At 41.6% G+C, this 142,545-nt stretch overlaps 3 protein-coding genes and 1 pseudogene across 3 annotated transcripts; 2 read left to right on the top strand and 2 right to left on the bottom strand.

Moving 5' to 3' along the window:
• Positions 1 to 25,348: 25,348 nt before the first annotated feature.
• Positions 25,349 to 87,858, bottom strand: MCOLN2 (mucolipin TRP cation channel 2). The gene is made up of 14 exons (XM_052636681.1): positions 87,782 to 87,858; positions 71,515 to 71,674; positions 63,483 to 63,656; positions 60,123 to 60,276; positions 52,155 to 52,239; positions 51,407 to 51,503; positions 49,074 to 49,173; positions 42,875 to 42,987; positions 41,527 to 41,676; positions 40,041 to 40,142; positions 39,792 to 39,914; positions 29,694 to 29,900; positions 27,781 to 27,902; positions 25,349 to 25,425 (listed from the first exon to the last, which is right to left on the bottom strand). Exons 1-14 carry the CDS (start codon positions 87,856 to 87,858, stop codon positions 25,389 to 25,391), a joined length of 1,701 nt encoding a protein of 566 aa, XP_052492641.1. The 3' UTR covers positions 25,349 to 25,388.
• On the top strand, positions 47,555 to 48,108 carry LOC128044455 (60S ribosomal protein L17-like; annotated as a pseudogene).
• Positions 87,859 to 93,830: 5,972 nt separating the features above from the next.
• MCOLN3 (mucolipin TRP cation channel 3) lies at positions 93,831 to 129,946 on the bottom strand. Its single transcript, XM_052637245.1, has 13 exons — positions 129,871 to 129,946; positions 122,037 to 122,266; positions 118,561 to 118,728; positions 112,542 to 112,695; positions 111,148 to 111,232; positions 110,974 to 111,070; positions 104,491 to 104,590; positions 101,348 to 101,460; positions 101,117 to 101,266; positions 97,500 to 97,601; positions 97,269 to 97,391; positions 95,948 to 96,154; positions 93,831 to 93,965 (listed from the first exon to the last, which is right to left on the bottom strand). Exons 1-13 carry the CDS (start codon positions 129,944 to 129,946, stop codon positions 93,831 to 93,833), a joined length of 1,740 nt encoding a protein of 579 aa, XP_052493205.1.
• Positions 123,531 to 124,358, top strand: MSANTD3 (Myb/SANT DNA binding domain containing 3). The gene has a single exon (XM_052637246.1). It carries the CDS (start codon positions 123,531 to 123,533, stop codon positions 124,356 to 124,358), a length of 828 nt encoding a protein of 275 aa, XP_052493206.1.
• Positions 129,947 to 142,545: the final 12,599 nt, after the last annotated feature.

Raw genomic sequence — 142,545 nt, 5'->3', positions numbered from 1 at the left:
TAAAGTCTGCAAAGCAAAAAAGGCACAGACATGCAGAGAGTCGCATTTTCCCAGTGACCACACAGGAGGGAAATACGGTAAATTGAGGTCCTTCCTCCTCATGCTTCAAAACCTTGCGAAACCCAGACAGAAGAGAAGTCTTCCTGTAACCCTTTGCCATTCATTCATCCATTCTTTCATTCATCATTCAATGCTGATATTGGGTCCTTTTGTATGCTAACTAGGAATCATATCCCAGGAAACAATCTGGATGATAACTTTTCTCTTACCATTAAAGAAATTCTGCTCCCCCTGCAAATAATAATGTTTTATTCTTTATGCAATGGATCTCATCCTGTAGGCCTAGTGTGCTTCAAACTTTCATAGAGATTGGGTTATATGTTCATCAACATGTGCCCAAAATATTGTTGCTTCTTCTGGGTGTGCAGAAAACGACTGTGGTGTCTTACAGATGAATTGTACATAGAGAGATACAACTTGCAGTTAGTGCTAAAGATCATGTTTACCAGAACAAGCAAAACTCTTACAGACGATATATATGAGAATGAGGCCAGGGGAGTGAACATTTCAACTCAAATAACAGTGCTGAAGGGCAATGTGGTAAACACAAAAATTCTCAACCACCAGCACTTACCAAATGCTTGACTCAATAAATCTGTAGTGTGTTGAGTGAGTAACTTGTAGGCTGGACTGGGAACTGTAAACACCACATAGAACCTTCTTTTTGCTGGGAAATTTGTTCCAGGTTCCAAACAACTTATTAGCAAAGGGATTTTGGCAACTCATTATGTTGTAACTTGGGAACTTCCTGAACTGGAGCAATGCAAAGTGGAACAGGGATCTTGTCGACCCAGATGTGATTACCTTTGTTGTATGAATCCTTAAAAGGGAGAAAGGAGAAGGAAAGATGGTGAACTGTGTTGCAAAAGGAAAAAGACATTCTAACTAGATGGTTTTTAATAAATCTGAGCAGAAGACGAGGAAGTGATGCGAGAAAGATATGCAGAGGGGATGGGGCAGGAAGAACAGCTGGTTTATTGACCTATAGGCAGGAACAGGAAAAAGGAGATAGGACGCAAAGGGCAAGTAAAGAGACAAATGTGGCTCTAAATTCTAGTTTTGTGGAGGGATTATCCACCAGATTCTGTAAATCCTTGTAGGGCCTACAGTATCTCACTTTTCTACCAAAAAAAAAAAAATTTTTTTTTTTTAATCAGTAAAACCAAATTAAAATTAACAGCAAAAAATGGTAAACACAAAGCCTGAGGATATGCTTTGCCTTAAAGATCACTGGCTGGAAAATCATTCAAAACTTTTTCAACAAACATTTACTGATCAGCTTCCTGTATACAAACTGGTCTAGTTTATGTTCCTGGAGACCCAAAGATTTATAACATTGTTTCTATGAGGGGAAAGGCAGGCCAGTGTAGGGGATGGATTCTACAATACTTGATAGAATGGAATAGTGATGGCTGGAAGAACAGTTACGACCTTGGAGAGCTTGTGTCAGCCAGCATTTACTTGGCAGGGAAGAAATGCTGCAAAATAAATAAATAAGCAAACAAAACTAAAACCAGGTCAGCCAGCTGCCATGATGAGAAGCAAAATGGGACATGGGCAGGACTTCTTTTTCTCAGGACTTATGAAAAGAGGCTCCTGTTCCTCAGCCCCCAGTTCAGCTTAGACCTCCAAGTATAGGGCAGGGACTCATACATTTGTCTTTCTTACCTTTGGGAAGTATCTGAACTGAATCACCATTCAATTTTGCTTATCTGCCCTAATTAGCAATGCTGATGCTTAAAGCAGGTGAATGGTATAAGGAAGTGGAATGGCAGCTATAAAGTGAGATGTCAGTGGTACCTGAAATAACTTACCTGGAAGGTTCTGACGAAAGCCTGAAGAAAAGGTCATTTCTAAAGAAACCAAAAGAAAAGATAGAAGGCACAAGGAAGGTGATGGCCATGTAGAGTCTCTCTCAACTGCAACTTCAAGTGGAAAGCCATAATGAAAGTCACAGGAATAGTTCGAAATACCAAAATATCAAAAATCAACATTAATCTAAACTTCATTTAAATTGAGTAAACCATCTCATATGACATGCATGAATCATTCAAAAATATCACTACTTCTTAGATTTTGATCCCATCACTACTTACTTCTGCATATTTTTATCCTTGTACCAAGTGACCAATTTTGAAAATCATAATGGGGATCTTGCTTGCAGTTTAGTTCAGTTGTTCAGTCATGTCCATCTCTTTGCAACTCCATGGACTGCAGCACGCCATGCCTCCCTGTCTATCACCAACTCCCGTAGATTACTCAAACTCATGTGCATTGAGTCAGTGATGCCATCCAGCCATCTCATCCTGTCATCCCCTTATCCTTCCACCTTCAATTTTTCCCAGCATCAGGATCTTTTCCAATGAGTCAGTTCTCCACATCAGGTGGCCAAATTATTGGAGTATCACCTTCAGCATCAGTCCTTTCAATGAATATACAGGAGTGATTTCCTTTAGGATGGACTGGTTGGATCTCCTTGCAGTCCAAGGGACTCTCAAGAGTCTTCTCCAACACCGCAGTTCAAAAGCATCAATTCTTCGTTGCTCAGCTTTCTTTATAGTCCAACTCTCACATCCATACATGACTACTGGAAAAACCATAGCTTTGACTAGATGAACCTTTGTTGGCAAAGTAATGTCTCTGCTTTTTAATATGCTGTCTAGGTTGGTCATAACTTTTCTTCTAAGGAGCAAGCGTCTTTTAATTTCATGGCCGCAGTCACCATCTGCAGTGAGTTTGGAGCCCCCCAAAATAAAGTCTGTCACTGTTTCCATTGTTTCCCCATCTATTTACCATGAAGTGATGGGACCAGATGCCATGATCTTAGTTTTCTGAGTATTGAGTTTTAAGCCAACTTTTTCACTCTCCTCTTTCACTTTCATCAAGAGGCTCTTTAGTTCTTCTTTGCTTTGTCCCGTAAGGGTGGTGTCATCTGTGTATCTGAAGTTATTGACATTTCTCCCAGTGATCTTGATTCCAGCTTATGCTTCATCCAGCCCAGCGTTTCTCATGATGTACTCTGCATATAAGTTAAATAAGCAGGGTGACAATATACAGCCTTGATGTACTACTTTCCCTATTTGGAACTTGTCTGTTGTTCCATGTCCAGTTCTAACTGTTGCTTCCTGACCTGCATACAGATTTCTCAGAAGGCAGGTCAGGTGGTCTGGTATTCCCATCTCTTTCAGAATTTTCCACAGTTTGTTGTGATCCACACAGTCAAAGGCTTTGGCATAGTCAATAAAATAGACGTAGATGTTTTTTTGGAACTCTTTTGCTTTTTCGCTGATCCAGCAGATGTTGGAAATTTGATCTCTGGTTCCTCTGCCTTTTCTAAATCCAACTTGAACATCTGGAAGTTCACAGTTCACATACTGTTGAAGCCTGGCTTGGAGAATTTTGAGCACTTTATTACCGTGTGAGATGAGTACAATTGTGCAGTAGTTTGAGCATTCTTTGGGATTCCCTTTCTTTGGGATTGGAATGAAAACTGACCTTTTCCTGTCCTGTGGCAACTGCTGAGTTTTCCAAATTTGCTGGCATATTAAATGTAGCACTTTCACAGCATCATCTTTCAGGATTTGAAATAGCTCAACTGGAATTCCATCACCTCCACTAGCTTTGTTCGTAGTGATGCTTCCTAAGGCCCACTTGACTTCGCATTTCAGGATGTCTGGCTCTAGGTGAGTGATCACACCATTGTGATTATCTGGGTCTTGAAGATCTTTTTTATATAGTTTTCTGTGCATTCTTGCCACCTTTTCTTAATATCTTCTGCTTCTGTTAGGTCCATACCATTTCTGTCCTTTATTGTGCCCATCTTTGCATGAAATCTTCCCTTGGTATATCTAATTTTCTTGAAGAGATCTCTAGACTTTCCCATTATATTGTTTTCCTCTATTTCTTTGCATTGATTGCTGAGGAAGACTTTCTTATATCTCTTTGCTATTCTGTGGAACTCTGCATTCAAATGGGTATATCTTTTCTTTTCTCCTTTGCCTTTCGCTTCTCTTTTATTCACAGCTATTTGTAAGGCCTCCTCAGACACCCATTTTGCCTTTTTGCATTTCTTGTTCTTGGGGATGGTCTTGATCTCTGCTTCCTGTACAATGTAACGAACCTCTGTTCATAGTTCCTCAGGCACTCTGTCTATCAGATCTAATCCCTGGAATCTATTTGTCACTTCTACTGTATAAGTTTAGGGATTTGATTTAGGTTGTACCTGAATGGTCTAGTGGTTTTCCCTGTTTTCTTCAATTTAAGTCTGAATTTGATAATAAGGAGTTCATGGTCTGTGCCACAGTCAGCTCCCAGTCTTGTTTTTGCTGACTGTATAGAGCATCTCCATCTTTGGCTGCAAAGAATATAATCAATCTGATTTCAGCATTGACCATCTGGTGATGTCCATGTGTAGAGTCTTCTCTTGTCTTGTTGCAAGAGGGTGTTTGTTATGACCAGTGCGTTCTCTTGGCAAAACTCTGTTAGCCTTTGACCTGCTTCATTTTGTACTCCAAGGTCAAATGTGCCTGTTCCTCCAGGTATTTCTTGACTTCCTACTTTTGCATTCCAGTCCCCTATAATGAAAAGTAGATCTTTTTTGGTGCTAGTTCTAGAAGGTCTTGTAGGTCTTCATAGAACCGTTCAACTTCAGCTTCTTCAGCATTACTGGTTGGGGCATAAACTTGGATTACTGTGGTATTGAATGGTATGCCTTGGAAACGAACAGAGATCATTCTGTCGCTTTTGAGATTGCATCCAAGTACTGCATTTTGGATTCTTTTGTTGACTATGATGGCTATTCCATTTCTTCTAAGGGATTCATGCCCACGATAGTAGATATAATGTTCATCTGAGTTAAATTCACCCATGCCAATCCATTTTAGTTCGCTGATTCCTAAAATGTTGATATTCACTCTTGCCATCTCCTATTTGATCACTTCCAATTTGCCTTGATTCATGGACCTAGCATTCCAGGTTCCTATGCATTATTGCTCTTTACAGCATCACACTTTACTTCCATCACCAGTCATATCCACAACTGGATGTTGTTTTTGCTTTGGTTCCATCCCTTCATTCTTTCTGGAGTTATTTCTCCACTGACTCCCAGTAGCATATTTGGCACCTACTGACTTGGGGAATTCATCTTTTTGCCTTTCTTTTTGCCTTTTCATACCATTCATGGAGTTCTCAAGGCAAGAATACTGAAGTGGTTTGCCAATCCCTTCTCCAGTGGACCACGTTTTTTCAGAATTCTCTACTATCACCTGTCCATCTTGGATGGCCCTACATGAATGGCTCATAGTTTTATTGAGTTAGACAAGGCTGTGGTCCAGGTAATCAGATTGGTTTAGCAGATATGAAAATACATTATAAAACCATAATAACTAGGATGCCCCTTGGACTCAGATTTGTGATTTGCAAAAGTTGGGTGCTCTTAATCTTCAAAGGGCTAAATGCTGAAAGAAACTGAACATAAAAAATTTTCCCATAAGCAATCAACTAAAAGAAAACAGATGAAGAACCAGACCATCCTCCCTGAAGACTAGATAAGGTCCTCCTTGACTGGAGAGGAGAACTTAAGAAGAGGAAACGTAATACTGATATCCTTGAGCATGAAGGTGCTGACTTCTCACCATTCCTCAGGCTAAATTATTAGAGAAAGACAGATCTTTCCCTTTTGTTATGAACCCAGGATTAGAGTGGTAGACTGTATTTTTTAAAAACATAAGCTTCCCCTTTTCTGGGGAATAATTATAGTTCTCTGCTTATCCATTTGACTTCTTTGGTCAATAAAGTGTGAGCTGTGCTACTAGCCAGAATCAAGTTCACCCTGTTCCCTCTTCCTCTGCTCTGATATCAGCAGTGTCCCAGACAGAGTCAGTTCCATCAACCTGGACCCAAGAGTGAAGAGGGCAAGAACCAGCAGTACCATGCCTGACCCAGGAGTGACATACAAGTGAGAAATAAACCTTTGTCCTTTTATGCCACTGAGATTTGGGGAGCATTTGCCACCACAACAAAACTGAATTCATCCTCATTAATACAGGTAGAGATATACCATGCCCTGCTGTCCATCTGAGACTTGGGTAAGAAACACTCTTGCCTCTGTGCTCCATGCTGCGGTGATGATGGAACAGCAGTACTGGTGACATGGCACAGCTAGACATAGGAGGAACTGAACCCACTGTCTGAGTTTTTTGTGGGTCCCAGACTGATACAGAACAACACTAAAGTCAGTTCTGTATGGAGAAGTACGTGAAGGGAAATCCTGGCAGTGGGTATACCAGGAACTGAGCCAGGATCCAAAGACTTACCTCTTCAGAGAAGGTACACCATGTGTTCATCACCCACTCATTCTACCCCAACACTTGGACACTAATAAGTCTGTTCAGGACTTATTTGCCGCAGTAGGGAGAAAATGGGAGGGGCAGAAACCTAAGTATTAACTTCAAATGACCAAGACTGATGAAGTTGCCTGTCAGTGATAGAAATAGGAGGTTCAAGGTAGATTTTAGATACACTTTTAGAAAAATAGTTACATGTTTGCCTGCCTAAGTTTGCATTCTGAGAAATGTGTGCATATGACACCAAGATAACTTTAAGAGTACATCATGGAGGTTGCGTGTATTCAGCCAGTGAGGTGCTAAGGGTGTAGGCAGGCAAAGCGGAAGCCATGCATACACAATGAGAACACCTTATGTAATAGGCCAGCTTCTACTCCCAAACCTGACACTCAAGCTACCACTTCATATTTTCCCTGGGAAGCCATCAAGGACCTGCGACCAGCAACACTTTCAGCTGCACAAATATTTGTTCTAGTAAACCTGAAAAAGGAAAAGCAAACAGTTGTAAATAAATCTTGTTAGAATTTTCTGCATTCCATGCACTAAATATTTTTCCTTGTTTTGCAAAAGAATGCTGTAATATGACCCTAACATTCTTATCTCCAGGATTGATTGTTTCAACTGGATTTCATAGCCACTGGCTGGGTTAATGTTTTGGTATAATTTGAATAATAACACAAAAGACTAAGATATGAATGGACTCCAGAAGTGATTTGAGCAATTAACCTTTAGTCCATTTAAAACAGAGAATTGATTCATTCAACATAGAAGATCAAGAGAAATTTTCATTCTTTTTTAATGTGGAGAAGTTTTAAAACAAATAATTTAATATAAAATACCATAGGATTCTATGGTTTTATGAAAGAAGCACATTGTAATAATCACATCACATAATTGTATACTTGGGCTTGCAGTCATTAATAAATATTTTTTCCTAACAGACAAGAAAATGTCATAATAAATTATTTTCCTATAAATGAATATATTTTTTAAGAAGCTCAATTCTCGGCCTCCTTTTAATTTCTGGGATGTAGCTTACTTTGGTAATGTTGTATTGTGGTGGAAATGAATACAGTGGAGGTAAAGAACGATGAGAGAGGCATGAATATTAATAAGAATAATGATTCATGCATGTAGGAATAAATATTAAATAGAAAAATATTGTGAAAGCCAAAAAGATTTTTAAAAAGACATTTTATAGAACTTTATCATAGGAGACTATATTCATTACAGTAGCTATAACTTTGAAGACTTTCTGTCAGACTCAAAAACTTTAGTATGCTCAACTGTGCTCAGCTAACTTTAGTATGCTCAACTTTTAGTGTTCACTAGTTATACAAACTTGGCCAGTATCACTCAGTCTTTACAACTATAAATGTAATAACGTACATATCTCAAATTGAAGTGAAAATTAGCAAGAGATAGTATACTAATTTTTTTAAAGATGAGATTATTACCAGAAAATAAAGCAGGGTTATTTCATGAAGTTAAAAGGATCCATTCATCAAATAACAGAACTTCAAAATGTATGAAATAAAATTTAACAGAACTGAAAGGAGAAATAGACAAATTCATACTCATAGCTGGAGATTTTAACATCTGTTTCTCTGTAATTATATAACAGGTAGACAAAAAATTAGATTATAGATGATTTGAACAACACTATCAACCAACCTGACCCAGTTGGCATTTATTAAACATTATACCCTCCAACTACAGAATACATGTAGTTTTAAGTGCACATGTAACCGTCACAGTTAGACCATTTTCTGAATCATACAACAAGTTTCAATGAATCTAAGGGGACTGAGATAATTCTCTGGACAAAATGGTAATCAATTAGAAGCCAGTAACAAAAAGATACCTAGAAAATCCCCAAGTATCTATAAATTAAGCAATATGCAGAAAATAGCCTATTGGTCAAAGAAGAAATCACAAGAGGATTTAGAAAATATTTTGAACTGAATGATAATGGAAACATTACATACCAAAATTTATGGGCTGCAGCCAAAACAATATTTAGCTTTAAGTACTGATATTAGAAAGAAATAAAGTTCAAAAATCAGTGACCTAAACGTCTAACTAAAAAAGATGGAGAAAGAAGAGCAGAACTTCTCTTGGGCCCTTTTCCAGTGAATCCCCGACATTCTGATTTCAATCACTAGGTCTTAGTTTTCTTTGTTTTAGAACTTCATATAAGTAGAATCATATGCTGTATCTGGCTTCTCTCATTCAGCTTAACGCTTTTGACATTCACCCCAGTTGTTGCTATATCAGTAGTTCATTGCTTTTGTTGTTGTTGAGTAGCATTCCACTGTACAGATATAAAAAAATGTATTCATTCACCTGTTAATGGACATTTGTGCTATTTCTAATTTGGGGCTACTATAAATAAGACTGCTCTGAATACTGCCATACAAGACTTTTATGGACACATGTTCTCATTTCTTTTGCGTAGAGAACCACAGGTAGAATTGCTGAGTCACAGAACAGCAATTAATAAATAGGTTTTCAAAAGACTGTACCATTTAACACTCTTTTTGGCAATATATAAGACTCCTGATTGGTTCACTTTTCGCCAATACTGGTTTTCTTTGTCGCTCTAATTTTGGTCATTATAGTGTGTGTGAAGTGGTGTCTCATGGCAGTTTTATGTTTCTCTGGTGGCTTTTCATCATCTTTTCATGTGCTTATTAGCATACATTTATATTCTTAAAATTTCTGTTCAAGTGTTGTGCTTGTCTTAAAATTGAGTTGTCTTTTTATCATTGTTCTTGTGTCTAAAAGTAATCACAGGATGCCTAATTATCTAATGATAACTATAATATTTATGAGACTTGTGTATGACTTCACCCAAAAGGCAGGGAAAAGGCCTCAGCATGCATCAAGTTTAAATGGGAATTAAGAGAAATGTTACATTTATATTTTGTTTGCATCTTATGAGATCAGCTCATGAAAGACGTTGAACATATAGCAAGACACTCTAAAAAGAAAACAAATCAGTACAAAAAGAAAACCAAAAGGAACATCTAGGAATGAAAAACTGAGTCCCTGCAATAGAAAAAAAAAAAAGAACTCAATGAACCACTTGAACAAAAATTTTAAAACCACTGAAAAGAGAATTAATGAACTGAAAGATATTTCTAAAGAAATTCATTATATACTGTGCTGTGTGCAGTCATGTCCAACTCTTTGTGACCCCATGGACTGTGGCCCACCAGGCTCCTCCATCCATGGAGATTCTCCAGGCAAGAATACTGGAGTGGGTTGCCATGCTGTCCTCTAGGGCATCTTCCCAATGCAGGGATGGAACCCAGGTCTCCCACATTGCAGATGGATTCTTTACCATCTGAGCCACCAAAGTGAAAGTCACTCAGTCGTATGTGACTCTTTGTGACCCCATGGAATATACAGCCCTTGGAATTCTCCAGGCCAGAATACTGAAGTGGGTAGCCTTTCCCTTTCCAGGGGATCTTCCCAACCCAGATCTCCTGCATTGTAGGCAGATTCTTTACCAGCTGAGCTACAAGAGAAGCCCAAGAATACTGGAGTAGGTAGCCTATCCCTTCTCCAACAGATCTTCCCAACCCAGGAATTGAACTGGGGTCTCCTGCATTGCAGGTGGATTCTTACCAGCTGAGCTACCACTGTAGCAGAAAAAATAAAGGAGATTAAAATGTGAAAGACAGATCGTTGTTGTTTAGTCACTAAGTTGTATCCTACTCTTTGCGACCCCATGTACTGCAGCCCGCCAGGCTCCTCTATCCGTGGGATTTCCCAGGCAAGAATACTGGAGTAGGTTGACATTTCCTTTTCCAGAGGATCAGGCCTCCTGCATTGGCAGGCGGATTCTTTACCACTGAGCCACCAGGAAAGCCTTTAAAGAAAGATTAGGAGATACCAAAAAGAGAAAGTTCAACAGGTTTGTAATCACAAAGGCAGATAAGAGAGAATGGGCAGAAAGAAATACTATTGTTTTTAAACTAATGATTCAGTATTTTTCAGTTGAAGAAAGACATGCATTTTTGATTCAAGAAGCACAGCTTTCTCAAACAAGTAAATTTTTAAACACACACACACACTGAGGTAGTAAAGATGAGTAAATCTTAAAAGCCACCATTGAGAAAAGACAGATTACTTACACTGATAACAGTTCTCAATAACAATAGACTAGTACAGTGGAATACCATTACCATTTAATTGAGTTTCCGGTAAAGAGTTACATATTGAAAACTGAGTTACATATGAAAACATAAAAATGTTTTCAAATGAAGATTGAGACTCAATTAAAGAGCTACTCAAGGAAGAAGGAAATTAAACCCAGAAAGAGGAAGTGGTTTGCAAAGAACACTTTTACTATGGAAACATTGTCTGTACCAGACAATAAGTAAAAATCACAATTAATGAGGGAAGGGAGGTAGCAAAAGGAAATAAATTACTAGACAAGAAAATCATGTAAGACACACAGTAAATGGAAAATGAAGGTGACCTGGAAGTAAAGATCCAACGTTCTAATACTATTGAAGAGACACATCAAGATTTTGATTAACTTGAGACTGTTCTAAGTCAGGTAAAATGTTCAAAAGTTAAGAGTAAATACCAAAAGAAAAGGAATAGAAGGGAATAAAGAAATGCTCCATTAATCCAATAGGAGGAAAGAAACAAGGAAAACAGAGCATAATTTATGAAAAACAAAAATTAGGATTGTACAAATATGTTCAAATATATTTATTGTCACAGCAATATAAGCAAAATAAACTATCCAGGTTATATATAGATACTTTGATTGAGCCAACAAATCCAGCCACATGCTATTTGAATGATTAATATTTAAGTCATAATGATAAGAAATATATGGTAGGCAAAGATTAACCGAAAGAAAGACTCTATCAATATCCAGCAAGAGACCTGAAGGCAAAAAGTGTTATTTGAAATAAAGAGAATCACCACATATGTATTCTCCAAGAAAAGACTTTGCTTAAAAAAACAAGGGGCGGTTTTGCCTATGAAAAGGTCTTCCTGTGCAAACTTTAGAAGAGTATTCCTATTGGAAAAAAATAATAACCCCTTTCTATCCCATCTCCCAGATGAATCAGATCTAGAATTACTGTTTGATTCTTCTGTCTCTCCTTTTAAATTAAACCATACCAATCTAAAAGATTTTAAGCTGCTTAAAAAAGCAAATCATATTGAGTGCTAGTACTGTTTTATTTATTAAATCCTGATTGCAAAGAGCAGCACAAGGAAATATAGATTTAAGTGAGGGCTCTCTGCAGGTTGGGGACACTGACTTTAGTGTATCAGCAATTATTTTAACATATTAAATATTAAAAATTATAAAAGAAATGAAAGTTTCCAGGCAGGACAGTAGGTAGTTTCAGAAACTGAGTTCCTCTCATGCCAGGTTTCAGATCCATTTCTTATAATGCATGGGCATTTTAATGAACTTTATTTAGTTTTTTGGTTTATGAAATAACATAATTTCTCCATATGTAAAATAAGGATAATAAAACTTGCTCTATCTAGTATAAGATTGTTGTGAGAATGAAATTAGATAATGTATGTAAAAGCCCTTTGTAAACATTTAGTACTATGGAACTGTAAGGTATTATTATAAATCCATGGTCCTAGGATGGGTTGTTAGTATTAGAAAGCTTTATCCACCATTTCTTGAACATGTCTGTAAAAATCTCAATTACTCGTTATTGTGCTTTTACTAATGTTTAAGAGTAAAACTACTCCCATTCATACAGTTACAAAAATGTAAGTAAATCATGGCCCAGTAAAATAATTCTCACCATTCACCTTTCTCTCCCTGGAAACACATACACTGGAGTTATACATACACCAAAGAGAAGGAAAACTTGTTTCAGTGTTTAGTGTAAAGAAGTGTTTTTTCTTAGTTGTTGGTTTTGTAGCTCTTATGAACCTGACTAAAACATCTGACCGATCACGTCACTCTTATTTAGGTATCCCTGAATTCTTGAGCTGGACAGCATGAGTCTGGCAAAAACAAAAAAACGAAAAAAAAAGGGCAGTCAAAATTGTTGTGAAGAAGGGGCGAGATGGAATATGCAGGGCATATGATACAGGAATGCTCCCCCCGAAACCAACGGCCACCTTCTTTTCCTGTAAAGTCCATGGATTCACACAAATGGATGTGCAGAAAGACAAGGTGTGCTGACCTGTCAAAAAGTTGAGAGCTGGGTGGGTAAAGGCAAGTCGCTCCGTCTCTCTGAGCCTCCACTTTTGTAGAATAAGGGTAAGAAAGCCTGCTAAACAGGGTCTTCAATCCTCAGCTCAGTCTATCTACTCTTGCACTTGAGGAGATCAGGTCCTCTTTGTTAGCTACCACCAACACCTCGGATTCACACTGGGCCTTTAACGACTTCTTCTCAGCCCTTAGTTTCTCACCCCTTTGCAGACGGTCAGTCAACTTAGAAGCAATCTGTCTTTATAAGCATCCTTCTCGCCATATCTTCTAAATCTCTGAAGGATCCTGAATCATCTCAGCAGCAAGGCATTCATGACCACCAGGACGCACCCCCAGGTCACCAATAGTGAAATCTTTGGTACCTGGGCCACCACCTTGTGTCAGAGACTATGTGTCCCCCACCTGCCACTCAGGATGATATCCTCTTCCTTCACCAGGGATGACTTAACCCAGTCCCAAATCTTCACCTTACTACCTGTTTTCAATTACTTCTTTCCATATTACTGTGTAGTTTGGACCCTTCAAGAGGCAGATGCCAAGACAAGATGGGAAATGCAAGAGAATTTGTAGGGAGGGCGAGAGGCTGCGGCTGTGAGGGGAAAATGGGAGTAAGCCAGAGGAGGCAGGGAGAGCTGTCAGACAATGCTGGTCTGACCTCATGAGGAGGGAGGAGAAGATAAAGTGTCAGGTGGGAGAGTCTTAGATGCAGCCCAGTTCCAGGAGGAATTCAGTCCGACTGATGGAACGCTATCAGGGGGGTGCCCATCTAGCAGAAATGGGCCTGCCTTGTGATTGTTGCTGGATTCGCCCAGTGGCCAGAGCAGTCAGTGGGGTCTCCACACAAATGGATTCTGAGCACGGCGGCCAGGACAGTCATCATGTAGGCTCCTCACATCTGGAGATTTGAGTTCTGTGTTTTTATGTCCACTATGATGAGGGAGGAAGAGGACAACATCTTGACAGGGTGGTCCAAATAGATATCATCCATGAGAGCACAGCAGTATCATGCACCTCTAGATAGATACCCTGAGGATGAAACTGCAATGCCTTTGTGGCCTTCCTGCCAAAAGTATTTAACCTATATGTAATCATGAGGAAACATCAACAAATCCAAATTAAGAGGCTAAATGTAACACAGGACAACAAAAACATAGTTGATGTACAATACATATAAGTTTCAGGTGTACAACATAGTGACTCACAATTTTTAAAGTTATACTCCATTTATAGTTTTTCAAAATATTGGCTATATTCCTGGTGTTGTACAATATATCGTGTACACGTGCGTGCATGTGCGTACATGCTTAGTCACTTCAGTTGTGTCCAACTCTTTGCAACCCTATGGACTGTACCCACCAGGTTCCTCTGTCTATGGGATTCTCCAGGCAAGAATACTGGAGTGAGTTGCCATGCCCTCCTCCAGGGGATCTTCCTGATCCAGGGATCAAACACACAGCTCCTGTATCTTCTGCATTGCAGGCAGATTCTTTACCCACTGAGCCACTTGGGAAGCCCATATCCTTGTGTATAAGAGGCTATTCTTGATCTTAGGAAATACATGCTGAAGTTTTAAGGCATAAAAGGGCATAATATATATAACCATCTCTCAAATGGTTTCAGTTCAGTTCAGTCGCTTAGTCGTGTCTACCTCTTTGCGATCCCGTGAATTGCAGCACGCCAGGCCTCCCTGTCCATCACCAACTCCCAGAGTTCACTCAGACTCACATCCATCGAGTCAGTGATGCCATCCAGCCATCTCATCCTCTGTCGTCCCCTTCTCCTCCGGCCCCCAATCCCTCCCAGCATCAGAGTCTTTTCCAATGAGTCAACTCTTTGCATCAGGTGGCCAAAGTACTGGAGTTTCAGCTTTAGCATGATTCCCTTCAAAGAAATCCCAGGGTTGATCTCCTTCAGAATGGACTGGTTGGATCTCCTTGCAGTCCAAGGGACTCTCAAGAGTCTTCTCCAACACCACAGTTCAAAAGCATCAGTTCTTCGGCGCTTAGCTTTCTTCACAGTTCAACTCTCACATCCATACATGACCACAGGAAAAACCATAGCCTTGACTAGACAGACATTTGTTGGCAAAGTAATGTCTCTGCTTTTGAATATGCTGTCTAGGTTGGTCATAACTTTTCTTCCAAGGAGTAAGCGTCTTTTAATTTCATGGCTGCAGTCACCATCTGCAGTGATTCTGGAGCCCAAAAAAGTAAAGTCTGACACTGTTTCCACTGTTTCCCCATCTATTTCCCATGAAGTGATGGGACCAGATGCCATGATCTTCATTTTCTGAATGTTGAGCTTTAAGCCAAATTATTAACTCTCCTCTTTCACTTTCATCAAGAGGCTTTTTAGTTCCTCTTCACTTCCTGCCATAAGGGTGGTGTCATCTGCATATCTGAGGTTATTGATATTTTCCCAGCAATCTTGATTCCAGCTTGTGCTTCTCCAGCCCAGCGTTTCTCATGATGTACTCTGCATATAAGTTAAATAAGCAGGGTGACAATATACAGCCTTGACGCAATCCTTTTCCTATTTGGAACCAGTCTGTTGTTCCATGTCCAGTTCTAACTGTTGCTTCCTGACCTGCCCCTGTCCAAGGGGTCGCAAAGAGTCAGACACGACTGAGCGACTGGACTGAACTGAACTCAAAGTCAGCAGTTGCATGTGCACCTCATTCAGGGTATCTTTCCAAAAGATACTTTTGACTTTGCCAGTGATCAAATACTGTACTGAGGCATGAAAAGTACATGAGTGATATTAAACACCTTTTAAACCGGCTCTCCTGGCTTCTGGCCAGTGAGATGAAAGAGGTGCTGAGTCGAGGTTTATGGGGTGGCTATCTTTTTTCAATCACAACTGTCTAGTGATTCATTATTGCACATGCCAGCGACTCTACCCTAGTGGATGCAATTATCTCTTTCATTTTCATTTTCTTTTTTTTCAAAGAGCTAGTTGAGTACGTTTCTAAGTGTGGGCATGTTGTCTTTGATCCATTAACCAGTACTCCCATGCTGGTTGACATAAAGAGGGTTGGGAGGGAGGGGACGATCACTCTGCCTGTGTGCATTTTAAGTTGAAAAAATTTTAAAATAGATATAAGGTCAAAAAGGACACACCCAGACATCCAAGATGTCCCTATCAAGCTCTTATTTTCACAATTCTTACACATACACACACACACACACACACACACACACACAAAAACAGGTTTATAGCTTTAATTTTTATCTCTTTTCATCTGATGTGTCCAGTTTATCCTTTTCAAATCTTACTTACCTCCATTATCTTCCTGACATTACATCAATCTTGTGCTCTAGCCAGCTCTAAAGATGGACTGCCTGAGTCCGAGTCCCAGCACTGGTGGTTACTGTTATGTGACTTTGCACGAGTTCCTTGACCTCTCTGTATTCTCAGCTTTATTATCCCTGTAGTACAGATAATGATTCTGAGGTTTCAAGCATCTTGTTTTAAATCACTTGGCAATTTAGTGTAAGAACTGGGAGCTTCCATGGAGATTTCAACTCCCCTGCAAAAAAACAGATTCGTTTCCACTAAGCACTGGTATTGTGTGAGTTGGAGGAATGTTGCTTAACAGGGTGTTGTTTGAAAATAGAAGTCACATTCCTCTTTAAGGAGGTTAAACATTTTTTCTGCCGTTCAGTTCTGTTCAGTAAGCATTATTTAGAAAGCAGGCAGAAGAAAGGGGAATGGGAGAGGGCTTTGGATCAGAAGATTTGTATTTGAAACCAGGCTCTGTTACCTGATCTGTGCTCAGTTTTCTCTTCAGTAAAATGGAAATCCTGATATGTAAGCTCTAAGTTTGTTGGGATGAGTAGCAACAATATGTGTTGCTAGGCATTGAACATACTAGGCATTGACCGTAATATAGCCTTTCAAAAATATACTATTCTTTCTGTGCTTGCTACTCATCAGGAGCTTTGCTATATACATGAAATGCTCTCAGTTGTTCAGTCGTGTCTGATTCTTTGTGACCCCATGGACTGTACCTGCCAGGGTCCTCTGTCCATGGAATTTTCCCAGGCAAGAGTACTGAAGTGGGTTGCAATTTCCTATTCCAGTGTATCTTCCCAACCCAGGGACTGAACCTGCATTTTCTGCATCTTCTGCAGGGGGCAGGCAGATTCTTTACCACTGAACCACGTGGGAAGCACCTTATCCATGAAATACAGGAAGGCAAAAAATTTACTCCTTCTCTTTGGGGCTCACCCTCCAGAAATTTGTAATGGTTCTTCACAAAGTAAGGATAGTAGCCACTCAAGTATGTTGCAATTCTTTTTTCCCAGGGCACTGAAATTTTTTGTTTACATTTTTAATTCTCTGTAAATTTTCCTTTTTGTGTAGTAAATCTACTTGATTCTTCTCGTATGGATGATTTGCAGCTTTAAACTCAGAAAGCCCCTCTCTGCTTCTTGAATCAGATCAATATTCATCTCTGTTTCTTTCTGGTTCTTTTACAGTCTTCATTTTTCACGTTTAAATCTTTAAGCCATCTGGAATTTATTTGGCTGTATGGTTACAAGGTGCTGAATAGTTATCTTTTTAAGACACCTTCTTAATGATGCTGGTTGATGGGACTAGTTTATTTGACTTAAACTCATTTCTGTCTCAATAACTTACCCTCTGAGCTGCCTGCTGCGCAGTTGAATTGTCCCACCTTGAAAAGGCCCATAGGACAGAAATATGTCTATCGGGTATTCCCATTTAGTTGATTTACTTTTAGTGCAGAGTAATAAGTGTCAGCTCTTTTGTCTCAATCAGATAAATGTAGAAACTGTGACACAGTATTTTGCATAAGGGCTAAGCCCAGAGAAAAGTGTAAAAGAGGGCGAGCCATGTCATCACCCATTAGTCACAACCATGCCCCCCCACCCCAAACTTCCCTCATCTGCCTGTCATCTCTTCCCACGTGCTCAGCTTTTCCAGATGGACTTGGAGCCATTTATGCAAGGGAGCTAAGAGTCTAGTAGAAGAATCATTACTGATCCACCCATCCCTGCCTCAGTCCGTTACTGTGGTTTTTTAAATACTGTTCCAGAAACTTGACTTTCTTGAGAAAAGATGTAGCAAACAGTCTCCATGTTAGTCTGGCCGGAAACACCAGTGCATTTTCCCCAGTATCGGCCTCAGGCTGGGTAGCCTCACTGTGCAGGAGCAGCTGTAGACGTGGTGGTTTGCCCCACAGTGTCTTGCTGGTCGTCCAGCACCTTTAAGGCCATGATTTGGCCCTCTGAGCATGCCAAGAGGTGAACCCCCAAAGGCCGAGCCAGGCTGCCCACTGTGCCCCTCAGGGTAGTCAGTGTAGAGCTTCGAGAATTCTCTCTCGCCTCCAACACCCAGGTTGGCTCCCCTGACCTCCAACTTTGAGAGGTGAGGAAACCCTTAATAGGGTTCTGACCCCGCCAACATCCTCATCCACTCCACAAATTAAGGAAGTGTTGAGTCTTCCATCTCTGGTCCTCAGGAAGTGAGTTCACTAGACTGTGAAGGAGGCACGACTGGGGCTGGTCTCAGCACAAACTGCTGACCTTCTCTGCAGGGTCTGGAAGGCAATGGAGCACTCGGGCACTGGTACACACTATGTTTTCTTCATTTGTGAGATGGAAGCCATGCCACCCTCCCTGCTCTGCCCGCAACTCTCCCACCCCTTACTTCCCCTAGTCTCGGGCTCCCTGGGCCCAAGAACATTCTTCTAACATGACTACATTCACTACAGACCTCCAAATCAAGGCAGTGGGGGTGAGCACCACAGTTTCTCCTCAGAGTCCCTCCATCAGCTCCCCTCCCCTGCACCGCCCTGCACCCCAGCTCCACAAACTACCCCAGACTAAGGAGCCATCGACCCAAGGACCTCCCAGCTCTTTCCTGTGACACCCTCCTTTCCCAGGTGCCACACTCAGTTCTGACCTTTGTGACCACACACCCAGATCTTCATGGTTGTCCTGGTAGGGGGCAGGGAGATAGAAACCGGAAAGTCTGTGTGCAACCCATAAGCTTCAGACTATGGATGTCAGGCTGGCTTTGTTAGAAGTCACACACCCTTGACAGACATAAACTGTGGCTGGTCAAGGTCAGGGTGCTTCAGAGTATATGTGTGTGTGGTGTGTGTGGAGGAGATGGGTAAGGGTGATATGGAGACAGTCATCAATAGATAAGCTTCAGAGTGTATGCATGTGTGGTATGTGTGGAGTAGGTGGGGATGATGCAGAGACAGTCTTATTAATAGATAATCTTTTAAATATGTGGGAAGGAGAAATAGCATATGATAGATATATGCATTCAACCCATTCCTCCTAGTAAGTATACTTCTCAAAAATAGAAGTTATGAAAAGAGACCATCCCTCTAAACGCACAGTCTAAAAGCATAAACTCCCAGGGAAATGACACAGCATTTAGCAGGGAAATCTTTTAAGAAAGCAAAAAATATACATATGCAGGCAGTCAAAACAGGTATATGAGAGAGGTACATTCCTTAGAGACAGTTTTAAGCAGGCTTCTTATTGTGCTTGTGCTTGTTTTGAGTTTAATTACAGGATAACAGCATCACTTTTAAAAAAATTTAATTTGGATGATTGTAGCAGCTTTTTAACTGATTTTCTCGCTCATCTCACACCACCCCAATCCATCCTTCCCAGTTCTACATTTTCTGATCACGTAGCTCCCAGGTCTAAAGCTTTCCTTTGTTGTTGCTTGAGTCTCATCTTTTAAAATGTTCCCCAACATTGACCTATATTCTGACCACCCGAAAACATAGTTTCCCCATCTGTCTGGTTCTCTTTCAGCTGTCTAAGCCATTGCCATGCCATTCCTTTTATCCAGGAAGCCCTACCCCCACCCCCATCACGGCCATCTGGTTAAATAAAATATATTATTCAAGTCTCAGTTCTAGCATTGTCTAGGTCTCCTTAAAAGGCCTCCAATTACACTCCAGGCAGTCAGGAGCTACTGCCATCCCACTGTCATTCAGTACTGTGGGTGACCTTGTATTATCTTGGAACATGATTGTTCCTCCCACTGGACACCACAGTTCACAAAGGCAGGGATCATGTCATTCATTCTTGCATCCTCAGTTCCCAGCACAATGTTTGACATCAACAAGCATGTATTGAATTCTAGTCATTAATAGCATTACCATTTTTCATCGACACATGTTATTTATCCACGTTTCTTGAAATTAATGGTACTTATCAGCTTGCCTTGCTTAACCTGTCATTAGGAAATGTCCAAGTTTCTTATCTAAGTCTACCTTTCAACCCCCCACCCCCCGCCCCAAGCTGGAGATTAAGCATTGATATCAGCTCCGTGACTTTTCTCCAAAGGCAGCCAAGAGCTATGACTCAACACGCTGTCCTGTTTCATAGATAACACATGCAGGACAACCCAACAACACCGTCCTGTTTCATAAATAACACACACAGGATGATACAAACACATAAAGATAAGTCTGAAAGGCACTGTTAATACTCTCTCCTTCTGTAGACCTGGCTTGGCAGGCTCCAAAGTGAGGATGTAAATTCACTTTGTCAAAGCAAACGCTTCTCTTGGGGGGCATCAGCTCATCCTCCAGGAGACAGTAATGACCACAGCCCACAGGCAGCAGGTGATGAGTCACTTACTGCTGCGAGGCAATTAGTGCTGCTAGAAAAAAAAATTGCTTTCATTTAAAATTCTCTCTAAACTGTATGTCTCATGGCTCATGGGATAATTTATGTATCATTAGAAACTAAGAAACATATATCATGGTAACAAATTGTCTCTTCCATCCACCACAGCCCATAGCTCCCAGGGGTCTTTGGAAAATCAGAGTTTTGCTGTCCTTGTTACATCAGCTGGTGTGGAAATATTCATCTGTGCCCATTTATTGTCTCATTCACTCCCTGGTTCTCTGGCAGAGAGATGGCAAGAAAAACACCAGCCATCATTTTCACCCATTGGTTTGCAGCCTCATTTGCTGTAAAGAAGCCCCTGGGAGAACAGCCATGAGTTGTATTATTTTCCCTTACAACTTGAGTGTCTGTTTTGAGATTTGGTTCATCTTGAAGTTTTCCCAGTGCTATTATGTTATTTTCTCCAATACATAGCATGCTGAACAATTCTATAGCTTCCGATTCAAAGACCATCTTTCGTTCTAAATGTAAATGGCTGCAAAGAGCTTGGAGAAAGTGCTTGACTGTCCAGTGGGAGGAGCAGGTCCCAGAGGACTTTGTTGAGCCAGGTTGTAGGTCATATAGCAACTGGGCAAACATGCTCTAGTTTAGAAGAACCACCTTAAGTCGATTCTCTGTCAAGGGAAAAACATGAAGTGGAAATTTGGAAAATGAGACTCTTCATTGCTGGGGAGAAGGGGGTGTGCAGAGAAAGTGGGCAAGGTGAGAAGTCCAGTTCCAAAATGCCAGTGTGATATGGAAACAATATTAGCCAATATCACTAACCACAGAAGTTTAATCTGTGAAACAAAGATATGAGATGAGGAGCCACCCCATAGCCACTAATTTGCAAAATCAGAGACTGAAAAAAATGATGCATCCGAAATTCTATTAAAAAATAATTCCCATTCAGCTTTATTCTTTCCTTTCATTAAATTTCAGTTGTTTTGAAGAAAAACTACAGTGCCTTTTCCTAAAAGGCTATGCTTTAATCATTGTTAGTCACTGAGTTACCCAGTCCAATCAGCAGAATTTGCTGCATCACTTGTGAGGCCCCATATTGAAATGGGACTTCCCTGGTGGTTCAGTGGTTAAGACATCGCCTCCTGATGCAGGGGGTGCAAGATCAATCCCTGATTGGGTAGCTAAGATCCCACATGGCTCATGGCCAAAAAACCAAAACATAAATCAGAAGCAATATTGTAACAAATTCAATAAAAACTTTAATGATGGAGCACATAAAAAAAATCTTTAAAGAAAAACAGAGAATTTCAAGACTGTCAGGGAAGAACATTAAACCAGGCATGAAGTCCTCTCAAAAGGACAGATCACACAACCAAGAAGCTGCCTTTTGTCAGTGTTGAGAGCTCGGAACCTCTCAAATAGAAAAAAAAAAAAAAAAAAATGGGGGAGGAGGCAGAAGTGTTCAGTGCTCCTCTAGTACCAGTTCTCATTGCCATCGTTGACTGTCCTTCCTATAGTGCCTAAGATCCAGAAGCCACGCTCAGGATTTTGTCTTTGAGGTCCTCAATCACCCAGTCACACAAGAGCTACTTTCTGCATGTTCCACAAGTATATGAAATTCTAGATATTTGTTAGAGAAAGATTCCACGCCACTGGAATACTGTGGTTGAGATATTTAAACTTCAACTCAGGGGTAGAAAAATAAAATTTGCTCAAATTACATGAAGATAAATGTGGAACTAGAGAGTAGCAAAATGCAATCTAGTTATCCAATGTTGCTGGAAAAAGTGGCCACCACACATTGAGTGATTCAGATAGCTGGAATCGGACTTCTAAGCATTACAGCTCTTTATATTGGCTGGAGCATCCATGGCCAAGACCATAGTAGGCACTTGGGGAACATACTTTCCCAGTGACTCCAGGGACCCTGAACCTCAGAGACAGAGCTGGGCTGTTTTTACAGGGAAGCCCTCAGGAACCACAAGGTGTCTGGCTAGTAATCAAGAGATTGGGTCACTGTGCTTCTCATCAACCTGAGATGCTGAGCTGAGGCCTTCTTGGGAGGGGGTGAGGGGTGGGTCAGGCACCCCTCCCACGATTGCTACAATGTGAGCCTTCAGCAGAGGCTGAAGGAAGGAAAACCTTCCTAAAAGGTTTTTAGGAAAATCTTTTCCTGAAGACCCTTTCTCTCCTTTTCACATTTGTTACATCAGATTACCAATAACTGATTTGTACTGCACACCTTCTGACAAATTTGGTTAAGGCAGTGGGCTCCTAGCTGAGGATGGGTACAGGGTGGGGGGAGGGGTCTCAGGGTGAAACACTGAGGATTTGTGACACTTGTGTACCTCGGGGACCTTTATCCACCCATCCTACTGACAGCTTTGCCCCGAGGGCAGGGCCTTTAGGCTGTTGAGGTCCACAGGCTCCTCCACAACTGCTTGAGCTTTAGACACTGAATTGATCTTTGCCTCCAGGACAAAGATGGATGTGGGTATCTACTCACCTAGAGGCCTAATAAAGTTCACCAAAACTGTGTGGTGAGGTCTCTTCAAAGTAAAGATCTTCCTGGCTTGCCCAGGTGATAGATTTGTACATATGTAGACCACACAAGAAAAGCTTTTGGAAGATCTAATATTCACTGAGCACTTATAAGTCATGCCCATATAAGTGAGTCATGCCCACTCACTTTACATTTGACTCATTTAATCCCTGCAATCCCCACTTTACAGATGAAGAAACCAAGGCTGGTGTGACCTGGCCAAGGAGACTCAGATGATGGTAGGAGGACAGGCACCCTGGCAAACTAAATGGCTTAACATCTTCACTCCCTCATGATCCCATGGAACTACTTATTAATACAAACGGGGCAGAAAATAAAAACTAAGAATGGCTCAGGTTTCAATATTCAACATCAGGCTTTGCATGAATTACCTGACTTAAATGCCAACCCCACAGTTTGCTGAGGTTTCATCACTTAGAAGCTGGAAGTAACTTGCCCAGGCACCAAAGTACAGGGTAAGCTGGGATTTTAGCTGTCTAGACATGGTATGAACACATGATGAAAGTGTGGGTGCATGGAGAGAGAAGTGAGGGGACCAGAAAAGTCCTGGGAGGGGCTTGATGGGGAGGAGCCGGAGACAATGAGGGAGAGTCCTATAATGAAAGTCCTACTTAATTAAAGTCTTACTCTTCACCAGTAACTTTAAAATAGTTGACCCCTAAGATAGTTCAGGTATGAACTAAATCTATGCATGAAGTGATCTTAATCACAAGTCATTATCATAAATATTTATTAATTCCAAAAAATTAGTCCCCCAATCTCCTTCACTGCTTTTAAGAAAGTGAGCAATCCCTTTTGAAGACCAGATAGTAAGTTGATTGAGATATGATCTGAATTTTTCACTAGGTAGATGTTAAGAAACAGTACATTTAAAAAAAATTAGTAGTAATTCAATGAAGTGAAAGTCACCCATGACCTTTTCTTACCAACCCAAGTCAATAGGCCTAAGAATGTTACATCAGGCTTTGAGGAAATCACTGCAAGCCATGCAGGTATGTTCTATGAGAACTGGGATCCCATAATGAAACCAAGAGGCAGAAAGAATGAGTCTCCTAACTTTCACAGTGAACTCTCCAAGTGGAAGCCTAGGAAAGCAAAGAAAATGGTTTGTCCCAGATACGTCTATTAGCAGAGTTATAAGAAAATATTGTTCAATAAAATCCAAATAGATAATAGAGTTGTCAAGGTGACAATTGTTTAAAATCTTTAAAAAGAGAGAAAACAATGTTTCCACAGACACAGGGTAACCTTGAGAAAAGATTTTTCTTCCTGAAAGTGTTTTGTTCAGCTGGAGGGAAAAGAAATAAAAGGAAACATGAAAGCCAATGAAAGAAAAACATGAGCATGGAAGACCATCATTAATCTTCAATTCAAATTGTATAAAAGGCATTAATAGCAATTCTATTCAGAGATAAATGATGTACTGGGGGTATATTCGGGGTGAATAAGTGAGCTAATTGCACACTGATTCTGCATGGAGATGACCCTAGAAACATGGGTTAAATAGTCTTTAATTTAAAACTTGAATGTAACAACATTTTTTTGTAAGTAAAGAAGTTTATAACTAAAATGATAAGTTTAGCAAAGTATTTTGTGTATAGACCTCAGCTGTGTCTGACTCTTTGTGACCCCATGGACTGTAGCCTGCCAGGCTCCTATGTCCATGGAATTCTCCAGGCAAGGATACTGGAGTAGGTAGCTGTTCCCTTCTCCAAGGGATCTTCCCAACCCAGGGATCAAACCCAGGTCTCTCACATTGCAGATTCTTTACTGTCTGAGCCACCAGGGAAGCCCAATAGTTCCATATGTTATGATAAAAATAAATTTATTTTGGAAAAAAATACCACCTTCCTTGCTTGACAAGGGTAAATCCCCACCACAGTGGAGTTCAGGTGTTAAAATGAGTGACCACTGCTGTAGTATAATGTCCACATGTCCTAGGTGTACAATCAACAAGGAGCACAAGTGACAAGGTGTCCAAATGACTATGTTTCCAATTCTTTCCACTGACTTTACCAACAGTTTCTTCAGATCATTCTGAGAAGACCACAGGAAAACATAGGCCAAGAAATGTCCACTGCAAGAGGTCTTTTTGTTGATTTAAGTGTAATCTTTACATGGCTTAATAGTTCTCCAGCATTGAGTTTCTAAGTTGGTATTGCAACCAATCTCTGTCTTGTGCAGACCATGGATTAATAAATGTCTTCTAACCCAAGAATCACTTTTAAGACAAACCCATATTTGATGATAAACTCACATCTTCAAATACATGGCTTTAAATACCGTTGTTTTACACACTCTGAAATATGATAATAATTTAAAACACCAAGACAGAATTTCACTGTCACTGCTCTATGACACCAGTGCCCAGGAGGTGACTGTGCTCTATTCTTCATCACTCAAGTTTATAAAAAGGCACTTTGGGACTTCAGTTCTATTCAGCCAGCTGGCAGTCAGTCCTCTTTCCCCATCCACAGTCGGTATTTTTGGAAGTGCTGGTCCAAGCCATTTGGGGCCCCTCTACATTGTCATTCAGTATGGAGACCTGAAACTTGATCATCGTCAGCAGGAGGATTTCAGTTAATAAGTATCAAATGGTCATCACTTCTATTCCTGTAACAGAAATGGGAGAAGTAGAGAAAAGAGAGCAAAAACTTAAAACTCTTTGAGATGGAACAGGAATACATGCTCTATCATGTAGGCATACCTAAGTTACTGACATGCTGAGTGCAACATTTAAGTGGAAGGAAACTTAAGGACAATTTACATTAATTGGGGTTTGACTAGATGCTTCTGGCAGTTTTGAGGAGCTGTCCACCCTCCATCTCCATTGCTAGAACTGCAGATTTTCCTCCTTCACTATGGTAGAGAAGGGGAAAGATTAACTGCATCTTCTCAAACCAGCACACCCCTCCAGAGAACCAGACCAGAAGCATACCTCCTCATAGAACCAGAAGAGGATGCAGAGGCTACTTGTTCCACCCTGATGATACCACAGAGGGACCCAGAGGCTTAGGAAAGGTCATGGGACACATTCAGTAATTGGAAGAATCCAAAATGAAAACCCAAATGTTCTGACCATCAGGCTAGAGGCTCTGTCAATTATTCAAGAGAGAAGGAGTCTCTGGTGGTTGCTGGGCTGCTTGGTTGAAGAAGAGCAACCTGGCCATTCTCTGAAGGAGGCCGAGCTGTGATACTTGGGTTGCATGTCATGGGCACTGGAGTAGGGCCCAGACACTAACACTTGTGATGCCTTTATGGTTCTTCTCCAACATGTACTCTCCAGTCATAAAATGAGTCCTAGACTCATTGAATTAAGTCACCTTCCTCAATTTTATTTCATTCTTAAGTTTCCAGCTGTTAAACACATCCAGGTGTATTTAATTTTCAATGATTTCAAAACCATCACTTGTTCCAAGGCCTTAATACAACCCATTTCCTTCATTAGACCCCATGACCTTCGTTGTTTCTGTGCAGGGTCCAGCCAGATCCCCTGGATTCCAGGCTTTGATCCAATTATTCAGCTAAAACCGATCAAGCTGACTTCACCCATGGCCATCTTTGGTAACGGCCACTTCTGTTTCTATTTTTGATCTCCTCTTTTTTCAAAACTTTCAACATCCTGTTCTTTACTTGGCTTCCTTTGGTTGACTCTCTGGTTCTACTAATTCTCTCATTGCTCATTATGAGCAGACTCTTCTTCACACCAGACACACCTTCTCCACAAGACTTAGTTCATCTTAGGGAAAACTGCCTGCTGATGTTGCTCTGTTCTCACCAGCCAGACTCAATCTTATCAATCAGTCCTGCAGTTCACTCTTTAAATCTTTCACTTGTTTCATATGGCTGCACGAGAAAAGATCTAACAACCCTCTGGGGCTTTTTCTGGTACAAACCAAGGTCCAAAAATCAAGCACCAAAAGCCTATCCATTACTGTCCAGTGTTCACAACTATTTTACATTCTGAGATGATTTTTTGTGTGTGTGGTTAATTACAGATTAGAAAAGCAACTTTCTAATTAGAAAAGGTACCTTATGTAAGGTACCCCTTAGGAGGCAGCTGCCTATTAAGAAAAATAATTTCCCTTTATCCCTGCTTCCATGGCAACACTTTAATGCTCTGAGAGGATAAAATGTGACTGTAAAAACTGAACTCTTCTCAGAAGATCTCATTTCATATTTACTAGACATTGTTTAGAAGTGCTCCATCATACCATTTCAAATCCCAAGATGCAGTGCGAATTGATTAACGAAAAATACATCCTGTGACTTTAAGTAGTAATTATGTTCTTCCTCTTCCTCTTCCTTCAGGACTCTGGTTTAGCGAATGCTTCTCAAAGGACGCAAGTCGGGGATACTTCTGGCTAACAACCCCCATCCCTGACTTGAGATGAAAACAGACACGGGCACAGTTAAGATTATCCTCAAGTGTCCCCCATTCTAGTCCCCAACCCACTGTGTGGAGGTTTTGTCACTGAGGTCCGGACTATGTAAGTGCCCCAATGAATGGTGAGCAAAGAGCCACTGATCAACTGATTTGTGTTTGCAGCCAAGGACACACAGAGCCCCTCTCAAGCAGATTTTCTGCTCTGCTCAAGGAAGGTTACTTGTACCACCAATTGTGAAAAGGGGAAAACATCCCGGAGCTACACCTGTAAATGAAGGATTCTGACCTCTTCCTGTGGCCAGCCCACCCTCCTGACTTCAGGGACATAGTTCATGCCTTCTCATAACAGGCTTTAACATTCCCAAGAGATTCCAACCATGTCATGTACCTTTGTACCTTGTTTTACAAGAAACAATGGATTTCTAAAGCCAAGTGCAGTGGGAGGAAAGAAAGGAGGGCTGCATTGTTTCCTCCAATCAGCTGATTTCTGAGTGCAGCGTTTGCCCTGGGAGGACTCTTTGTTAAGGCAACAGAGCATCCCATCCTGGGAGCATGGAGACCTGACTCGACACAATACTGACCTCCTCAGACAGCAGATGCTGGACAGGAAGGCTGGTGACTCTTCCTGACACTTCTCTTTGCTACTACACTCCTTCAGGAATTCCTGAAGATCCGTGGCAGGGAACCCATTCTGTTGGTATTTCTTTAAAAAGTACACAGTGTGGTTACCTTATTTATACAGTATGAGAAATTGCTCCCTTTGTCAACGAACAAAACCCACCTCTGCTAAAATAAAATTCTCCCACGTTGCAAGCTCGGATCTAAGAACTGATATTAACAATAATCAATCTATCTCTGGGTCCCTTGAAAGGCAAGACATGGGAACAGAGAGCCGTTTGGAGGAAAACTCCAGAATGCAAGCCTTAGTGGGGAAGGGTTGTTGTTGTTATTGTTTTATTAGTCGCTAAGCCGTGCCTGACTCATGCAACCCCATGGACTGCAGCCCGCCAGGCTCTCTGTCTCTGGGGTTTCCCAGGCAAGAATACTAGAGTGGGTTGCCATTTCTTTCTCTAGATCTTTCCGACCCAAGGATCTAAACCCTGTCTCCTGCACTGGCAGGCTGATTCTTTACCATTGAGCCACCAAGGAAGCCTAGAGGCATGTTAATTAAAGGAGTGAAGGAAATAGCAGTCTAAAGCTTTTGTGTTCACTGCAAGCCCAGGAGAAACCTCCTCTTTCCCACACGGCCCATGTGGAGTTGGGCTGGCAAGTTTTATCGAAGCTGGTCGCTTAGTGAGGTAGAAGGCAGTAGGTTCCTCCAAACAGACACAGAGACTCTGAGAGACCCCTCCCCTCCTGTTCAGTGAGATCATCCACCAGGGCACCAGGGCTTGGCACCCTCACAGGGACACTGCCACACCCAAAGACAGCACCCACACTGAGCAGGCCTGGCTCCTCTCCCCACAGCCAGCCCCCCTGCAGCCAGCCACCCATTCCTACAGGAACGTGTGTCTCCTGCACAAAATGCTCAGGAGTATTGCCAACAGACTGGCTTCTTCTGGGATAGTCTGAGAAGGTTCAAGAAGAGGACAACAACATAGGACATGGACATGGAATCCCTGGTTGCTCAGATGCTGGCCCCAAACAGGGTGCTGGCTCCAAGCACGACCATCTGCAGTGGAGACACCACCCCCCGAGGCTACAGAACTTCCTTCATGCTACAGATCAGTTAAATGGACCCAGTCTGAAAGGACACAGGGTCCACTGGGTAGCTTAGGAAGGTAGGAAGCTAAACAGCCACAAAAGCCTTAGATTTTGTAACTTAAGGGAAACCTGCATCACATGAGTGGCATCCAGTGTTTGAGGTGTGCCCGCTTGTGGACAGTTGTCAGGAAGATGGTCACCCTTTATCACTGAAACTTAGCACTCAAAGCTGAAGTTCCAGGACAGGCACGTATGCCTGTAAGTACTAAGATCCACAGCCCAGCTACCTGATTTACCAAATTCAGCCCATCCTTACGGGCTTCCCCCGTGGCTCAGTGGTAAAGAATCTGCCTGCAATGCAGGAGATGGAGGTTCGATCCCTGGGTCGGGAAGATCTACTGAAGGAGGGTATGACAGCCCACTCCAGTATTCTTGCCTGGAGAATCCCATGGACAAAAAAGCCTGGCAGGTTATAGTTCATAGGGTCACTTAGAGTCAGACACAACTGAAGCGACTTAGCAGGCAGGCAGGCCCATCTTTACCCATTTCCTTTCTCTTTCCCACTATACCTCCAAACCAGTCCACCCCAATCTGGGCACCAAGAACAATGTCCTAAATGCATATTTAAAATGAACCTCCAGCATCTAAAAAGTTTCTTTTCTATAAAATCCCAAAAATCTAAGTAAAACTATAGTACTTTAAGTAAGTAAAAAACTATAGTATTTTCCTATGTTCCAATCTATACAGAATTTGCAATAGTTTTTGGTAGGAAATAATGATCAGTGCTTACCTTAATGGTGTCATAAGAGTCTGTAATAATTGCAATGAAAAGGCTGAGAATCATGTATATGAAAAGGCTGATGAAGGAATATAAATACAGGCGACTGAACAGCCACACCAAGTGGCTCTTCTGCTGGATGTGAGCAAAGGTCGCATACATGTCATCACCGTTGACCAGAGAAAACAGACACTCAGCAACCGTGTTCAGATTTTCAAACTGTGGAGGGGAGACCAAAAGTAGTCAGAGATATGCTGGCCGACAAGTAGAGAAGTATCAGGTTAGCTGGTTTCGCTGAAGACATTGTTGCTGCCATTTTACACTCAGCAACCGTGTTCAAATTTTCAAACTGTGGAGAGGGGACGGAAAGTAGACTGAGATATGCTAGCCGACGAGTAGAGAAGTATATAGTTAGCTGGTTTCGCTGAAGACATTGTTGCTGCCATTGTTATCACCATTAACATTCACTTTAGGGCACCTGGCATACCATGCATTGCAAATTGTTACTCAAAACACTCCTCTACATTCACAAAGATAATTTCTTGACACCTCTCTCAGTTTTTTTCCTTTGCACTCTTTATGTTGTTGTTGTTTTTCAGGTGCTAAGTCATGTTTGACTCTTTGCAGCCCCATGGACTGTAGCACCCATGCTTCCCTGTCCTCTGTCTCTCAGAGTTTGCTCAAACTCATGTCCATTGAGTCAATAATGCCATCCAACCATCTCATCCTCTGTCGCCCCCTTCTCTTCCTGCCTTCAGTCTTTCCCAGCATCAGGGTCTTTTCCAATGACTTTTTATATATTTGTGGTCAAGTCACCTGACAATTTTGGATCCGATTTTTCTTTCTTTTCTACTTAACATAGTCTTGTATTATTCATACCCAGAGATCATTTGTTGGAAATGTCAACTGTAACTATTTCCCTTTCACTGGACACCCTAATCATGTTTGCTATTGTAGAGAACAACGCAAGGCACATTTCTCAGCACTGAGTTTTTTCCTACTATTAGGTCTCAGTATTAACTTTTTTTTTTTTTTTGGTCATGTGTGGTCTTCACTGTTGCACTGGCTTTTCTCTAGTTGCAGTGAGCAGGGGCTGTACTCTAGTTGCGATGTGCAGACTTCTCATTGAGGTGGCTCCCCTCACTGTGGAGCAGAGGCCCCTCTCACTTGTGGAGCGGGGGCCCCTCTCACTGTGGAGCAGGGGCCCCCTCTCTTGCGGAGCGGGGGCCCCTTTCACTGTGGAGCGGGGGCCCCTCTCACTGTGGAGCGGGGGCTCCTCTCTTGCGGAGCGGGGGCTCAACAGTTGTGGCACATGTGCTTAGTTGCTCTGCAGCAGGTGATGTCTTCCCAGATGAAGGACTGAACCAGTCTCTCCTGCATTGGCAGGCAGATTCTTCATCACTGAGCCACCAAGGAAGCCCATGATTAACATTTTAAGGCTAAAATCTGCTAAACTGCTTTCTGAAAGAACTGCAGAGCAGCAGCAAAGGTGGAAGGGCCAGAGACAGAGGCTCAAGAAAATTGGTTTCTTTGTAGCCTTTCCAACCATGGATTCAGATTATTTTCAAGCCTTAAAATCTAAAGATTACCAGAGGTGGGAAAGTGCATAGGGATGAATGATCACAGGTGTGTCTTCTGAGGGCTCCCCAGCTAACAGTTAGCCGCTGCCAAGAAACCTAACACCTGTGGCAGAGCTCGGTGGGCTGCCTAAAGAAAGTGGCCCTCAGAAGTCAGGCCTGAAAGCCAAGGTGCTCATCAGTGAGAGGAGGAAGAGAAATTTGCTCAGTGAATATGGGGGGAATAGGTGCACAGCCGAAGGAGTGGTTGGAGAGTGAGTGTGTGCTGTGCGCACAGAGCCTTGTCTGGGCTTCTAAATATTTCAGACTAATCTCGCCTTCCCTGGAGAAGAGTGAAAACTTGGACAGAAGAGGGATAGGATCTGCTATCTGTTTCCGTGGCACGTGAAGATCTCCCAAAGTGAGACAAGCTCAGGGGCCAGGGTGCCAGTCAGACTGAGTGCAGGGGCCCAGGACTGCAAGCAATCCAGAGGAAAGTGGGGAGAAAGTAAGCCCAGGAGGCTGAGGGAGGAACCTCTGATGGACTCTGTTCCAGACAAGGCCAATTTAAGGGGCAGGTAGAGGCAGCTGGCAGGAGGTAGTTAGCAAGAGGCTGATTGAACACCTGAAGCCCTGGGGGCAGAGCTGAGCAGGGGCTGGTGTGGAATGCCCCAGGAAGCTCACAGCCCCCACCTGGCTTAGGCACCATATCCACAGAAAGTAAACAGCAAGTGCTTAATGAATGAAGTCTCTGAGGTCAGAGGGTTAAACATTAGATAAGTGTGAAAAGTTTCTTTGTGAAGAATGATAATGACTTAATAGGTAAAAGGTGACACAGTTTTCAGAAATGCAGATACAACAGGTTGCTGCAAAGCTGTAACAGAACCTAATCTGTCCTTAGCAGGAGGAGGGGCCAGTACATCCATCAGGTCAGCATGTGTGGCTGTGGGGACAAGTCCCTGTGAATGTTTCTGGGACATTTCCAGTTGGGAGCTGTGTTATCAATATGGATTCACAGGCAACACAATAATAGCTCCCACCACCTGAGCCCAGAAAATGGGCTTCCCTTCCAAATTTCTCTCTTTCTGCCATTCCAGCCTCCTACCAGAAAAAGATTACTTCAAAATAATCAACTGCTTAAAACTATGTGTTGTTTATATGTGAAATCTAAAATACAACATAAAAGAAACCTATCTGTGGAATAGAAACAGGCTCACTGACATAGAGAACAGATTTGTGGTTGCTAAGAGGAGGGGTCTGGAGGAGGGCTGGAGTGGAAGGCTGGGGTTAGCAGGTGTAAGCAATTATATATAGACTGGATAAACAACAAAGTCTACTATATAGCACAGGGAACCTCGATAAACCACAATGGAAAAGAACATTTAAAGAAAGAATCTATATATATGTATAACAATCATGTTGCTGTACAGCAGAAATTAACTAACAGTGTGAATCAACTATTCTTCAATTTAAAAAAGAGCAGTGTGTTGAATGAATTTATTTTCCCTGCTCTACTTGTATGGTGTTTCTCTAACCCACTCTTTCTACCCCCCTCTGATTTCACACTTAAATATTTATTACAGAAAACTCCAGGGAAGACTTCCTCACTCCAACCTCTTCGGCCTCCAGTCCAAGCTGCAATAAAATCTCAACTTCAAAGAACATAGCCTTCAGATCGTTTCTCTTGCTTAACAATAATGCAAAGTCTGGAGGCAAAGTGAAAATCCAAACCAAGAACCCTGGAGTAACTCATCTGGTACATCCGTCATTGTCTCTGTCCAATGAAGCCAGTGTTGAAGGGCTATTTCAGTCTTACATCAAGACAGACTGCCCTGGCAGCTCTAGTTTGTTCTCTGCATCAGTAAGAACCACAGAAGAAACTACCGTTGGTCTTCTAATTGTTGTCTGCACACTTCTCTGTACCCCAACCAGCTAGCAAACTCGCAGTCCATGAGAGATTCACGGGGTAAATTCTGTAACCAAAGGAGAGCATACAGACATACCCCAAATAAGAATCATGCCCATGGTTTGCTACATTGGCAACAACTCTGAAGACCTGGACTAAAGTCACTCTCCACAGAGACCTGGAGGGAACATCCATTGGAGCAAATCACTTATTAATATGCAGATAATTTAATAATAAGACAGGCAGTTCCCAGAGTAACTAGTTTCCACCCCACCACTAGCCTTAAGACAATGTGGTTCAAGTTGGTTTCTATGAACATCAATTACAACTCTGATGGCACCATTAATAATCCATATTTCTCAGGACTTCCCTGGTGGCACAGTGGTTTAGAATCCACCTGCCAGTGCTGGGGACATGGGTTTGATCCCTGGTCCAGGAAGACTCCACATGCCAAGGAGCAACTAACCATGTGGGCAACTACTGAAGTCCATGTGCCCTAGAGCCCTCACAAGGCAACAAGAGACACCACCACAATGAGAAACCCGAGCATTGCAACCAAGAGCAGACCCCACTCACTACAGCTAAAGTCCATGAAAAGCAATGAAGGCCCAGCACAACCAAAAATTAATTTAAAAAAATTTTAATCCATATTTCTCAGTTTCTCTTGGAAATCGGCCAATTCCTTTCTTTAGTGTCAAGAACCTCCAGCAGTTTGTGTTTCAAGTTCCAGAACTGCGAGTTGGTGGGCACAGTGCAAATTCATCCCTTAGTTTCCTATGCAGTTGCTTAGAGTCAATTTGGACATAATATGCATCTCAGCATTAACATTATTTCTCTCCCTCTTCTCTGGGCACATGAGATTTATTTTAACCCACCAAAAAGTTAAACAGAGACCTAATAAGGTAAGTAAATGGTACATACTCTACCATTTCATACCATAAGAAGTGGCTGTGAGCTAGTTTCAGTTGCCAAGATCCACAGTATAAGTTAGCTTTAAAAATACCTAATGTGGAGAACAGTATGGAGGGTCTTTAAAAAACTAGAGTTACCATTTGATACAGAAACCCACTCCTGGGCATATATCCAGAGAAAACTCTAATTCAAAAAGATAAGTGCATTCCAATGTTTGTAGCATTCACAACAGCCAAAACATGGAACATGGAAGCAACTCAAATGTCATCAACAGATGAATGGATAAAGAATATATATATATCTATATAATGGAATATTATTCAGCCATAAAAAGATGAAATAATGCCATTTCCAGCAACATGGATGGACTTAGAGATTATCATGCTAAGTAAGTTGGACAGAGAAAGACACATATCACATGATGTCACTTACATATGGATTCCACTTACATGGGGAACCTAAAATACAATATAAATGATCTTATTTACAAAACAGAAATAGACTCACATAGACATAGAAAATAAACTTATGGTTACCAAAGGGAAAAGGGGAGGAGGATAAATTAGGAAATTCGAATTAACAGATACACACTACTATATATAAATCAGATAAATAAGTAGGACCTGCTATATAGCATAGGGAACTGTATTCAATATATTGTGATAACCTATGATGGAAAAGAATCTGAAAAAGAATATATATGTGTGTGTGTGTGTGTGTGTGTGTATAACTGAATCACTTTGCTGTACACTTGAAACACTGTAAATCAATTATGTTGTTTAGTTGCTAAGTTGTGTCCAACTCTTTTATGACCCCATGGACTGTAACTCGCCAGGCTCCTCTGTTCATGGGATTTCCCAGGCAAGAATACTGGAATGGGTTGCCATTTCCTTCTCCAAATCAACCATACTTCAATTTTTTAAAAAAACAGAGATTAAAACAATACCCAAGGTAAAGAGAAATAAGGTCCTAATGTGCTTCTAGGCTACAGATGCATCCCTAGGAAACTGCTTTGGTTCTTATAAGCTTACAAGTCCCCAGAAAGCAGGTCTGCTGTCTCTGTTTCTCGTCATTCAGCAAACTTGCTGAACATTGTGGTACCATGTTCTTTGGACCACACTCGATATGAGGAATGCAAAAAGCAATAATCCATGGTCCCTGTCCTCAAAGAATTTGGGCTAGAAGAATCTGACAGTGTTGGGGGCACAGTAGATGTTGAATAAATATCAAATGGATATCTCCATAAAGAGTCTCCACAGGCTGCAGGCTACCACAGTGAAAACCCAAGCATTTGTTCCACAAATGATCATTGTTCAATTGAGCCAAAAAGAACTTTCATGTGAATGAAAGCACAGTTTGCAATGGCTTATGTCAGAGAGTGACATAAAAATTTGCTTCAAGAGTTGGTGCTAAGAGTCTCATGTGGCATTCACATAAAATGTTTTAACCAGCTAATAGTTGTTCTGAGTAAGAGAGGTGGTTGGATAAAACCAGAGGCCTTGAAAGCAAGAAGGTGTAATTCTGGTGCCACTAAAATTTTACCGATGGCGTGAGCCAAGACCAGTGATTTTTCAATGCTTTGTCTTTTCATTTGCAAAATGGGGACAATAAATGCAAGACTGTGGTATATTCCTCAGAAAGTACTCTGGCAACGTCAAAGCCACATTACAGTTATGTTCTTCCAGTACTCATCTTAAATTATTGAACAGCAACAGGCTCCAGCCTACCATGCTCACACATTTTGAAAGGGCATTGTGCCAATGTCCATTAGTGCTGGAGTAAACGTTGGCAGGACACTTGTATTTTTATTCTCTTTCAGTTGAACCATTGAAATCTGATGTCTAACAGGAAAGCCAGAAGCTAAAATGTGGGATTCCTGCTGCCAGACAAGCATCAGGGTGAATTTCTGGTTTTTCTGATACCTTCTCTTTAGAGTTTTTTGTTTGTTTATTTAAAGAGCGATTGAGCTTCTACACCCAAGCTAGCTGTGATTCTAGAAAATGCTCACTATGGTGCCGTCCAGCTTTCAGGCAATACTTGAAGGTCTTCTGATTCAACAGATAGTGACTGACTGGCAGAACCTGACATTTTTGACCATTTGGATTGGTTTGGAGGGAGATATGCAGGGGGAGTAAACAATTCTAACTTTAGACTCAAAGAAGAAGTAATATGGAGAAGAAAAAACAGAAGTCCAGAACCAATGTGAAGGTTTTCTCTAACTATTGAGCAGTGCATCCGCTGAACTAACTGAACTCTGTGTTTTCCAAATAGATCAGCTTGGTTAGGAATGGGAGATAGAAGCCATAAACAGACCTGCTACACAGCCACAGAGATATAGTTCTTATCTCTCTACTCCTCCAGGGGAGAAGTGACAGACTGGCGTTAACTAAGAGACAGAAGTCAAGAGGTGAGACATCCGGTATGGCCACCACCAGCTCCGGGTGACCATGGAACATCTGATGAATAGCCAGTCCAGGCTGAGGTGTGCTGCTGGGACAAAATGCCCACCAGATCTCAAAGACTCGGTGCCTAAAAAAGGCCTCAATGTTTTATACTGAACACAGGCTGAAGTCATATTTGAAATATATTGGATTAAATAAAAGGCATAATTAAAATCAATTTCATCCATTTCTCTAAAAAAATGTTTAACGTGGCTACTAGAAAAATTTTAAAAGTACAGACATGGCTCTCATTTGTAGCTCTCATATTTTTCTTGGATAGTGCTGATCTCCTGGACTCTTTGAAAGGACAGAGCTGAAGATATGAAAATACAGTTAAGACTCACAAAGCAAAAGAACACCATTTTTCACAAGGTAACCTTGACACATATTGAAAGAAATAAGAATGATGACTCGGCTTTCCTCTCATGGTTGATACACTCTTGAGTCAGACTAAATGCTCTTTTGTAATGATTTGTTTTAGGTAATGCCAAGAAAAGAAAAGAAGAAAAGCCTTCAGCTTATTGGTCAAACGATGTGTACTCAGGTAAAGGTGAGCTGGGTGTGAATTCTATCTTAGCCATTCACTAACTATTCAACCCCAGGAATCTAACATATTAAGATCCTTATTTTCTGTCAAAAGGTAATAATATTTCCCACAGGGTTAATGGGAGGGCTAACAGAGCAAGGGAGGTAAAGAACATGGGCACCTTATCTATTTAGCACATAGCACTTGAGAATGGTAGCTAGTTTGATAAAATTAAAGCAACATTTCTGAGCATCTTCCCAAACAATGATGGGAGAGGGAAGATGTGTGCCTGATTCTTTGCAACCCCATGGACTGCAACCCGCCAGGCTCCTCTGTCCATGGGGATTCTCCAGGCAAGAATACTGGAGTGGGTTGCCATCATACCCTTCTCCAGGGGATCTTCCAGACCCAGGGGTCGACCCCATGTCTCTTAAGTCTCCTGCATTGGTAGGCGAGTTCTTTACTGCTAGTGCCACCAGGGAAGGTAGAGAACCATTAATGGCCACAGGACCACTGGATAAATTCACTGGACGTGGAAGAGCAGTATTTATTCCACATGGTGCAACACTGCCCTCTCGTGACAAAAATGTGGCAAAGCATTCGGACCACGAGGCAAGTAAGGAAGAAAAATGTTAATTTTCCTGGGCACTAAGACAATAAATTCTCCAGATCAGAGAGATCATATCAAAGAACAGTTTTTACTGATGAGTCACCTTTAAATCAGTGGGCTAGAACTGGAAGAGCAGTAAGATGATCAAGATTTGCTAATAATCCGGAGATGGTCACTTTGTTGACTATACAGTTTCTCAAATAGGAAAATGACTATACAGTTTCACAATTCTCTTTGGACAAATTAAATGTAATGCTTAAAGAGGAGAAAGTCTGGGTAGATTCCAAGTTACTAGGATTTATTTTAGTAGGAAAATACCAAAAGTTTGAGTTTTATGGATTGCTCAATTTCTGTGAAAAGTTTATAAACCAGATTTGATCATGGGTTTTTTTAATGCAACTATCAAGGTCAAAACTTAAAGCTGAGCTGTATACCAGTGTCAATACCATCCTTTACATCTTTACTTTTCTCCTTGTAGGACACCTAAGTCAAGATGACTGTACCCTAGGCTGTTGACAAAATTAAATGAAAGAGAAGAGAGAAACGCTTAGCATTGCCTCAAGTGTTAGCTGCTATTATTTTTATTTTTCTTGTTCCTATTGTCCCAATTGCCAAAGGCCCGTGGGGGAAAAAAAACTATAAGATGCAATCATTGCTTTTACTTTTTTGGTTTGAAAACAAAGCCTACCAGATTTCATTTCCTGCTATATCTTTGAATCAAATTTATCATTTTAAAACAAGAACATCTGGAGAAGGAAATGGCAACCCACTCCAGTACTCTAGTCTGGGATATCCCATGGACAGAGGAGCCTGGTGGGCTACAGTCCATAGGGTCGCAAAGAGTTGACACAACTGAGCGAGCATCCAGTCACTTTTAAGGGGAGGAAACAGTCTCAGGAAAGTTGAGATGCTTGCCAAAGGCCCCAGAGCTTTTGACAGCAGAGCCAGAACTATGGCTGAGGATTCCCAGATCCCAGGCTTCTTGATCCTGGTCTCTCTCACCAGCTATGCGTGTAGAAAACTAGAATCTAAAATATGCCCGAGAGCTTCCCTGCTGGCTCAGTGTTAAAGAATCCACCTGCCAATGCAAGAGATGTGAGTTCCATCCCTGGTCTGGCAAGATCCCAGCGTGCATTGGAGCAGCTAAGCTCCTGGGCCACAGCTGCTGAGTCTGTACTCTGGAGCCTGGGAGCTGCAACTTCTGAGCCCAGGTGCTGCAACAACTGAAGCCCGAGCATCCTGGACCCCGTGCTCGGCCACGAGAAGCCACCACAGTGAGAAGCCCACATGCCACAGCTAGAGAGAAGGCCCTGCTCACTGCAACTAGAGAGAAGCCCGCACAGCACTGAAGACCCTGCACGGCCGCAAATAAATAAATCCTGTAAAAAGAAAAACAAGAACATCTGAACATAACTTTGTTGTCCCTGAAATGATGATACTGACTGCAGCCCAGTAATAGCTGAGAATTCAGACACTGAACTTTAATAAGGCAGTAAGATGACACTGAAATCAAAGCCCCCTGCAAAGGCAAGATGCACTATCTTTGCAGTCATAACTAATGTGGTCATTCCAGGCAGTCTTTATCCTCCTCCTCCATCCTCCTCAGTTAATCTGGATGAAAACTGTAACTCTTTGAGTTAGAAGGATTTTGAAATGCTTTTCCTTACTTAATTTTCATTTTTATTATAGTGATCTTATGTACAAACACTTCTTATGTGGTGTCCAGCTGGGTTCACATGTGACCCTTTAAGCCAGACCCAGACAACCATGAAATAAATGTGCTCTCCAGTTTCCTGCAGTTCTTGTTTCAATATCCTAAAGTCACTTCAACATCCAGGAAAGGGAAAGAAAAGGAAAACTAACCAACAAAACAATAAACAATAAAGATATGTGTTCACTGATGTCAAGCGTATGTGCTAGAGAGCAGAGGGATGAAGCTCAGTGCTAGAAACCCACCTTTTAAAAAAACTTTTTACTTATTTTTTTTTGGCCATGCTGTGCAGCACTGTGGGATCTTAGTTCCCTGACCAGGGATGCAACCCGAGCCCCCTGAATTGGAAGTGTGGAGTTGTAACCACTGGACTGCCAGGGAAGTCCCGAAACCCACTCTTAAGGGCCCCAGGTGCCTCGTGTGCAGGAGGAAGAATTGGGCTACACACCTTGTTGTGATACGGTCCTAAGACAATCCAGCCGCAGAAGGTGTAACCCAAATAGATCATACCAGCACAGGCGCAGAAGCGAAGAACTTTTGGCAATGAGGCTTGCATTGTTAAAATGAGCACCTGAAAAAAAAAAAAAAAAACACACACACACAAAATGGCAGAATGGGAGTTATTAAAAAGTAGCTAATAGATCCCGAAGAAATGGACCTGAATCCCAGTGGTGCTGCCCAGGGCCCACATCCTTACATTATATGCCTGGAAGTAACCCAAGTATCGGATGACGCCAACCCAGACAAAGAGTGTAGACGTTCCAAGCAAAATGCTGCACAGATTGTAGTTTGTGAGATTCTAGGAAATGAAAAAACAGACATATTAGTAAAATATTCTATTCCACTCAGCTCAGGAACCTCGCTTGAAATTACTGGAAAAGAATGGTCTGCCTGCCTCTCTACAGTGATTCTAAGAGCTTTTAAATGGAAGAAGAAAATAATAAGAGTGCACAATTCCAAATGTGTTTCTCATTTCCTTTTAGTATTGCAATTTGTTGAACTAAATCTTTGTTCAAACAATACTCTGAACTAGAGACTGCATTTACCACTGACTTAGGCATTAAAGCACATAAACTGATGTTTGCTAAATATCAAACAATACTTTCCAGCTATTAACACTTTTAAACGAAAGCCCCAGCATGATCTTCTAACAGTTCCTGCTCTCAAGGACTTCCAGGGCTAACTGAAGAGACACACGCACAAACACAGTTCTAATATAATGTGCCATGTGCAGTGAGAGGCACAAGCCGGACTTGTTCCATAGGGCTCCCATGGGCGTGACCCCAGAGTGGTGCCAGCCTGGTGGACAGGCTGGGAGAGCCCTGCAAGTCAGCAGAGGCTGAACCAGGGCCTCAGGCTGGGAGCCCACAAGACAGGCCAGAGAAAGCGAGGGCGGGAGAGGCAAGGAAACCTGGATGATGCGGACCCCGGAGACCACACTGAAAAAAGGCCACTTCATCACAAAGGCGCGTCTCTGAGGCAGAAAGGATTGTCACTGCAAGACAGACACCAGAAAGATGACTTTGACGACTGTGTATAATGGGTCCAAGGGGTACAAGGCTGAATGCAAAGCAACAATGAGGAGACCGCTGTGGCGGGAGGAGGAGCCGCAACAATGAGAAGATCTAGACCAGACAGGAAGACGCCTGGATAAGAGGGAGGTGTTAGAGGTCAGGAGAGAAGGCTGGTAAGATTTGCTAACTCAAGGCAGGGCATGGAGGGGAGAAGTCAAGACCTGGGAGACTAAATCAGCCAAGTTACCCAAGGGCCAACTAAGTTACCCAGAGGCACTCAAATCATCCTCAAATAAAAGCTCTATCCTTCAGAACCCCCATCAGTCATGGGTGAGCACCCCTGGCTCACAGTGTGATTGGATCAAGGGTCAGAGGCTGCTTTTTGCAACTTAAAAAAAATAAAGCCTGACCAAGCAATCAATCCTCTCACACTTCAATTCTTATTCTGAAGATGCTGCCAGGTTCCCGAGAGGACATTCATGGGAATATCACCTTCCACAGAACATCCACCTCCTCATTTTCCACTCACAAAAAACCAGGTCAAAGGAGGCTTCAGTTTTGTGGATGTGAGAAAAGAGAAAACGTGAGAATTACTGCATATCTTAAGAGTATGTAAGACCACCCAAAAAGAATAGAAAGAACAAAAGATTTAAAATGGGTTGCCCTCACCTTGGCTTTAATTTCCATTTTTAACACGGATCCACTTATTGTCAGGAGGTCGCTGATAATCACCAGGATATACCATTGGTTGATAAATTCCCTCTGGTCGGCATTACACACGTGTCGCTTGTACTTCTCCAGGAAGAACTTTAGGAATCTCTGCAGCAAAAAAAAAAAAAAAGAAGAAGAAGAAGAAGCATTTCTAACAAACTGCACTGGCCTCTAGAAGGAAAAAAGTGCAGAACAGAGCTCTTGCATGTCCAATGGCATGACACTGCCTTTTCCAAGGTGACGGATTCTTACTTGGAGGGTACAGATCACAGCCCACACCCTCCCCCGCCATCTAGCCCCGCTGGAGATGAGCACACCTGAGTGACTCCAACACCCAATGCCGTGCTCTCCCTCCAACAGACTCTTGTTGAAATAGCTAACACAGAGTCCATTCCAAACGCTTTACATATTCTCAACACATTCAACCAGACAATAACCCTACGAACTAGGCACCATGGACCCTTCCTTCCAGAGGAAAGAATGGAGACACAGGGCAGCCAAGCCAGGACTTGAGTCCAGGCGGTCCAGCTCCTGGGTGTGGGTTCCCAGCACGCCCCACTCTCGTGCAGAACACAGCCCCTGACACTGGATCCAGAATATCAAGGGACTGGGGTGGGGGGGGTGCGGTAAGAGAACTGGGTATTTACACAATAAATTGACACAGGTCAAGAAGTAAAAAATAGAATGAAGACCGTTTTATTGCTCCACGTGTGGTATTCTGATGACTTCCTACTTCCACTGACCCTAGTCTGTGTTTATACACATGCCACACACTGGGATAAAATTTGTGCTAGAGTATATGGTCACAAGAGTCCTAAGGGTAAAAAGGCAAAAGGAACCTCAGGGGAGAATTTAAAAACTATTTTTAAAAATAGGATAAAGTATTTTATGCATCATTATAACCCATTTACCATGCCTTCCTGTCAAAATGAACTCTGATCTGAAGACAAAAGATGAAACCCACACATGCTATTACCCTGTTCTTAAGATCACTCTTGAATTTAAAAGGGTCTCATTTATTCTAGAAACATTCAAAATCTTGAGAAGTTCACTGCTGTGCATCTGTGCTTATTAGCTCAAGTTGAAGCAGGATAATTGTCTCATTCTCCCTGACATGCCAGGAGCTTGGACTCACTCTCTACACCCCAGGTTGATTAATGCCCTGTTGGAGGACAATCACTCAAAGGAATTTAATTCCGTCAAGGCCCCAGGTAGGGCAGGATAACCCTTCGTCAAGGCCCCACTGTTTGGACAAGCTGAAGGCGGAGGTCTGGAAGGGAGGGAGAATATTCCAACACACATTTACCTTTCGTAACCTCAGCGCAAGAACAATGGATCTTGTGCACAGGATAAGAGATGCCAAGCAAATCACAATGACAAATGCATCAAACACCAGGACATACTGAGTGTTTTTCTGAACTGAGAAACAAAAACAGAATTCAAACGTCAAACACACCTTACTTGGGAATAATTTCCAAACAAAATGGCACCTAGAAAATAAGATCAAATGAGAAATGCTTCAACATCAGAAACAAATTACACAGCATTCATGCAGAGGTTCACAAACAAGGTAATCATTCCCTGATGTCGAATTACACATTTAAAAACATATGAATTCTTAACAGATATACTAAAATGTATTTATAAATATTTACTGTAGAGTAGAATTCAATAGAAGGTGGTCCATTTGGACCCTATTCTAAAGAGGCAAAACTACTGACATACTCTTGAGTTCTCTCACACAAAAATCAAAAACATAAGTTCTCCATTAATGAAGGAACAAACATTTTAAAGGGCTTTCCTAAGTTGTGAAGATCCCCTTGGAGGAGGGCATGGCAATCCACTTCAGTATTCTTGCTTGGAGAATCCCCATGGACAGAAGGCTACGGTCCATGGGGTCACAAAGAGTCAGACATGACTGAGCAACCAGCTAAGCACAGCACAGACATTTTAAAATCCACCCAAAATCCCCATTTCTGCTTCTCAATCTTACTCTGCACTTTCCCAGCAAAGAGTGCCAATTCAATAAGCTCTTCTTAGGCGTGGGGAAAGCAACCACTTGGAATGAACGTACAGAGAGTAGCAATCAGATCTGTGTCTCTTGTTTTGGAGTATAGTCGCTTTACAAAGTGTACAGCAAAGTGAACCAGCTGTGCATACGCACACTCCCTTTTTGTTTAAAGATTTCCTTCACATTTAGTCACCGCGGAGCATTGAGATTGGATCCCGGAACACACAGTAGCACAGGGAATGACTAAAGGAAGCCCAAACCGTAAGCTTAGCTTCTCTCAGACTTCGCGGTGTTGTCCCAAATCCCCACGATGGCTCTCATCACTGGCAGCTTGCTGTTCTCTCCCAGCCCCCACCTCCTCCGCCCTGAGGCCACTCCAGTCTTCCTTCTTCCCTGCTCCTGCTAGGGGCTCGCGCGCACTCTCTCTCTCTCTCTCTCTCCCCCCCTCTCCCTCTCTCTCTCCGCAGGGACATTGCACCTCTGCCTGGAACAGCACCCTCCCCATCACTCAAGGGGATTATTCAGCCTTGAGTATTTTCCTCCTCAGAACAGAATCCCCTAAATTCTCATCCCTATTAACCCTTCCCTCCAAATCCTATCATAGCCCTGTCCACAGGTATATATACCTATAGCTTCATTTACTCCCCTTTGCTTGATGGTCACTGAACTTGTTGCATATTCAAAGACAGCACAGCAAGGCGCACAGAGACAGTATAAAATGAAAAAGGACAATCTCTGGAGCCTGAGACCCGGCTCTGAATCTTGACTCTGCACTTGGAAGTTGTGGAGTCTTGGGGAAGTTGCCTCAGTTTCCTCATCCGAAACAATGGGTACAATGAAAAAAAAAACACCTATTTTATATGGCTATCATGAGGATCGAGTAAGTTCATATATGAAAGCACCTAGAACTGCCCCATACACGTAATAACAAACAGAGCAGTTACTATACCATTCGACGTTCATCTTCCCCTCTACGTGATTGGTTCTGGGAAGCAGGGACTGGATATATTTTGTTCAACACTACAAAGCCTGTGCTTAGCATAATGCTTCAGCATGCTTACAGATAAGTACAGTGACCCCAGCAGAACATAAGCAGACTATGATAATCTAAGTTGGAATTTGTGAAGGTTTGAGCAACGTCAGAGGCAGAGAAGACACAGAAGGATAAGGCAGAAAGTAGCAAGAGATGAAAAAGAGAGATTCAGGGGGACTTAGGGAGTAAGGAAGGACTGATCAAGAATGACCTCTTTTCTGTCTTGGGTCCACTGGCTCAGTCTGAACATTCATGACAAGAGAGGACGACTTGGTGGCGACTGAAACCGGGGGTTTCAGCCAATCAGAGATGACAGACAGGAATGCAGACTAGGAAGGATGAGGGATGCGGGCAGCAGGGTGGCAACGTCTGGGAATTAGGAGAGGAGACACACTCAGGAACCACATGGAGAAAGGCCAGGGAAGCAGGAAGCAGGGCTGGGGACAGGCAACCTTCAGGAACATCTGAAGTCAGGGTGCTCCACAGAGACACCTCTGCAGAGAAGGCATTGAAGAGGAAGATGGGAGTGTGTCCACAGATTTAGAGATAATAATGCCGTGAGCAATCTCGGCACGTGTCTGAGAGCAGCTCATCCAGTGGGTTACGTGTGTGGCCAGCTAGTAAATAGCACTGAGCGAGTGGTCCAGCCTTGCTCAGCTTCGGGTGCCTTGGGTACCACATGGGAGCATAGCTGTACCAGTTTCATGCACTGTTAGGAAATCAGGCAAACGATCCCTATCAAGTGCTTGTTAGTGCCTCACATGGAGCACTTACCTCCCTCTTTAGCATTTTCCACTTCACAAGTTTAAGTTATCTCAAAATCCTATCTAATAGGTAGGTAAGAACACAACCTGACCAAAATCCAAGACTACCGTTTTTTTTTTTTTTTTTTTGATCCATGAATAAGGCAGAGAGAAAAGGAGCAGTTCTTGGAAAGACAGGGCTGAAATCTTTAAAAAATGCAAGCACAGCACCTAGTACCTTCTTTTCTGACCTATAACAAGAATAAAATCTCTAAGACTGCTTGAATGGGGCCTTATTTACAGTTAAGAAAACAGGCCTGGAACTAAGAAGATAAATCGTCCCTCATAACAGAGACAAGTATTGTATTCTTAAAATTTGATTTATTGAGATTACTTTGACATGTTACAAAAAGTATTTTATAAACATCATGTGTGTGTTAGTAGCTTAGTCATGTCCAGCTCTTTGCAACCACATGGACTGTAGCCCACCAGGCTCTTCTGTCCATGGAATTCTCCAGGCAAGAATACTGGAGTGAGTTTCTATTTCCTTCTCCAGGGGATCTATGGGGTCCCATAGATCCGGTCCATGGGGTCACAAAAAATCAGAGATGACTGAGCAACCAGCTAAGCACAGCACAAACATTTTAAAATCCACCAAAAATCCAGGTCTCCTGCATTGCAGTTAGATTCTTTACCATTTGAGCTACCAGGGAAGCCCAAACATCATAACTGCTTTCTTATTCTACTATGTTATTCCCACAAGAACAGTTCCCAAAACTGGGTTTGCAAAACTCTAGTCCAGAGAGTTACTCTGGCAACCTGGTTAGGGAAATCCGACCCCACCACCCAGTCCTTCCAGGGCCCTGAGAAGTCCCCCACACACTACCACTCCCACCTGTGTGACCCTGACCAACGCTTCACACACTGAACCCCTTTCCCTGGGACACTCATTTACATCACCTATCGACGGGGAGTCCTGTCTGTCAGTACACATCCCTTCCAGCTCCCAGGCTCAAATGGCTTCATTTACAAAATCAAGTTAACATGAAGGTTAGTGATGTAGTGGGGATGGGTATTAGAAGTCATAAAAGGCAACCTTGAGTTTGTATGTGAAAATGGCCATCCTCTTTTTTTTTTTTTTAATATCCTCTTTAATTTACCTTGAGATAACAGTTAACGACAAAGCTAGAGAAGTGTCAAGGGAAGTGTATGGATGTGAACGAATCTCAGAATGTTTTGCAAATAGCACAAGGACCCCCCAAGATGTCACCCTTGCCTTTGTCCCCCTCCCCAAAAACCAGGGCAATCAATCCACCAGACAGCTTCCTACACAGAAGGAAAATAAATCCATTTTCTAAGATGTTTTCCAAACTTCAGCTTTCTAAGACTTGTCACATTATTTTCAATTTGCTCTCTCCTGGTCATGGAATCTGGTTTTATAGGGTGTAGCTTTGGAAGAAGAATATGTAAGTATTTCTAGCTGTGAGATTGTGTTTCTCCCCACTGGCCACAAGAGGGAGCTAGAGCTCCTCTCTTCTGAGTAAAGGCTCAGGGAAAACTTCCCAGTGTGGTCAGGGTGCCGGCGAGGAGGAAGGAAGCCCGGGTCTGGCAAACCTGTTCAACTCACTTATTTGGTCAAACGACTATTCCAAACCACATTTCCTATACGACAAGGGTTAGCTTTGTTCACATAAAATAGTTGCAGCCTACACTTGGACTTGGAAAATTCACATCTGATCTGTGCCTTTCTTCCGTACAGAGAATGCGGAGGCGTAGTAACCACTTTTTAACAGAAACTAAAAGTGTGTATTCTGATCAGCGGTTGAGCCAGCAAATGGAACTACAAAGCCAAAACTTCAGAATCATCAGCCCAGGTGGCATTAATGGTAAAGAACCCACCTGCCAATGCAGGAGACACAAGAGAGTGGGTTCGATCCCTCGGTGGGGAAGATCCCCCGGAGGAGGAAATGGTAACTCACTCCAGTATCCTCGCCTGGAAAAATTCCATGGACAGAGGAATGGTGGGCTACAGTCCATGGGATTGCAAACAGTTAGACATGACTGCGCACGCGCGCGCACTCACACTCACACACACACACACACACACGTATTATATAGCTGAAAAGCCACAAAATTAGCCTAATTTAAAACTAATACAGAATAGCTTTTCTGGTAAGCGGCCTGAGGTGACCCCTAAAAATGGTGCGCTATTCACTCGACCCAGAAAACCCCACAAAATCATGCAAATCTAGAGGTTCAAATCTTCGTGTTCACTTTAAGAACACTTGTGAAACTGCCCAGGCCATAAAGGGTATGCGTATCCAGAAAGGCACCAAGTACCTGAAGGATGTCACTTTGAAGAAGCAACGTGTGCCATTCCATCGCTACAATGGTGGAGTTGGTAGGTGTGCACAGGCCAAACAGTGCGGCTGGACGCAGGGTCGGTGGCCCAAAAAGAGTGCTGAATTTTTACTACACATGCTCAAAAATGCAGAGAGTAATGCTGAACGTAAGGGCTTAGATGTAGATCCCCTGGTCATTGAGCACATCCAAGTGAACAAAGCCCCCAAGATGCGGCGCAGGACTTACAGAGCTCACAGTCGGATCAACCCCTACATGAGCTCTCCCTGCCATACTGAGATGATCCTTACTGAAAAAGAACAGACTGCTCCTAAACCAGGAGAGGAGGTTGCGCAGAAGAAAAAGATATCCCAGAAGAAACTGAAGAAAAAAAACTAATGGCCCGGGAATAAATGCAGCAAAAAATAAATGCAAATAAAAGTTAAATAAATAAAACTAATTCAAAATAGTCAGGATTCACAAGTATTTTACATTTTTTTTGTTCTAAGATTTGGTCAAAGGCAGGTTCAGTTAAACAAAACTTGTAAATGAAAAAACACTGACCACCCATCGTTAATATCATCCAAACCCCTCAACGAGAAAGGGGTCTCAGGAGCCCACTTTAGCCTGTGGATCAAGAAGTGTTTTATGAGTAATGACTGAGTAACCGACCCAGGTTTGTACAGGCTGCTCTCTGGGCTCTGAAGGCCTCGGTCCTGCTCCACTGTCACAGGCTCAGGGCAAATCAGACCTTTTCCCAGAAGTGTTGCTCTCCTGTACGTCGGGCTCTGCCCGTTGAAATGAACCCTTGCTGTTTTGACCACCATATCTTGCGCCTCCGCCACTTACTCTGATCCAGGACAACTAGAGAGTCTCTAAGCGTGTCAGTGTCCCTCACGAAGGTGCTTCCTTTCTTTCCCGGGAGCACTAGCAATGACTGTCTGCCAGCTCTGGCTCTCAGTGCTCACTTTACATAGTTACTCATTTACTACTCAGCAGCCTGGAAAGTAAGCACTATTGTTACTTTCACTTTTCAGAGAAAGCCACTGAGACGTGGAGAGCCGAAGGGATTTGTCCAAGATCACAGGCACAGGAAATAGAAGCAAAACCCAAGCCCAGGCAGTCAGGCTCTAGAAACTGCTCCTAAATACTGGGCAACACAGCCTCTCCTACGAGGTCTATAATCCACATTTGCTGAACTGAACAAAAATGCAAAGCTTCGGAATATGCTTGACAGAAGCAAACATTCAAAGTGTGGTTTTCTGGAGCTCTTTCTTCTTATGATCATCTAAGTAAACCCTTTATACACCCGAAATCCCCAAATGAAGTGTTAAAGATCATTCACAATCCACAATGGGCAAGCATGTAACATACTTACTAGATCCAGAGATTTTCAAGTCTTTACATTCCTCGATTTTGGCATCAATGTTAAAATAGATTTTGATTTTGCCACTGTGAGCTTTATTGTCAAAGATTATCTAGAGACACAAACAGATGAAGAGGTTACAACCCAGCAGAAAGTATGACGCGTTAGATCAGTTCTGCTTAAAATATCAGTGGCATCCAAACAGTGTGCTGATCCAAAAAGAATCAGACCAATGAAAACATCCTCATCACATGATTCCTTCACAACTTCCTATTATTAATGAAAAACTGTGGTCCAAAGCAGGGGTCCCCATCCTCCAGGATCTAATATTTGATGATCTGAGGTGGAGTTGATGTAATAATAATAGAAATAAAGTGCACAATAAATGTAATGCCCTTGCTACTGCTGCTGCTGCTAAGTCGCTTCAGTCGTGTCCGACTCTGTGCGACCCCATAGATGGCAGCTGGCCAGGCTCCCCCGTCCCTGGGATTCTCCAGGCAAGAACACTGGAGTGGGTTGCCATTTCCTTCTCCAATGCATGAAAGTGAAAAGTGAAAGTGAAGTCGCGCAGTCGTGTCCGACCCTAAGTGACCCCATGGACTGCAGGCTTCCAAAGTGCTCGTGCCTGCAGTACTTTTCCAGGCAAGGGTGCTGGAGTGGGGTGCCACTGCCTTCTCAGATAATGCACTTGAATCACCCCAAGACCATCCTTCCCGAGTGCTGCCTCCCCCCAGTCTGGGAAAAAATTATTTTCCACGAAACTGGTCCCTGGTGCCAAAAAGATGCTGGTTCAAGGGGTATATGCATGAAATTCTACTAAATCTACATTCAGATTCAGAGAAACCCTAATGCAAAACAGCCAAATGGTCTGAGGAACAAATATGAGAATTCACCACCAATTTCTGACACGAGAACACAAAGATGTCACTTATTACCCTGAGTGGAATTTATAAGCATTTGCTTCAATTTAGTTCTTTGGGTATGAGATTCTAGGCTTTTACTGTGCTAGAGATTATTTTTCTATTTGCTTCAAGCACTACATATAATGTTTTCAGGAGTCTTGCATACAATGCTTTCAGATGTGGCAAAGACTGCTCCAAGGTTACGGGTTGAATTTAAGATTTCCAAATGCCCTCAGTCTTCCACATTATATATCAAGCATTTAAAGTGTATAAGTGACATATACAGAGTATGTTAGGACTTAAGAGAAGCATGTTCAGGGCCTTCCTGGAGGGAATGAGGCTTTGAATGCCAGGACTAGTAAAGTTTAGTCCTAGCTCATAGGTATAGAAGTGAGGTTTGTATAGCTTAATTCCCTAACCTCTGGTTGGTCATAGAGATATTCTTGGATTACACTGAGAATATGTGGCACGCATGTGGTTTGTGCTCAAAGATGCTCACTTGTGGGTTCAATCATAGATTTGATCATGGGTTCAATCATAGCTGAACCTACATGTTCAGCTCTCCAAGCTCTTCGCCTTGGATTTCATAATGAGTTTTGCAACATGCAGGTCACCCCAGGAGATAAATTATGCTACTTTCTGATCCAGACATTCTTCCCTACTTACACACCATAATTTATAATTACTTTTATTTCTTTGTTGACCTGTTTTTCTATCTATCTTTCCCACTAGGGTATAAGCTTCCTGAGGGCCATGGTACCTCTAGAGCATGACAACCTGCCTGCTGCCTTGTAGGGACTCATAGAGCACTTAGCAATTGTTGTTAAATGAAGCACACTTCTGAACTGCTAAAACAGCAACAACACATAACAGCCAGTTTAGCATTCAGTTTTGCCCATCACTAACCATGAGAGAAGGAAGGGGGAGAGAGGGAGGGAGGAAGGAAAGAAGGGAGGGAAGAAAGAAGATAGGAAGGAAGGATTCCATGGCACATGGCCGCCCGTCCAAAAGTAAAAGCTGCAGCAACTGATGCTTTGCAGACTGGACTTCAGGTCAAGGGGGAAGTTTCTGCCTTGAGGTTTGAAAACATTTGCTACAACATTTGCAAAGACCTTCCTTTGAAAAAAGGAAAAACATTATAGACACTCAAAGCACTGGTCATAAACTAAAAAAAAAAAAAAAGTGTTAGGAGAGTAGGAAGTCAAAGTCCACTTTGAAAACTCCTCTTTTCAACCCAGAAATCTAGTTTTAAAAAGTTGGAACAGGTTTGCCTCATTTTTCGAAGTCACAGCCTCTGGACCAATGATGCTATAGCATGGCATTCAAACTGTTTCAAAGACACTTTTGTCTAATACATTTATAGGCAGGTGCAGTGTACACTCTGCACCTACAATAGGTGTCAAGAAAAAGGATAAAAAATGGCTTAGTGAAATAGATACTTGCCATGTTCTGAAAGACGTAACAGTCTGGAAGCTCTCGGGAATGAATCGTCTGCAGGTCAATGCCTTTGAGTTGAAAGGAGATGTCAACTTGCAAGAGGCTGAATAAAAACATATTACAAGATATACATTGTCACAGTCTTCCTACCCTATTCTCCCTTCCCCATCTATGTCTTCTGGGTAATGAGACTTAAAAATGTATTTACTGGGCTTCCCTGGTGGCTCAGTGGTAAAGAATCCACCTGCCAAACCAGGAGACATGGGTTCAATCTGTGATCTAGGAAGATCCCACATGTCGCAGAGCAACTAAGCCTGTGCACCACAACCACTGAGCCTGTGCTCTAGAGCCTGGGAGCCACAGCTACTGAGCCCCCATGCTGCAACAACTGAAGCCCACGCGCCCTAGAGCCCCTGCTTTTCACTGCAATGAGAAGCCCTCGTGCCACAACTAGAGAGTAACCCCCACGCATCGCAACTAGAGAAAGCCTGCGCAGTGCTGAGTCTTCATTGCTGCACGGGCTTTCTCTAGTTGCTGTATGTCTCAGGGAACTCAAACAGGGGCTCTGTATCAACCCAGAGGGGTGGGATGGGGAGGGAGATGGGAGGGAGGTTCAAGAGGGAGAGGACATATGTATACCTATGGATGATTCATGCTAAAGTTTGGCCGAAAACAATAAAATTCTGTAAAGCAATTATCCTTCAATTAAAAAATGAATTTGAAAAAATTAATTAATTTTAAAAAATGTATTTACCGATAAAATTCCAGTCTGAAGAATGATGAATTCTTCCAGTCCTGAGGGTCCTTGGAGAGTGCCTCAAGGTCTAGGTGAATGCAGTCTAGGGCCATGAAAGAACCACAGCGACTGTCAGGTAAGAATCAGATGCTACAACCCGAAGGCCAAAGTGTGACAAGGAGCAGGAGGCTCACCACGTTCCAAAGCATCTCACGTGTTCATTAATCACAACAGGAAGACCAGTAACTTTACAGTGGAGAGCCTGGCAGGCCCCACCCTAGCCACATGATCAAAGTTAACATCATCAGGAATGAGATAAAGAGACATCATATTCCTCCTGAAATAATGTACCATCTGTTTGGCATTTCCACACCAGATACATAACCTCAATCCAGTCACAAACAGGAAAACTCAAGGGAGGGACATTCTACTCCCTAAAAATGTTAAGATCATAACAAAAAAAAAAAAGCAAAAAACTTCATTTTTCTCTAGATTATAGGAGACTAAAGAGTCGGACACGACTGAGCGACTGAACTGAACTGGAAGATACACCTAAGTACAGTATGTGATGCTGGACCAGAAAGTTGGGTGTGGCTTCTGCGATAGAGAATATTAGGGCAACCGATGAAATGTGAATAGGCTTTGTAGATTATACTGTTGTATCCATGTTAACTTGTGTTTTTGAACACTGTACAGTTTGGGGAGAGGCGCACAAGTATTTTGGGCTTCCCTGGTGCTTCAGAGAGTAGAGTCTGCCTGAAATACAGAAGACCCAGTTTTGATCCCTGGGTGAGAAAGATCTCCTGGAGAAGGAAATGGCTACTCACACCAGTATTCTTGCCTGGAAAATCCATGGACAGAGGGAGCCTAGTGGGCTACAGTTCATGGGGTCGCAAAGAGCAGGACCCAACTGAGCAACTAACACTTTAACTTTTCTTTCTTTATTCAAGTATTTAGAGGCAGAGACATCCTGTCTGTCCCTTATTCTCACGTTTCAGGAGAAATTTTTATATGTAGGAAGAATGATAAAGAAAATGTGGTAAAATTAACTTTTTTGGTTAAGTACCTTTGTTTAGCATTTGGGAAGGTTAGACGAAAGGTATACAAGGACATCTTTGTGCTAGCTGGCAAGCTTTCTGTTTAGTCCAATACTTTTTCCAAAGAAAAATATTAAGATAGAGGAAAGGAACCTAGATTGTCTTCAAATAAAAACAAATTAGGAGCTGTAAACTATATAAGAATGATTCCAAGACCTTCACATAAAAATTCGTCTCATTGTTTTGTAGCCTAACACCTTGGCAGGAAACTGAGGAGGCCTGGAGACAATGAACACCGTTCATGGTCAATGCCTTTCAAGGTCATCCAGCCCTGATGCCAGAACTGGTGTGAACCAGCCTGGCCGATTCTCATCCAGGCTGTTGCTGTACCTTGGCCCCACCTCGAAAATAGGAAAGTCAGGGCCTCCTGTAATGCCAGACACTAGCTGCTGCTGCTGAGTCATTTCAGTTGTGTCTGACTCTGTGCGACCCCAGAGACGGCAGCCCACCAGGTTCTGCCGTCCCTGGGATTCTCCAGGCAAGAACACTGGAGTAGGTGGCCATTTCCTTCTCCAATGCATGAAAGTGAAAAGTGAAAGTGAAGTCCCTCAGTTGTTTCCGACTCTTAGCGACCCCATGGTCTGCAGCCTACCAGGCTCCTCTGCCCATGGGATTTTCCAGGCAAGACTACTGGAGTGGGGTGCCATTGCCTTCTCCAGACACTAGCTAGCTGCTCGAGAATCCGGGTAGGGCCCATGGGTTGTTCTCTGAGAATCTTCTGCCACAGTTCGACTCTTCATTTGCTTATCTATTCCCTCAACTAGAGGACAAGGTCTGTGAGAGCAAGGGCATAACTGTTGTGGCTGTTAAACACTGCTTAGCATATAGGACACTCAAACTATGGAGGATACACTTACATTTTACGAAAATCAGGTATTCTGGTCCAAAACTGAGGACATGGAGCTGAATGGACAATTCACCAGCCACAATATTTAAGGGCAGGTGTCATAGGGGGTGTCTCCCTGTGTTTGGCAAACAGACCATTAGGGTGGAGAAGCAATTCAGTGTTGGTTTACCTGACTGGGCCTTGATTGATACAATGAGGATAGATAATCAAAAGAAACTCACTTTTTATACAAAAAGACTCATGATGATGAAAATAGCAAACACATATGGGGACTTACTCTCTGCCAGGCATTGTGCTTGGGGTTTTATATCTTCTCTTGTTTAATGCATCATCTTGTTTAACTCCTGCAGCAACCTTGTGAGATGGACACTATTGATTTTACAGATGGACCAACCAAGGCACAGAAAGGCCAAGAAACTTCCTCAAAGTCACACAGCTAGCTGGTGGCCAACCAGAATTTAAGTCCACATGTGCTCAGTTCGAGCCTGAGCTTTTCCCCAGTACACTGATGAGGCTGACCCCTGAGCTTCTATTTCAGAAACTCAGGAGACCCAGGCTTTCTACCTGATGTTCATTAAATATCTGCTGAAAGCTTTCAGAGGCCAGGCACTGAAGACAGCAATGAACAAGATAGACAAGGTCCATATGGAGCTTACACTGTAGCAGGGGAGATAAGCCAAGAATGAGAAATACACACAAGACGATTTCACAGTATGCACACTACTGCAAAGACAGAGCGAAGTGATGGGGGATCAGAGGGTGGCGTGGCCCTCCCTGGGCAGAACTGCTGGGGAGGGGCTTCGAGGCACTGGGGCTGTTTGAACTGATACCTGAAGGAGGAAGGAGCCCCAGCTGAGCACAGATGCAAGGGGAGTGCTCCAGACAGAACAAACTTTGTGGTACATATATACAATGGAATATTACTCAGCTATAAAAAAGAACTCATTTGAGTCAATCTGAATGAGGTGGATGAGCCTACAGCCTATTGTACAGAGTGAAGTAAGACAGAAAGAGAAAGACAAATATTGTATATGAAGGCATGTGTATGGAATCTAGAAAGATGATACTGATGAACCTCCACTGCAGGGCAGCAGTGGAGACGCAAACGCAGAGAATGGACTTGTGGACACAGTGGGGGGAAGGAGAGGCTGGGACGAACTGAGAAAGTAGCATGGAGACATGTACATTACCATATGTAAAACAGATAGCCAGTGGGAACTTGCTGGGTGATGCAGTGAGCTCAACCCAGTGCTCTGTGACAACCTAGAGAGGTGGGATAGGGTGGGAGACAGGAAGGAGGATCAGGATAGAGGGGACATATGTAAACCCACGGCTGATTCATATTGATGTATGGAAGAAACCATCACAATACTGTAAAGCAATTATCCTCCAATTAAAAAAAAAATTTTTTTTCTTTTTTTTTTTTTTAAGTGAGCACTAAGATCCAGGTCAGAAAACTCTTGACTTGTTTGGGGGCTTCCCTGGTGGCTCAGACAGTAAACAGTCTGCCTGCAGTGCGGGAGACCCAGGTTCCATCCCTGGGTTGGGAAGATCCCCTGGAGAAGGAAATGACAACCCACTCCAGTACTCTTGCCTGGAAAACCCCATGGATGGAGGAGCCCAGCAGGCTATAGTCCATGGGGTCGTAAAGAGTCAGACACGACTGAGTGACTCTAAGATCCAGGTCAGAAAGATCCTGACTTGTTTAACAAGCAGCAAAGAGGTGGGAACAATGAACTAGGGGTGGGTATGAGGGCCTGAGGCGGGGCAGACGGTTGGCCAGTACTATAGGGACTTGAAGGTTTTATTCTAAACAGAACAGGAAGCCACTCACAGATTTTGGGCCAGGGAATGATATGACTCCATTTCCCCAAGTTTAAAAAAAAAATCATTCTGATTGCTGAGGGACAGGGCAGGGGGTGAAGATCCAAGCAAGAATGACAGAGGTTTGGAGTACAGAGGTGGCAATGGAAATAGAGAAATCAACACATTCAGCTTTGGGGCTTGAGCAACTAGGAATATGATGGCATGATATGAAAATACTGCTTTCATTTTCTGGGATGGGGAAGAGTAAGAAAGAAATGGGGTGGCAGGGGCAGAGCGGGAGAGGTTTGAAATGTTCTGTTTGAATGCAACAGGTTTGAAATCCTTAGTAGCTGAGTCATAGTGGGGTGAATGGAAGAGGAGTCTGGAGTTCAGGGAGGAGCTGAGCTCAGAGAGGAAGGGTGTGACTTCTGAAAGCTGAAACGGGTGGGCCCTGGTGCCGTGGGGGGCGCCTTTGACTATGGCCTTGCCTCTGTAACACCAGGCTGACAGGGAGTGGAGAGGGGCTGTGCCAGGAGGCTTGCAGATTATGGTGGCACCATGAGTGTGTTCTGCTCTGCCCTGTTTCTCCAGGGGCATCAGCAGCTGTGGCAGTGGGGCTCACCAATGGAAGACCCTGGTGACGGTTGGGAGGACCCAGGAGAGAAAGAAGTGAGAAAGGCAAGCACCTGTCCAAGCAGCTTTTGTAAGGGAACATGCTGATGGGTAGGGCTTCCCTGTTAGCTCAGCTTGGTAAAGAATCTGCCTTCAATGCGGGAGACCTGGGATCAATCCCTAGGTCCGGAAGATCCCCTGGAGGAGGGCATGGCAACCCACTCCAGTATTCTTGCCTGGAGAATCCCCATGGACAGAGGAGCCTGGAGGTCCACAGTGTCGCAAAGAGTCAGACGCGACTGGGAGGCTCAACACAGCAGAGCACAGCATACTGATGGGCAGAGGTGTCCTAGCGTGTGCAGGGTGCACTGAAGGCTGATGGTGAGGGATGGTAGAAAATGTGTGGAGCTGGCAAGAGAGAGATCTGTGCAAATTCAAAGGCCTTCAGCCGGGGAGTACGAAGCCAGTACTTCCCAAGTTTAATGTATGTACATATCATTCACAGATCTTGTTAAGATGGAAAGGTGGACTCCGCAGCTCTAAGGGGCCCTGAGATTCTGCCTGTCTCACAAGCTCCCAGGTGAGCTCCGTGTCACTGGGCCTGCAGAAGCAAAGACCGTTAGTCACTAAATCACGGCATCACCAAGTCTGACTGCGCCTCAGTTTCCTCACCTGTAAAGTGAAGTTCAGACTGAGGCTATTTAAGGCCCTTCTACCTCTAACATTCTTATCCTAAAGGAAGAGGAAAAAAATAACATTTGAATTAAACTGATCTGAGTAGATGACAATATTCTGAAAGGAGGAGTAATATGTTAACAATCTGTGTGCCAGATATACTATCCTAGGTCTTTTTCTCCTGTATTTCATTCATTCTAAGACATTAATTTTTGTCATTTTCAATTGTTTCTAAAACTGATGAGTCTTCTTAAAAATTGATGACATCTTAGATTCAGAGAAACGTGGCAGCATATGTCAGTCAGTGTTACACTACCTGTAAAATTTGCCTTATAGAAGTCTACGTGATTACTCAGGTTCTTTCATTGTGATAATAGAGTTACACTTTAACTCTGCCATCTGTCTTACCTTATTATGCTATAGTCACACACTTGGTGGCAGCAAAACCTAAGAACTGAGGGTTTTTTTTTTAAGCATGGCAAAAGCCCTAAGTCAAAAAAAACATCAAATCTCAAACAGAACAAACTGGTATTGGAGTAGCAGCCTCATCATTCAAATGCTTCTCATTTACAGGGCAGAACACTCAAGCAGATGGAACAACAACCCTCCCAGAGACAAAGGGAGGGTGGAATGGATATGTTCTTAAAATGACAGGGGCTAATGATGAAGTGGTCATAGTGTTTCATGCTAAGAACATGTGGAAAGGACAATTTAAGAAATTCAATTTGCAGTATAGAAAGTGAAGCACCATATTAGAATGATACCCATCTAAATGTTGTAAAAAAAAAAAAGTTATTTTAACAGGATTCACAACAATCTCCAGTGAAGCTGAATTGTAAAGCAATATGTCTAGAGCAGACAGGGGTATATACCCTCAGCATGAATTAAGGGAAACCCTTAGTTTGAACTGTTCTATCAGCCATGCCACTAAACAGAAACCCACCAGGAAAGCAGTGCACAACAGATCTCTGCAGTGAGCACACTGAAGGATGCTCCTCTTAGTTGGAAAGATGCTGCAAAATTCATAAGTAAGTCATCTAGGACAGCTTCTGCTAATTCACCTACTTAAACTATAACACCGCACCAATAAAGTCAAACTCAATCCCTATTTATACCGTCTGCAGGCTTCCTTCAACGTGTCTAAGACCAGAAAATCTAAAACCCCATATCAAGTGTTTTTAAGAATATTTTTACACCTTTTGAATAGATACATCAAAAAGTTCTCTTTGACCAGTTATTTTTAATAAGTCAAAAGATACAATCGGCTGGCTTCAGCAGTCTCTTAAAGTCAAATTAATAATCAACTTCTCTCTATTTGGTTAAAAATGGTCCATATGATAGAAAGGAAGTGACCAAGAACACCACTGTCTGATAGTCTGGGAATAAATCCTGCTTTCTGCACCATGTCTCACCTAGCCACTGATACCCACTTGGCCACATTTCTTTAATCATTTTTCCAAGAAAAATCAATTGAGGAAAACAACATATGAATCACTGGAAAACAGTCATATGATCCAATTAAGTCTCACATTTTTAAAAGGCCAGGTGGCTAGTAGTTTATTGTAAGCAGTGGGTCACTGGACAAGCTTTCAGCTCCACCTGTCAGTACTCTCATCACAGTTACAGGAACTGCCCAAGGCAAGGAGCACAGCTGAGAGCTCAGGAAAAAGATTCAGGGTGAAACTGGATAAGCCCCTGCAGACTGACTACAAAACAGCTCTCAGGAGAGAAGATCCTGTGCGGCTGCTGCTGCTGAGTCGCTTCAGTCATGTCCGACTCTGTGCGACCCCACAGACGGCAGCCCACCAGGCTCCTCTGTCCCTGGGATTCTCCAGGTAAGAATACTGGAGTGGTTGCCATTTCCTTCTCCAAGGAGATCCTGTGAGGCAATAAGATAAGGCTGCTGGCCACAGAATGAGCTATTGATGGGTCTCTGGAAGCAACCTGACAGTGCTGGCTTGGGGCTATTTGTTTTAGCGGCAAGAGGACAGGTCACATTTACTCATTAAAGATTCTAAACAGATAGCCTGCTGAAAAAGAGCACGAGAACCTTTGTTTTATACGGATGCCCCTCTATTATATTACCAAGACACCTTAGAATCGAGTTACAGGAAATATGGGCAAATGAACAATGAAGCTCTCTTTTTAATAAAACCACTCCAAATATACACTGCTACTAGGACCCTGATTCCTGACCTGTTAGCTAGTTGAGGTGCCATGACAGAGTATCTCTGGAGCCCTAACCGTAGGAATGCCTGAGGCGTGGAAGCTGTGCACCAGAGGTTTGTTGAATGAATGACAAAATCTCCAGAGCCTCAAGTCAAATACTTTGCATTTATATACCGTATGCTTTTAAATCCTTAACAGCATGTCACAAAACAATTCTACTTAATGAGATGTTAACTTTTGCCAAAAGGTCTCCAGAGAAAATGAGTTATTAATCACAATTCTCCTTTGAAAGAGCACTGATATATTTAACAAATGAGCCACTCCAGTATTCTTGCCTGGAAAATCCCATGGACAGAGGAGCCTGGAGGGCTACAGTCCATAGGATCTCAAAGAGTCAGACACGACGGAAGGACTGGGCATGCAAAAGCAAGCATACCAAGCATTTTAACCCACAATATGTCATTTAACAAATACAGACTTTTTTTTTTCTTTTCAAAAAGCCTAATCACCCCATCATGGAGAGAAAAACTTAAACAGGAAACACCTGTGCCTTTACCCTAACCCCAACAACCTTGAGTTGCACTAAAGATATCCACGAATGTTCCTGGTCCAGTCACAGCAGACCCACAGTTTTCTGAGCCAAAGCCCTTGACAGGCAAATGTTGAAGCCTCAAATAGATTAGCTGAGTGGTTTCATTTGGGTTGCCTGTGCACGAGGGTGTATTTCACTCTTAACACAGAAGATGATAAAGGCACAGAATCAAATCACCATTGCGTTACCTATTTCAATGTCGCTGTCAATATTCAGTGTCTCATTAGAAGGAAACATGGTCCCTTTCTTGTAATGCTGCTTACAGACTTTTAAAGCAATCCTGTTGTCTTCGCTTTCTCCATAACCAAGGGTTCCCAGAGATAAGTTCCTTAGCCGATGAAACTATTAAAAACAGTTAAATAAAAATACTTATGAGCCTAACAAGTTTCATCAGAAGTTACAGCACATGGAACATTCATTTAACTTTTTTTTGTTTGTCTCATATTCCTCAACAGAATTCCGCAAAAGTAAAATACCAAAAGGTAATTTTCTTGGGTTGAGTAAAAACATACTGCCCCACAGTACCTGAAACTAAAGTAAACATGTGGACAGAGGCTCCCAACTACTCTGAGCCAAAGACAAGGTCCTGCCTATCTCTCTGACCTCCTAGCCCACTATGGGCCACTGGCTCCACCCACCACCTCCCAAGCCATGTGGGCCTCCAGGCAGTTCCTGGAACTCTCAAGGCACACTCCCGCCTGGGGCCTTTGATGTGGCCTTTGCCTAGAAGCCCAGGTTATCTATCTGCAAGGTTCACTTTAGACCTTATGCGAATATTATTGCCTCCAGGAGGCCAGTCCTTATCACCCAATGAAAATTATAAACATCTATCTCTAATATACAGGCATCAACAGGCAATCCAGTCTCCTCCCCTGCTTTATTCCAGTTATCATTTTCGACATACCTCTGAGGACCCAAGCCATCCACACCCACAGCTTACATTAACACAGCTTTCCCATCTGCCTATCTGCACTAACAGGGTTTTACTGGCCCCCATCTCACCAAAGAGCTGGTGCTTTTGAATTGTGGTCTTGGAGAAGACTCTTGAGAGTCCCTTGGACAGCAAGGAGATCAAACCAGTCAACCCTGAATCAAGGAAATCAACTCTGAATATTCATTGGAAGGACTGATGCTGAAACTGAAGCTTCAGTACTTTGGCCACCTGATGTGAAGAGCCAACTCATTGGAAAAGACCCTGATGCTGAGAAAGAGGGCAGGAGGAGGAGGGGGTAACAAAGGATGAGATGGTGTCACCGACTCAATGGACAAGAATTTGAGCAAACTACAGGAGATAGGTGAAGGACAGGGAAGCCTGGTGTGCTGCAATCCATGGGGTTGCAAAGAGTCACGTACAACTTAGTGACTGAACAACAACTATCTTTGTTAACATGGATTTATTATTCCAGGAAACTATTGCCCAGGAACTTAAAAACAATAACTGTATTGTTTATTTCAGAAACATTGAAAAACCTCAAACAAATGACCAATTTGAAGATTCAGTCTAACAACTTCCAAGACTCTCTGTTCAGTTCAGTTCAGTTCAGTCGCTCAGTCATGTCCGACTCTTTGCGACCCCATGAATCGCAGCACGCCAGGCCTCCCTGTCCATCACCATCTCCCAGAGTTCACTCAGACTCCATCCATCGAGTCAGTGATGCCATCCAGCCATCTCATCCTCTGTCGTCCCCTTCTCCTCCTGCCCCCAATCCCTCCCAGCATCAGAGTCTTTTCCAATGAGTCAACTCTTCCCAGGAGGTGGCCAAAGTACTGGAGTTTCAGCTTTAGCGTCATTCCTTCCAAAGAAATCCCAGGGTTGATCTCCTTTAGAATGGACTGGTTGGATCTCCTTGCAGTCCAAGGGACTCTCAAGAGTCTTCTCCAACACCACAGTTCAAAAGCATCAATTCTTCGGCACTCAGCCTTCTTCACAGTCCAACTCTCACATCCATACATGACTACTGGAAAAACCATAGCCTTGACCGAAAGTGAAGTCGCTCATTCGTGTCCGACTCTTTGTGACCCAATGGACAGTAGCCTACCAGGCTCCGCTGTTCATGGGATTTTCCAAGCAAGAATACTGGAGTGGGCTGCCATTTCTTTCTCCAGGGGATCTTCCCAAACCAGGGATCGAACCCGGGTCTCCTGCACTGCAGACAGACGCTTTACCATCTGAGCCACCAGGGAAGCCCACTAGACGGACCTTAGTCGGCAAAGTAATGTCTCTGCTTTTGAATATGCTATCTAAGTTGGTCATAACTTTTCTTCCAAGGAGTAAGCATCTTTGAATTTCATGGCTGCAGTCACCATCTGCAGTGATTTTGGAGCCCAAAAAAATAAATTCTGACACTGTTTCCACTGTTTCCCCATCTATTTCCCATGAAGTAATGGGACCAGATGCCATGATGTTCGTTTTCTGAATGTTGAGCTTTAAGCCAACTTTTTCACTCTCCTCTTTCACTTTCATCAAGAGGCTTTTTAGTTCCTCTTCACTTTCTGCCATAAGGGTGGTGTCATCTGCATATCTGAGGTTATTGATATTCGAATACCTCCCCAAACCCTCACAGGGATTTGGGGATATAGGATTGCTATATCCACCAATCCTAAACTATTAATTATAGGAGGACCTTTACCCAATTCTTATCAAGCTCCCCTATTACTGAAAGACCTGCCTTACACCAGACTTCAAAATCTATATTTGGAGTTTGCACTCTGCACCCTACGGAAAATAGTCAAGGAGCACCCTGACTATTAGTCAAGTCAACAGAACACCTCTGTTACTACTGTTAGCAGTGAATTTAGTTTTATTCTCAATATATTTTGTTTTGTTTGTTTGTTTTTGGTGGGGTGGTGTTTTCAAGGAATCAGCACCTAGTACTATTTCACTTCTTTTCATTTGCCTGGCTCTCCCCTCCAGAATTAAGTTCTATAAGGACAGGGGTTTTGTCTCTTTTATTCATGATGTAGCCCCAGTGTGTTGAATAGTACCTGGTACATAATAGGTACTAAAATATTTATGGATTGAGTAAATGGATGAATGAAAGAATAAGTATTTCTCTCCTTTAAATACTTTCTTCAGGCCTACCAATCTGGTTTCTCAATACTGTCTAGATATGACATATCCTACTCCATATTCTTAGGGTTCAGCTAGGCTTATTAATGATAAAACACCAAAATTGAGATTTAGAATCTTAGATTTGATCTCTCATTCATCACACCTTCTGAGAATATAAGCCTGTTTTTAGCTATTTGGCTATCCGATCTGGGATAAAGTAATTCCCAACAGAAGTGGGTGGGAAGGGATAAATACAAATATAAATCTTAAAAAATAAAAATTTAAATCAGCAAAATCTATTGTATGGAAATGTAGCTATAGAAATAGCAATAAACACTTTTTGGCAGTTAAATCAGAATACGTTATATATCTTAATATGTTATATATACCAGAATATAAGCATAATTTTTTTGCTAAGATAACAGGTCAAGGTCAAGGTCAAGTATCAATATATTCTTCAAGTTTAGATATTAATAATTCACAACAAAAGACTTGCCTGATTAATAGCAAAAAAGATGCTGTCATATGTGTCCTCTTGGGTATACACACTGCAACTGTAATCATCTTCATCTGAACCAGAATATCCTTTCAAAAACAGGTGCTTAAAAGCAGCAGTGTTTTCTTCTTTGAAAGCAACGACCAGCTGGTTACTTAAACCAAAACGAACAAGCTAGGAAAGAAAATCAAATAGAAATATATGTATTTTACCATTTTCCAAGGAAGGCAAATGCCTTCTTACTATCATTAACCCTCATCTATAAACATCAGCAAGAAAAATCTCACTGCTTTGGTTTCTATTAATCATATCAATGTCAAAAGACAAGAATTCTTCCCCCTAGAAACAATCTCATCAAGCTATATTAGCAACTTGAAGTAGCATAAAATTAGAAGAGGTGACCACTCCCAACGACTAATACCCTTCAGTTCAGTTCAGTCACTCAGTCGTGTCTGATTCTTTGTGACGCCAGGCCTCCCTGTCCATCACCAACTCCCGGAGTTCACTCAGACTCACGTCCATCGAGTCGGTGATGCCATCCAGCCATCTCATCCTCTGTCGTACCCTTCTCCTCCTGCCCCCAACCCCTCCCAGCATCAGGGTCTTTTCCAATGAGTCAACTCTTCACATGAGGTGGCCAAAGTATTGGAGTTTCAGCTTCAACATCAGTCCTTCCAATGAACACACAGGACTGATCTCCTTTAGAATGGCCTGGTTGGATCTCCTTGCAGTCCAAGGGACTCTCAAGAGTCTTCTCCAATACCACAGTTCAAAAGCATCAATTCTTCTGTGCTCAGCTTTCTTTATAGTCCAACTCACATCCATACATGACCGCTGGAAAAACCATAGCCTTGACTAGAAGGACTTTTGTCGGCAAAGTAATGTCTCTGCTTTTTAATATGCTGTCTAGGTTGGTCATAACTTTTCTTCCAAAGAGTAAGCGTCTTTTAATTTCATGGCTGCAATCATCATCTGGAGTGATTTTGGAGCCCCAAAAAATAAAGTCTGACACTGTTTCCACTGTTTCCCCATTTATTTCCCATTAAGTGATGGGACCAGACTAATATACTTACTGGCCTTTATTGACAGAGAAGGAGAAGAGAAAGGAGAAATTCAAAGTTAAGCCTGAATCCATTTTTCTTTTTTTTTTTAAATAGATTTTTTTTTTCTTTTTAAAATTTTTATTGAATATAATTGATTTACAATGTTGTAATAGTTTCAGATGTATAGCAAAGTGATTTAATTATACCTCTATATAAATATACACATTATTTTTTATATTCTCTTCCATTATAGGTTATTGCAAGATATTGAGTATATTTTCCTATGACATACAGTAGGTCCTTGGTTATCAAAAATTTGAATCCATTTTTCTTATACTTGCATTTCAAATTAATGGTTCTCAAAATTGATATACATCTGACCCTTGAACAATATAGGGGTTAATCTAAGAATGATTTATAGTCCACCCTGAGGGCTCAAGGACTCAACCAACTGTGGATCATGGACTGTGTAGCAGTGTTGTATTTACTACTGAAATATATCTCTGTCTATGCAGAAGTGAATCTGTGTGGTTCAAGCCTGCTATGTTCAACCCTGCTATGTTCAACCATACTTAGTAAACCACTAATTCTCATGTTTTACTGTTTGATAGTCAAATCTAAATGATCTGACATTTAGAAATTGCAAATATTTTTAAAAATCATAACTGTTTTGCATGCGACTTTTTAAAACCATTTTTGAAACGTGGCCTATATAATACTTCCTCCAGCTAAGAGGAAATTATCATCAAAGAATTCAATCCTCTAGCTCGGCAAGAACTCACATAAGATTTACACCTGACAGTTCCTGCCTCCAAGATCTACAGCATCAAAGCACCACGCAGAATAACAGGGCTCACTCCACCTCTGTGATGGCAAACCCACTCATTGTCACCAAGCACCCATCTTCCTGTGATAGAACTTCTACTTATTCCCCTTAAACTGTATCATAGCACAGGCTTAGATGCCAAAGGCTTTCTTCACCAGGAATGAGTGTGTTCTTTCTGCCTTAATGTTTTCCTCTTAGAATCTAAAAAGGAGGGGAAATTAGCAGGCACTGACCGTTTACCCCCAAACCCAAGGCATTCCACACACAGCCTCTCTCTCCACTCACACTCAGATGGACACTCACACTCTCACACTCTCTTGCACACTTGCTCTCACACTCTCATAGATACTATCTCACACACCCTGTTTCATATATACAGCCTCACAAGTGTTCTACTTCTCTATCTCTCATGCACACACACAGACACACATATGCAACTGTAGAAGTCAAACCTTTATAAACCCTGGCCCACACTCTCTTCCCCATCTCCCTACTTTATCTTATCATCTGCTTTCTAAGACAGTGAGAGTCCAGAAAATTTGCCCCAAACTTCACCCTGCTAAAGTCACCAAAACAATCTGGGACTCCGCTGTCATGTGAAACCAGCAAGTTCAACAAGATGACCTTGGCATTTGTGCTACCTGCTGTCACTCCACGGTTTAATTACTAGACCTTTCCGATGAACAGATGCTAATTTGCACACGCAAACTTACATACTCTTTTTAGTGATTTATGTTTTTTAGTTTTCAAATTTTGTCTGACTTTCTTAAAAGGCTAAATAATCTTAAAATAGTTACCACTTTTCAGCAACTATCATTCTCTAGGCACTGTACTAACTGCTTCACCTGCACTATCTCATTTACTAACACAACCAGCCTATGAAAATGTTAATACTCTTACCCCCACTTTACATATGTAAAAACAGATTTAGTCTCATTACACTGCCCATGTCACCTAACTAGAATGAAAGCCATGTCTAACGCCAAAGTCACTTCTATTATGCTGCGTGATTTTTCATCTGCAGAAAATTCTGATTTGGGGCTTCCCTTTCGAGGAAAGAATTTAGGTGCTAGCTTTCCAGAACTGCAACTGTTGTTGGAGAATGTACACAGATGACACTCTTTAGCATCTGAGCCTCACCAGATCACATTCCTTAAATACCAAATCAAAAGATTGAGCGATTGCTAACCCCAGCTGTTCTAAGGAAGATAGATAAGAAGTCCCACAACATCCAACCTGTGCTGAAAATCAAGCAACCAAAGGCTAAAAGATATTTCAAGCATGTGATGTCTATCAATGGTGCCTGCAAGGAAATGATAGAAAAGGAAAGGTCATGTTGCTTTTTGAAAGCTATAAAAGTAAACCAAGGGACCAATATACACATGACTGGGGGGTTTATTACATACTGATACACAAATGAATGGGCTTCCCAGGTGGTGCTAGTGGTAAAGAATCCATCTGCCAGTGAAGGAGACACAGCAGACTCAGGTTCCATCCCTGGGTCAGGAAGATCCCCTGGAGTAGGGAATGGCAACCCACTGCAGCATTCTTTCCTGGAGAATTCCATGGAAAATTCCTGGTGGGTACAGTGCATGGGAGTCACAAAGAGTTGGACACAACTGAGCACACACACACACATGCGCATATATCCAGGAACTGGAACAGTGGCCATCACAAGGTCAGAGTCATGTACTGAGTCTGTCCATCCCATTTTATACACTCGCAACCTGAAGCTGGGTACTTTTTCAGGTTGGAACAGCTAGAAATGTGACAGCAAGTCTGTTTGACTCACCTGTTAGTTCTCTTGACCACTTGGCCATACAACCTCTCAAACTGAAAAGCTGCCAACTTAACTCTAGAAGAGGGGACATGAGAGCCCCTCTTCCCACACTCATAGTTGAGCTAAAGAAACCCAAAAAGTGAATGGGGAGTGAATAACTTAACAAAGACAGCAGCATTCAATGTACTGATATTTTCAGCTACCGTCTTATTTCCCTGGAGTAGGAAATGGCAACCCACCTCAGTATTCCTGCCTGGAGAATCTCATGGACGGAAGAGCCTGGCAGGCTATAGCCCACCGGCTTACAAAGAGTCAGACATGACTGAGCAACTAACACCACCTTACTTAGATTCAAAGCCCATTACTTCAACTTTGGGAATGAGAGAATATGGAGATATAATTTCTGCTTGGACCCACCCCCATCTGGCATCAAGAACAAGAAATTCCCTCCATACTATTGTTCATAGAACAAGACAATATCCACATGTATAGCCTCAAACCAGGTCCAGGTAGGATTCCCCAAGAATCTCAGTAGAGAGAAACCCTGGGGAGGAGATCCTGAGGTCCCCTTTTGACTATGGCAGAATGAAACAGACGCTACAGAGCAAGAGTGAAGAGATGATGGAGGGCTGGTCCGCTACAGAGCAAGGGTGAAGAGATGATGGAGGGCTGGTCCGCTACAGAGCAAGGGTGAAGAGATGATGAAGTGTTGGTCAAATGATTTTATTTTCAAGAAAGGAATGACAAAAATATTCATTCTAGCCCCACTAACTAGATTTTAAGATTTGTTGAGACTATAAGACAGAAAAATAACCACACATTAAGTGCAGCCTGGCAAAGATTGTGAATTTAAGAACTGATTATGAAATCAATGGAGGAGAAAATATTCTGTGCCAGGTAAAAACAAGATACCACTCTAATAATATACAAAGAATACGGGAGGAAAAGAGCAGATCTAGCAAAAGAATGTGGAAACCTCTCTCAAGATTATAAATTACTGAAGAATGTAGAGTAGGAATGTCTTTTAAAAGATGTTTCTTTCCCATCAACGTTTATAAAACACCACTCATTCCATTAGACTTGAGAATGGAGTGCTAAAAGAGACAGAAAAAGAGGAGGAGGGAAAAGTGGGATTTGAAGGAAAGAAAGATTTTTGAGAATTCCATTCCAATTATATATTACCCAAGTAGCAAAATTTATTAGAATGGCCCTACAGGGGAATACAAGTTTAACCACCTCAGTTTAATTAGGGGAGGTAGGGTAGACCCACCCAAAAGGTAAATGATCAAGTCCCAGAAATATTTTATTAAAAGTGAAATTAGTGATGTAGCCAGCATGGGGTACTAGTGAGCCAAGAAAAAACACATGTTGAGCGATCAGGCAAGGCTGGTAGGGGAGGTGGACTTCAAATAGCAGCTGAAAGATGGGGGAGAAAAGAGCTCCTCTGTAATTGGAGGAAAAACAAGGCAGGGGCCAGAATCATTGAGTGTGTCCATCTGGGTGGGACATGGGGAAGAAACAGCAGATGAAAACCTGTTGGAAAGGCAAGTTGAAGGAGACTATGGAAATCTGTGAATCCCAGGCCACAGAGTAAATTTAGTTGTATGGGAAATATGGTTCCACAGAAGTTTCTGAGAATAAGAGACACAATAAGAGCATTCTAAGAAAAATTAATCTGACATGCGTATTGAATGGACTGGTAGGTTTGGAGATAAAAAATGTAGGCATAAGATGAATTCCAGAAGCAGCCCAGTTAACTTGTGTGTATTTCTCAAGTGCAAACTCTGAGGCTCTACATCTGGAAAGAAACAATATGAGAAAACGAGTGCAGACTCTAGAGCGAGACTACCAGGGCTCAAATCCTGACTCTGCCTCTTCCTGGCTGAATATATGCATGCTAAGTTCCTTCAGTCATGTCCAACTCTTCACAACCCCATGGACTGTAGCCCGCCAGGTTCCTCTGTCCATGGGATTCTCCAGGCAAGAATATTGAAGTGGGTTGTCATTTCTTACTGCAGGGTATCTTCCTGACCCAGGGATTGAAGCTGCAACTCTTACATCTCCTGCATTGGCAGGAGGATTCTTTATCTCTAGCGCCATCATGGCAAATAGATGGGGAAACAGTGGAAACAGCGGCTGACTTTATTTTTCTGGGCTCCAAAATCACTGCAGATGGTATTGCACCATGAAATTAAAAGACACTTACTCCTTGGAAGGAAAGTTATGAACAACCTACACAGCATATTAAAAAGCAGAGACATTACTTTGTCAACAAAGGTCCATCTAGTCAAGGCTATGGTTTTTCCAGTGGTCATGTATGGATATGAGAGTTGGACTATAAAGAAAGCTGAGCACCGACGAATTGATGCTTTTGAACTGTGGTGTTGGAGAAGACTCTTGAGAGTCCCTTGGACTGCCAGGAGATCCAACCAGTCCATCCTAAAGGAGATCAGTCCTGGGTGTTCACTGGAAGGACTGATGTTGAAGCTGAAACTCCAATACTTTGGCCACCTCATGTGAAGACCCGACTCATTTGAAAAGACCCCGATGCTGGGAAAGATTGAGGGCAGGAGGTGAAGGGGACGACAGAGGATGAGATGGTTGGATGGCATCACCAACTCGATGGACATGGGTTTGGGTGGACTTTGGGAGTTAGTGATGGAAAGAGAGGCCTGGCGTGCTGCGGTTCATGAGGTCACAAAGACTGAGGACTGAACTGAGCATCTGGGAAGCCCCTCCTGGCTGAATGGCCACATGCAAATTACTCAGCTTTCTTTGGCTCAGCATTCTCATCTATTCAAAGGGAGTAAAAATTGAACCTACCTCATGGAGTCTGGTGAGGCTGAAATGAGCTAACATACATAAAGCACTTACTGTGCGTACCACATGGAACTGCTAGGCTATGTGTGAGCTGTCAGCAGGCGTTCACAGCTATATTCCCAAGATAGTGCGGAGCATATGAAGTACTTCATACACATCAATATTTTAAATTAACTAACAAGGTAAGAGTCTATGCTGGACACAAGATAGTGAATATGGCAAATCATAAGGAGATGCAGTTTTGAATGAAGCATCCATGGAATTCAGTAGCTATTAGGACCAAAAATGTAAGTCAAAGAGGGTGATGACATTTTATGCCTAGGTGAGTTAGAATATTAATAATATTAATAGATCAAAAACTTGAAAGCTAGTTTGGCAAGAGAAGTAATTGGGGAATAATTAAAATTAACCAAATGGCAAAAGGGGACATTATTTCTTCTTCCAAGTAATACTAACAATGCACTACTTTATAGGCTGCCAAAATTAAAACTTCAAAACCAAGAATTAAAATGAAAAAAATTTTTAAAGAAAAAAAAATCCAAGCATGTACATTTAAGAGTGACCGTTCCTCTCATCTTTGTTTCTTTGGAAGTAGCTTGCTTACCCTAAAATGTGATGAGCTGGTGCGGCGTGTCATGCAGTAACAAGACCTCTTTATGAACAAAGAATAAAGATGCAGCTTTAGTTATAGCAGGAACCACCTTTCTCAGTTCTAAAGCATATGGAGGTACTTTTAGGAAGCTATTAATTTTTGTGTTCCAGAAATCAAATCTTTAAAAACACTTACACTAATGACAGAATGATTATTTGCCCATGGAGCCTAATATTCCAGATCAGTACTGTTTTTTAAAGGACACATGTTTCAAATGTAATTGCATACAGAGAAGCCTCTCTAAAACTGGTTCAGGCCCCAAAACTGGATGACAACTTGGGTGACTGTTGTGATATTGATAATAAAATATTTAACAATTTCAATTTAAGCAAAAAGTCCCAATGCAGCCTTTATACACTCCTGATACACTCCGAAGTGTCTAAGTAAACACTCTCCCACCTTACCCAGGCCTGCCTGGGGAGGTATGTGGGGCGTGGGTAAGGTTGAGGAGTGTTTACTTAAGCATTTAGCTTCTGATGAAAAGAAAACTTAGCATTAGCATTCTGTAAATCCAAAATCAAAGCGGTCCAAAATGCAGACTTCAAAAGTATATTTAAATAAGATATATTTGAAGAAAGATGAAAGATTTCAAGAACACAGAACTTTGGACCAGGCAGCCTTCACCAGCCTTGTGCCTCATTCAGATATAGAAACCCTACCCACTTCAGATCTAACACTATCTATATTTACACAACCCGTGAGAGATGACCTCAGAGCCCCTTACTAAAACAAAGTCGTCATCTAAACTGAACTTCAACCTACCATCTGCCCTCCAGAGTCAACATAATTTTAGAGGTTTATGAACATGAGTGTGTGGCCTTTTCAGGACAAAAGTCAAGTGGCAGAACATGGAAAAACAGGTTCATCTTGGGGTAAGAATAAAAAACAAATGAACTGATAATATCATTTACCTGGGTAGTGACCATGACTATCTTCAAAATCTGCAAACCCATTTTCCATGGAATCTGTTGTCTGGCTCGGAATTTTTCACAAGGGTTCATGAAATAAAACCTCAGGTCTTCTCTCAGACGTTCTTCTTTCACCTCAGAATCAAGATGAGCCATTGCATCTCTGCAAAGATCAATTTTTAAATACACTGAACAGCCTGAAATCTCCTGAAGAATACTTTCCATTCACATGTTTTACCCATTCTTTAAAGCAAAACTCTCTCTAACCAGTGAAATCCTTTTCACTTTAGAAATCTGAAAATGATTCAGGATTCTCTGTCACTTGCCTTTACATATAGCTATCCATCTTGTTCCAAATGGCCACCATCAAAATTATAAAAATAGGATTTTATTTGCAAGACTTGTCAATTCCAACATCTTAATATATACCATTCACATGTTACTAGAGTATTAACAAAAACTAAATGGGATACTTTCATGATATTCTAAGTTTGAAATCCCAGAAATTTAGCACCGACTATTATAATTGAATTGTTATGGAAATAGAGAATCTCTGTTTTGTAACTCTGTTCTGAAAAGACTGTGTATCTTGCATGATATATCAGTGATTATGGGGGCTTCCCAGATGGCACAGTGGAAGGAATCTGCTTGCCAAGGCAGGAGGTGCAAGAGATGCAATCTCTGGGTCAGAAATATCTGCAGCCTTGGAGTAGGAAATGACAACCCATTCCAATATTCTTGCCTGGAAAATTCCATGGAGAGAGGAGCCTGGTGGGCTACAGTGCCTGGGTCACAAAGAGTCAGACATGACTGAGCCATGGAGCCTCAGTGATTATAAGACTCCAAACTATAGCTCACTTTAAAGTTAATATATCATCTCTCTGTTTATGCCTAGTCAGATATTCCTGGCATCTCATATATTAGAAAAATTTTGCTTTTACTATTTTAAGGACTCTGAACTCAGAAATGGGCACATGACTGAACCTAGGCCAAAGAGAACCAATGAGATATGGACACAGGACTGTAATTATAACCAATGGAAGAGATGTGGTCTTTCCACTAAGTAGTCCCTAAAGAGGGCTGTGCAAAACATCCATTGGGAGAACAGAGAACATTAGTACTTCTATTTAGTCTTCATCTTAAAAACAAAAAAAATTGAGCTCTACTGACAATATATAAAGTAACAGTGGTAATATAGTAGCATATATTTTATTAATATAAACAAATATATATACATTGGGGATATGTGCCTAACTTTTACTGTTGAATGCATAATCAGCAAAATCTGGGGATCATAGACCTAAAGCATAGACGGAGTCTGGAATTCCTAGAAGCCATTTTAACCATCTCTCCTGGAAGCCATCATAGGAGAGCTTGCAAGGAGTGGAGCTAACAAAGAACAGACAAGATTGTCTTGTGACAATGTTTGAGTTGCTGGAGCCAGCTGTGCCTGAAGCCATCCAAGACTTTCAAATTGAGCCAACAAATATGGGAGTTAGGCCCGTTTAAGTTCAATTTCTGTTTCTTAAAACAAGAAATGTCTTGATGGTACGTTTAATAAACAAATTCTATTAAGTTTAGCCATCATTCAAGCTACTCATTTCTCAGAAAATGTTTATAATTGGGGGTCATTCTTGGGGATCTTTTCACCTGAAATATTGTAATGATATTTTATATTGACTTATGACTTATGTAGCTTGACTAACAAATTTAAAAGAAACAAAAAAAGAGATGCTAAAAAAAAACTATTTTAAGAGTTATTTTAAGACTTTTTAAGGCTTATATTCGGTTGCTAATGATTTTCTATTTTTAAGTTGATTTTTAGACTTCCTATTTCCAGAATTAATAGGCCAGGTTATTTTGCTGGAAAGAAGAGGGGAAGAAGGAAGGAAGTTGGGAGGGAGGCGGGAAGGGAAGGAGAGAGGAAGATGGAGAGGAAGGCAGGATCCGTACTGAGAAATGAGGGTCACAACCCAATCCTTTGAGCCTCGTGCCTGGGTGACCCAGAGTCAAACTGTCAGCTTGCTTGGTTCAGGGAACTTCAGACGGGAATTGCCCTCCCTCTCTTGGCAAACACATGTAGACCTCTCCAGATGCTCACCCTGAGACTTGGGGAGCTCCAACAGATAAATAAAACACATGGACCAACAGGTACTCAAACATACCAGGCCCACAAGGAAACCAAGCAGCACAAAACCGTCAACTTAGAAACAGCAGGAACAGAGCCAAGTATATCAGAATCAGACACAGGTTAAAAAACAACCATGCTTACCACATGTAAAAACACATATAGGTTAACATATCTGTAAGAAAATCTTGGGGAAAAAAAAAACTTTTAGAAATGAAAAATCAATGACCAAAATGAGTCTCATTTCAAAAGAATAAGAAGACTTTTTAAATGTGTTTTCCCTGCATCTGCTATAGTTACCTCCTGATTCCATCTAATCAAATTACCGAGCACTTGCTATGCTGAGCTACTGTACTGGGTGCTTAGGACATAAACATAAATAGGTTTCCTGAAGCTCAGATGTTCAGCATCCGATAGGAGAGACAGATTTGTTAATACAAACGTGTAAGTTATCAGTTAGCTCAGTGGATGCTGTACCATACAGAAAGAAAAATGGTACTGATGAACTTATTTGCAGGACAGAAATAGAGATGCAGACACAGAGAACAGACTTTGGACACAGCGAGGTAGGAAAGCAGAGAGTGGGATGAACTGAGAGTAGAATTGAAACATATGTTAATACATTACCATGTGTAAAACAGCCAATGGGAAGTTGCTCTACAACACACTGGGAGCTCAACCCAGTACTTTGTGACAACCTAGAGGGTGGGATGGGGTGGGGGGGGTGGGTCGGGGAAGGTTCAAGAGGACATATATGTACTTATGGCTGATTCACATTGTTGTATGGCAGAAGCCAACACAATACTGTAAAGCAATTATCCTCCAATTAAATAATAAATTTTTTCAAAAGAAAAAAAAATGTATCATGGAAGCAAGGGAGACGGATTCAGAAAGCCAGAGAAGGAATCCCATTATGTGTCCTAATACACGGAGTGGTAGATGCTACAGGGCTCTCGGCAAGGAGCATTGAGGGAGGCATTTCTAAGAATAAGGTGACATATTAACTGTGCCTGAGAGCCACAGCCTCCAACAGGAAACTTCAGACCCCTGAGAACAGTCCTGTGGAAGCCTTGCGGGCTTTAGTGTTTACCACCATCATTTCAGTGGCTCTGTGCAGCTAATGTATTCATCCTGATGATTCACAATGTCTTTTCACTTAATAAAATGAAAAGGGCATCGGCAAAGTTGTGATAGCACCCTGAAAATAAGGCCATGGAAACTCCTCCCTAGAACATACTCCCAGCCCCCAGTGTGAGAAACCCTGTACTGAAGAAAGAGGAGGTTGCTTTCTGGAAAACAGTGGCAGAAATATAGGGGCAGTAGGTCAAGTGCTTGGTGAATAGTTGTGAGCCAAGCTCTGCAAGAGACATTCTCCTGCCTTCCAGGAGCTCAGTCCAGTGGAAGGGAGAAATGTGAAGAGATAAGAGTACAATAAAATGTGTTAAGTGCTCAAACTGAAGTATGCATTGAGGGTCCTGGAACAGACAAAAGGAAACTGATGCAGCCCAACTGATCCAAGAGGCTTCACATAATTCTTCTAGCTGCCCGTTTCAATTAATATAGCCACTAAATGTTCAAGAAATGGTAATTGACATTAATGTTTAACTAAGAAAACTAATGAAAGAAGATAAGTTTTAGGCAAGAAAAAAAGGGCAAAGTACCAGATAATGATCATGGGGATCGCTCACGGTGTTAAATCATTCACACTCCTGTATCCTTCCTGATGTTTTTCACTGAGGTAGAGAAAAGGGCTTCCCTGATGGTTCAGCAGTAAAGAATCTGCCTGCCAGTTCAATCCCTGGGGAAGGGAAGATACCCTGGAGAAGGAAATGCAACCCACTGCAGTATTCTTGCCTGAAAAATCCTATGGATAGAGGAGGCTGGCGGGCTATAGTCCATGGGGTGGCAAAAGAGTTGAACACGACAGAGCAACTGAACACACGTTTAGAGAATAACTGCAGTACTCCTAGCACTATGAAAAAGAAAAATGAAAAGGGAAGCATGAAAACCTTTCCCCTCAAGCATACGGGAGCCAACAGTTGAAATACAGGATGTGCACAGAATGTACACTGGTAGAGGCATGTGTATGCTTAGCTGCTCAGTCGTGTCCCACTCTTTGCGACCCTGCCAGGCTCCTCTGTCCATGGGATTCTCCAGGCAAGAATACTGGAGTGAGTTGCCATTTCCTCCTCCAGATGGTCTTCCTGATTCAGGGATCGAACCCATGTCTTCTGCGTCTCTTGCATTGGCAGGAGGATTCTTTACTACTGAGCCACCTGGAAGCTGCTGCTGCTGCTGCTAAGTCGCTTCCGTCGTGTCTGACTCTGTGCGACCCCGTAGACTGCAGCCCACCAGGCTCCCCCATCCCTGGGATTCTCCAGGCAAGAACACTGGAGTGGGTTGCCATTTCCTTCTCCAATGCATGAAAGTGAAACGTGAAAGTGAAGTCGCTCAGTTGTGTCTGACTCTTAGCGACCCCATGGACTGCAGCCCACCAGGCTCCTCTGTCCATGGGATTTTCCAGGCAAGAGTACTGGAGTGGGGTGCCACTGCCTACTCTGACCTGGAAGCTAGTATTAGTCAAATATGATCAACTAATGACAGAATGATAGAAATATAGAAAAGAATATTAATGATACTTAGGTTAAACAATTCTGGTATCTCAAGGAAAATGCAAATATGTAAGCTTTCTAAACTCTACATGCGAAGGTTCTTTCTTGACCTATTCTTCTCAATTTGTGGATTTTCCCTAGTTCTCCAGTAGGTGAAGGGTTTTAAACATAGGGCATGCTTATGACCATATTTTAAGGCAATCATATGACCAAGGGCAATTCCAACTTTAGCAAATCAACAGTCAAAAGAGTTGATGGAAGCTTGAAGTTTTGGAAAATTACAAAACAGAACAAATTATCAGCAATTCTTAACCTTGCTAGGATCATAAACCCCCAAGGAACCTGTGAAGGTTTTTGACCTTTGCCTTGGAAAAATACACATACCAGTTTCAGTGATGATACCATGTTCCCATGAGCACAATTTGCTCAGTAAATATGCTAACCAGCTCAGACTGCTACTTCTTTTCAGCTTGTAAGGCCCTTCCCCTACTCAAAAAGAGGTATGAAAGCTTGTTTTCTACTGCAGTGACCTCCAACGTGGGGTGTAGACACACAAGGCAGGTATGCAGGACTGTCCACTGGGATAACAGTGGAGAGGACAGGGCTAGGGCTTCTAACTGTATTAACCAGGCAAAGAGAAGTTAAGATTTACAAGTTTCAGTGTATGAATTATACACCTAAGATCCCCTCACATGGTCAGAAAGTCAGATGCATGTATTTCGCTTAAGTACACGAGGCAATATGGGGGGAGAGTGCAGGTTCCCAGAGCAGGTGGCGCCCTAACTTGGTTGCAGCACATTCCCACCACTTAGGGTTTATATGAGCCCACTTAAGCATTTTGTTGGAGTATATTATCCACTTTAGTTAATCCTCATAAAATGAGCAAGGGAATAAAGATTCTTGCAAAACATCAGACTCTTTGTAAAACTAATGTAAATCTAAATTTACATCAAGAAAATGGGAGAGCTAACATTTTCCTAACACAACATTTGTTGGCCATGAGCTTAAAAAAAGATGAAATGAAAATCTGATCTGAAAAAAAGTTGGGAAATGAATAGATTTATCAAGAGAGTATGTAAAATGCTAACAAAATCTACTATTGTTACGTGATGAACCTGGCCCTAAGTGTATATATTGTACCCTAAGACATTATATAATGATGTTGTGAATGATAATCACACCATAAAGTCACTGCACTTAGCAATTCTTTTTAACACCCTCATCAGTCGCATCCCTTAAAATGCTCGTTTTACCTGTCTTATAGTATGTACGGTTTTCAGTTCAGTTCAGTTGAGTTGCTCAGTTGTGTCCAACTCTTTGCGACCCCATGGACTGCAGCACTCCGGGCTTCCCTGTCCATTACCAACTCCGGGCGTTTATTCAAACTCATGTCCATTGAGTCAGTGATATCATCAACCATCTCATCCTCTGTTGTCCCCTTCTCCTCCCACCTTCAATCTTTCCCAGCATCAGGGTCTTTTCAAATGAGTCAGTTCTTTGCATCAGGTGGCCAAAATATTGGAGTTTCAGCATCAGCATCAGTCCTTTCAATGAATATTCATAACTGATTTCCTTTAGGATTGACTAGTTGGATCTCCTTGCAGTCCAAGGGACTTTCAAGAGTTTTACATACAATATATAAGTAAATATCCATTCAGAGAGAGTAGATGTCCTTTTAACTGATGGGGATAAGTTATCAAAAATATTTGGGAGGATTTCTCGAGTATTTCAGAACTGAAGCCCCACTGAGATGTGGTTGCTCTTTTGTTATTCCAGCTGATGTTGAGAGAAATTGATGTTTATTCCTCTGGCTCCAACAAATAAACGGAAACTAACACTGACAGGCAACTCTTCTCTTATCATGTCTATATAGATATCACGTATCATGCAGCAGTATGAGAAGAATGTTTTTGCTAACTCACAACTAGTACCTCCTAGTCACAGAGGATAGGGCAGGGGAAGTGGGGTGAACCAGTTCCCAAGCCTATCCTTCTTCCTGCATCCTCTTCACAGTGAAAAGTACTACCAGGATGCCTTCCAGGAACCGACATCTGGGTAGCTCTCCAGGATCTGGTGCCACTCTCATTTCTCCCCTCAACTTAACTGTGTACATAATTTTAAAAGGACTACAATGAACCACATTCCTAGTTCTGCCCCTTAGGGACAACCACTTTTATTTGGGTTTTTGTTGTTTCTATTTACTTAATATTTCTAAATAATATTATTCCATAATTTTTTTTCTCTTTGGATATTATCAGTTTATATCCTACTGAGAGACATAAGAATATAGCTCTTATAGCTGGCCCCCACCAGGCAACATTCACAGTTTACCTCCCCTCTCATCTTCCCAACGAAGTTCTAATAAAAATTTCGGATAAACTAACATTTAGAAATTATGAAGTGAATATGCAAATACTCTTTAGAGTTGAGCCATCAGTACACTGTGATTTTACATTCTCACTTACAAAATTTTCTTTCTGGAGTTAACTGCTTTTTTCCTCATTTGCTTAGTTTTCCACATACCAACCACGGCTTTAGCATCAAACTCTGATGAACCTGCCAGCTCCTTTTCAGTACAGTCAACCAGGCTGGGCATCCTGTCAATTCTCTTCTCCTCCAGAGATATCATTCCTGTAGCCCTCATCCTCCTGTTCCAACTACATATGTTTGAGTTCCTCAGTCGTGTCCGACTCTTTGCAATGCCATGGACTGGGGCCCACCAGGCTCCTCTGTCCATGGGATTCTCCAGGTAAGAATACTGGAATGGGTTGTCATTCCCTTCTCCAGGGGATCTTCCCAACCAAGGAATCGAACCCAGGTGTCCTTCACTGCGGGCAAAGTCTTTACTGTCTGAGCCGCCAGGGAAACCCTCCAGCTACATGGGTTGCTTTATAATTCCTTTTCAGGGGGCATCAGTTTGGAAATTCTCTTTGCCTCCTTCCCAAATTGGATTCCACATTTCCTGGATTCCATCTCCACCTCTTTCTTTACCCCCTCATTTCTGTGGAGAGTAGCCTTTAATCCCTTCCTGTGTGAGGAAGTCTGAGATCCCCCAGGACAGACACTGTTGCCATCCACTATTCATTCCTCCCCTCTTCCTGATTTTGAGGGCAGGAATGCATGTATACCGAGGACAGAATAATTCAGTATTAGAGCTAGATTATTGTTTCCACATCTGGTTGCACACCAAGTCACCTGGGGCACCTCAGAAGTACTGATACCCCGTTTCTCCCCTCAGAGATTCTGGCCTGATTGGTGTGGATCCAGCCTGGGCATTGGGGCTTTTAAAAAGCTCCTCAAGTGATTCTAATGTGCACCCAGTTTGAACTCCTTACCTTAGAGATTACCTGTTCATATTTCTTCATTTCACAAATGAGGCAACTAACGTGCCTAGGGGCTGCAATTTGCCCCCAGCTATAAAAATCCAATTTAGAATAGAATCGGATCCAAGAATCCCTTAAGAATCCTTGTCCAGTGTCCCTTTTTGATCCCTGAATTAGTATTTCTTAAAGAGCAATGGCCTATAAGACGGTCAGGAATGAAGGGGAAAAATGGCATATTCAAATAAACTAATGTTTCCAACATAATTTATCTTATTTAAAAGTGTGACAATTTGGCAGACCACAGCACCCTATGCCATAAATTTAGGAAACTTCTAAATGGTCATGTTACTGAAATGAGAAGGAAAAAACAAATAAAGACATGTGATGGAATGAACCCAGCATTTAATGTTGTCGAGGTACTTTTGTGCTTCAGATTCTCTAGAGCAAACACTGGGTTTCCATTCTGGACACGCTCAGAAGGAACCATCTCCTGCTGTAGATTCCATGGCCACTTCCCAGGCCGCAGCTTGGTGGCTCAGCAGCACTTGATCTAGCTGACCACCTGGAACAACCTCGTCTCTCCACTTCTAGGACATCCCACTGCCCTAGTTTTCTCCCTCCCTTACTGAGCTTCTCTGAGTCTCCTTCACTGGCTTCTCTTCCTTCTGACTTCCAGATGCCAGAGTGCCTCAGGACACGCAGCCCAGGGCTCTTCTATCCTCTCTTCCAGAAGAGTTCATGGAGTCCTGTGGCTTTAAATATTATCTACACAATGTGGACTTTCACATCTCCAGCAAATGTCTCTCTCAAACAGGCTCCCTTCGCCAAACTCTTCCTTGAAACTCCACCCACATGACTAATGGGTTCCTCCACCCTCTTCTCTGCACATGTGCTCAACACCATGATTACATCCATCCATCCAGATGTTTCAGCTGCAAACCCTCATTCTGTCAGTGGTCCTCCACACTGGCTGCATAGTCATCATCTGGGGATTTTTCAAAGGTTTCAGTGCCAAGACATTCTGATTTAATTGGTGACCAGGTATAAGCCAGGTGGAGCTAGTGGTAAAGAACCCACCTGCTAGTGCAGGAGACTTAAGGGATGCGGGTTCAGTCCCTGGGTTGGGAACATCCCCTGGAGGAGGGCATGGCAACTCACTCCAGTTTTCTTGCCTGGAATATCCCATCCACCGAGGAGCCTAGTGGGTTACAGTCCATAGGGTCGCAAAGAGTTGGACATGAATGAAGCAACTTAGCACACACACAGGTATAGACTGGGCATGGAGATTTTGATAAGCTTTCCAGGCGATTCTAACATGCAGCAAAGTACAGGAACTTTTGCTCCAGAGTCACGCTTTGATTTTTCGTCTTCGTCAACCCTCATACCTACTTGAGCAAGTTTTCCTTCAAAACACAGCGTGGAGTGGCTCCCTTCCCTCTACACCCACTGCAGACTCCCTGGGCCCAGCATCATCATCCCTCACCAGAAAACGACGCCAATTTCCCAATTTTCCACGTGGTAGCCAGAGGAGGAAGTCTAAAAGTGTAAGGCAGATATCACTCCTCTACCCTGTAGTGGCTTCCCCCTGCTCTCAGCCTGAAATCCAGCCCTCTTGCCATGGCCTAAAAGTTCCCTGCCCATTCCTTCCCATACCCTCTCTTCCTCCTCCTCACCACCCCACTACACCTCCCTCCTGGCTCTGGGCATGCGCACTTGCCACTTCACCTACCCTTCTGCCATCCCCCCAACTCCCCACACATCCAGATCCTTCTCACCTTCACTCCTTAGCTCAAGCAACACCTCTTCAGGTGGGCTCCTTGATCACTTTGTTAAAATAGGACTTCTCCACAGCCTCTCTCATCAGTTAATTTCCTTCATAACTGACTTTGAAATCTTTGTTTTGGTCTTCCCTACAAGAGAACGTCATAAAGACCCAGTCTTGCTTATGACTATATTCCCAGAATACCACAGAGTAGGTAACACATGACTGATGCTCAGTGAATATTTTTTAGAAAAAAGAAATGAGTCAGTGAAAAAAGATGACAGTCCTAATTGTGTGAACTTTTCCTTGGCCAGCACCCATTAAGATCAAATAATAATAATAATAAAATAACAACAAATAAAAAAATCTAATAGAGAGTCTAAAATCATTGATACAAAAAATTAAATTTAAAATATACTGAAAATATCTTCAATTCAGTTCAGTTCAGTCACTCAGTCGTGTCCGACTCTTTGTGACCCCATGAATCGTAGCACACCAGGCCTCCCTGTCCATCACCATCTCCCGGAGTTCACTCAGACTCACGTCCATCGAGTCAGTGATACCATCCAGCCATCTCATCCTCTGTCGTCCCCTTCTCCTCCTGCCCCCAACCCCTCCCAACATCAAAATATCTTAGCCAAGATATATTAGAGGGTTTTAGATAGTTTAGTTGCTTGGTTTGCTGATTAAAAAACTTATTTTGTTTCAATTAATATTCCTGAAGTCTGTCCAAAGAATGAATTATTCAATGAATTGTTATGAAAATTTGTGATCCACTGGGGAGAGAGAAAGCTAGAGTCTTCCCTGAAACCAAATGCAAAAATAAAACTTAGGCACATTAAAAAAAATAAAGTTGATAGAACCATAAGATAGAATTTTTTAAAATATAATTTAACATGCCTCTCTAAGTATGAGAAAGTTCAGAAGCCAATGAAAATAACTGACAGATCTTAACACAAAAAGTTATAACTTTAAGAAATTAGCCAATGGTCATTTAACAACAAACTTGCTAACAGTCACAGTGGTTAAACTCTATCTTCAATTTTATTTATCAATAACACACACACAAAAACCATCTATTGAAAGGAAATGTAAAGAAGGACACTTGGCAGTAAAAGAGAATGAGATCAGAAGAGCATCTGTGATCTTGGAATTAAAACTCTATGGATTTATATTACAAGTGTTTAAAAACCAGTCAAAAACATGGTTACAAAAAACATTCACTGCAAACCTCTTTGTAACTCTGTATTGACTTAAAGATGTCTACGACATACTGTTAGATTTCTTCAAAGTTACAAAATCAACATATTGAGATTTCATTTTTCCAAAAATGTGGACATTTATTGCTCTATGTAGACATTTTAAAAGTCTAAAAGTGCATAAACCAGAAAAAATTTTTTTAGTAATCTCTGTGAAGTAGTATCAGAGGTAATATTAATTTTCTTCTTCAAGTATTCCATATTTTCTTGATTTGGGGTGATTAACATGAATTCTCGAAGTTATCATTCTGAGTTAAAATAAGCTATTTCACAGAGCCTAATAACACATATCAGATAATCCAATATGTCCCTGCCCTTAGTTTGTGAGCAGTGAATAGGAGGAGGAGAATCAGGGGAAGTAAATGCAGACAAAAATTCGGGGTTTCTACAGCAATGATCATGCTGACCCTAGGGTGAATGTCCTAGGAAATCTGGCAGACGGAAGATTTTAACGCAATCCCAAACTTCCACATGGGCTTGTTTGTTTGTTTGTTTGTTCACTCTAGTTCCTACAATGAACTTATTTTCTCAAGATTTGCTAACCTCAGAAGACAGAAAAAGAGATGTCCAGATAGCTCAGGCTCTAGGGTAGTTGAACCCCAGTTAAAAGTAAGTTTTAAAAAAAAAAGTCAAAGAAACCATAGTTACCTTCTCAGCACAGCACTCAAAACAAAAATGACATGCTCATTCTAATTCTGAGAAACACCCGGAAAACAGACTAGGGGCTTTTCGTTTTCCTGTAGTCACCCATAAAAGATGAGCATGCTACAACTTTCAGGAATTTCCCTAAAGACAACTGTGCCACCAAGTTCCCATAAAATCATCTCCCATCATTACTTTGCTGCCTCAGGTCAGCAGGAAAGCAGAACTAGGTCTTAGCATTTTCAAAGTGCTCGTTCTGAACATGTATTCTGAAAACACAGCCTGAAGAATCAGCTCTCCATGTCAGAGAGAAAAGCAAAGCAAAACTCCATTTCTAAGCAATGAAAGTGAAAGTGAAGTCCCTCAGTCGTGTCTGACTCTTTGCGACCCCATGGACTGTAGCCTACCGGGCTCCTCAGTCCATGGAATTTTCCAGGCAAGAGTCCGGGAGTGGGTTGCCATTTCCTTCTCCAGGGGATCTTCCCAACCCAGGGATCGAACACACTGCAGGCAGATGCTTTACAGTCTGAGCCACCACAGGATTCCAAATGCAGTAAAAGTTGGAAAAGATGACTGCAATTACACTATTGCCTACATTTTGGTTTCTCTAACATTTTCAGTAAGTGCTTGATATAACAGGGTCATGCTGGTGACCCTCCGTAAGGAGAAGGAACACTGAAAGAAGTAATCAAGTTATAACTAAAGTTACAATTGGGCTTCCTTGGTGGCTCAGTAGTAAAGAATCTGCCTGCCAAGCAGAAGTCACGAGTTCGATCCCTGGGTGGAGAAGATCCCCTGGAGAAGGAAATGGCAAGCCACTCCAGTATTCTTGCCTGGGAAATCCTGTGGACAGAGGAATCTGTTGGGCGACAGCCCGTGGGGTCACAAAGAGTCGGACACGATGACTAAACAGCAGCAACAACAAAGTTATAATTTATCATTTTTCTTCAAACAATGGGATGAGTTTGCCTTATCTTTGGACAAGCCCAGCTCAGTGCCAGTTGAGGAGACCCTAGATTCACGCTATCTCTAGCAACTCCCTCTAGGTGCTATAGGTGATAGGATATTTTTTTAAGCCCACTCTTTAAACTGTGGGTCCTCTGGAATTATACCAAGGACAATTTTCCACAGTCTTTAGCCTCACTAGTCACTAACTCTTATCTGATAAATGTTTTAGGCTAAAATCACTAAATGTATTCAAGGGGAGATAACAAAACACAAGCTTCAAAGGAGAAAAAAGGAAGCAGTCTTCCCAGCTGAGGGGGAATAAATATCTATGGGAAACACATCCACAAAGCTCTCCTCACGCAGGGAAAAGGAGGTGGGGCCCAAACTCAGAACAGAGTAAAAGCTCAGCCGGAGGCAGGCTGGGGAAAGTGGGAAGGAAAAACCCTGAATGACTGCCAAAGCAAACAAATAGGTAAACAAACCAAAACATGGCTTTTCACATTTGGTACTGAAACGAATATTGCCGTTTGATAAAGAAAATGAAGTCTGGAAATAAAATTACTTGCCTCTATGAAGCTCAGAACACATGATGTGAGAACTCACTGAAGGGTGATCTCATTCTTAGGAACAGACACGTGGGGCTTGGACTCCAAGCCTCAGCTAAAGAGAGCAGCCCAGTCTCAAAGAAGATTCCACTTTCAACTTTCAGAGCCCAAAGGGCTTTCTTTGGCCACTAGAAAAATTGTAGCCACAAGAATCGACCTGTTTTTCCACTAAGTTTCAAGAATTATCTTATTCTAGGTTTCACTTCACAGATAGGGATCTAGTAAAAGAGATTAGCTGACATATATGATCGCCCCTGACTTTCAGTTCTGTATTCTCTGCCACTTTGTACATTACTTGTCTCCCCATTCTTCCTCCTTGCTTCCTTAAGACATTTCACAGTGTCATCTTACTGTTAAAAGCATTTTTGATATGCCTAAGGAGGAGCATGTGGCCTCCTCAAACACTTCATCAGGATTTACCAGCTTTTATGTGCAGGAGAAATGTGCACTATTATGATGGCCTCTGCATGAAAATGGTCAGGAGATGTGTGGGAAATGTGCCTGTTTTTAAAGGGTCCAAACCACAGGGCCTGATTTATGGCAGGTTTACTAAAGTGGGCTTCCCCAGTGGCTCAGCAGGTAAAGAATCCACGTGCAATGCAGGAGATGTAGAAGACTCGGGTTCAATCTCTGGAGTGAGAAGATCCCCCCAAGGATAAAACGGCAACCACTCCAGTATTCTTGCCTGAAAAATCCCATGGACAGAGGAGCCTGGCAGGCCACAGTCCAAAGGGTGACAAAGAATTGGCTATGACTGAGCACAATTCTAAAGTAGAAATGAGAGTTCATAATAATGGGAGTTTAACTTCTCTTAAAGTATGAAGAGGAAGATGAGCTAAAACCTCAATCGGAAGGAGATACCAAGTGCCCCCAAACTTGTGCTCATCATCCACAGAGATGATGAGCATCTCTGTGGACACACACTTTTGACGTGTGAAATTCACACTGCACCTCTGCAAGATCCATATAGTTAATCCCCTCAACGTAACACACCAGAATTTGCATCCTAACATCCATAGACAACCTTTCCTACCTCTTTCTTACTGACTGCACCTTCCATTCTATTTGAGATGAAACAAAATCCTCTGTGCCACTGGTACTGCACAAGTGGACATATGTATATTTCAAATTAGAATCCCTTCAAAACCTATTTATGTGCGCACCCAAGTGTGTGTTCTCTAAGAATGAGAGTTTCTGAAGGTACTCACTGGACATGATAAAACAATTTAATTCCTGAAGGAAATATGCTAAGAAAAAAACTAAAGTGAACTTAAGAAATAAAGATTATACACAACATACCCATCATAAGCACAAGTCTGTCCATCGGCCCAAGCAAAAGATAGTAAATAAACCCAGGGTCAGCTTGCTCCCCATGTTTACAACAGGGATTTTAGGGCTATGGTAGATGGAAGCAGTGTTCAATCTCTATCCATCCGCTTTATTAAAAATAAACACTCAGCGTTAAGAGAGATAGTTTATAAATTACATGTGTGCATGCGAAGTTGCTTTGGTTGTGTCCAACCGTTTGTGAACCTGTGGACTGTAGCCCACCAGACTCCTCTGTCCATGGGGATTCTTCTCAAGAATACTGGAGTGGGTCGCCAAGCCCTCCTCCAGGGGATCCTCCCAACCCAGGGAACAAACCTACCATTTTCTGCTTTGGCAGGCCGGTTCTTAACCACTCGTACCACCTCGGAAGCCCCTATAAATTACCTGATAGTTATTTCGATGTGACATTCACAGGTATCAAGTTGTCAAGAAAAGCTACACCAAAATTTTGTCATCTACTTCAAAATTGGTCTGTCAAAGTCTAAAAAAATACATACCAGAGTTACTTGGAATTAGGTAAATACTTATCTGGACAGCGACCAGAGATGAAGTAAATCCTCCCCACGAATTCTGGCTTTCCTTGCTAGCATTAAGTTCATTTGTAATAACATGGAGAGCGCCACGCAGGACAGTCAGGAGTGTCTCTGCACTATTTTAAGAGAATTTAACAACCTACCACTGTATTTGTTTTGCGATCGTTAAAAGGGGAGCGAAGGCCTGTTTGTCCGCACCTCCCAGGCTCAGCTGCATGGCTGGGTGGTTGGAGCTCTGACCAAGAAGGTGGGGCCCTCTGGCAGAGCCACGGGTCTGAACTGTACGCCTTTTCATACAGGCAGAGGAACTAGAGTTAACCACACTGTAACCCTCCCACCTGAGGAAAAGGCTTGTTTGTTCCGGAAGGCAAAGCCCAGCCTGATTTAACTTACTGCAAGCAGTCTATAAGCAAGGCAGCAAGAAAGCTCTAGTCTAGAACAGGAAAGTCATCTACTTGATGAGGATTTCTTCAGAGTCCAGTATCTAGAAAGACACAGCTCAGGCGCCTCATCTGACGGTTAACCTGGAAACACCTGATCTGTCCTCTGGCTTCCTGGCCTGGGGAAAAGGATAGGGCTGCACGCCCATGCCTGCACCTTCAAAACTTTCCACCGCTCTCGGGGTTTGGAATAGGCGAAGTAGTTCAATGCACGCATTTCGGCTTTGCGGGACCGCCTCCCCTGAAGTCAGACCCCTCCTAGGGGGCCCCCTCCTTTTAGCCCGTCTCTCTTATTCTTCCACCAGCCGCCCGGTGCTCGCGGACCCAGGTCGGAGAGCAGGCACACGGAGTCGTGGGGTCGCTCGGGCGGCGCCGGCGGCTGGGTCACCAGGCTGGTCGGCGTACGCCTTGGGGAGAGGGGCGCGTGGCCAGGCGTCCCGCCCCACCGCGAGTCCCCACCTCCTCCTGGTCTCCAAGCTCCAGGCTGGAGCACGTCTGGGGAGCGTCTCAACTTGGTGTCCTGGAGCACTTTTTCCGCACAAGCCGGCCTCCGAGCCCCCGGAGCAGAGGTGTGAGCGCCAGCAGATGCAAGGAGGAGAGCAGCCCGGGGAGGGGTGGCTGTGGACCCCCCTGAAGAGCGACCGCAGGATGGAGGGGCCCCCCACGGCGATCGCCCCCAGGGTACTGACCTGCACTGGGGTCCCTGGGACGGACCTGAGGCCCTGCTCCACGCCGGCAGGTCCAGCGCCTCCACGTCGCGAGCCATGGTGCTGGCCCGGAGCGGCGGGAGAAGGAGGCCTCCTGAGTGGCTGCCGGGCGGTAGTGCGGAGGAAAAGCACCTTCAAAAGCGGCGCGGGCGGTGGAACGCTGGGCAGCCGCCGCGCCCTCCACACCGCCCCCGGGCGGCCGAGCTGCGCACTCCCTGCCCTCCGGGGCGCCTGACTCTATCCTTCCTTGATTTCTGCATTCTTTTGATTCTGACATCCGTCCTTTAACCATTTTAAAAGTCATTTGTATTTTGATGCGTTCAAGACAAGAGACACTTTCAATGAATGCCAAGCCCAGGGCTGAACACTGAGGACCCCCAGATAAGACCACGTGCTGGTCTGCAGCCACTGTTGCTCTACCCTCCCAGAACTTCTAAGGAGGACGCCTGTTGGAAACGGGACATGAATCTTGGAAAGGAGGGTCACGGTTACTTACCCAAATACCACTTTCAGCTGAGGGTTATGTTGACTTGGAAGTCCCAACCGGCCGAAAGCTTCTTTTCCAAGAGACCCTATACCTATTGGTAGCCGCAGGAGCGGCAGAGTCCGAGAGGTTCAGGCTGTTCGAATTACCAACTGTTCCTTGGTGGCTCAGACGGTTAAGCGTCTGTCTACAATGCGGGAGACCCGGGTTCAATCCCTGGGTCGGGAAGATCCCCTGGAGAAGGAAATGGCAATCCACTCCAGTACTATTGCCTGGAAAATCCCATGGACAGAGGAGCCTGATAAGGCTATATGTAGTCCATGGGGTTGCAAAGAGTCGGACACGACTGAGCGACTTCACTTTAAAAGGTCTTTGGGTTTACCTTGGGCAAAGAATATTCTGAGAATATGCATCTCCAGATAGAAGCAGTTGGAAGTAAGTAATATATATAAAGGGTCTCTCCGGTGGCTCAGCGGTAAAAAATCTGCCTGCAGTGCAAGAGAGGCAGGTTTGATCCCTGGATGGGGAAGATCCCCTGGAGAAGGAAATGGTAACCTACTCCAGTATTCTTGCCAGGAAATCCCATGGACAGAGGAGCCTGGTGGACTGCAGTCCATAGGGTTGCAGAGTCAGACACAACTGGAGCGACTGAACACACATAATGTATATAAAAGGATACGTAATTGATCCCCTTGTCCATGGAAAGAAAAGAACAGCACTCAAAAGTTGGGATTTAAATTTTGTTTGAGGACTTTACTGAGGACAATAGTCCAGGAAACAGCCCATCAGATAGCTCTGAGGCGCTAAGGCTTATGTGTACGCTCACTCACTGAGTCATGTCTGACTAATAGTGTGACCGAAAGCGAGGTGTGGCTGCTCACAGCTCAAAAGCCAATACACAGGCCAGGATGGTGGAAAGTTAGCTTTATTTCCGATGCTGTGTCCGGTAGGGAAGGGAACACCTGTTCAAAGGCCAGCTCCCCCATCCCCACATAATCAGGGGCAAGAGCTTTTCCAGACATAGTGAAAGGGGCTACATGCAAAAGCAGTTCACTCAGCTCTGATATCTGACCAACATCATCTCGATTGTTTTAGGTACAGTTAATCTTCAGTTCCAGGGTAGGTTTGTTTTTACTTTGAGGCCAGTTCTCAGAATTGTGGCAGCTTACATCACGGATACAGTCTGGTCATGATGTAGGCAACTTCTTCTACCTGGTAGGCGTTTCAGTATTTATAAGAGAGCTCACAGGCTATGGCTCAGGAACTAAAGGTCTCCGCCTATGCTTAACAGCTACTTTATTATTATTTGGGTTTCCTTAGGATTGTGCTTCGTTTCAATAGGAGGTAGGGGAAGAGCCAGAATGTGCATGAATTTTTTTGCTGGGGTGGGTGAACATCCAAAGATCACTGCTAATCATAAAGAACAAGTTAATGATCTTAGTGCTTTTATATGTATGAGAAGAATCTGGGGTTACTGACTTAGATATGTATCTTAACTATCTAGGTGTAACCAAGCCCAGAAAGCTATTTTTCATCATCCTGAATTCCCCTCAAGGTACACTGTCCATGGCTTGACCCTTGTAGAACTGAAATGGCAGGCAACACTGTTTCTTTACAACCCCTTTTAAAAGTCACTTTCAATAGGCCATTGGGCAAAAGCCTTAGTTTAGAGCCTGTTTCATTAGAGGTGCCCACTGGGTATAGACAGACTTGGAAGATCCTGTTTGTGTACTCACAGTTCCTGCAGGTGGGTGCAGCAGTGGTGTGTTTCCTTTTTAGGAGAGGAAATGTTCCAGCACTGTTCTTGTGGGAAGGATGTGGACACTGGTGTAAAGAGGCAAACTGTAGCTTGGTTGGAGAGTGTTGGAGGAAGTTTATGTTGTAAGTAAGAAATATTATATTTATACAGATATATATATATATAATTTTTATGCTACAGAATTTTTAAGCCTTTTTAATTAAAAACAAAAGCCACTGTAGGCAGCCTGGATGGAGGGGTTTGGGGGAGAATGGATATGTATATATATGGTTGAGTCCCTTCGCTGTTCACCTGAAACTATCACTTGTTAATCGGCTATACCCCAATACAAAATAAAAAGATTTAAAACAAACAAACAAAGCCACTATAAAGGGACAACCCTTCACTTCAAAATGTCAGGACTCCACTAGGAACCACAGTCCCTTTAGAAGGGGACTGTAAACTGGGATAACACTTTTTTATATCAGCAAATTGATATAAACAGACTCTGATTCAGTGGATCTGTCTGGAATAGGATTTGAGGGTTTGCATTTCGAACTAGAAGATGCTGCTGATACGGCTGGTCCACCCATCACTTTTTAAGTAACAAGGTTCTAGGAAATGTTTAAACTGAGTGTTTGAGGAAATTGGGGATGGAGAAGAGGCGGGCAGTGTTAGATTGAAGGATAGTTGGAGTCAGATGGCTGAAAGCTGTAAATATCACACGTTAAGATATAAATTATTGTTTCTAGGCACCAAATCTTGACCATTCTAAACTAGTAAATTAATTCACAATTGGCATTGTTTTTCACTTTCAAAAAGGCATTTTCCTTTCATGGACTGTACCTTTAATGTTATATTTGGAAAGTTGTTGCCAAACCCAAGGTCATCCAGATTTTTCTATTTTTTTTTTCAGGAATCTTACAGTTTTACATTTTACATATACAACTATGATCCATTTTGAGTTAATTTTTGTGACAGATGTAAAGTCTATGTCAAGGTTCATTTTCTTGTTTGTAAATATCCAGTTGTTCCATTTGCGAAAAAGACTGTCTTTGCTCAACTGTATTGCCTTTGCTCCTTGTCAAAGATCGGTCCACTATATCGATGTGGGTCTATTCCTGGCCTACAAGAAGAAATAGACAATCCAATAGGCCTACGTCTATTAAAGAAATTGAATCAATAATTACTAATCTTTTGAAGCAGAAAGCACCAATCGAGATGGGTTCACTGGTAAATTCTACCAAACATTTAAGGAAGAAATTATACCAGTTCTCTATAATCTCTTCCAGAAGACAGAAGCAGAGATCAAACTTCCTAACTTATTCTATGAAGCTAGCATTACCCTGATAACAAAAAAAGATAAAGACGTTACAAACAAAAAAGCTACACACCAATATCTCTCATGGACATAGAGGCAAAATCCTCAACAAAAAAGACCAGCAAATTGAATGCAACAATGTATGCTGCTGCTGCTAAGTCATTTCAGTCATGTCTGACTCTGTGCGACCCCATAGATGGAAGCCCACCAGGCTCCGCCGTCCCTGGGATTCTCCAGGCAAGAACATTGGAGTGGGTTGCCACTTCCTTCTCCAATGCATGGAAGTGAAAACTGAAAGTGAAGCCACTCAGTCGTGTCCAACCCTCAGCGACCCCATGGACTGCAGCCTTCCAGGCTCCTCTGTCCCCAGGATTTTCCAGGCAAGAGTACTGGAGTGGGGTGCCATTGCCTTCTCCAGCAACAATGTATAAAAATAATCAAACACCACAACCAAGTGGGATTTATTCCAGGTATGCAAAGTTAGTTCAACATTCTAAACTCAAACGAATGTAATTCATCATATCAGTGAGCTCAAAAAAAAAAAATCACAATAATATCAATAGATGCAAATAATTCATTTGACAAAATCCAATACTCATTCATGATTTTTAAAATTGTTGGCAAAATAGGAACAGAGAGAAATATCTTCAACTCAGTTAAGAACATCTGTGAAAAATCTACAGCCCATATCCTACCTAATGGTGAGAAACTTAGAAACTTTCCAGCTAAGATCATGGGGATGATTACTAAAAGTTAGGCCTTGGAGTTTATCACGGATTCCTGACAATAAGAAAGCTTGAACAATCAGGAGAAAGATGTGAAGGTGCCAAGTCATTGGCTATATTTCCACAGGAGGAACATAGTGACTTCAGAGAAAAGCAAAACCTCAGAGCAGTAAGTCAGTGGTCTCACATTTCCACTGAAATATTACTGCTAATCCAAAAACTTCTCAAGGGGTAAAAAGAAGTATCTGTCAGATAATGAACACAATCTCAAAACTCAATGCATTCCAGCAAATCCCTAAAATGATTGTGACACAAATATTAGGATGAAGATTAAAAAAAATTCACCTGGAGATTAGATTTCTTGTTTTTAAAAGCCATAGGTACTACAAAATAGCTTATATTCATGGCAGAATCTCACATTTTGACACCTAGAGTCATTATTATGAATGTTATTGTGTTAAAACAATAAGATTTCAGTGTCTTGAGGTTACCTTCATTTAGCCCTTAAAATGAAAAATTAACAAATCAATTTCCTTGCAAAAAAAGAGCTTGCTTTCAGAAAACCTTTATTGCACATCACATCACTGAATTAATTTCTGTTTGAATAAATAGCACACAGAACCCAGACTTATGTTGTGAAAATCCCTGAAGCGTCTAATCAGCAGTCTGCAAGGAGTAGAGACTTTGGTTTTATGTCTTTTTAAGGCATACATTTCCTATTTATTTTTAAATTTTGAACATAATTGTTTTCTAAAATATTTCTGATGTCAGTTATAGAACTTCTCCCTATGAAACCATGATTAGTGACCCTGAAATGCTACTCTTTTCTGTGAGAATGAATGTGCCCCCAAGGGACCTGGTGCATCATGTACTTTTCACAAGGCTGTGCAAGTACCAATAAAAATCCTTATGGGATTGAATATGCTTGTGGTATGCACTTTAATTTTCATAGATATATAGAATACTCTTTCAACTTTGTCCTTTAATACTATAGGAAAGGAGAAAACCCATACGTGAGTACCAAAAAATCTGATCTTCTCCAGAAATCAAAACAGTATCAAATAACAGTTGTCCTTCAGAACCAAATATGTGACTGTTAGCTGGTGACTTTGTTCCTTCTCGTTCTTTTAGAAAGTTAAAGTCACTCAGTTGTGTCCAACTCTTCTAAGCCCATGGACTATACCCACCAGGCTCCTCTGTCCATGGAATTTTCCAGGCAAGAATACTAGACTGGGTTGCCATTTCTTACTCTAGGGCATCTTCCCCACCCGGGGATCGAACCCAGGTCTGCACTGCAGGCAGATTCTTTACCATCTGAGCCACCAATGATTACTGGATAGACAGCAACCATCCCGTCTCTCAGATGACCACTGAGAATGGTCCAGGCCAGGGTTAGTGACTTGGCTGACATCAGACCAGGCACTGTTTCTACTGATGACACAATCAGCACAGTCAAAACAACTGGAAGCAAGAGTAAAGAAAGGTATGGAAAACATATTCTAAAAGTGGCAAAATAAACAGGACAAGAATCCAACAGTTTGCCTCATCAAAGTGGGTTTTTTAAAAAAAATAAACCTAGCACAAAGCTATAGACATTAAATATTGCTTTAAAAATATAAACACAGTTCTTGATGAATTACAGTCATCAATTTGCTCAAAATAGTAGTCTTAAGACATACTACATCTGATATTAAAATACCTATTTTTATCTCTCAACTCATTTACATAATATATTCTCTCCAGAGCACAGATTAGCCTAACAGCTACTTTTTACAACAGCAGAATATCGATACTGGAGTGTCTTCTTCTAATCGGTACTTTCCAGAATTAGGCAGATCTTTGCACTCTGATATAAACATATGAAGTTCAGTCTCAGGAAAGCCATCTTGTTGGTAATGCTATACAGAAGAATTTAAAAAAAAAGTTTTCATTAATAAGTCCCTTGAGAACAGCTTTATTTCAAATTCAGAGTGGATCATTTGGCTACAGGGGTGGGATGCATGCTAAGTCACTTCAGTCGTGTCCAACTCTGTGCAACCCTATGGTCAGGCTCCTCTGTCCATGGGGTTCTCCACGGGATACTGGAGTGGATTGCCATGCCCTCCTCCAGAGGATCGTCCCGACCCAGGGATTGAACCTGCATCTCTTACATCTACCTGCGCTGGAAGGCAGGTTCTTTACCGCTAGCGCCACTTGGGAAACCCACAGGGGTGGGTTAGGCAGGGGTTTTTCTAAAGGGATAGTTCACTCGCTTCCACGTATTTTCATGGCGATGGAGCCTCTAGAGCCACTCTTAGGTTTGCCTAAGGAAAAGTGGGTCTAAGATTCTGCAGTGCCCTCCTGGGCTCTCTTTTGTGAATCTGAGTCAACCTGAAATGGACATGTTGAACCTGAATCTAAGACCTCCTTCCAGGGAAAATCCAGCCTGCATACCATTTTGGAGTCTCTCTTCCAGACAGAGAGATTTATATAAAGGTCTAATATTTATTTCAGTTTGGGGATCTAAGATCCCGAGAATGGGCCCTGGACCAGAAAGGATCAGAAAGGACTCACCCATGTGACAAGTGCCCTGAGTCCGTGGAAAGAGGTTAACATCTAATCTAAGAGTCTTAAGCTTGTGTCAAGAGCTGTCCATTCACGTTACTCTTTGAGACCTCAGATATCATCACCCTTGAATAAAATATAGCTTTCTACATGCAGAGGTGAAGGCAGCGAACTTTTAAAGCACCATGGGAAGGGATTTGGACAGGTACAACTACATTCTTTCCAGTCTCCCTGGTGACTCGAAGCAAGTCGGTCAAGTGAGCATTGAGGACAGTCAGTTCTTGACACCTGATTCAGTAAGAATGAAGTCACAGCCCTGGTTGCCTGAACAAGGTATTTGTAATTACCAATGTATAATCCATCAAGTCTTGATCGTCTTTCTCCTTATCTATTCACATGGCATCATGTTTCATTACCCTCTCATGTTCAGAAACAGAAGTCCCCAGATGGAAGCGTCTATGCCAATAATATACCTAACGTGCTACTACTAACATGTGTGTGCAGGCCAAGCTGCTTCAGTCGTATCCAACTCTTTGCAATGGACTGTAGCCCACCAGGCTCTCTGTCCATGGGATTCTACAGGCAAGAATACTGGAGTAGATTGCCATTTCTTTCTCCAGGGGATCTTCCCAACCCAGGGATCGAACCCAAGTCTCCTACATCTCCTGCATTAGCAGATGGGTTCTTGAGCCACTAGCGCCATGTGGGAAGGTTATTAGAAATTTGAATACATATGGATATTTATTCTGCCTTTCCATATTTTAAAGGGCTCAAACTGATTTTTAAAATCCAGCATGAATAACAGTAGTAGTGATTGAGAGTTGGACACAAGTGAGCAACTAAATGATAACAGCTTTTCAAATCACACTTCTAAATGTGGAACATATACATGGCGAGTTCTTGACTTATCAGTTCCTTGACTGTTATGGAGACCAAGCCTCTGGAGTGGTCCCAAGAAGGGCCTAGCAGAATGATGCGTTCAGTTACAGCACGCTTCAAATAAAGAGGTCAATTTTTCTTCAGGAAAATTGGATTTTAAAAGCTCCCCACAAAATTTTGACCATCTGAAATGTCATGTTTCACTAACCCAATACCTAATGATCCTTATAATGCTAATAAAAGATTAGAAAGCTTGTTTGAAAACACACAGTTACTCAAAGACAAACCTTTCAACATTCTAGAAATTCTGTTTCTCGGGATCTAAAATTGAAGTCCTTTTTCTCTACTCAGAAGAAATTACCATTCCATTGATCTGCTCCCCATTAGGTACTGTATTTTATCGACTCTCTACAAGTTCTAGGGAAATGTCACTCCTCGCGGTTCTTGATGAACCTACCTTAATTGTTTCATACGTATCAGTGATCAGTGCAATGAAAAGACTTAAAATCATGTATATAAAAAGGCTGATGAATGAGTAGAGGTAAATTCTGCTAAACAGCCAGACCAGGTAACTTTTTTGCTGCATTTTTGCAAATGTGGCAAACATATCATCTCCATTTATCAGCGAGAAAAGACACTCAGAGACCATGTTCAGAGAACGGAACTGCAAGAAAAAAATACTCATTTTATTTCATGTTCCTTCCCACTGGAGACTTTGATCATGACTCCATAATAAAAATAGTGGAACTAGATATCCCAAGTTACCCTTTCAAACAAATACCCTTAGGTAACCACAGGCATTTTTTTAAAAAACAAGAGAAAATCAAACAAAAGTTTAATAACATGCACACAATGGAGACAACTGGGAAAAGTCATTCCTATAGACATTTGTTTTATGATCTACATAGTATGTACATGCCTACTGTTTTTCTTGGAATGAGGAGCTCCTTCTTTATGTTCCTCTTCATAGGAGGAGCCTGAACTGAAGAAGAAAAACACGGAAGGGACAGACCAGCTCCTCTGAGTCAAGCCTTTACCCTCTCCTTTACTTTTCTATAGAAAGAGATCCTTGAAATGCTTCTGCATTCAGGCCTCGAACACAAATGCTCATGCTTCTGCTCTAAAGTTCATTCCATTTAAGATGATGGTATTACAGTCTAGACTATAACTCTAGTAAACAAAATTTTCAAATATTTCTACAAGTTTCTCCCCATACTACTTTTAAAAATAAAGTCACATTTCAATAAAAATTACCTAAATATTAGGCCCATAAATATATGTTGATGAATCAAATTGTCAAACCTGGTTCCACTGATGGTAAGAAGGACTTAACTATCTGACACTGCTCACAAAAGGAGCTGAGGCAACCAAGGAATCGACCATCCTCTCAAGCTGGTCTTACCTTGTGTGTGCGCTCAGTCGCTTCAGTCGTGTCCAACTCTTTGCAACACTATGGACTATAGCCTGCCAGGCTCCTCTGTCCATGGGATTTCTCCAGGCAATAATACTGGAGTGGGTTGCCCTGCCCTCCTCCAGGGGATCTTCCCAACCCAGGGATTGAACCCACATCTTTTACATGTCTTGCACTGGGAGGCGGGTTCTTTCCCATTAGTGCCACCTGGTCTTACCTCACCAGTTTAAAAACATGGCAACAGACACAATACCTTCAACGTTTAAGGCTGAGTCACAAAGTAAAAGGAGCTTATTTTAAAAGAATAGCAAGCCACTGGTACTACCCTGAGAGCTTAACAGCAACAGAGAAAGTTGTTTAATAGTACCTTATCATGATAAGGCCCCAGCACAATCCATCCACAGAAGCAATAGCCTAAATAAATCATGGCTGCACAGCAGCAGAACCTGATGACATTGGGCAGTGCCGCCTGGAGGGTGAGAGTGAGGAGCTGGGAAAGTAAAAGAGGTTATTAGAATCCCTTTGTCCTTCAAACAAAGCAGTGCAATAACTTTGAAAGAGAAATACCAACAGCTTGGAGATCTGTGGAATTGCTTACATTGTATTTCTGAAAAAAACCAAAGTACCGGATAACTCCAAGCCACACAAGCATGGTAGAGGTCCCAAGAAGTATGCTACAGACATCATAACTTGTTAGACTCTAAAACACAGAGGAAAAAAATTATCAGTTATATAGCAGAAATTCATTGGGGCAAAAATTATTTATTGAGTAGCAAAGAGTTTGGCACCATTCTAGGTGCTAAGGACAAAGTAGTAAACAGACAAAATTCCCTGCCCTCATGAGGTTTACATTCTAGTGGGTGTAGAGAGAGATGACAGAAGTTAATTAGCGCAACCCTTCATACATGGGCTGATGGTAAGTGGAGAGGAGAAAATTCAGGGGAGGGGAAAAAGGATGGCTGTGCACTGCATTTCAAAAAGGTGATCAGGGAAGGTCTCACTGAAAAGGGGGCATTTGAGCAAAGACATGAAGGGAGTGAGGGAGCAAACCAAGCAAGAATCTAGGGGAAGAGCTTTCCAGGCAGAGGGACCAGTATCTGCAGAGGCCCAAAAGCAGGAGGGCATCTGGCAAGATAGTGGTCTGGCTAGAGAACGATAGGGGAGAGTAAGCAGGTAGTTTAGAGTTTCACAAGTATAATTTAACACCTTTGCCTTTTACTCTGAATAGATGGGGGAGATTGAGAGCTCTGAACAGGAGTGCTGTGATCCAATGTCGGCTCTATGGTTAAGAGCAGACTGTGGAAGAGAGAGATAGCTACTACAATAATGCAGATGAGAGCTGATGGTGCTTTGGGCCAGGCTGGGAATGGTGGAGGTGATGAGGTGATTTCTGAAGGTAGACAAACAGGATTTTCTCTTGGATGAGATATGGAGGAGAGGGAATTAGTAAAAAAGAGGAGCCAAGGATGGATCTATGGTTTTTTTCCTTGAACAACTGAAAAGAGCTGCCATTAACTGAAGTTTGAAGGGTCACAGAGAAGTGAGTTTTGACTATGGAGTTGTTTTGTTCAGTCACTCAGTCATGTCCAGCTCTTTGTGACCCCATGGACTGCAGCACGCCAGGCTTCCCTGTCCATCACCAACTCCCAGAGTTTGCGCCAACTCATGTCCATTGAGACAATGATTGTTTTAGGTATGTTAAATTTGTGAAGCTGTGTAGACATTCAAGTGAAGATGTGGAAGAAACAGTTGGATATTTGAGACTGGAGTTCAGGGAATAATTCCAAACTGGAGAAACAGATTTGAAAATCATTGGAAAATAGGTACTCTTTAAGGCAACAAGACAGGATAAGATCACAAAACAAAGGCAGAAAAACGAGGTGTTTAAGCACAGTGCCTTGAAGCTCTGTTACTTAAATAGCTTGGTGAAGCCAGAAGGAACAGCAAAGGGAAGGGAAGACCAGCCATGATTCAAGAGAAAAATTAGGTAAGTGACAGCCAGCGAAAAAACTCATCAACAAAGAAAGTGCTTGCAGTGTTAAAAAGCTGCTAATGGGTCAAAATGAGAATAAATAACTGAATATTAGACACAGCAACAGTTACAGGTCATTGGAAAATACACTTTCCGTGCAGCCTGATTAGAACAGATACAAGATAGAACTGGATGAACAGAGCCAGAAACAGTATTAAATACTCTTTTGAGGTCTTTTGCTATGTAAAGGAGAGCAGAGAAATGGGGAAGTAGCTGGAGAGAGAACAGGTTGAGATTTTGTCTTTTTAGAAAGAAAGAAAAAAAAACAAAACATGCTCATGGAAATGCCATGGCAGAGAACAGGAAATTAAGGATGCATGAGAAACAGAGTAAGAAGAGCTGGAGCCATGTTCTGGAGCAAGCAAGCAGGGACAGCATCTGATAGGCACGTGGAGGAGTTGGCCCCGGATAGTAACCTAAATATTATATCCACAGTAAGAGAAAATGCAGTGTACGGGCATTGATGCTCATGGGTCTGGAACAAGCAAGCAGGGACAGCATCTGATAGGCACATGGAGGAGCTGGCCCTGGATAGTAACCTAAATATTATATCCACAGTAAGAGAAAATGCAGTGTACGGGCATTGATGCTCATGGGTCTGGAACAAGCAAGCAGGGACAGCATCTGATAAGCACGTGGAGGCGTTGGCCCTGGATAGTAACCCAAATATTATATTCACAGTAAGAGAAAATGCAAAGTGTATGGGCATTGATGCTGATGGGTAGATAAATGAAGTGGGATTTTGTAGAATTTCAATTCTGTTTAATATTTTGTGAAACAGAAAGTGAGGTCATCAGCTGAAAGAAAGGATAGAAAAGAGGTATTAGAAGTTTAGAAGTTTCAAGCGAGAAAAAATATGAAATGATCAGCTAGAAGGTAGGGGGAATGCATGGTCTAGAAAAATGTAGAAAGACTGCTGGACACCATTAAGGGCTCACTGAAGTCAATGGTAGGTGGGATTAGTAAAAATGAAGATTTGCTGCAAATCTCCCCCTACTTCTCTTTATTTGTTCCCTAAAGTTAACTACCTATTTCAATGATATATATTACCCGGGCATATGGTGACAGCTGCTCCATGGCTTCTAAACTCACTCTCTCTTTCTGAGGTACATGTGTGGGTGTGGGCTGTCTTCCCAGCTTCCCTGCAGTCAGATGTGGCTAAATTTTCTCCAGCAGGACTGGATAGAATGAAGGCTGCCATTCTTAGCCAAGGCATAAGACTGTAAGAGACCTACTACCTACCATACCAGGTTCTCCCTTCCATGGGCTGCACCCTGTTCATGAGACAGTCCAGCATCAATCATGCAGTCTGGGTGAGCCTTCAATGGTAATGGTCATCAGGGAAAAAGATGGGAGAAACTTAGATTCCTGAATGACTGTGTGGAGCTGCATGAGTTGCCAGGCTGGAAAACCCACCCTGACAATTACATGAGAGAGAAATAAGCTCTTATCATATCTGAGCTATTGCATTTGAGATCTCTGCCCAGGAATCTCAACCAAAACAGGCTCCCCATGTGGTTCATCCTCATCCTTAATTGCAGTCGAGGATAGAAAAACATAAATCTAAACAAGATTAGTTTGAACAGTTTTTTTTTTTTTTTTGCTTTGGTGGAGGGTTGATATACAAGCTGGATTAGTCCTAACTTAAAATGGAAAACCTTGCAGTACATCAATGGTAACAGCAAGAAAATGGGAATATTCTCAGTTTGAATGAACAAAGGAATAACTGCAAGGACTCGTACAATAGTACTTTGGCCTCACTTCCCATCTCCTGCCCACAGTCCAACTCCTTCTACTGAAGATTCTGGCATTCCTCCTAAGAACAACAACAAAAAATCTTTTACCTTAGTTATCTTGGTGTGTGTATGACTTTCAGTGTGTGCAAGAATTTATAGGCCCCAACCTCAGAGTTCACATTCAGTAGGTCTAACGTGGGGTATTTTATCAGATGACATGGGGTATTTTACCCAAATGACCCTGATTGAGAGGACTTAAATCACACTTTGGAAAACAGCCTAAAATATTTCCTGACTATACTCTTACGAATTACTGTTATTTCAGGTTTACTCAATACAATGTTTGAAAAAAACCTTGTACTCTGTGAATCCTTACATTTTGGAAAAACAAATGACAGTTAAGGCAAATCTGATACTAACAATGACATAAATAGGAAAAAATTTTACCTTAGCTTGAATTTCCATTTTCAGAATTGATCCAATGATGGTCAATATGTCGCTAATAATAATCATAATATACCATCCATTGACGAATTCCATTCGATCAGAAACAGAAACTTCCTTCTTATAATGGAGGAGGAAAAAATTGACAAATTCCTTTAGGGAAAAGTGGGGAGGCATGGTGAACTTCTGTCAATCAAAACGACCAGTGCATTCCTAGAAAGCAGTGACTCCTACCTGCTGAAGCTGAAGTCCTCTCACCACAGATCGAACACACAGGATTAATGAAGCCAAGCATGTCAGAATAATGAAGACATCAAAGATCATCATGTAATGAGTGTTCTTCTGAACTGGAGGAAAGAAGGTTACCTGCTTATGTGCTGGAACATCAGTGTGGTGACATTTACTTCTACTTCTTACCCGCCCCCCCATTTTTAGCCTCATTTATTTTAACAGCTGCATTGCGTCATTTCAGTACAGATGTACAAGACTTTATTTGTAAGGATGTTCAGGCTGTAATCTGGTTTCACTACTACAATCCATTCTCCAGGTCCTCTTTGTGCACAGGTTCAAGTGATTCTTTAGGTGGATGAATGTCCAAAGATGGAATTGTTGGGTTAAATCATATGCATCTTTCTAAAAATAGATCTAAGAAATTGCTCTGCAAAAATATCATGCCAGTTTACATGCCTACACACATCACACAACTTCTTCATCACTGGATATCAGTATTCATTAGTTTTTACCAATAAAAGGAGCAAGTGATGTGAAATGCCATTTTTATCATGTACCAAATGGCTGTTGAATGTATTCAAGTACCATATCTTCCCTTTCCAACTTTTTTGTGTGTTTTAATGCCTAAGAAAAATACATCTCGTTACTTTCCTAGAATTTCCGCTGGCTAGTCTTGCTTGTTATTTTCCCATATTTCTTCAGGACCAAAATGTCAAATTCCAATAACAATCTCACTGTTAATTTTTGGGGGGAATCATGCTGAATTTATAGATTAATCTAGGGAGAATTGACATGTTCATGTTAAATCACTTGACAAAAAACATAATGTGTCAAGTCTTTTTTTTTCCATCCTCAGAAACATTTTTTTTTCTCAGAAACATTTTCAAGTTTTATATGGATCCTTCTTCACACTCATGTTTAGAATAATTTTAAAAATTCAAGTATTCTTTGTACAAAGATAACAAACAAAAAAAGCTCTGACACAGATTCTTCTGTTAGTATTTAAAGAAGGTTAAAAGTCCTCAAAACCATGTATCAAAGATCTTTAACTATCACCTGTCATCTTTTGTTCTTAATACAGTTAGGGTTCCCGCATATCTTATTTAAATATCTAGGTATAAAATACTCATTAAGCATCAGGTGTGTTTTCACATGCTGAGAATACAATAGTGAACAAGACAGATAGAGTCCCTAACCTTGTGGAACCTCTACTCCAGTGAGATAAGAGAAAAAAGTAAACAAGTACATGAACAAAATACTTCCCGATAGGAGTAAGTGATAGGAAGAAAGTAAATCCAAACAGCTACTAAGTGTATTTCCTACCTGGGGTAGTTTCAAGCATTTTTGAAGATTTAACTCATTTGCACCTCACAGTAACCCCACGAGGTAGGTGTGATTATCCCCATTTTGCAGGTGAGAAAACTGAAGCCCAGAGCGGTCACAGAATTTGCCTGAGATTCCAGGCCAGTAAGTGCAAAGTCAGCGTTCAGACCTTTGCAGTTTGTCTCCAGTATCCATCACTCTGTCAGTGGTTCCTGGCATCTCTTTGGAACTTGTTAGAAATGAACATCCTCCTGCCTTACCCTAGCCCTAGTAAATCAGAAACTGCTTTCCTAAGCTCTCCAGGTAACACTAAAATTTGAGCACCACTGCTGAGGGAGCTTTGGGAGAGGGAATGGGGAGAAGAAAGGTTTGTTCGCACAGTGAAGGCAGGCCTCACCAGAGGCAGTGGCTTTTAGCTGAGACTTGAATGACAAGGCAGAGCCACCCACACAGAGATTCTGGGAATCAGTCCTCCCAGCAGAAGCACAGCTAGGTGAAGAGCGGAGGGTGGCCGTCACATGCTCGCTTACAGAGCTTGTCTTTCTTAACAAGTTGGGCTGCTCCCTGCTGATGGAAAGAACTCAAGACTATACTGTAATGAAGCAATCCATACTTTTGTCAAGAGGCATCTAAATGTTATATGAAGGACTATATCTACTTCAGAAAAACTTAAAAACATAAAAGAAACAAACATTTGAGAGAAAGTTTATGTCCCAGGCACCTTCATATGCTCTCATTTTCCCTGTTCTCAAGTATGTGAAGTATTAAGATGTTTACAGATGACAAAACAGGTTTGTGTTTCAAATAAACAATTTTGTGATTGAAATTTTATAATTGAAGTTTGTGAGTCCAGGTCTTCATATATTTGAAGTTACCTATTAGTGAAAAGAATACTAAAATGAAGACATTTTATTTCATTTATTCATGCTATCTCATTACTATTTCTGAACTTTGTGAATCCATTAGTAGGGAACCCTAAAGTAGTTATTATCCAAGTATGGTCTGAATAAGGACTCACTGCACATTCCTGGGTCTCACCGCCAGACTTACTGACTGTCTTGTGTGAAGCTGGGAAAACTGCATCTTAGCAGGTACTTGGAATGGCGCTTCTGCTTACTAGAATCCAAGACCCTCTGACCTAATCATTAAAGTCAAGCACAACACACTATTAGACGCCACTACAAGGAACTAGGAAACGAGATCAATTCTTTCCAGTCAGTTTCATCTAGTTCAGCTCCAAAATTCTCAGCAACACTCAATTTATACTTGAGTTTGTGTCCATATTTCTAGGACTGTACTCTGTCCTCATTTCATCCACTTTTCAACCTGGATAGAAGATAGTTATAATGTGTGGGATATTTCAGGGTCAAATCCTACCTGAATTCTCCCTGGATATATGACCAAAGACACCAAAATTCACTTCTGAGCCTTAGTTTCTTCATCTGTAAAAAATAGGGATGCTACCTATCTCAAAGATATTTTAAAACACTGAAGTAAGGAAAGTGTAGCTCAAAGTACTTATGCAATAAACACTCGATAAATACTGGTTTGAGTAGATGTGATTTTTTTGTTGTTGTTGGGGGAATTATAAGCAGTTTTTTTTAGTAAGGACTAGCCAGTGAAGGCTCATGGAAAAGGCAAGAAAAACCATTTAAATTAACTTATGAATTACTTGGAACATTAGATAACTAAAATGAATTAGGGACTTGGACATGATCCAATTCTTTCATTTGAAGCTCCACGTATCCTTGGGATGAGTAATTTAATAACCATTTGATATTATTTAATAACCATTTTGAAAACTAGTAAAATTCATTACTTACTTGATCCAGATACATGCCAGTCTTTACATTCTCTGATAGAGATGTCATTATCTAAACTTATCTTAATTCTTCCACTGTGGGCTTTGTTGTCAAAAGTTATCTGTGAAGAACAGGAAAAGGGTCAAAAACATACCTATTGCTTTTAAAGCCAAGGTGCTGCCATGCATTAACTAGGAAACAATTCTCCCAAAGTTACAGGAAACCCAGATCCTCAACTTTCACCTGATGCTAACTAACTTCGTTCAACCTCAGGAAGTTCCCTTTATTTCTCTGTGAGCTGAGAAAGTTGACTTAGATCTTCCGTAAAGAATGTTTAGTCTCTAAAAATCCTAAGTTTCTAGGATAGTATTCAAGCCCTGAACCACTTGTAACACAAGAGAACTTCCCCCTCCTCTCATTCTCAGCACCTCTAGATGTCCTCCTGAGCAAGTACAAGCACGTTATCCCCCTTCTTCCAGCAGAGCCTTGGCTAGGGATAGATTTTTAATGCTGTTCTTACTAACACAGATGCTCATTATTTCTGTCTTGAAACATTTCAGGTGGGGCTTTTTCAATTTTCCTTCTAAGATTCGTTTTATTTGTCACTCTGGAACTGTATGTACAATATTAAAAAGGATGTGGTCTCAGGGAACCAACAGTATGTCTGGCTTCAGTGATACCTGTTTTGGGACACCAGGCACCAACAGGACAAATGCCAGAGCAGCTTTCATAGCTCTTCCACTGTCTTCCCCTTCAAGCTCCCCCACCTTCTCCTTGCAGACACCTGCAAGGCAAACTAAGGAAATCAGCCTGGTTTGGGGGTTTTGTTTCATTTTTGGTGCCTCTTCTCTCAGGTCCTAAAGTAAAAGGAAAGTTCTTTTCAAGTCTGCCATTTGTTGTGTTAGTCATTCAGTTGTGCCTGACTCTTTGTGACCCCATCGACTGTAGCCTGTCAGGCTCCTCTGTCCATAGAATTCTCCAGGCAAGAATTCTGGAGTCGGTTGCCATTCCCTTCTCCATGGATCTTCCAGACCCAGGGATCGAACTTGGGTCTCCTACATTGCAGGCGGATTCTTTTAGATGAGTTTAACTGAAAATCTTCATGTGGTGTAATCAGATACCACTTCAGACAAAAGATTACAAATAAACTTAGTAAGTCGTTAATCTGTTTCCACTCATGTTAGACTATAAGTTTCTTCCCATGACAAGCAACCAAGGATATTGATAATGTATGCCCATCTTTATCATTGCAGAGACCCAGCCTCACACAAGGAAGATGCTCAGCACTATTTGAATGAGTCAGAAATCTTTGCCAAGAATGAACCATGCTTTGCCCATACAAAGAGCCTCAGGGTCTTTCAAACAGTAGGTGCTCAGTAAATATCCAATAAACTTTGACTTAAGTCAATCACATCTAAGCAAGGTTTAGAAGAAACTGAATTCTTTAAATGAAAAAGAAAAAACTGAGTGTAACTAATAACAGATTAAATAATACAGGAAAAATGATTAGTGATTTGAAGTCACAGCAGTAAAACTATTCAAAGTGAAGCACAGAGAAAATATTAGAAAATTAAATCAAAGAAAGAGGACAACTTCGAGTACCCAAATATACATATTATTGGGATCTCTGAAAAGTAGGGGGAAAGAGATAGAAAAATATTTGAAGAAATAACACTGAGTAAATGTCAAACATAATAAAAACTATAAACCCACAGATCCAAGATATTCAATGAACCCCAAATACAAGAAACATGAAGAAAACTACATACAAGTATATCAGAATCAAACCATTGAAACCAGAGATGAAGAGAAAAAATTTAAAAGCATTCGGGGTCGGGGCGGGGGCGGGGGTGGGGAATACATCCCATACAGAAGAACAAAGATGAAGAAGACAGCAGATTTCTCATCAGAAACAACAGAAACTAAAGAGCAAAATCTTTAAAGTTCCAGGGTAAAAACAGCCAGGCTAGAAGTCTCTACCTCATGAAACTACCTTAAAAAACAAAGGTGAAATACTTTTACAGACATACAGAAGCAAAAAGAACTTATTACTAGCAGATCTGCAGTATAAGAAATATTAAAGGAAGCCCTGTATGCAGAAGGAAAACCATGCCAGGTGGTTTTTATGTTATACATGTACTGGCACACGATCACTTGAAAGTAGGCTGTAATAAGTTAAATATGTGTACTATAAACCATAAAATAACACAACAAAGAGTTATAGCTAATAAGCTAACATATGAGATAGACTGGAATCCTAAAAAAAAAACACTCAGTTAATCCAAAAGAAGGCAAAAAAAGAAAGAAACCATATTAATAATTTCATGCAATTTAAATGATATAAGCACCTTAATTAAAAGGTAGAGATTGTTAGGTTGGCTTCAAAAAGCAAGACTCAACTATATGCTGTGTAACAAGAAACCTACTTTAAATATAAGATACAAATAATTTAAAAGGATGAAAAAAGATATGCCATGCTAACACTAGTTATAAGAAAGTTGGAATGGTTATATTAACATCAAAGTAGATTTTAGAGCAAAGAATATGATAAGGGTTAAAAAGTGCCATTTCACAATGATAAAGAGTCAGTTCAAGTGAACACAAAAAACCCTAGATGTCTATACACTTAATAAAGAGCTTCAAAATACAAGTTGCAAGAATTTATCAAACTACTATGAATGAATGATAATGTACTACCTTATATTATGAACCCAACTGGGCACACACAAGATAACCTTAATCAGCTGTTGAATCAAACATCTACCACATACCAGATAATTAGATAGGTCCTTCATATGTGCTATATTTTATCTTCACAACAATTTTGTCAGGTAGGTAGGCATTAATTTGGTTTTACAAATGAGAAAACTGAGGCTCATGCCAATTAAATAAGTTGCCTAAAATTACATAGCTACTAACTGGTAAGCTAACATTAAAATTTAGATTTGTCTGACTCCAAATACTTTGGCCACCTCATGCAAAGAGTTGACTCACTGGAAAAGACTGACGCTGGGAGGGATTGGGGGCAGGAGGAAAAGGGGACGACAGAGGATGAGATGGCTGGATGGCATCACTGACTCGATGGACGTGAGTTTGAGTGAACTCCGGGAGTTGGTGATGGACAGGGAGGCCTGGTGTGCTGTGATTCATGGGGTCGCAAAGAGTCGGACACGACTGAGTGACTGAACTGAACTGAACTGAAAGTCCTTGTATTTTACATCAAGGATATACTGCCACAGTTCATGTTTATTTATGGCAAAAGTCACACTGATGGCTTTTATTATCAAATTACCTGATAGGATATAGTTTCCACCACAGTTCTATGAGATGTACTGCTAAATACACAATGAACAGACATAGCTGGGGATAATTCTCTCAAGAGTCTTCTCCAACACCACAGTTCAAAAGCATCAATTCTTCGGCGCTCAGCCTTCTTCACAGTCCAACTCTCACATCCATACATGACTACTGCAAAAACCATAGCCTTGACTAGACAGACCTTAGTCGGCAAAGTAATGTCTCTGCTTTTGAATATGCTATCTAAGTTGGTCATAACTTTTCTTCCAAGGAGTAAGCATCTTTTAATTTCATGGTTGCAGTCACCATCTGCAGTGATTTTGGAGCCCCCCAAAAATAAAGTCTGACACTGTTTCCACTGTTTCCCCATCTATTTCCCATGAAGTGATGGGACTGGATGCCATGATTTTCATTTTCTGAAGATTATAAGACTTTTAAAAAAAGTATCATTTCTCTATAAGAGAGAGGCAGACAGACAGACAGAGAGAAGACTGTGGCTAACAGCTCAATTTTTAAAAAATCATGTAATTTAAAAAATTCACAGCTTGCTGGTTACTATTAGGATCAAAATGTGTAGCCCAAATACAGTCTTACAGAATTAGTGCTTTTTCTTATTAAACAATATGCATAATTATTATATTATACTACATCCTAAAATATTTTTAATCTCAATTTCTGAAAACTTGATTTCTAACAGCCAATTAGTTGAGTATTGTGGACATAACTTTTGATACAAACTGCTACTGTAGTACTGGAAATCTGGACCATATGAAGGCAAGCCATTATCAAATGCTGTCCTGCATATGCCTCTCAGCATTGCGTTACTGACTCAGATCCTTGTGAGATGATGAACCAGCAGGAGAGGCGTCTTGTGCTCCACACAGAGCATCAAAGCTCCATCTGCAACTGGAATACAAAGAGGAAGCTAACCAGAACTTTCAGAGGCAGCATGCAGGAGGCATTGTGAGCAATAACTTCCATAGGCTGCAAATATCCTCAGTGAGGAAACTCAGCAGCAAGAACCCTTGGCAATGACCTTAAGCAGACTGTCACCAACTGCTGGGAGCTAACCATACAAACCTACAAACCTGTTATTTTTGTATTTGCCAGGTGCTGTTCTTGGTCCTGAAGACTCAGCAGTGAACAAGACAAGGTCCCTGCCCTCAGAGAACTTACATTGAGGTACAGAAGACTGATGATTAACAACTAAACAAGTGGGTACAAGAGTCCCTCCCCTTTATCCAAGATCCCCAGTGGATGCCTGACATCACAGATAATACCAAAATTCATATATAATATTTTTCCTATACATACACACCTTTGATCAAGTTTATAAATTAGGCCCAGGAGAGTAAAAATAGTAATAATTTTAAAAAGTGGGCTTCCCTGGTGGCACAGTGGTAAAGAATCCACCCGCATGCAGGAGATGCAGGTTCGATCCCTGAGTTGGGAAGATCCCCTGGAGGAGGAAATGGCAACCCACTCCAGTGTTTTTGCCTGGGAAATCCATGGACAGAGGAGCCTACAGTCTATGGGGTCACAAAAGAGTCAGACATGACTTAGCAACTAAACAACAATAATAAAATAGAAAAATTATAACATATACTATAATAAAAGTTACATGAATGTGGTCTAAGTATCTTGTACAAATTAAATGCCTTTTTCCATCTTAACTACACGCTTATCACACTGTGGCCCTAATTTTTGCAGTTTGAGCTGCAACAGTAAAACTAGCATGGATTTCTTTTTCCTTCTTCACAATGTCACCTATAGATTTCTTGTAGCTTAAGCAATCTCAACACACAATTGGTTTTCTGTCTCCATTAAGTTAAGAGCTTTCAGTTTTTCACCTAAAGAAATACTTTGGCATATTGGAATCACCAGCTTTGGGGCCATTCTTAAGTAAAATAAAGCTTATTTGAACACAAGTACTGTGATATGTAAATAACTGAGAGGGTTCAGTTCAGTTCAGTCACTCAGTCATGTCCGACTCTTTGCAACCCCATGAATCACAGCACACCAGGCCTCCCTGTCCATCACCAACTCCAGGAGTTCACTCAGACTCACGTCCATCGAGTCAGTGATGCCATCCAGCCATCTCATCCTCTGTCGTCCCCTTCTCCTCCTGCCCCCAATCCCTCCCAGCATCAGTCTTTTTCAATGAGTCAACTCTTCGCATGAGGTGGCCAAAGTACTGGAGTTTCAGCTTTAGCATCATTCCTTCCAAAGAAATCCCAGGGTTGATCTCCTTCAGAATGGACTGGTTGGATCTCCTTGCAGTCCAAGGGACTCTCAAGAGTCTTCTCCAACACCACAGTTCAAAAGCATCAATTCTTCGGTGCTCAGCCTTCTTCACAGTCCAACTCTCACATCCATACATGACTACTGGAAAAACCATAGTCTTGACTAGACGGACCTTAGTCAGCAAAGTAATGTCTCTGCTTTTGAATATACTATCTAGGTTGGTCATAACTTTTCTTCCAAGGAGTAAGCGTCTTTGAATTTCATGGCTGCAATCACCATCTGCAGTGATTTTGGAGCCCCCAAAAATAAAGTCTGACACTGTTTCCACTGTTTCCCCATCTATTTCCCATGAAGTGATGGGACCGGATGCCATGATCTTGGTTTTCTGAATGTTGAGCTTTAAGCCAACTTTTTCACTTTTCACTTTCACTTTCATCAAGAGGCTTTTTAGTTCCTCTTCACTTTCTGCCATAAGAGTGGTGTCATCTGCATATCTGAGGTTATTGATATTTCTCCCGGCAATCTTGATTCCAGCTTGTGTTTCTTCCAGTCCAGCGTTTCTCATGATGTACTGTGCATGTAAGTTAAATAAGTAACTGAGAGGGTTACTGAGTGACTAACGGATGGTATACACTGGACCAAAGGATGATTCATACTGAGAAGGGTCAGAAAGTTTTCAGAATGACATGCAGTTTAAAATACATGAATGGTTTATTTCTGGAATTTTCCACGTAATATTTTCAGACAGAGGTTGACCATGATAACTAAAACCTCGGAAAGTGAAAATGCAGTTAAGAAAGGACTAACAGAGCTAGCTGAACCATTGTCTCCTCTGTGCATATCCAATTAGGACAAGAACATCCTATACATTTGATCAACCCTCAACACAAGTAGATGGAACACATAACTAGATAAAACAATTTTTCTCTAGACAGGAATCAAATTAGCCCAGCCCACACTCACAGTCAGAGTAAAGTCGTAACAGTCCGGGAGCTCATGATGACGAATAGTCTGCAGGTTAATGGCCTTCAGTTTAAACTGCAGCTCCACTGTTATGAGTCTGGAAAACAGGAGACTTTAGCGCAGTGAAAACATGTACACACAAACAGGAGTTACCCTCCCACCTGCTTCCCTCACCTGTGAAAGTCCAGTGTTAAGTTGAGTTTATTTTCTTCTAGTGTTCCAATGTGAAAAGGTTCATTTGGTTCCACAAAGAAACATTCTGCCATAGAAAGGAACAAAACATAAAATAGCACCTGAAATAAACAGAAAACTGCCTCCTGAAAGGATCATATCATGAAAACTTGGATATTCAGATTCTGGTATTTTTGTGAATTAAGATTTTTAAATCTAAACATCCATACCACATGGTTACAATGACTTTTATTTGTTTGTAAGATGTGACTATAACATTTCTTGAGTGGATGGAGGTAGAGAAAGATCTGAACTCTATTTCACTGGGTATAAAAGGCCATCTTCCTTCCTGTCTTTTTCAGCCTAAATTTTGAGGCCCCTCTCCCTTTTTGTATCCTATGCATACATTTGAAGCACCTAGAGTGTCTAAGATAAATTTTTTTATGTTTAAAGTATCTATTAAAAAAAAATATTATGTGTTGACAATTTTCCCTCAATAAATACTTAAAAAAAAAGGAAGACAGCATCTTAGAAGGTTTTTACTAGTCAGTACTATAATCCTTTATTATTTTTCTCAAAGAAAAAGTCCCAGCGGCTACTGCTAAAAGTACTTACTTTTTAACTCAATGACCTAAGCTAATGTTTTAGGTACAAATTGTAAATAGAACTTTGCTAATGGGAATAAGCTATGCTATTCTAAATTCTGGTTCTCACTGGTAGTGGTTTAGCTGCTAAGTTGTGTCTGACTCTTTGCGACTCCATGGACTGTAGCCCACCAGGCTCCTCTGTTCATGGGATTTCCCAGGCAAGAATACTGCAGTGGGTTGTCATTTCCTTCTCCAGGGGATCTTCCTGACCTAGGAATTGAACCCAGGTCTCCTGAACTGCAGGCATATCTCTAACTGACTGAGCTACAAGGGAATCTCATTACTCCTCAGCTTACCCCCAAAGATACTGAATAGTGAAGTACTATTGAGGGGAGAAAGTTTCATATATCATATATTCAAGAATTTTCAAACATTTGTTTTATAAGGGTAATATCTATCTATTAAACTGGCTTATCCAGAAGAGAAGTTGTGGAATAAAATGGTTAAGAGCACAGCCTGGGTCAAATTTCAGCACTGTCTCTTACTAGGTCCACCTTGAGCAGATTACTAAACCTTCTGAGCCACACTTTAGTCTTCTGTAAAGTGAGGATAACAATAAACTTGTCTTGTTGATTTTTTATTTGTTGGTTTGTTTAAGAATCATGAGGCATAGTGGAGTACCTGGCATAACTGATACAGTTCTTACTATGACCTACTAGCTCAGGCCAAATCGATATTTTCAGAGATCAAATTACTGACTTTAAATCAAGGAGTTAAAAATGGAAGTTCTAGCTTATAGAAGAATATCACCAGTTTCAATTTCTGGGTCAATGTCAAAGGTATCATTTCCAGGATAGATGTTTCCTTGCTTGTAGAAGTGCCAACAGACTGCCATGGCCGACTGCTCCGTGCCCTTGTCCTCAGATGCATGATTCCCAACTGAGACGTTGCATAGCTGCAAATACTTCAACCAAAAAGAGAAAAAGAAGATGAGAACACCCAGCCAGGCAGAAGTGAAGCCACGATTCCCCTCCCTCCCTGCCTTTGAAACGGTGGGTTCCCACCTCCCGTCCAGGTGGAGACTGGAAAGTAATTGGCATGCTACTGTGCACTGGGATGGCAGAGGGCAAAGAGCACTTGTGAATTAGAGTTTTGGGTTCAGGTCTCATTTCCGTGATTGTGAGCAAGTCACAAACTTTATCAGCCTCTGCTTTCTTACCTGCAAAATTAAAGGCTGAATTTAACCTTAAATAACATTTCAAGTTCTTTCCTCCTTTAAAGAACTATCTTTAAGAAGTGACTTTTACATTTAATGTGAGTACAAACTATTTATGTTTGAACTATTTTCTATAGTCAAGAGTTCTGCTTTGCTATAATATAGGAAGTGGGATAAAACTGTTCCAGACTAACCAGCTAAACTTTGTCTAAAGATGATTTTTTTTAAATCTTTATCTTTGCAAGAATATAGCTTAGTCACTTTTAAGCAATATTCCCCTACTGAAAGTCCTCCCATGATTTCCTGTGTCTCAGGATAAACTTAAAAGCTCTTTTCCAGGGCCTGGAAAGCCCTACCGCTGGCTCTTCCCTCACTCCTTTGCACACTTGCCTTAAACATACTAAATGTTTTCCAGCCTCCAGAGTCTTTGCTGTTACCACTCCTTCAGCCTGAAATATTCTTCCTCCGACTTCAAGTCCCCAGACAGGCCTTTTCTGACCATCTTGAGACCACTTTTCCTGTTTTATGCCACCTAATTTTTTTTTCATAGCAATCATCACTGTTGGAAATCAAATTATTTTGCTAAATTTGTTTAAAATCCATCTCTTCCATTAGAATCTAAGTTCCACAGGGCAAGGAATTTATCAAGCCCACTGCACTAACCTCAGCACTTAGAACCATATTGTAAGCAGATAGGCTGGGCAGGGGGTGGTCCCTGGAGAAAGAGAATACGTGTGACTTTGTCATAAGAGAAGCCGTTTTTGGCCTCAGCCTTTTTGGATCAAATGCTGGTCCTTAAACAGGTCTCAGTAGTCAACAATATTAAGGGAACAAACGAATGTACAAACAAATGACTATTATCAGACAAGAAAAGTAACAACAGCATAGGTAACGCATCCATTGTAAAGATTCCCAGTTCTGTTTCAGTGGTAAAGATTAGCCCGTAACACTTAACCTTTTCTGACCCTCCTGACTTCAATCAACTAAAACTTGGACTCTTGTCGACTGCCCCAGCCCCTTCATAAATATGCAGGTGCCCTTAACTTAAAAGTTTCCCAATTTTACTGTCCCAGGAGACACTGCTTTGAGAAAGATCCCTGGTGTTCTCCTTGTTTGCTGCAAATAATAAATCCTTCCTTCTGATTTTTGGCTTGGTTGGTTCTTTTGGCTTGACGTCCACCAAGGGGCAAACCCAGCTTTCAGGTAAGAGTACACAGAGTACATGCTCAAATATTTGTCAAGTTAATGGTGAGGTGAAAACTATTACAATTTGATAGAGGATCTTCACCCACTAGAGCGCGTCTACATACAGTGAGATGGTAAGCCGCTAGGATGGGACTCATTACAGCACCAACATCTCTGCTAGCACTGGCGCTGGGAAAACGTGCCAGAAACCTACAGGAATAGAATTAAGCTGTATAGACCATTGAATAGTCTTATGTCCTGCATCTAGAGGAAATAGTATAATGCTAGACATATTTAGTTTTGAGATATTTCCCATACAAGGAAATAAGTGCCTTAAGTCTTTCTAAAGCTACTCAGAGTCCAGTTGGTAGTTTTATATTGGGGCATGGGGGAGTAAGAGGAATACAATCTATTAAATGAAAAAAGAAGTAAAAGATATTGAATGTGGTAAGGTACCACGGAGACCAATGTGCCTGAAATGTGAGATACCCCCTGCCTGTAACAGGAGGTAAAGCCAGAAAGGCAGGCAGGGGTCACACCTGTATGGGTCCCTGTAGCCCTTCTGAGTGCCCACTCCCTGTGAAGCAGTCCAGATAGGAATTACTTAAAGATCTGAACCTATCATAGAAACTTGTGTCTTAAACCTTATAAGATCTTGAAACACAAAAGAGCCAAGCTGTAGGCCTTCAGGTACATGCTACTTTTATAAGTGATTCTTCAGCCAGACTTCCTTGCTATCTTAATAAGGCTCCCTGTGGAGTTTGGGGGCTCCCCAGGCGCTAGCAGTAAAGAACCTGCCTCCCCACGTAAAAGACTAGGTTCAGTCCCTAGGTTGGGAAGATCCCCTGGAGGAGGAAATGGAAACCCACTCCAGGATTCCTGCCTGGAGAATGCCATGGACAGAGGAGCCTGGTGGGCTACTGTCCATAGGGTCACAAAGAGTTGGATATGACTGAAGTGACTTAGCACGTGAGGTCTGAGCACCTACAGAGCTGGATGGTGTGGACAAAAAGTGTTGCTGCCATTCCCATAAACACCAAGTGTTGCCAGCCATCAAACCTTCAGCCACTATAGTGGCACTGAGGGTATGCCCTGAGGGGAATTCAGGATGGAGGAAAACAGGATACTTGCCCTGGATGGCTAAGACGTATATCAAAGGAATAACTGCCATTAGGCCAGATTCATCTTCCCAGAAAATCATTAGCTTGAGATAGCTGTTTTTTTGTCATTAGCAGTAAATCTTTTGATGTTCCACTACATGGTTTTTATTTTGTTTTCTGCAAAAACCCTCTTTGGAATAGTCTCTCAGAGCTATCTGAGAGGCTGCCTTCCTGGGCTACAGTCCTTGGTGATGTCCTTGAATAAAACATAATTCTCAACTTTTAGGTTATGCTTTTTTTTTTTTTCCCAGTCAACAATGGTCAGGGGCAAGTAGCAGAACTGTGGCCAGCTAAAGGGCCAATCTGGAGCCTGAGTCAGAAGACTCTGGGAGCCGAAGGTGTGTATAGGGCTATCACCGAAAGGCAGGCAACCGGTAGGACTGACTAATGGGGCACCTAAGTGGCTGTGACTTCTGTCGGGCCCTAATGAGGCTGGCATCCGTCCCCACTTGCCTCTGCGGCTCCACCTTGAAAGAACTAGTTTTTCACACAGATTCATGGGTCCTAGGGCGTCCTTTGAGAGACTATATAAAAATACATAAAAATCCTTACCTGAGAAATGTGGCACCCAAAGTAAAGCAGATTAAACAGCTTGTTCCTTGATTGCAGATGCATTTTTTCTGTGGTCTCCCTGTTATTACTTGATCTGAACACATGAATCTTTTGAGCTCATTCATTCATTCACAAACATTTGAGTGCCTGGTATGTACCTCCATCTTCATGGAATAAATATATTAATATGTAGCACTGAACACTATTATAAAATGAGCAGTACCATGCAGTCAAATCTGTGACTTCAGGTGAATCATTTAGAATAAACTGCCAAGAAGTGGTAGGACAGGTGGGAGGGGAAAGAGTGTAACCAACTAGAAGCAGGGATTTATAGACTGTGTTTGAGCTGCAAAAAAGTAAGTGGTCCCAAGATCCTGAGACCTTTAAATCTAAGCAACTGATCAGAAAGAGAAGCACCTCTGAGAAGTAGGTGGGAAGAGAATATACATCTGCTTTGAACAGAGTGATTCTGAGGTGCTTGTGAGCTCTCTTCACACAACAGTGTGAACAACTGTTTTGGAAACATCTATCTTGGCGATGGGTGACAGTGGGGAAAATTCTGCAGGAAAAGGACAGACCTTTGAGGACTGCCCTAAGTTAAGAGGCAGCTGAAAGAAGGAATGCAGTAAAGACGACCCAAACATGATTGATGAAAGCCAGGATATAGTATTAAAATAACTAGGTCTTTGATATTCCAATACATAAATAGACATACTAAACAAGAGTGATGCTGTTACAACCAGTGTTAAATAGGATAAGCCCTAGAGATTATTCAGTTAGATGACATTCTAGGGCTCTACTCTTCAGGAAAGCTAGTCATGGAAATAACTCTAAGGGCTGAGAAGCTACTGTCTTACCTGTCAGTTCCTGGTGACTATCACCTCCACTATCAAGGTATTTCCTTACAGCAGTCAAAGATGTTTCTTTCATATCAGGCCATGTTTTCCCTATTCTCTTCTCTGGAATCATGTGGAATAACTGACCTTATTAACCACACAAACTTTATTCACTAATATTGTGATAAGATACTTTTTTACCTTCGGTTTAAAATGCATGATAGTGCTTGGAAGATGGTAGGGAGTCACTTGCCCCAAATGGGGTAAACTCTACCCCAAATAGTATCTACCTATTGACTAACACAGGGAATCTACCTACAGGGAATTCTATAAAGAAAAAAGAAATCTGATAAACAGAACTGCCTGAATCCCAAATACTATATATTTAAGACTGCTTTTAACCTTGATAATAAAGGTCAAAATGTTTTAGGAAGAATTTATTGAACTGTTTATCTCTTGCCTCTACCCACCCCTCCTGTCAAAAAGAAATTACTAATTTGCTTCAGAGTAATTTAGATAATTTGGGAACCAGCTTCCTCCGTCCATGGGATCTTCCAGGTAAGAATACTGGAGTGGGTTGCCACTTCCTTTTCCAGGAGATCTTCCCAACCCAGGGATTGAACCCAGGTCTCCCGCATTGTAGGCAGATGCTTTACCGTCTGAGCCAGCAGGGAAGATCCAATTTAGATAAACTTAGTAATCTTAAAACAAGGATCTCAAAACTTAGTATCTCCATAATTTTATTACTATTTGACCTTAAAAACTGTAGGTGGTGGTGGTGAAGTGCTCAGTTGTGTCCGACTCTTTGCGACCCCGTGGACTGTAGCCCACCAGGTTCCTCCGTCCATGGGATTCTCCAGGCAAGACCACTGGAGTGGGTTGCCATTTCCTTCTCCAGGGGATCTTCCCGACCAGGGATTGAACCCAGGTCTCCTGCATTGGAGGCAGATGCTTTAACCTCTGAGCCACCAGGGAAGCAAGGGTAGGACAAACTGTAGGACATAATTCTATTTAACAACGCATGCAGCTTACTTCTATTATTATAGATTTCTGGACAATTTTTGTAATCTGAATGCTATCAGGAAGCCTTAGTGTCACAAATATGTATTTTATCCCATAGTTTGTCTCTGGGAAAATGAAAAGCCCTAATTACACTATAACAATTTTTGAAGAAGAGTTATAATTTTTATATATACTGCAGTTAGTACTGCAGAAGTGTTGTCTGCAGTACTAACTCAGGTTGGAAATGCTGACTTCAAGAAAGCTGCCAAAGATTCCTACAAAATAGGAGATTTTCGGACTTAAGAAAGTACTGTTTGCTTGTAGCAAAAATGAATTTATTAGAAACTCAGAGTAGAAATTTGACCTACATGTATGAAAAACAAGCTTCCTTTTTGAAGCAGTTAATCAATGTTACAATAAAACCATTGCCTTATGTGACATAAAGGCCTTTCTTATTTTTTAAATGAATTTCAGGTCTTGGTTACTCTACACATTCTGCAAGGTTAATAATCTCAGTATTTTTAAAGGGTCCCTGAACATATAAACTTTGAAAACTTAATGACTACTTACAACCAAGGTCATAGTTAATAATTTTAAATCTTTGAAGTTCTTATGCCAAGCCCTAGATCTGACTCTTTTAATTAAGTCTTTAAAGTTTCTGTCTCTCTGTTACTAAACAAAAGCTCTTCTCAACTTATAGTTTTGTAAAAGTTTGTTGGCAAAGTTAAAAAAATTAATGGTTTCATACATGACATTTATAATTTCATTAAAAAATGTTAACCCTTGTACACCTGAATGCCAGCCTCTATTTCGCACATTGCTAACAATTCTCCAGTCTAATCTTTCTCCGAAGTAAAGAATGCACGTGTCTGACTTACCTGGTTCACTGCAAAGACGATCTGATCATACACATCTCTTTGTGTATACACTGCATATGTGTCATCCATTCTGTCTATATATCCTTTTAGGAAGAGGTGCTTGAATGCTATAGTGTTCTCTTCCTTGAAAGTTACCACCATCTGGTTACTCAAGCCAAAAAAGATCAGCTTAAAAGAAAGAAAAAGAGGGTAAAACAGCAATGAAATAAAGGTCTCCACTAAATGATTAAGTCATCTATTCAAGATTCAATACCTAATTAATTCCTAATATATCCTATAGAAATTAAACATTTGGCAGTTGGGAACTAATTTGTCCTTAAAGATAAGGTGGGTTCCTAGTTTTAAACTAAAAGAAACTGACTTTGCATACTTTCAACATTTATTTTCATGTACGATCTCACTTATGACACTGTCCCCACCAATAAAAACTTTAGGAGCTCTGAGAAGTCCTTTAGGAGTTCTTCAGCTCAGAGAAGCAAGATAACTTTGACTAAGGAAGTTTGAAGGTTTCCTAAGAGAAGAAAGAATAACAGAAACCCTCGTAGTACGTGCATAACTTGGGGCAGGGGACATTTGAGGAGCGTGTGGAGAAAGCTAAGGAGGTCGAGTTGAACTTTGCACTTTGAGGGGGACACTGAGGACACCAGCATAATTCAATTAGAGAAACAGTGGGGAAAAATGTGAGCAGAAACACTTAAGTCAGATGGTGCAGGAGCTTGAAGGGCAAGTAGAAGATTTCAAAATGAATTCTTCAGGACATCAAGAAGGCTTGAAGCAGGTGTACAACAAAACCTAAGAAATATATAAGTTTAAGTCTTATAATCAAACTATATTTCTAGGACTAATTACCAAAACTGTGACAATAAGACCAAAAATAAAAATATTCTTTCAACTCATCTCTAAATTAAAGTATATTAACAAATATTTCGATGCTTTTGACTGTGTGGATCACAGTAAACTGTGGAAAATTCTGAAAGAGATGGGAATACCAGACCACCTGACCTGCCTCTTGAGAAACCTATATGCAGGTCAGGAAGCAACAGTTAGAACTGGACATGGAACAATAGACTGGTTCCAAATAGGAAAAAGAGTACGTCAAGGCTGTATATTGTCACCCTGCTTATTTAACTTCTATGCAGAGTACATCATGAGAAACGCTGGGCTGGAGGAAGCACAAGCTGGAATCAAGATTGCTGGGAGAAATATCAATAACCTCAGATATGCAGATGACACCACCCTTATGGCAGAAAGTGAAGAGGAGCTAAAAAGCCTCTTGATGAAAGTGAAAGAGGAGAGTGAAAAAGTTGGCTTAAAGCTCAACATTCAGAAAACAAAGATCATGGCATCTGGTCCCATCACTTCATGGGAAATAGATGGGGAAACAGTGGAAACAGTGTCCGACTTTATTTTTGGGGGCTCCAAAATCACTGCAGATGGTGATTGCAGCCATGAAATTAAAAGAAGCTTACTCCTTGGAAGAAAAGTTATGACCAACCTAGATAGCATATTTAAAAGCAGAGACATTACTTGGCCAATAAAGGTCCATCTAGTCAAGGCTATGGTTTTTCCAGTGGTCATGTATGGATGTGAGAGTTGGACTGTGAAGAAAGCTGAGTGCCAAAAAATTGATGCTTTTGAACTGTGGTGTTGGAGAAGACTCTTGAGAGTCCCTTGGACTGCAAGGAGATCCAACCAGTCCATTCTGAAGGAGATCAGCCCTGGGATTTCTTTGGAAGGAATGATACTAAAGCTGAAACTCCAGTACTTTGGCCACCTCATGTGAAGAGTTGACTCACTGGAAAAGAGTTTGATGCTGGGAGGGATTGGGGGCAGGAGGAGAAGGGGACAACAGAGGATGAGATGGTTGGATGGCATCACAGACTCCATGGATGTGAGTTTGAGTGAACTCCGAGAGTTGGTGATGGACAGGGAGGCCTGGCGTGCTGCAATTCATGGGTTCGGAAAGAGTCAGACACGACTGAGCGACTGAACTGAAATGATACAGGCTTCCCCTCCGACTTATCAGAAACAACACAGAGAAATATTTTCACTATTGCGACATACATTATCACTTGGAAATTAAGAATTTCAATTCCAACTTGCCAAGTATATTGGGAATCAAACAACCATTTTTATGTTGATAATTAGAAAGAGCACGTGTCTTTAAAGTATTAATTCTGCCACTGGCCGTACTAATCAGTACTCGTCATATGGCATTCAAAAACTTTATAAATATCAGCTCCTTATTCTCTAAACTGAAGGAGTCCAGTATGTACCCAATAGAAGTATTGCTGAAATTAAACAAAATAATGTCTTGGAACAAGATAATCACTCAAATGTCAGTTTCCTTTACACAACATCTAGCATCAGAAACTTAGGCAAGAATCTCATCAACTTCAATGAATGGAGAAAGTAACATCAACATATATACACTATCATGTGTAAATCAGATAGCTTGTGAGAAGTATACAACACATGGAGCTCAGTCTCGTGCTCTGATGACCCAGAGGGGTGGGGAGAGGGGAGGGAGGCTTAAGAGGGAGAGTATATAATTACGGTTCATCTGCACTGAGGTATGGCAGAAACCACCACAAAATTGTAAAGCAATTATCCTCCAATTAAAAAATAAATAAATAAAAGAATTTCACCAGCTTCATGTGATTGCCAGCTTCTAACAATCGAGAAGAATTTGTGCTCAATAATCAGCTAAAATGTGTGATTTCAGAGTTAAAAAAATTCTCCTTAATCCAGTCATTTATTTACATATTCATTTTTCACCAAATTAAGAAAGAATAAACCTATCACCTATTTTTCCTATTGAAATATGCTTTTATTTTTGCTCTTTTGCTTTAAACAAGAGATAATTATTCTCACTAGCAGGAGCATACCTTCACAAGAGTAAATCATAAATATATATAAAGAATCACAAAACATAATTTCTCCCCAAAATGTTAAGAGAACCCAAGGAAATGAGATTCAACATCTCCTAAAATGAAGCTGCATATTTCACTACCTATGTTACTCCTTTTAATCAAGCTCCACACTCTTCTACTTCAGGGCTCCCACGATCACAGGGATGTGAGAATCCAAAAAATTATGAAGAGAGAGAAATTTTCAGGCAACTAACTAGGAAAAAAAAGAATTCTCTACTTGGGCAACAGCTAGCTTCCAAAGTTGATTTAGAAACCTTCAACTAAACTTCTTGACTGGAAGCAAAATATTAAAATGTTCTTTTCCTGAAATCTAGTTACACTATGTGAGGAAAATTACAATTTAATGAAAGATGAAAAGAAACAAGTTAAGGGAAAAAACAGTCTTCTTTCACAAATATGGAAGAGAGAGGATTTAAGATTGTATATCTCCTAATTTATTGTTATGAGGCATATAGTTTAAAAGTTATTTAAAAACAAAACAAAACACAGTCATCTTTGTTAGTAAAAGAAGACTTCACTAAGCTCATGATCCGAGGTGCCTACCTGTATAGTCACCATTGCAATTTTTAGAATTTGTATGGCAAGTTTCCAGGGTTTTCTACCTCGAGCCCAGAACTTCTCACAAGGATTCATGAAAAAAAATTTGAGTTTTCGTCTCATCTGGTCTTCTAATAGAAGTTCCTCAGAGGGAGATGTATGCTGGTTAAAGGTGCAGCGATTTTCCTCTTCATGAGAGCTGCAGCTACTTATAGCAGCCTCAGGATTTGCCGTCTCTAGGAGGAAAAACAAAAAAAGCTGTAAGTAAAGGCAACATCTATGTTCTTTGTTTTTGAAGGATGGTTGATGGAGTCCAAAGAAAAGATCTGCTTTCAAATAAGTGCCATTGTTCTAAACTGCACCTCCGAAGATCAAGGAACAGGACAGAAAGCCGAGAAGTAAACCCTATGGTCAATTAATTCACTACAAAAGAGGCAAGAATATACAATGGAGAAAAGACAGTCTCTTTAATAAGCAGTGCTGGGATAACTGGATAGCTACCTGTAAAAGAATGAAATTAGAACATTCTCTAACACAATATACAGTAATTAACTCTAAATGGATTGAAAACCTAAAGATAAGACTGCTGCTGCTGCCAAGTCCTTCAGTCGTGTCCGACTCAGCACGACCCCACAGACGGCAGCCCACCAGGCTCCCCATCCCTGGGATTCTCCAGGCAAGAGTACTGCAGTGGGTTGCCATTGCCTTCTCTGAAAAGTAAGATGGATACTATTAAACTCTTAGAAGAAAACATAGGCAGAATACTCTTTGACATAAATCACCGCAGTATCTTTCTTGATTTGTCTCTGAGAGTAACGGAAATAAAAACGAAAATAAACATGAGACCTAATTAAACTCAAAAGCTTTTGCACAGCAAAGTAAACCACAAACAAAATGAAAAGACAACCCACGGACAAATATTAAAAACATATAGGAGAAAATATCTGCAAACAATTTGACTGACAAGGGATTAGTCTCCAAAATTTACAAGCAGCTCATGTGGCTCAATATAAAAAAACGAACAACCCCAGGCAAAAATGGGCAAAAGACCTAAACAGACATTTCTCCAAAGACTTGCAGATGATCAAGAGGCAAGTAAAAAGAAGCTCAACATCACTAATTATTAGAGAAATGCAAAGCAAAACTACAGTGAAGAATCACCTCACATCAGTCAGAATGCCCATCATCAAAAAATCTACAAACAATAAATGCTGGGTGTGGAGAAAAGTGAACCCTCCTATGCTGTTGATGGGAATGTAAACTGATACAGCCACTAAGGAGAACAGTACAGAGGTGCCTTAAAAAACTAGGAATAGCTGGCCGGCCGGGGGCGCGCCGCCGCCGCCCGGCGCTCCGGAGCCCGCGGCCCTCCCGGCCGCCCAGCCTGCGAGAGGAGTCGAGGCCGCCCGCGCTCGCATCTCGCCGGCCCCTCCCCCGATCGCCGCGGCCGCTGCGCCGCCGCTGCAGGATAGCTAACAGCCAGGAGAAACACAGTGGAAAATGCAAAACAACGAAATCATAAAACCTGCCAAATACTTCTCAGAATTGGAAAAGAGCATCCTGCTGGCGTTAGTAGAAAAGTACAAGTATGTGCTGGAATGTAAGAAAAGCGATGCGCGAACTATTGCCCTCAAGCAGCGCACCTGGCAGGCGCTTGCCCACGAGTACAACTCCCAGCCCAGCGTGTCGCTGCGGGATTTCAAACAGCTGAAGAAGTGCTGGGAGAACATCAAGGCTCGGACCAAAAAGATTATGGCCCACGAGAGGAGAGAGAAAGTGAACCGCAGCGTCAGCCCGCTTCTGAGCACCCACGTCCTGGGGAAGGAGAAGATTGCCAGCATGCTGCCGGAGCAACTGTACTTCCTGCAGAGCCCTCCCGAGGAGGAGCCCGCGTACCACGCTGAGGCCGCTGCCCAAGAATCATTTGCTGTTTCAAATAGAGAACTGTGCGATGATGAGAAAGAGTTCATACATTTTCCAGTATGTGAGGGGACCTCTCAACCTGAACCCTCGTGTTCAGCTGTCAGAATAACAGCCAATAAAAACTACAGGAGCAAAACCTCTCAGGAAGGTGCTTTAAAAAAGATGCATGAGGAAGAACACCATCAACAAATGTCCATCTTACAACTGCAGCTGATACAAATGAATGAGGTGCATGTGGCCAAAATCCAGCAGATAGAGCGAGAGTGTGAGATGGCAGAGGAGGAACACAGGATAAAAATGGAAGTTTTCAATAAAAAGAAGATGTATTGGGAAAGAAAACTGCAAACTTTTACCAAGGAGTGGCCCGTTTCCTCATTTAACCGGCCCTTTCCCAATTCACCCTAAAAGACTGTGGGGGTGGCCCCCTTGTAATTAATCTGTGTTGGCAAAGAAAGTCTGGAACACGAACTTGCGGTCAGTAACCTGTAACAGAGCTACGAACTAGGAAAATTAGAGTGGTAGTAGTCACTTAAGAATACATTCAGGTAAACAGCTGCACCCTATGTACCCCTTCAGTGGTAAAGAAGCTGTTAGAGTTTTCTGAAAATTATCACTTTGAGTGCTATCATTCTGAATGTAATGTCTCTTAATTAGAATTCGTACAAGAACCATGTGTGAGTGTTGTTGTATTTTTTAATCAAATGCAAGTGTGACTATAAAGGGAGTGTGGCTGGGTTTTGTGGGTCTTTTTTTTTTTTTAATTAAACAGCAGACCTTTTCTATCCAAATGAATGCCCTCCCATTGAAAGCGGCTGTCTTGGGAGGATACATGTTTCTCCAGTGGTGATGCTGTTGCTCAGAGTTTGCTAGAGGTCTTTCGGGAACCTCCACAAGAGCTACAGCACACTTTTCAGTTTTTCTGTGTCATCTTCTGAGTGTGGATTTTCCGTTTTTAAACAGCCTGACATATGGAAGGTTATTTTCTAATGTGGCTCACAGACTGCCTTTTTTTCCCCCTTTCCTCAAAGAAGAGTTCCAGATAATATCTCCAACAATGGTAGCTTTGTTGGAACTAAGGATGTGATTACTTTGAGAGAGAAATGTTCGTTTAGAGTTCTACATTCTGTCATGCTTATTTCTTATTTTATTAAAAGACAAGACTTGCAAAAAAAAAAAAAAAAACTAGGAATAAAACTACCATATTACCCAGCAACCCCAACATGTTGTTTTTTAGTCACTAAGTTGTGTCCGACTCTTTTGCAACCCTGAGGACTGCAGCCCACCAGGCTCCTCTGTCCATGGGATTTTCCAGACAAAAATATTGGAGTGGGTTGCCATTTCCTTCTCTAAGGGATGTTCCCAACTTAGGGATAGAACCTGCATCTCCTGCATTGGAGGGAGAGTTCTTTACCACTGACTCATCAGGGAAGCCCACTAATGGGCATATACCCTTAAAAAAACTGTAATTCAAAAAACACATGTACCCCAGTGTTCATTGCATTTATAACAGCCAAGACATGGAAGCAATCTAGATGTCCACTGACAGATGAAGGATAAAGAAGTGGTACATATACACAATGGAATATTACTCAGCCATAAAAAGGAACGGATTTGAGTCAGCTGAACTGAGGACAGACAAAACCTAGAGCCTGTTATACAGAGTGAAATAAGTCAGAATGAGAAAACAAATATTACATATTAATGCATATATATGGAATCCAGAAAAATGGTACTGATGAACCTATTTGCAGGGCAGAAAGATGCAGACATACAGAACAGACTTGTGGATAGAGTAGGGTAAAGAGACGGTGGTATGAACTGAGAAAGTAGCATTGAAATATATACATTATCATGTGTAAAATGCATAGCTATTGGGAAGCTGCTGTATAACACAAGGAGCTCAGCCCAGTGCCATGTGACAATCTAGAGGGGTGGGATTGGGGGGGGGGTGGGATTGGGGGGTGGGTGGGAGGGCGGCTCAAGAGGGAGGGGATCTATGTACACTTATGACTGATTCATGTTGTTGTACAGCAGAAACCAACAAAACATTGTAAAGCAATTATCTTCCAATTAAAAAAAAACTACAATGAAGATATTACCTCACACCAGTCAGAATGGCCATTATCAAAAAATCTACAAACATAAATGCTGGGTGTGAAGAGAACGAACCCTCCTACACTACTGAAGGGAATGTAATTTGGCACAGTCACTATGGAGAACAGTATGGAGGTACCTTAAAAAACTAAAAACAGAGCTACCATATGATCCAGTAATCCAAGTACTGGGCATATATCTGGAGAAAAACATGGTTAGAATGGATACATGCACACCAATGTTCACGGCAGTGCTGTTTACAATAGCCAAGACATAGAAGCAACCTAAACGTCCATCAACATATGAACAGGCAAAGAAGATGTGGTATGAATATATATATGGAATATTCAGTTCAGTTCAGTTGCTCAGTCGTATTCGACTCTTTGCGACCCCATGAATTGCAACACGCCAGGCCTCCCTGTCCATCACCAACTCCCGGAGTTCACCCAAACTCATGTCCATCGAGTCGGTGATGCCATCCACTGTCATCCCCTTCTCCTCCTGCCCCCAATCCCTCCCAGCATCAGAGTCTTTTCCAATGAGTCAACTCTTCCCAGGAGGTGGCCAAAGTACTGGAGTTTCAGCTTCAGCATCAGTCCTTCCAATGAACACCCAGGACTGATCTCCTTTAGAATGGACTGGTTGGATCTCCTTGCAGTCCAAGGGACTCTTAAGACTCTTCTTCAACACCACAGTTCAAAAGCATCAATTCTTCAGCGCTCAGCTTTCTTCACAGTCGAACTCTCACATCCATACATGATCACTGGAAAAACCATAGCCTTGACTAGACGGACCTCTCTTGGCAAAGTACTGTCTCTGCTTTTTAATATGCTATCTGGTTGGTCATAACTTTCCTTCCAAGGAGTAAGCGTCTTTAAATTTCATGGCTGCAGTCACCATCTGCAGTGATTTTGGAGCCCCCCAAAATAAAGTCTGTCACTGTTTCCACTGTTTCCCCATCTATTTCCCATGAAGTGATGGGACCAGATGCCATGATTCTGAGTTTTATGGAATATTACTCAGTCATAAAAAAGAAATTATTCCATTGCAGCAACATGGATGGACCCACAGATGATCATGCTAAGTGACATCAGAGAAAGACAAGTATCATGTGATATCGTTTATATCTGGAATCTAAAAAAAAAAGTCATACAATGAATTTATTTACAAAGCAGAAACAGACTTCCAGTCACAGAAAACAAACTTATGGTTACCAAAGGGGAGAGGTGAGAGAGTTAAATTAGGAGGTTGGGATTAACATACACACACTGCTGCTGTGCTGCCGCTTAGTCACTTTGTTCTACTCCATGTGACGCTATGGCCTGTAGCCCACCAGGCTCCTCTTTCCATGGAATTCTCCAGGCAAGAGTACTGGAGTAGGTTGCCATTTCCTCCTCCAGGGGATCTCCCCAACTCACGAATCAAACCGAAGTCTCCTGTATTGTAGGCAGATTCTTTTACCACTGAGCTACCAGGGAAGCCCCAACATATATACACTGCTATATATAAAATAACCAACAAGAACCTACTGTATAGCACAGGGAATTCCACTCAATATTCTGTAATAATGTATATGAGAAAAGAATCTGAAAAAACAATAGATATATGTATATGGACGACAATAAATTTGCTGTGCACCGGGAGCTAACACAACATTTTAAGTCAACTATAATATAAAACAAAATTTTTTAAAAATTTAAAAAATAAAAAGAATGTGATTACAATTATAAAAAAAAAAAATAGACTGCATTTTGGTGTTTACAGAATCAGTTAGAACATAGCAAGTCATTTTTCTTTTCATTTCAGTCACTGAATGAATTTTCACCCAGTTGAAAACTACCAAGTTCAAAGGGCTGCTGTTAATAGAAGATTATGGCACCAATATATAGTATATATATGCTTTTTGCCTCATTCAGTAACAGACACAGTTAGAGTAGGGTGTCCTGAAAGCACTGAAAAGGTTTCAGAAAGCAGGCTGGACTCTGAAATTATGTGCTAAATTTTGTGTATATATGGATATGGGCAATTTTCCTGGGGAGATAACAGTTTTATCAGATTATATTTAAAAAAAAATTCAACAATTGAGTTAAAGGTAAAAAATGTGATGTAGACAACAAAGATCCTGTTTTGTTTCTAATCCTGGTTCTACATTGAGACACTTCTGTGACCTTATGCAAGTCATTCTCTGAGCCTCAGTGTTATTTTCTGCAAAATGGGAATAAGAAAATCTACATCTTCATGTGTTTCTAGTGAGAAAATGAAAATAAAGCCCTTGCATAGGGTCTAACACTAAACCATCAGCCTTACTTTCCCTACAGCTCCAGCAGACATAGCAGCTTCCTAAACAGCCAACAAAGTTCCTAAGAGGCAGTGTGAGCTTCGGAGGACTTACAAAGGAGGTCTGCAAAGAACTCAGAATCTCAATTTAAGTTCAAATCCCAATTGGCAACATCACTTGCATGAAGTTTTTTATTGAGGGCCTTTATATAGCACACTTTACCTTTCAAAGCACTTGATACTTTTTTTGTCCCTTTGAAAGGGATAGGGCTGGTTTTACTGTCTTCATAGTCAGCTTATCCAAAGTGATAAAGAAGTCACTTTGTAAACTGGAACCTATCCTGGACTGTCCCTCAGACTAATCTTGATATTATGGAAACTTCTTAAAAATAAAATACCACAAACCACTATGGACAGTATCATTCTTTTTTACAGAATAGAAAGGCTGATTCTGTGTGATATTTTTACCAAAAATTCTAAGAGTCAAAATGTACTAATATAATATCTAACAAGTCACTGTTTAAGTGCTTTCTAAGTCTAGAATCCAACATTTGGTTCTGAGTCAAACATTGTTAGCAAACTCACCATCTCCAAACAGTAGATACTGACTGTAAAAACTGTCCATGAGGAAGATTTTTAAGTTTTTGATGAATGAAAAGATTAATAAAGATACTGCTGAGGCAATAGAGCATACATATATTTACAATAGCATATGCAGTGCTTTCAAAGTGAACTAATTACGAAAGAATTCATTAAAGTATGGCTGCTGTGGGTGTTTAAATGCCTGTCAAAGTCTGAGTACAGTAACTCCTAGATAAAGACATAGGGAGAGAAAAAAGATAATCCCTTAGGATTTTCACTCAAGAACATTTTATTTCCTTCTTCAAAAGGGTATATTAATATTTCATCAGCATTTAAAGACACTGTATCTATGGGATTTATAAGGAAGCTGATTCATGCCAGTTCATGGAAACTCACAGATGAACAGTAACAAAATAAGGGAACTGTTAATAATACAGCCTCTGTTAGTGAATGACAGATTTGAGCTCACCTTCAGCCCTTTCTACTTCTGATACTGGTAAAATTAAACTATAAACAAACTAGCCACACGCCGTGTAACAGTAACCCATAGGAACAAAGTGAAAAAGAAGCCAACCACAATTAACTTACTCAGCACATCGCGCACCAAGCTTACAGAAAAGGTGTTCCATTCACGAGGACTGACCGCTAAACTCGGTGCAAACCTTCGCTTTACTGTCACAGAAAGCGCCCGTCTGAAGGCGAACTTTAAAAACGGAGACTGTCCGAACCCCTCGCCGCCCCAAACCCTGCACACCCACCCGGGCTTTGGTCCCAAGTACATCCTCCCTCTTCCTTCTAATAAAACAGCACTCCGAGTCCGGAGAGGTTGGCTGTGCAATCAGCAGACCGGCACGAAGCCCCGAGCACCACGCGGAAGGCCGCCCCTTACCCAGGCCTCGCGGGTGAGGCCAGGTTTCCCGGTGGCGGCGCGCCACATCCCCGCAACTGCAGGGGCGCCACTGACCTTGTGCGGGCTGCAGAGCAGCCGGGGGGCCGAACCGCTGCAGCTCGCACCCCGCTCCCTCCTGTGTCCCCTCCATAGCGCCGCCGTCGGACCCGACCCTCCCGCCGTGTATCACGGATGGCTGGAGGCGCGGCGGGCTCTCCCTTCGCGCCGCGGGCGCCGTTCCCACGACACCTGAGGCCTCGAGGTGCGGCTGGGCTCGGCTCACCTGCGGCCGCGGCACGGGAAGCGGGGCGCCAGAGAGGGCCGGTGGGGCTGCGGCAGGTCAGCCCGCTCTAGAAACCTCTACAGCCCAGCTCAGCCGGGGTTCGACGTGAGCCCAGCAGCGGTGGCATCCTCCCTCCGCCGGCCGGGTGAACCCGTGACCCGCCTCCGCAGCTCCGCTCCCTTCCACGCCCCTTTCTGCAGCGGTCTTTCTGGACCTGGGGCGCAGGAGGCCTCTGAACTAGCCCGGGGCCATCTCTGGGCCATATCTGGGCGCCTCACTCCCTTCGCGCCCCTCCCTGCCTGCGTAAACGATCCTCTCCGCCCTCCTCGGGTTTCTCAGATTGCTCCAGAGTTGCGCTGCCCGGGTGCGAGGGCGTGGGCTCCTAGCTTGCTCCCTCTACTTGGGGCTGCGGGGAAGGGTGGGTGCGTAAAAGAGCCAGGCAGGGTGTCAGATGACTGGAGGCATGTGAGTACCCATTCCTCTTTGCTGCTGCTGCTGCTGCCAAGTCGCTTCAGTCGTGTCCGACTCTGTGCGACCCATAAACGGCAGCCCACCAGGCTCCGCCGCCCCTGGGATTCTCCAGGCAAGAACACTGGAGTGGGTTGCCATTTCCTTCTCCAGTGCATGAAAGTGAAACGTGAAAGTGAAGTCGCTCAGTCGTGTCCGACTCTTTGCGACCCCATGGACTGCAGCCCACCAGGCTCCATCATCCATGGGATTTGCCAGGCAAGAGTACTGGAGTGGAGTGCCATTGCCTTCTCCCGAGCAGCCTTCTATTCTAATTTTTGTAGACAAACCAGGAAGGGGAGGATCTTTCAAACTTGAGCCTTATACCCTCTCTAGGCCTTTCGGTTTGAGGGAATTGCTATAATATTAGTGGATGTTGACTAGACTCTTCTAAACTGGATGTCGGGTCTGAAAGAGCCCTGAAAAGCTCTTAAAAGAAATATGACTGGAAATACTTGAAGTAAAGATTCTTTGCTTGGCCAGACTTCAGTCAGGTTCCTGAAACCTTCTCCTAGGCTCATCTGTGCACTTCCTTGTAAAATCCAGTTTTAGCAAGAACTTTACTAAGTCAGTTTAACTAGGAACACCCACCTCCACCCCAGTATCTGATGATCTTCAATATATGATCAGGTTCCCCATCTTCCACCATTCCCCAGGTGATGTCTGATCATCCTGGCTCTTTTTCAACAAGAATCCTGCTAGGTTAATTTCGCCAGAACTCCCCTTAGCCTTATTTTCTCTTAGTAATTTTCCATTCACTGGACCCCTACCCTGCAAATTTCCACTTGCCCATGCGGTATTAGGAATTGAGTTCCGTTTCTCCCTCCACTGTAAAAATCCCATTGCAGTGGTCCCTACAACTATCTAGGTGGACACTTTAATCTGTCATTGACAATTTTTTTTTGAGAATAGATCTCCAACCGTAACCTTTTTCTTAATGAATTTTTTTAAAAATTAAACTCATCAGGAATAATGAATCAGGAACTTAGATTACTTTTAATGACACCAATTTGGATTTGTTTTCATTGATTTCTTTCTTTTTTGGCTTTGAGCTAGTTTATAAAGGTCACTGAATTTCCGTAACCGGTCGTTCCTCAAATCATATCAAGAGCTTTTAGATATTTTACAAAAACTTTTCCAAATCCTAAACCAGAATAATTTGCATAGGTAGTTTATAAATGGGAATATCTTTTCTTGCCATGGGGTACAAGAATTTTATGCTGTTCATGAACTCAAATTCCAAATGCTGTGAACAAGGTGGTCACAAGGGTCTAATTAGCACATTCAATTCTCAAGTGCAATTTGGAAAACGTAATTTAATCTTTCATGCCCCTATGCCTCCACATTTTGCACTTTCTCCACCATAACAGTGATGGTGGGAGTTTGAAATGCTTGATTGTTCAGGAACAATCTGAACTTTAGAGGGTTTCACAGGCCTAAGTGCTAGTCCTAGTTAGAGCTGAATTAAGTAGGCTGGTAAATAGAAAAAGCCAGGCTTTGGTGTCAGGCAGATGAAATAAGTTAGTAAGTCATGTCTTACTCTCTGCGACCCCATGGACTGTAGCCTGCCAGGGTCCCCTGTCCATGGAATTCTCCAGGCAAGAACACTGGACTGGCTAGCCATTCCCTTCTCCAGGGGATCTTCCCACCAAAAGGATCAAACCTGGTGATAGGGTCTGCATGGGGGCCCATTGTTAAAATGGCTCACTGTGCTGACCACGCACACAAAAGATAAAGTCACAGTGACCCATGAAACTGACCACATTGCTTAAGCGACATCCTGTTTTCACTGCTGACGCTTACTTTCTCAACACTATGCCACCACCCTGCCATGGGACACTTGAGGCTCTCTCTTGAGACCACATGATGGCCAGACTCCAGTTGCAGGCTAAACTAACCACCCCACTTCAGGGGACCTGATTTCCCATCTACAGGGTATAAGAGGGATCCACCAGAAGGGTGGGCTGCTGTTTCTTCTCAAGGGCCATTCTCCCTTTCATTCTCTTTAATAAATTTCCTTTTCTTTGCCTGACTGCTGGGCTCATTCTCTTTTTCTCTGCACTCGCCTTACACTGGGGTGCCCTCCATTGCAGGCACATTCTTTACCGACTGAGCCACCAGGGAAGCCAATGGTGTCAGGCACCTCGGGGCCCAAATTGCCTTCTCAGCCACCTACTCCCTGGCCTCAGGGACCTGCTTAAGCTCTCCACGTTCCCATTTTCTTCCACGTGTAATTTGACTAAAAGGAATAATGAATTTTAATAAATTGGATGCATACAAAGCACCCATTATTGTGCCTGGCCTATTTTATACACTTGCAAATATTAATCCTTTCTAAATTTTTATTTTTGAAAAATCTAAATTAGTGAAAAAATCAACTATGTTCATAGATGGCAAGACTCAGTATTATTAAGATGTCAGTTCTCACCAAGTTCATTGATAGATTCACTCTCAATCAAAATTTTATACAAACTGACAGGCTATTTCTTTTTTTTGTTTTCTTTTTTAAAATTTATTTATTTTACTTTACAATATTGTATTGGTTTTGCCATACATTGACTTGAATCCACCATAAGTGTACATGTGTTCCCCTTCCTGAACCTCCCTCCCACCTCCCTCCCCATCCCATCCCTCTGGGTCATCCCAATTCAATGGAAATACAAAGAGCCTAGAATAGCCAAAGCAATATATTAAAATAAGGGTAAAATTGGAAGACTTGCCTTACCTGATTTCAAGACTTATTATAAAGCTCTGTAAGCATGACAGTTTGGAGTCTCTGAAAAAAGACATAAAAGAATAAAACAGAATGGAACAGACTGTCGATTCCAGAAATAGATTCCTACGCATACAGTCGATTGATTTTTAACACAGGTGCTAAAACAATGTTAAGGGAAAATTGAGCTTTCGCAGTCAACATAGTGATATTATTGGCTCAGAGCAATATATACAATACAATATATACTGATGGTGGTGGTTTAGTCTCTTAAGATGCATCTGACTCTTGTGACCAAGTGAACTGTAGCCCTCCAGGCTCCTCTGCCAGTGGGATTTCCCAGGCAAGAATATTGGCGCATTTGTCATTTCCTTCAGGGGATCTTCTAGACCCAGGGATCGAACCAGCGTCTCTTGCATTGACAGGCTCATTCTTTACTGCTGAGCCAGCAGGAACAGTACTGACGTCAAGTCTAAAGGAAGAGAGGAAATATTTACATACAGAGTCAAAAATTAAGGTAAATATTTCTGGAAGCATGTCAGGAGCATATTAGAAAGGTTAATATCTAAGATGTCTGTCTTGCTTGTAACTGTTGTCATAGTTTTCCTGGCTTTGCTGCTGAGCACTTCTTACAAATAACATAAATAGTAATATGCTTAATATATATTATATAATTAATGTTTAATATATATGTATATAATTAATAATTTATATAGAGAGAGAATACAAAAATGTGCTAATCCAGTGGGTGGTATTTTGAGGAATAACATTTTGTAAGAATAATTTCATAAATTCATGATTTCAAAATATTTATATGTAATATTATTGCTCTTGCTAGGAAATCCCAGTGTTACATGGTTTGAATATTATCTAATCATGTTTGCTGCATTTTTCAGAGTTTGAATATTCACTAAAAGATACAGTTCTTTGTAAAACAGACCACATATTTTCATAGTGAAAAAAGTAATTGAACTTATAAAAAGCAACAGATACTCTAATGCCCAATCTGATAATACTTTTGGAAGCACTTTTAACCTCTGAACCAACATCAAACACAGAGTAAGAGGAATTTTCTCTCACCTGGAACATTTGTTGCAAAACAAAGATCAAATCTATTGGATAAGGCAATTAATGTTTATATGTTTTAAGATGTCATTTGAAGAATAAGTTTTTAAATATTAAAATTTTTACTTTTATCTATAAAAATTATTTTTATTTAGAATTTATTTTGCATTAATGCTTACCTCTTTTAATGATTTTATTATGAAATATCTATAACAGGTAGCATACAGCTGAAATATACCATCTTGTCCAATATATTGGTTCATCATAATAATAAATGACACTTTTATTATTATTTTTTTAAACAGAAGGAAATCTCTGGAACTTTTATTATAACCCTATCACAGTAAAATAGTTGCTTATTATCATGGTTACCATTATATTTTAAAAACATGCGAAAAAGGGTTATGAAAAATATAAAATAGGTCATTATTTCAGGAGTTGTTTTTTTGCTGTTGTTGTGTCTGAATCTCAAAGATTGATTTCTTTGGGGAATTTGGAAACACTACTGCAATAACCAGTGAATCCCCTATAGCCTTCTTGGTAACTGACCCATGGAAAAGAGCTTTTTTTCACAACTTTATCTTCTTCTCAAAAATCCTCTGTTTCAGAGTAACCTAGGTCAGCTGAGAGCGTTAGGAAACATGAGTATTAAGTCATGCATAGTGAAGTGGAAGTAGCTCAGTCGTGTCCGACTCTTTACAACCCCATGGACTATATGGCCCATGGAATTCTCCAGGCCAAAATACTGGAGTGGATAGCCGTTCCCTTCTCCAGTGGATCTTCCCAACCCAGGGATCCAACCCAGGTCTCCCACCTTGTAGGTGGATTCTTTACCAGCTGAGCTACCAGGGAAGTCCAGGTCATGCATAGTCCATCCAAAATATTTCCTACCTTTCTTTTTATATCTGCACCACTCATCTTATTTACCTCTTAGTTCCTTATCCTTTTTAAAATTAAAATGTTTATTTATACAATACATATATATTCAAATATATCTTGAGAATCGCCTATATTCTAGTAAGAGTATTAGGTACTATGGATAGGAATATGAATAAAACACAGTTCCAGCTCTTAAAACCTTACAGTCTAGAAGATAATTTTTTTTAATTAAGAAAAATTTAAATACAGAAAAGTACAAAAAAACCCATTAATCTCACTCAATATTCACAACCTCAAATGCAACAAATTTTACATTTTATTTCATTTCCAGTCTTTTTATCTAATGAGAAATAAAACATTGTAAAATTAACAATCCCTCCAAAAATGGAACTTTCTGTCATGAATGGGTATGAATTATCTCAATAGTTCACTTGTAATATTTTTCTCACATACATGTGCCCGTAATAAACAGAAATAGCTCGAACATATTTTTGTCAATAATGGCATTGTTCTGTACATAAGTCTTCAACATTCACCTCACCATTTTGGCTCTGAGTTATATCCATGCCAGTTTATTTATTTTAGCAGTTTTATGGCAATTTATTAACTGTACCATAGCATTCTATCCATTTCCCTACTAATGGACATTTAGGTTGTTTCCATCTTTTGCCATTACAAAAATTTTACAGTGAACACATATGAACCATTTCCTCACATGTAAGAATTCCTCTAGGGTAAATACCCAAGAGTGGAATTGCTGGATTATAGGATATATACATTTTCAGTTTTACTAGATACTGCCAAATATCTCCCCAAAGTGGTTGTTCCAGATCATTTAATGAACATTATACACTGCACCTTCTAATAAATTCCGGCACTGGGTATGCAGCAGTATAGTAAAAAAGACAAAATCTTTGGCCCTCATAGAGTTCATAATTTAATGGCAAAGAGAGGCAACAAGTATAATAAGGAATTTATAGAGTGTCTTGAGTGCATGTGTGCTAGTTCACTTGAGTAGTGTCTGACTCTTTGCAACCCCATGGACTGTAGCCTGCCAGGCTCCTCTGTCCATTGGATTCTCCAGGCAAGAATACTGGAGTGGGTTGCCATGCACTCCTCCAGGGGATCTTCTCGACCCAGGAATCGAACCTGTGTCTCTGTCTCCTGCATTGACACGCAGGTTCCTTACTGCTAGCACCACCCGGGAAGCCCATAGAGTGTTTTAGAAGGTGATAAATATTGTCAGAAAAAAATCAAGCAGAGAATGGGGAGGGAAGAGTATTGAGAAGTTGCCATTTTAAATATGGTGGGGGTAGGCCCAATTGATGGAGAAGGAAATGGCAACCCACTCCAGTGTTCTTGCCTGGAGAATCTCATAGACAGAGAAGCCTGGCAGGCTACAGTCCATGGGGTCTCAAGAGTTGGACACGAGTTAGCAACTAAACCACCACCAGGCCTAATTGAGAAGTTAGCATTTTAGCAAAAACATGAAGGAGATCTGGTTTAAGTGTTCCGGTCAGAGGGAACAGCTAGCGCAGAGCAGGACCATGCCTGATGTGTTCGAGTAACCCCGAGGAGGCCAGTGTGTCTGCAGAGGTGTGAGCCACAAGGAAGAATGGTAGGAAATGAGACTAGTAACAGGGGCCAGGTTAAGCTGGACCTTGTAGGTCATTACACAGAGTGAAATGAGAGCCTTTGGAGAGTTTTGAACAGATGACTGGTATGATACGACCTATGTTTTACAAGTGCATCCCTCTGATTGCCATGTTGAAAATACATCCCAAAAGGGTGAAGGATGGAAGCAAAGGCCTCAGAGGATGATTCTTGGGTCTTTGCCTAAATAGCTGTAACGACTGAGTGGCCATCACTTGAGGGAAGAAGACTACAGGATAAGCAGTTCAGCAGAGAATCAGGAGTTCAGTTTTGAACATGTGCTTGAGATATCAGTTAAGTGCTTCTCAAACTATCTGTTGGAAGCAATGTGATTTGGTTTTGTTTCCATTTCTCTCACAGACTGATATTTCTGTGAAATACAATACAAATATATTTCTAGAAAATGGAATAAAGACATTTAGAGTACAAACCAATTTTTTCATATGTGATAAAAAGCAGTAACTCTATCAAAATGCTAGAAAGGTTTTAAGCAACTTCGATTTCAGTATTTCTTTTGTTGTAGATTGTTAACAAATATTTCCTGGACTGGTAACAAATATTTCCTGACTGATTCTGATCTGAGGGTCACACGTTGGATAACCCTGTATTAGACATCCAAATGGAAATGTCTAGTAGACAATTGAATATTCACATCTGCCTTCAACTGTCATCAAAGGGCAAAGGCAATGTCTGAACAGACGCTGAACAGAGTTTCAAATTAATTTTGATTCAACAATCACCATTGAGCATATACTACATTTTTTAAAATTATATATTGTATATATATATTTTTAATTTTAATTGGAGGCTAATTACTTTACAATATTGTGGTGGTTTTGAGCGTATACCTCATTTGAGGCACTATGCTGGCCTTTTTAATGGCAGTGCTATGATGGAGGGACAGATTAAGATCTGTGGGTAATCTGGACAGGGTAGTAATCTGTTATCCCTTTATACTAATATTCTTTAAAATTTTATTTTTACTATATATCTAGTGAGAATAGGGAAAAACTGATTTCTGCTAACAAACATGTATATGGTTTCTTTAAACTGAAAAAAAAAAAGTATTAAACACAATTTTCTAAACTAGTTGCTTCTGAATAGGTTTTTACTGGGGACATATCTAACTGTTCAAACTTTAAATATGAAAACTGGCTAAACTCAGGAATGGGAATTTTACCCTTTTTTTAAAAACTTTGTGATTTGTACCCTCATATGGCGAAAATAATAACATGATTTTGTTTCAAATCTGAAGCTACTTGGTTGAGAGAAGAACCAGTTTTCTCTCTCTCCTGGAATGTAAGAAGTCCCCTGTGGAAACCTGAACGAACTGACTGCCTGTTTCCAATTCATACTGTGAAGAGTTATGCTTTTTGAAGAAAGCCATTTTCAGCAGCAGTGTGGGTGTTCTCGCTCTTTATGTGACTCGGCTCCAAGGAAAGCATTATTATCCCAGATTTTGCAGAAGTGAAACTGAGCTAGAGGGAGTTCAGCCGCTTATCTGAGGTCATTTATCCAGAAAGTGACAAATTTAGACTCTAACATAATTTTTTAACTGTATACAATGTATTATTTGAATGATACACTTAAAAAAGTAGAATTTAAAGTACCTTGATAGCATTAATAAGTATACATGTAGAACTGGTTCCTGATGCCTGTTGATACTGTAGGACTATCACCTCTATACGACTCTCTCACTCACCAACTGTTTCTGGTGTAAAGAGTGGAGCCTCATCTATACTCACAAATACACTGCTACCCCATGGCGTTGTGTTCTCCCCCTCAACTCCTGCGTTGGTCCCTCTGCAGACACAGGCTGCCCACAGCCTACAGACAGTCCCTAGGCCCCCACCTTCGTTTGTGGGAAGTACCAACAGGTTTGATGGGAGTGAGGGTTGTGCTCTCTTTAGTCACCATTAGACTCAAGCCTTTCTGTGCAGAAGTCATAAGAAAGCCTATCATCTCACTTCAGTGTTGTACATATTCTCATTTCTTATAGAAGTTTCTGTTCATTTTTTCCCCTTAGAATTGCCACAATTGGTCTTCTCCCCAATAGATAAAGCTTTGTTCCCAGGTCAGATTTTTTTTTGGTCTTTTCTCATTTCTGAATCTGAGTACTCTTCTGGGATACTCCTCAGTTCCTCAAGTAGTAGATTATGATAGTTTTCCCAAGCACTGTCCAAACGCATCAGAATCCCAGCAACTTGGGGCTCAAACAGAGACACTTCCTTCTCTCCCACCCTTTCTCTCTCCCATGCATACTCATGCAGACAGACAGAATACTGGAATGGATAGCCATTCCCCTCTCCAGAGCATTTTCCTGACCAAGGGATCAAACCTGTGTCTCCCGCATTGCAGGTGGATTCTTTACGATCTGAACCACCATGGAAGCCCAACAAAACATGTAATGACTCCTATTAAGGGTATTCAAGCTCTAGTTGCTGAACTAACTCTTAAACAAAATTCTGAAAAGGGGTGAGGAAATGAAGCCGTAAAGTAGCAAAAATCTAACTCATATCTAATTTGTCAAAGTGAAAGTGAAATTGTTATTCACTTAGTCGTGTCTGACTCTTTGAAACTCCCTGGACTGTAGCCTGCCGGGCTCCTCTGTCCATGGCATTTTCCAGGCAAGAATACTGGAGTGGGTTGCCACTCCCTTCTCCAGGGGTTCTTCCCTACCCAGGGATCAAACCTGGGTCTCCCGCACTGTGGGGAGATTGTTTACTGTCTGAGCCACCAAGGGATTACCCTCTGTAAACCCAATCTGAAGTTACAAGGTGTCCTTAACCATCAGAGAAGTATTTTCAATAACAGCTTCTCGATTCATTACCTTGTCACTCAACTGATAAGTTTAGTCGCTCAGTCATGTCTGACTCTTTATGACTCCATGGACTGTAGCCCTCCAGACTCCTCTGTCCATGGGATTCTCCAGGCAAGAATACTGGAGTGGGTTGCTATTTCCTTCTCCAAGTGATCTTCCCCAACTCAAAGACTGAATCCAGGTCTTCTGCATTGCAGGCAGCTTCTTTACCATCTGAGCCACCAGGGAAGCAACCAATACAACTAAACTAATTTTTAAATATCTTCAAATTGCCAGCAGATTTCACTCAGCATCCCCTGGAAGAGCATAAAAGTGTTCACTAGCCATCATGGGGACCACATCCATGAAAGAACATTAATTTATAATTTGAATTTGTAACATGAAGAAATCACTAAACATTTCCATTTGATTTCTAGCCTTCTTGGTATTGGGATCTATGACTCATTCCTCCAAATGGGCATCCCTTTGGGATGTCTGTAAAGATGACACAGAGGCTTGATGTGTCATCTAAATCACAAGGTTATAATATTTACTTCCTTAAATCTGACTGCAATGCAGTATGAATTTTTTTAAAAAAAGAAAACTCTTTAGAAGAATACAAAGAAATTTTTGTTAGAGAGTTTTATCTAGATTTGGTCTCAAGAAGAGTTAATCAATTAAATGACTCAACATGTATTAAATACCCATGTCAGATACTGTGCTAAACAATGGCAATATAATGGAATAAAACACCATCCCAGCCCTAAAGTCTAACGGGGGAGATAGCCACACAAACGAGCCATTGCCACACAGTGTAATAGTTGCTATAAAGAAAAAACAGAAGAAGCAGTGACTAATTCTGTTGGGTGTCTGGGTGTCTTTCAGGGAATATGGTATTTAAGTTGGTCTTGAAAAATAGTTTACTGGATAATGCAGATGAAGGAAGGCATTAGAGGTTGAGTAGAGGTAGAAGTGGATGCACAGTTATTAAAGGGCAAGGCATATTTAGGGAGCAGTCCAGGGCTCTGCATAACCAGAGCTCCACCCCTCATCCTGGGACACACAGACTCCCGGGCCTGTGCAGCGGTATGCCAGGAGCTGTGGAAACCCCCAGGGTGAGCATGTCACAGCTGCCCAGGGCTTTTTTGAGTTTATTCAATGTTATGTCCATTTTAGTTAATAGTGATTTTGGACACTTTCCCCAGTTTATTGATATACAAATGAATAAGGATTTTAGGCATATTAAAAAACAAAGGCGAGCATGAACATATTGTGGAGCAGAATGCTAAGACCTCATGAATTCTTTGAATGAAACAAACATCTCTCAGTTGCAGAAGTCCATTTCAATAATCCTTCTAGCTAAGCTACAACCCCTCTAACTATCAGTCTGTTACCAAGCCCCAACCTTTATGGTTCCATGCCTCTCAGCTCTTAAAGGGGTTCAACTGAAAAAAGCTGCACTAAAATGTGGATTGAATTAACATGAGAGGCAGGAAGTAAGGTTGCAAACATAACTTATTATCCTCTGGATATTTTTAAGGTATCCTTCAGAACCTTATTTGTACAGGGTTTCATATGCCAGATTGAGAATATGTAAGCAGGATGCTAACAGGATTGAATTTCTGTTTCAGAACACTCTGTGGCACTGTGGCAAATAAATTAGAGAGCAAGAGACAGAACAAGTCAACAGACCATTATTACCACCTAAAATAAGTCAGAAGCAGTGAAGATGGCTAAGAAGAGATAGATTATTTGTGAGATAGTTTAGAAAAGGAAAATGACAGGATTTAGTGATATTGACTGAGGGAGGTAGGAGTCAGGGGTGACTCAGATTTCTTGCCTTGCAAACTAATGGACAGTAAAGAAGTAAAAAAAAAAAAAAAAGTTTCTGAAGATACCTGAAAGACATATGAAAGATAATGATTGATTTTTGGTTCTGCTAAAATGTGATGCCTCTGGCACAGTAATTATGCATTATCTTTATTTAGCAACCATTAAACACCATGAACTAAGCAAGATATACTTGGAAATATCCAAGAGGTAGTGGAAATTCAGGTCTGGAATTTAAGAGATGTGTTAGGCTGAGAGTATAAAAATGGAAGTCACTGATGTGTTTGGAGGGAAGGTTGGAGCTAAGCAGCAGGGTTATGATGCCACCAGGAGACTGCAAAGAGTAGGAAAAGAAGATTTTTCAGGACTGAGTCCAGGGGAGAACTAACCTTTCAATGTGAGAAAGTGGAAGAGCCTGGGAAAAGGTTTTCACAAAGTCACAATGATAAGACTTCCTCCTAGTTTTCTTTTTTAATGACTGATTAAGTGAAATTTATTTGCATTTTGCAAAACATAAATTCTTCAGATATTTGAAAGAATGTACATGATCTTCCTACACACCATATAAAGTCATCTTGTTCAGGGTTACTAAATTTCAGATATGTTATGAATCTATAAGCTGTTGTCAAATATTTTCGTTTTAATTGGGTGTAAAATAGTAATTTAGACCAATTACAGAAATCAATTGAATTACTTCATTAAATTCTGCCAGCTTAGGAATTAGGCAGTTTTAATTATTTTTCTAAAGGAGGAGAGGGCGGGTAACAGATGAGCTTTACTGTATGAATACCATAGGAGCCGTAATTATAGATAAAATGAACCTTGGTGTTGCTGAGGGATTTAATCTACTTCCCCTGGAGATTCATACTTTCATTTTGGCTCACACTCTGTACAAAAGTTATTTTGGCAACAAGTAAATGTAAAACGTGAAAAGTTCTAGGACACCGCGAAACCCGATCGAGCCGTATTTTCTTTCCTTGAGACGTAAGTCTAGGCAGGTTCCTGGCAGGGCCCCAGGTT

The sequence above is a fragment of the Budorcas taxicolor genome, chromosome 3, assembly GCF_023091745.1.
Source record: "Budorcas taxicolor isolate Tak-1 chromosome 3, Takin1.1, whole genome shotgun sequence".
In the NCBI taxonomy this organism is placed as follows: Eukaryota; Metazoa; Chordata; class Mammalia; order Artiodactyla; family Bovidae; genus Budorcas; species Budorcas taxicolor.
This window is presented reverse-complemented; position numbering and strand designations above follow the sequence as displayed.

Excerpts from the sequence above, each read along its gene's own strand:
- MSANTD3 (XM_052637246.1), top strand. The coding sequence starts at position 123,531 with ATGCAAAACAACGAAATCATAAAACCTGCCAAATACTTCTCAGAATTG.
- MCOLN2 (XM_052636681.1), bottom strand. The coding sequence starts at position 87,858 with ATGGCTCGCGACGTGGAGGCGCTGGACCTGCCGGCGTGGAGCAGGGCC. Across the intron at positions 51,504-52,154 it reads TTCAGACTGGAATTTTATCG|CCTCTTGCAAGTTGACATCT; the intron begins GTAAATACATTT and ends GTTTTTATTCAG. Across the intron at positions 27,903-29,693 it reads ACTCTTATGACACCATTAAG|AAATACCAACAGAATGGGTT; the intron begins GTAAGCACTGAT and ends TACTTTTTAAAG.
- MCOLN3 (XM_052637245.1), bottom strand. The coding sequence starts at position 129,946 with ATGGAGGGGACACAGGAGGGAGCGGGGTGCGAGCTGCAGCGGTTCGGC. Across the intron at positions 101,267-101,347 it reads GAGGACTTCAGCTTCAGCAG|GAATTTGTCAATTTTTTCCT; the intron begins GTAGGAGTCACT and ends TTTTCCCTAAAG. Across the intron at positions 96,155-97,268 it reads TGGGGCCTTATCATGATAAG|TTCCGTTCTCTGAACATGGT; the intron begins GTACTATTAAAC and ends TTTTTCTTGCAG.